General features: G+C 39.5%; 15 protein-coding genes across 21 annotated transcripts; 10 read left to right on the top strand and 5 right to left on the bottom strand.

The window, feature by feature from the left end:
- The first annotated feature begins 27,617 nt into the window (after positions 1-27,617).
- Positions 27,618-31,327, top strand: LOC141909043 (uncharacterized). 3 transcript variants are annotated; one of them, XM_074799374.1, is made up of 5 exons: positions 27,618-27,804; positions 28,654-28,975; positions 29,116-29,344; positions 29,508-29,773; positions 29,860-31,327. In XM_074799374.1, exons 1-5 carry the CDS (start codon positions 27,704-27,706, stop codon positions 30,499-30,501), a joined length of 1,560 nt encoding a protein of 519 aa, XP_074655475.1. In that variant the 5' UTR covers positions 27,618-27,703; the 3' UTR covers positions 30,502-31,327. The 3 variants fall into 3 exon arrangements, with proteins under 3 accessions (XP_074655475.1, XP_074655477.1, XP_074655476.1); XM_074799376.1 differs by lacking the exon at positions 27,618-27,804 and adding an exon at positions 27,811-28,445; XM_074799375.1 differs by lacking the exon at positions 27,618-27,804 and adding an exon at positions 28,487-28,557.
- On the bottom strand, positions 31,175-33,069 carry LOC141909046 (uncharacterized). The gene is made up of 2 exons (XM_074799377.1): positions 32,790-33,069; positions 31,175-32,457 (listed from the first exon to the last, which is right to left on the bottom strand). The coding sequence occupies exons 1-2, from the start codon at positions 32,995-32,997 to the stop codon at positions 31,295-31,297; spliced, it is 1,371 nt and encodes a 456-aa protein (XP_074655478.1). The 5' UTR covers positions 32,998-33,069; the 3' UTR covers positions 31,175-31,294.
- A 14,631-nt stretch (positions 33,070-47,700) lies between these two features.
- On the top strand, positions 47,701-48,831 carry LOC141908465 (G-protein coupled receptor dmsr-1-like). The gene has a single exon (XM_074798526.1). It carries the CDS (start codon positions 47,701-47,703, stop codon positions 48,829-48,831), a length of 1,131 nt encoding a protein of 376 aa, XP_074654627.1.
- A 5,205-nt stretch (positions 48,832-54,036) lies between these two features.
- On the bottom strand, positions 54,037-58,183 carry LOC141908896 (uncharacterized). Of its 3 annotated transcripts, none has more exons than XM_074799169.1 (2): positions 57,722-58,183; positions 54,037-55,554 (listed from the first exon to the last, which is right to left on the bottom strand). In XM_074799169.1, the coding sequence occupies exons 1-2, from the start codon at positions 57,813-57,815 to the stop codon at positions 54,722-54,724; spliced, it is 927 nt and encodes a 308-aa protein (XP_074655270.1). In that variant the 5' UTR covers positions 57,816-58,183; the 3' UTR covers positions 54,037-54,721. The 3 variants fall into 3 exon arrangements, with proteins under 3 accessions (XP_074655270.1, XP_074655271.1, XP_074655272.1); XM_074799170.1 differs by lacking the exon at positions 57,722-58,183 and adding an exon at positions 56,592-56,775; XM_074799171.1 differs by lacking the exon at positions 57,722-58,183 and adding an exon at positions 56,616-56,775.
- A 47-nt stretch (positions 58,184-58,230) lies between these two features.
- LOC141908895 (ankyrin repeat and SOCS box protein 15-like) lies at positions 58,231-60,753 on the bottom strand. Its single transcript, XM_074799168.1, has 2 exons — positions 60,689-60,753; positions 58,231-60,343 (listed from the first exon to the last, which is right to left on the bottom strand). Exon 2 carries the CDS (start codon positions 60,341-60,343, stop codon positions 58,871-58,873), a length of 1,473 nt encoding a protein of 490 aa, XP_074655269.1. The 5' UTR covers positions 60,689-60,753; the 3' UTR covers positions 58,231-58,870.
- Positions 60,754-68,662: 7,909 nt separating this feature from the next.
- LOC141908462 (zinc metalloproteinase nas-13-like) lies at positions 68,663-71,269 on the top strand. The gene is made up of 7 exons (XM_074798524.1): positions 68,663-68,738; positions 69,023-69,193; positions 69,307-69,424; positions 69,935-70,038; positions 70,655-70,726; positions 70,872-71,064; positions 71,200-71,269. Exons 1-7 carry the CDS (start codon positions 68,663-68,665, stop codon positions 71,267-71,269), a joined length of 804 nt encoding a protein of 267 aa, XP_074654625.1.
- Positions 71,270-75,737: 4,468 nt separating this feature from the next.
- LOC141908461 (nematocyst expressed protein 6-like) lies at positions 75,738-76,848 on the top strand. The gene is made up of 4 exons (XM_074798523.1): positions 75,738-75,780; positions 75,894-76,011; positions 76,354-76,457; positions 76,733-76,848. The coding sequence occupies exons 1-4, from the start codon at positions 75,738-75,740 to the stop codon at positions 76,846-76,848; spliced, it is 381 nt and encodes a 126-aa protein (XP_074654624.1).
- A 713-nt stretch (positions 76,849-77,561) lies between these two features.
- LOC141908459 (MAM domain-containing protein 2-like) lies at positions 77,562-78,884 on the top strand. The gene is made up of 3 exons (XM_074798521.1): positions 77,562-77,664; positions 78,147-78,385; positions 78,855-78,884. Exons 1-3 carry the CDS (start codon positions 77,562-77,564, stop codon positions 78,882-78,884), a joined length of 372 nt encoding a protein of 123 aa, XP_074654622.1.
- An 8,975-nt stretch (positions 78,885-87,859) lies between these two features.
- On the bottom strand, positions 87,860-89,641 carry LOC141908453 (uncharacterized). Its single transcript, XM_074798506.1, has 2 exons — positions 89,540-89,641; positions 87,860-88,974 (listed from the first exon to the last, which is right to left on the bottom strand). The coding sequence occupies exons 1-2, from the start codon at positions 89,547-89,549 to the stop codon at positions 87,860-87,862; spliced, it is 1,125 nt and encodes a 374-aa protein (XP_074654607.1). The 5' UTR covers positions 89,550-89,641.
- A 1,033-nt stretch (positions 89,642-90,674) lies between these two features.
- LOC141908452 (NPC intracellular cholesterol transporter 2-like) lies at positions 90,675-92,295 on the top strand. The gene is made up of 4 exons (XM_074798505.1): positions 90,675-90,791; positions 91,081-91,188; positions 91,443-91,615; positions 92,209-92,295. The coding sequence occupies exons 1-4, from the start codon at positions 90,722-90,724 to the stop codon at positions 92,293-92,295; spliced, it is 438 nt and encodes a 145-aa protein (XP_074654606.1). The 5' UTR covers positions 90,675-90,721.
- Positions 92,296-93,024: 729 nt separating this feature from the next.
- On the top strand, positions 93,025-95,779 carry LOC141908827 (uncharacterized). Its single transcript, XM_074799045.1, has 2 exons — positions 93,025-93,351; positions 94,329-95,779. Exons 1-2 carry the CDS (start codon positions 93,049-93,051, stop codon positions 95,664-95,666), a joined length of 1,641 nt encoding a protein of 546 aa, XP_074655146.1. The 5' UTR covers positions 93,025-93,048; the 3' UTR covers positions 95,667-95,779.
- Positions 95,780-103,181: 7,402 nt separating this feature from the next.
- Positions 103,182-110,231, bottom strand: LOC141908668 (dolichyldiphosphatase 1-like). 2 transcript variants are annotated; one of them, XM_074798799.1, is made up of 8 exons: positions 110,110-110,218; positions 109,680-109,777; positions 109,238-109,322; positions 108,390-108,486; positions 107,992-108,084; positions 107,607-107,735; positions 107,165-107,254; positions 103,182-107,077 (listed from the first exon to the last, which is right to left on the bottom strand). In XM_074798799.1, the coding sequence occupies exons 1-8, from the start codon at positions 110,180-110,182 to the stop codon at positions 107,038-107,040; spliced, it is 705 nt and encodes a 234-aa protein (XP_074654900.1). In that variant the 5' UTR covers positions 110,183-110,218; the 3' UTR covers positions 103,182-107,037. The 2 variants fall into 2 exon arrangements, with proteins under 2 accessions (XP_074654900.1, XP_074654899.1); XM_074798798.1 differs by having other exon boundaries at positions 103,183-107,077; positions 109,680-109,780; positions 110,110-110,231.
- Positions 110,232-110,376: 145 nt separating this feature from the next.
- Positions 110,377-115,279, top strand: LOC141908683 (uncharacterized). Its single transcript, XM_074798824.1, has 2 exons — positions 110,377-110,468; positions 110,855-115,279. The coding sequence occupies exon 2, from the start codon at positions 110,875-110,877 to the stop codon at positions 114,712-114,714; it is 3,840 nt and encodes a 1,279-aa protein (XP_074654925.1). The 5' UTR covers positions 110,377-110,468; positions 110,855-110,874; the 3' UTR covers positions 114,715-115,279.
- Positions 115,280-117,403: 2,124 nt separating this feature from the next.
- Positions 117,404-119,031, top strand: LOC141908684 (uncharacterized). Its single transcript, XM_074798825.1, has 3 exons — positions 117,404-117,845; positions 118,463-118,768; positions 118,898-119,031. Exons 1-3 carry the CDS (start codon positions 117,773-117,775, stop codon positions 118,993-118,995), a joined length of 477 nt encoding a protein of 158 aa, XP_074654926.1. The 5' UTR covers positions 117,404-117,772; the 3' UTR covers positions 118,996-119,031.
- Positions 119,032-124,400: 5,369 nt separating this feature from the next.
- LOC141908294 (FK506-binding protein 15-like) lies at positions 124,401-136,158 on the top strand. 2 transcript variants are annotated; one of them, XM_074798278.1, is made up of 27 exons: positions 124,401-124,540; positions 124,947-125,047; positions 125,151-125,208; positions 125,298-125,367; positions 125,597-125,671; positions 125,762-125,860; positions 126,482-126,697; positions 127,280-127,423; positions 127,492-127,638; positions 128,202-128,330; positions 128,547-128,793; positions 129,194-129,295; positions 129,438-129,586; positions 129,671-129,870; positions 129,951-130,225; positions 130,766-130,902; positions 130,989-131,072; positions 131,188-131,259; positions 131,591-131,743; positions 131,914-132,006; positions 132,468-132,665; positions 132,809-132,916; positions 132,993-133,743; positions 133,978-134,133; positions 134,457-134,673; positions 135,100-135,232; positions 135,602-136,158. In XM_074798278.1, exons 1-27 carry the CDS (start codon positions 124,494-124,496, stop codon positions 135,674-135,676), a joined length of 4,236 nt encoding a protein of 1,411 aa, XP_074654379.1. In that variant the 5' UTR covers positions 124,401-124,493; the 3' UTR covers positions 135,677-136,158. The 2 variants fall into 2 exon arrangements, with proteins under 2 accessions (XP_074654379.1, XP_074654380.1); XM_074798279.1 differs by lacking the exon at positions 131,914-132,006.
- Positions 136,159-142,588: the final 6,430 nt, after the last annotated feature.

Raw genomic sequence — 142,588 nt, 5'->3', positions numbered from 1 at the left:
AAACATCTCGTCTGTGATGAAATAAGTAACGATCGGTTGTGTAAACACGACAGGCGTGGCTAAAAGCGATGTTTTAACTCACGTGCTCGTGGCGATCATTCATCACGTGTTGTCAAACTATACCGTATTATTTTGTTTCTATATCAAAACAGTTCTATGTTATAATTCTACGTTCGGTTTTATACTTTGCCTGCGTTTGTACAGGGCTATCTTATTAACAAATTACATGCTACGTTATACGTTATGATTACGCACATTTGGCAATTTTACTTCAAGCAAAATGAAATATGAAAGTTTATCGACGCCTTGAAAAATAACACATCATTGCATAATATTGTCGACAATTAAATGATATAATATAAACTATGATATAAAGGATCGATAAAGTTATTTTGAATTTGAATATCGATTATTGGATTGAATTGACATGTCCCGATATATTCTCTCAAAACGAATGATAAGAAAATCGTCAAATATGGAATAAGAGATATCTTACGGAAGCGTCCTGGGAACATCATTTACGAAAAATCTGTTTTATGTTGAGACATATCTCAACATAAAATTGGGAAAAACCTGTTACTAATCGTTAATGAATGAATGTGGAGATGATAACTCGACATAAAATCGCATTTTAGGTATCAATGTATAGAAACATAATGTAACGGTTTTCGCGGAGTCAAAAATTATTTACTAAATGCATTTACTAAAGATTGCGACGGTTTTTCGGTAAAGCGATTCTAAACCCAGGCACTGCGTCTGAAGTCGTGTTTAATGTCATATTTAATCTTATTCCTATATTTGGATATTTTCGTGTTGTGAGAAAGGTTGCTCGAGTTAATTCCGAACCAAAGGTGTCTGAGAGGCGCCGTACTAATCCTAATCCTAAGCCATCGCTCAGAGATCTGAACGATTCAAGATTCAAGGACGATAAAAAAAATACAGGAATTTCGTGTATTCGGCATACAGAACACGTGTTATACAGGGATGTCACACGTATGGTTCACTTGGCAAACCTCGGTTATCGGAGTTAGTCGACTATTTGCGAACTTAATGAAACTCAATGTCAGTTAATCGGAACTATATTCCGGAAATAGTGAACCACAGGATTGAGCACGGTCGCTGTAGATGGGACCTGGTTCCAAAATGGCCGACACTGTAAAATGCGTTAAGACATGTGAGTGAGTTCGGTTATCAGTTGGAAATTCGCCCTTTTAGCAGCTTGAGACGGACGACGGCCAATATGACGTACGTACATAACCTATATCGACATAAAACGTTGAAAGGTATAGCCAACGTGAAAATGGCGCCAGTTGCGTGGATCCCGACTTTCTATTTCCTTCTCGGGGCGGATTCAAATGATACGCCGTCAATTCCATTCTTCCTTATTCAATTATCGCCTTATTAAATTAGTTTCCGAGCAAAGCGTTTGAAGTCGTTTCAACAGGTGCGCGTGTTTGAAGGTTAGGTGGCTTAACGACATAATTCTCCGTCGAATATGACATCGACCCGAGAAAGAATTCATTACATAACGCGGGGAAAGGGGCGTGGCTACAATCGCGATGATTTGAAATGCAACTGACAGGCAAAAACGATAACTAATATAATTTCCCAACGATAAATGTTCGCAACCGGAGCTGATCAAACGCGCGGTTACAACGGCTCTTATTTTGATTCTCGCGATCTGACAGCGCTCCGCTCCACTCTCATCTCACCCCACACACGGCGTTCTTTGCGCGCGACCTGAAAGCTTCGTCGTTTTACCCAATTTGAAACTCTCCTTAAGTGAACTAATCACCACACCGGGCTTAGAATTCTAGTATATCATACAAAAATGTCATGCGCTCATCTGACGTCCATATTTCAATTCAATACAATTCAGTTTATTTGCTTAGAAAATTCGGAATTCACAAGAAAAGATGTCGGCCTCACAAAGCCTGCTGCTGAGTTTTAGCACCCAAGAAAGAAAAAAAATAAACACATCAATAATTTACAAAGAGAGAAGTCACGAAAACGATCGGATAACAATTATTAAGATGCAAAATGCGTCAACTTTCAACTGCGCTTGTCGCAATGTTGTTTCATATACGAGTGTGATATTCGGAGATTTTCGGGTCTGTAATCCAAGATATCAATCGTATTATTCGCTCTTATTCCCAGCTTGAACCGGCCACGACAGATAACACTGAGAAATTTACCGTGATTTACATGAAATTCAAAAACATCAAAGGCCTCGTGTTTAATCGCAGGTTCGATCAGCTGATATTCGATGGACCACGTTCCACGTCATGCAATGATTGATGTAAATTGGTCGCCGTGATTTTCGGCTTTGACTTTTTTTTCAACAGACGAAGATAACGCACGCGCGCTCGCTCGTTCTAAACGAAGGAAGTCGATTCTATGCGCGGCATTCGACACAATCGTCCCCCACAGAATCCTCAACTCCGTGAGGTGAAGATTATGACTGAGTAGAATGCTCCTGACAGCGAAGAGCAGCCATAGACGAATATACACATATAACCCAATACAACCCCCCCCCCCCCTAGTCAAACACTATTCGTCATTGCGAACGAACCGCCATCGTATTTACCAAATACGACAATAGCGTGCATTAGTTCTATTGGTTCCAGTAACACAGTTGTCGGTTGGCATTGACATTTTTAACTCCAGAATAGTGTCAACTTTGGGACTGGGTCCTGATGTAAGACGCCTGGGTTCGAATCCCGATGGATGCACATAATTTCACCGTCACTTCTTAGTAGTAACGGCCAATAATGACGTGTCGCTGACGTCATTCGTGGTCTCATCATTTCTCTAAGGATTTCAATAACGTAAACCGTCAGATTTGCGGTCGTGACCTTGACGAGGCTCACTCACCTTTTTAGTCTGAGATTGTACCAACGACTTACGTTGAGGCAGGAAACATAGGCGACTCTACTCAGATAGCGATGTTTAAATCAATTTCTAAATCCATGCCGCGTAAAGCATTCGAATTCGTTTATGTATGTGTCCCCTATACCTTTTCGATAGGAGGCAGCGGAAATGGTATAAATGTTTCATTTCAATTTGAAACTCGATCGTGGTTGCTCGTAATCCCAGCTATTAAAGTGCATAAATGAATGCTGCAGTGATCTTGTTTCCGAGCCGGTATTTCATCTCCGTCTTTTGCCAGCGTCGATCGTATTAGCACTAGATCGAGGATTAAAAGAAAATTGACGCAATTGAATGAATCGATATGAATAAATGCCTTGCAATCTCTGCTCATAATTCTTAATAGATGATGTTTGCGTAAAATCGGCAATGAGAAGAATTTTGCAAGCATCTGGGTTCGTTCTGGTTGTAATTGTTACACCTTGTACCCGCCATCTCCCTCTAGCTGTTGAGAAGTGGCCTCACAGTCTTTGCACATCGTTTAGTAATATCCGTTACGATGTCAACTATAGCGTGACGCGACCTCATTGTAGAAAAAAAACAAATATTTGAATATTGATGTGATACCAAAAGTGGCGAACTTATATGAGAAATAGACGGTATAGATGTTACATTGTAGGTTTAGCAGACTCGTAAGTGGTGGCTATAACTAATATCTGCTTGATTCAATTCGCCTAGATTCGATTCAATAAAATCTTTAATGCACGGTTAAGTTCATGTTCGATATGAAATGTAAGACATTTCAATAAAGAAAATTATCACGATCTTGGAGTGAATTTCACGCTGCAGTCTGAGTTATAGTTAACTATCGCCTGATCGCGCGCGTCGTATGTACGTGATAATGATAATACACAGATTTTCGAATCTTAATAATTTTGACGTCATTGATTAAGAAAAGGAAATAATAAGTTTGCTCAGTGTTAATCCACGAGGGCTGTGTCTCATTGAAGGTGGAGTCAATTTGAAACCGACAAATTTCACCGCGATGAAAAGCGAAGCGAATATCAAATCGTTCGATGGTAAATGTTCAAAGATTTTTCTGTACACCGCTGAGCTGCATTCATCAGTTTCTACGTGTTTCGATAAATTGGTTGGTAAACTGTTGTCAATCAGTTCTTCCTAAATTCCAAACGAGACCAAAATATACATCATGTCAGTTGAAAGTATGATCCTTACTGTTCACCCCTGGTACATCCAGTTTTTCTGCCTTTATTTTCTCAATTTTCTAAATGCTGCTTTCATTTGTACGAACAAACTCTTCCTTCAAAGCACTCCTTCATCTAATATTAATATCAATCATTAGTGCGCACTCGAGTAATCTACAGCTTATTCATTTATTAATTCTATTTAAAAAAAAAGATTCGTATCATTATTATATCAAATTCGTTAAAAACACCTCGAGGGGAATGGATGATGTAACTTTACAACTGCTTGTTGACGCTTGAATCAGCGGAGTTGTGTTTCTTGTCGTTACGGACTCGATGATCTTACAGCGACGGAGACGATTGTTTCAGTGAAACGCGCGCTCGCGTCTGTCTCTGCTGTCATTGGCTGATGATGAAGCGAGCAGTTGATTCACCGCCAGGTTTGCTGCAAGTGTAGTATCCACGCACACGCGCGCTCCGAGCAGACAGCTGCTGTCTTCGTCGCCTTGGTCGAGATTCGCTTGTCCGTTTTATCTCAAACTGACGATCAACGGTTTGTTTCGTATATTCGAATTGTCTTGGATAACCTCTATAAATCACGCCAGACTTTTGCAGGATTTCAAGAAATCTGTGAGTGTTTATATGAAATTGTTTCATTTTTGTCATTGTTTCTTTAGTTTATTGCATATATTTGTGTCATTTCACGCTGAAACCCGGGTTATCAGCTTTATCAAAAGTGGTAGGGTAGCCCGTACACTCGGAATAGAAAGTATGATGTAAAATTCGTAAGATTAAAAAGGACGTTTATTCATCACACCTGACGATGTCTGACCCAAACCCTAGAGTTCGAGAGTGATTGTAATTCAAAAGATAACTTTCAATCTTTGAAATTTGTATATTCGGTTAGTTTCTCAATATTCTATCTATCCGAACTGAGTGCATAAATCGTTATAGAAATGAGTGGAAACTCTGAACAAAAAATAGAGCGGCTTTCGTGAAGTTTTAAGCTTCGGCTTTCACACTGCATCCAGAAACACGATATGTGGAAAGAAACACCGAGGTTTTTGTTCTGTCATTCGAAAGTCAGATTCGATAATGATGGAAAAATGCCAATGTAAGCGCGTTGTTCTTCGTGGCGGTCTCGATTTCCCGTTGGCCGGATTTATGGACGCGTATAACGTGTTTTTTCGAGGGCGAGTATTAGAAAGGAATAGAACTTTTGATAGCGAAATAAACCTCGGTTTTGATCGGTAGTAAGCGATAACGAGTCCGCATTATCGTTAATGTAATGTTCAAATGTTTTTTTCTAATGAATGTTGTTACAACTCGAGGAGCCGTTTCAAAGTAATGAATTCTATGATCTGTTTAGAGATTTATTTGTAGGATCAAAATCAGAATATTTTTCTTTCTTTTTTATCCAGTGCAACTAAATAGCTCCAAGGCCCTGGCAGTTGCAGATAACACCTCAAAAATAGTTTTTTAAATGACAAAAATAGCTAAGCTGTTGCCAACGTAAGAGTGCAGTAATCAGTCCCAGTAGGATTCATAGGAGTCAATTATGATATCTACCAGGGAAATTTGTGACGAAAAAAAACTTTTGAAAAACCCTTGGATATTTTCACTGTCCCGATGCATTGACGTAATAACTGAAATTCTGTTACAGGGTAACGACCACGCTCTTAGAAATCGAATTGCGAGCAATTATCTTAGCCGTATATTTCTGGAGATTAGTTTTCCATTTGTCGTAAAAGGCACAGAGGAACAATCTACTCGAAATGATGTTCATTTGTTCGGTCGTCGGTGCAGACGTATCTAAATCACTAATTAGACTCGTATATATCATCGGCAGTAGCGATGACCGCCCGTATTAGACTGCGAGGTCGTTGTACTATTATAGATAATGCCTGGAGCATTGAAATGAATTCAATAAATATCGATGGGTCTCGCAACTTCGAGGGATCTGACGCCGGCTCGATTCCCCGTGTATATGGCCCTGCCCATTGGATCCGGTCTGTCCAGGACTCCACAGGACAACCATAAGCTTTGTTATAGGCATCTCCAGGGGTTGTGTGTGTTTGAAGACCAGTCGGGGTCAATAGAAAATAGAAGGCAGGCCAAGTGCTGCGGCAAACTCGAAGGAAGAAATATTTTAGTTGATGGTTCTCGTTCTTTTTAAATCTTCAACGAAATGCGGTGGGGAAATATAAGTTTCGGTGTAAAAAACGTAATCTAGTTAGATGGTTAGTAAATGCATCGAGTTTCGCTTATTCAGCCGTTGTTTTCTGCCATTCCAATTATCAGTATAAAATGTAACATAACTCCTAAGTATACAGACATGCCTATCAAACAGCGATGAAACATCTGATTCAAATACTTCACCAAAACAATAAACGTCAAAAATGACGATTTTCCATCTGTTCAAACGAAGCTTTTTTCCATTTATGTTATGAGTACATCGTTGAACGCCTATACCGATCAATACGCGATGACTATGTAAATATAAAGTGTTTTTTTATGTAATTAAAAAGCGTCATTTGTTGAGCAGCTTTTATCGGTATATCACGAGTACCACCAGTGTGTGCTGCATGCATGATCCCCGATCTAGAATTGACGTTTTTTACTTTGAATATCTTCCTGCGTCGTCTACCCGAAAAAAAACCTCATTTCAACTCCGGATTTGGTGTTGAGACAACTTATTTTCTCGGGATATGTGGATATTGACTATTTTATTTGGTGTTCTTTCACCTTTGGACTTGACGTGCGTTAAGTACCGACGTCAAAATGATACACTGCTCGCCATCACCCGAAAGGTCATCACGCAGTCTTAAATCGGATAGCCAGTCTTAAATCGTCGGATTTTACGTGCGCTTAGTACTGACGTCAAAAATGATAAACTGCCAGCCACCCCCAATAGGTCAGACATGCGGTGTTAAATCGGTGGATCTAACTCGCACCGACGTCAAAATTATATACTGCTGGCCATGAAGCGTGGGTTGAGATATAATGTGTCCCTCCATAGCTTTCTCGCGAGGAATTGCCATTATATTGTCTTATCCCCATTTCTTTGTTTGCCTTGTTTATCTTACAATGAGGGCTTTTGTGTAGACAAGTATAATGCACTTTCGCGTGGTAAGGAAGACGGTGGACTATCGGTCAACGTCAGAAGTGTCGTTTCGCTAAATATCATATCTTGAATTTCCCGGATCCAGTCCCCCGCATAGTCAGGCAAATTTATGATGATAGTTAATTAGTTCAGGGTCAAACTCGCAACTGTTGAACTTGTCCCGGACCGCACAGCAATTCAATTCAATCATCTTTATTGCACCGTAACATATAAATGGTTAACATTATAATAATAATAATAATGATATTTTATTTCCACAAGAAATTGTAACAAATTTTATATTTATAAAGGATGTTCCAATATCAGTGGTAGGTGCTCATTAAAAGCAAGGTTGCTTGTCGAGTATGAGACACCTATCCCTCACACGCATTCAAAACACATATACTCATCAAGCATGCACACGTTCACACATTCAAATTTACAAAATTGCAAATGGCGGGAAGGGGTAAAAATAATCCCCTAATATATGATTTAAATAAACAGAATACATCAAATAGCATTATTGGCATTTTGTAATAAGGAGGATCGGAAAAGAAAACGACAACATGGCAACACGAAAGGCAATAATTTGACTAAAGAAACTCGAGAAAACCTAACCAACAATTACGTCACGGAATTTGAACGGCGACATGAAAAATCAGCGGGGCATCGCGTTTACACCGAAACAGCTGAAAATCAACATTCCACGTGCGTGGCTGAGCAAAAAAACTTCACCTCATTCATTCATGGACTTAAAACCGGTTTTCTACGGAAGATGCGCGTTAAGTTAACGACCACTTTCTCGTGTTATTACGGCGGCAATAAATTCACTGACGATTCCAGATGAGACAGTTAACTGCGACAGAAGATATCGGTTTTACGACGTTCATCAACCGTATTATAGAAGTTCGGTGTGCGCCCGTAAAGACTAAATAAGCCGCCGTTCTTAGCTCGACTTCTATCAGCAACATTTAAGATTGTCGTTCCGGCAAAAAAAAGAGGAGATGTCGAAAAAAGATTGCGAGGATAGCATTTGCTTCGTTAATGGCAACCATTTCTTCCGCGGAATTTCATTAGCGAGTTAGTGGTTGACGTCTATCCGACTTGGCGCTAATTGGTACTAACTATATTTTATGTTAGGTATAAGCCCTTATATGTAAATTTAGAGATAATCGTTTAATCATCGGACTTAAGGTACGACTATGGTATTTTCAATCATACGTCGTTTGCTTTTTGTAATATCGAAAGCGGGAAACAAGCGGTCATCAACGTGATTATTGCACGTTAAAGGCCGACCTCCAGTATAAAAGGGTCGTCAAAGTCGATGGAACTTTTTGCAATCTTGAAACCAGATTTCCGAAACCTGTGAGGCATTTATTGTTTAGTTAAAACACAGATTTAAAATTGCAAAATTCAAGTCTCTTTAGGCTTAACTTTTTTGGATTAATGGTTGGGAGCTACATCCAACGGTGTTGATTCAAAGTTACAGTTCCCTGGCACAAGGTGGGTGAAATAAACCCATTGCTGCGGGCATATTTTCCGTTGAGACAAATTCTACCTTTTGACGATATTTGAAACGTCGTTAGTTATGATGATAAAAAACCATCTCCGTATTACGCGTATTAACTTTACCGGAGGGAAATTTGCGTTACTTCGAAAACCGCAATAAACCAAACTTGAAACTTACTACACCGGTGTAAAAAACCACGAGAGCCAGTCGTAAATTTGCCGTAAAATGTCGTTCCATTCTAGCGATATTAATCAAAACAGCGACCGATACTATGTTATCACCCGCAATTACTGTTATCAAACCACAATGGGACATAGTGGTATTAGTTGTATAAAAAATTACATATTGTCTGCATAATCTTTCAAACAAGGAGTCGTGATTTTTATCGAGACAAAACATCTTCTCACCGCATGCACTGTTTCTCAGTCCAGGTTACACCGAAAGAATGGTCGCTGTGAGAATAGGAAAAAATTATTCTTTCGTTTTAAATCTGTTTCTAATCCTTAATTCCAATGGAATCGGCACGAAGAGCTCTCTGCCTTATTTTGTCGGAATTAGCTCATTTTCAATAATTTTTTGAACTGGATTTTTAGCCTTCCGAATTCATTCTATATCACAGGACCCACCATATACGTCGAATTCAAACTTTATCCGATTTCAACTGTATGTATAGAAGAAATCGAACGTTGAAGATCGAGTAACTACTAGCGAACCTGGTGGATCCTTGCTTGCCATAAGTGGAATCCTGCAGTATTTTCAAAGGTATACGAGCGGATTTGTGGAATATAATTCATTCTGTTAATGGTCCTCGTGAGGTTAACCAGGATGTCGATTATGTCGAAACCTATCTACACACGCATTAGCGCTAATGATTCTAATTTGAATTATTAATTAATCATCGGATGATTTCTGTTTTGAAAAAGCACGCAATCGACCGGACTGGGTTTTCTATTTTCCCTGGTTACGAAGTGTGTCTTACTAAAACATTGTTTCTGGTATTAATTCGCTTTTAGGGATCAGAAAGGATCGAAGGGAATATAGACACACCAGAATGTCTCGAACATTACGGGGGAGGAAGAGATAAAAAAGAAACAACATCGAAAGGGTGGACATGGGTGACTTGTGAGGCGGTTAGGTTTCGATCGTACATTACGGTTTCAGAATACATTTGAATCTCGGCCGCGTCTATCAGATTATGCTATTTCCGAAATAGATACAGCCGTATTCTGGTCAAAAAGAACTTGCCAGAAAAGTATTCCGGAGACGGTATAGAGACAAATCGAACCCCGCTGTAGACGAACGACGCTGGTAGTGACGATCTGCGTGTGATTTACGAGTAATCAAGAGTGAAGATAATAGCTCGTAGGTGATATAATACAATCCGACTTTATCTCTTATTTCTACATCCATGCATATTGATATAGATATGATTGTAAGACAACGGCGTCTTCCAGTTACAAACGCACATATTACAATAGCATGCATACAAACCTTTCAAGACTGCGCCAACTTCAAAGCAGGGACGTGGTTCACAGATGAATAGATATTTTGTGCGTGAGAAGATAAACGAGGGATAAGGATAAGGATAAGGATAATGCGCATCGCGTTCATAGTCGCGGTCATCAAGTAAACATACGTTAATCAACCTCAGTTCGCGACGTTGTTTACATTATCCGATATACGCAAACATCGACGATGCGTCGGAAGAATCGAATTATTGAAGCGGATCCAATTATCCGACGATTGTTCCTTCGAGTGAAGGTAAGCAGGAATCGTTGCGGCATCGCAGTGCTTACTGCTCGTCACACGTGGCTGGCTTTAAGTCGATTTGGCGTCGTTTACATCCATCGACAACCAACAACCAGTACATAAACAGACTACACCCCTTGAGCATATCATATCATATCATATCATATCATATCATATCATATCATATCATATCATATCATATCATATCATATCATATCATATCATATCATATCATATCATATCATATATTTATTTTCTGAATAATAGCAGTTATTGTAACAAAGTTGGAATGAGTTTATTTTCAGGAACGGTTAGTTCCGCATTGTTCTCGGTAAATTTTGCAACGTCGGAAATGAATAGAGTCAACCGTAACGAGTTAGGATTTGACCGCAAGTTGTTTCAGCAGAAAATGAACTAATTCTAACTCAACATCTAACGGTTAACTCTTACTGACAACTGTGGAACTAGATCCAGAGATATTCGACTCACTCTTAACTCATAACTGTGATGCAACGGGGATGAGAAAAAACTGTTCGTTGCATCGAGCATTTATAAAATGATGAGATCTTTTGAAGTATCGCGACAGAAAAAAGTTCGCCGCTTACAATGGATGCAATATCAGTCAATGCCCTCCGCTATCGGAGGAAAAAATGACTTCAACTAGTTCGATTTAACCACCGTTTAACCATCGCGCGCGTGATCGAATCGATTCTAACTGAAGCGAATCATCAAACACAGATTTAAAACTCCCATCCGGCAATTCATAGAATAAAGCTAGAAATAGGCTAGTATAGACATCTAGTGCCTCCTTAAACCCTGGGAATACGAGAGACGATTCTGCTATTCAATTTTGACTCATTCGATATTCACTTTCATCCATCTTCCGTTTTTTTTTCATATCTTACAGGCTTTATCGATCGGCGCGTCTCCGTGGGAACTGACGATATTGTCGGCGCCGTTTGGTGAATTGTCGTCTGCGAATTACCCTACACCGATGACGTCATCATAAATAGCGAATTCGTTCCATAATTCAAACATAAGGAGGTAGGTCGAAAAAGTCGAACTGAACGAGCATTGTATCTCTTATTTCTCAGGTTACCGTAGTTGTCGCAGGAAAATAGAAGTAACGTGTTGAAAATGGAAAAAAAAGTCGAATGTCCGGTATACCGGGTACTGTTATTATTGATTGGTTCACGTCACTGCGCAATCAAGTGATTTCAGATAAACGCTCTCACAGTCTTTGATGGGTCTCGTTGATAAAAAATTCATATGTAAGTGACAATGAAAACAGTCCATCCGTTCGCACCGCCCGAGCAAAGCGAATGTATATACGACATTAAGAACGGGGTCGTTGCCTATGATAGCTCTACAGGTGAATCTGCGACCCAGAACCTTGAGACACAAAAGTTATCTTATTTTGAAATTATCGAGTCAATCTAAACTAAATATACAACTGTTTTGCTTTATGGTGTTAGGTCGATGTTAGAAAAAAACAACTAAAGCTAGAGATATGGTTTAAAATGATAGCATGTTAAGGTCTATTCGACCCGCTCATAACCTAGCACAGACGGGTAAAGTTCAATATGCCCACGATGCTTAAGCCAAAAACGGGTTATATCGCTGTTCCGTGGTTAAGGCTGGTTTTCCGGAAAAAGTTAGCTAGAAACCACTCGTGAAAACCGGAGCTTGAGACCGACGCAACGAACTGACGCGACGTCACTTCTTTGGCATAACAAGACGATAAGTTTTAACCGGTTTTTTTAGGTATGATATATTCGCTCATTAGTCGTGATATTGTGTTCGCGTGAAATACGAAACTCTGGTTACGCATCAATTAGACGACGGGGAAGGTGTACGACAACATTCCGGCAGTTATCGCTCCTATATCGGGGGTAAGCTTCATCGGTGGCTGGAAGGCAGCGCACGCCGCGGTAAGAGATTGATCAGATGACTATTCGATCTGATTCGACTCGTGTGTCACAATTTGCGATGCAAATACGATCATGTTTACGTAAACTCAGCGCAATCAGATTAACCACGGCTTGTACAAGCTGACTACCTTGATTTGTTGGATCCGATGATGAAACACGGGCTATATACATATATATTACAGATATACTTCAACGTGATATGAAATACCCGAACGAACTCGTCATTGCGAATACCAGCACTCCGTTTCCTAGTCCTGTAACTATGATAAAAGATGATGCATAACCTTTCAATATTACGTGCCCTACAAAAATCTTATCGGGCAATGCTCTGCATGCGGGTATCAACCATCTGCCTGGGCCCATTGACCCCAGATATTCTTCGAATTATTTGATCGTGCTGGACTTCACGCGTATTCAAGACTTCACCTTGGATATTTGTGATTGAAAAATGAACTAAAAAACACCAAACCTTTGACATTTTATCGGCACACGCTTTCAAAAACTGATCAAAACTTTACTTTTCATTTTCAATTGAAAATAAACTAAAGCACCAGACATTAAAAACTTTATCAGCACACTTTCAAAATGTGATCGCTAGGTTATAGATTGATACGCGATATGAAATTAACTTCTAACACAATTCATTTATCATTAGCTAAGATTTGTGGAAACTCGTCAAGCAATGTGTCTATAACGACGTTTTTATTTGATTTCCATGTTCAACCGCTGTAGTCTGAGCGGAGCGGTAAACATTTATAGCAATTCCTCTTGACAAGGGTAAGAGCTCGCTCGACGCTCGGGATCGGAAAAGCCTCGGCAATGGACAAACAACACGCAAACAGCGAATGTGTCATTCATCGAACTGTCTCGAGAGGAGAGTACACACAAATCGATGTATTCAAACATGTTACTGTGACGAGGTGAAAACGCATTGTTTTAATGACCGCAAATATTAGCCGTACTATGACTAATACAAGCGCATCTCGTTTTGTCGATTTCGATAATTCGCGTGTTTACAATGCTGTTACGGTAAGGATCGACGTGAATGCCACTTGGTCCAGAATATTGATGGATTCGCCACCGCTCGCAGCTGCAATATACGTTTGATTGCTTCCTGCCAAGGTTGGATTATTCACCATCGAGTTGTTGCTGTTTAAGACTGTATTTTCTTCACAGTCAACAAAATCCATGCAACGGAATGTGACAAAAACATCGTCGATGCGCGAGTTGAAACCCAACGCACACGGCACAGGGAAACACAGAAACACGGAATCAAACATGTTTGATCTTGGAAACAATTTCTATCAAAACCGTGTTTCTCGTTTCTCGTAACACGCACACGACACAGGGAAACGCCCGGAAACATGTTTCAATCTCATGTTTCCGTGTTTCGCTGGCTGGGCTTAACATGGGCTTGTCCAGCAAAATGCACGATGATTCGAACTTGTCTCTATTTCATCAAAGATAACACGATTAACTCTATAAATGCAGCGTTTTCTACGACGACTCTGATCTTCATGGCCTTTACTAGTAGACTCATTCTCCGGCGCAGGGATTCGAATCTGCTGACATCGGGGCCATAACAGTATAAACCCGCGTCATCTCACAAAAAAACGTGCTCGTTGCAGAACCTTATCTACAAAAAATATCGACCTAACAATTTATTGAAAGACGATTTTTGATTGGCTATTAATGATTTCATCTTCTGACGCTACCACTCCCGTTTGCGCGAGTGGAGGAAAAGCTTCAGCCCCCGAGGAAGAAGCTTCGAAGTTATTCATCTCCAGAGAATTATGAAGTGTTTGTTCATCCACTTTTCCATCCCGGAAAATCTATTGTAACTTTATACATATATGAATATTAGCGCCTCACCTAAAAATTGATTCGATCCGTAATCACGGCTTTTAATAATGATTGAATCGGTGGCGATTTAAAGGTTAAAGGTATTCGTTTAGCAAATGACACTTTTCAGATTGCAGTTCGTATCATTATACGGTTGGTGTGATTGTGTAATGACTACACACTGTCTGTCGCCGTGTTCGCGCCGCCGCAGCCAACTCGCCGCCGTCTAAACAACCTTTCTAAAATTAGACACGAATTCCGACTCGAATTCGACGTCGTGTTTAATACAAGTTTGATTTTTATGGAGACGGAAAAACAAATTCGCCTATTGATTTTCTCTTCGCGCGTCTCGAAAAACGCGAAGTTGATTGATTTCGACGAATGAATCGAACAAAGTGATCATTGACACCTCGGTGAAGTAAAGCTATTTCCACGCGTTTATTTTCGCATCGCGTTTATCGACGTTTTAGTGTCAATTTATATACATTACATCCCGCATTGTTATTGACCGCGGTCGCGTTTCGACCGTTTTCTGTAAAAAAGCTTAAAAACGACGGACAAATCAATCATAATCTTTTTCCTTCAATGCCTGTATAATTTACTGCTGTCATTGGGATAATCTCCGGGCTGTTATTCTCTGTACTGTCGGTTTCTGAATCTATTTTCTCCGTTTTGCAGAAAAAGGCCGGACGGTCGCATCAATCATCATCAGTTACTTAATAATGATGATTATTCGCTCTTTTTGACTTATCTGCTGGGTCTACTGTAATTTCATTATTACTCTATGTTGTAAAGAAATTCGTACGAAACCCGAGTTTTTCTATCATGGAAGATAATTTTGAAATGTAAAATTAATTCAATAATAAAATAATTAAGTGAACCAAGGCGCTTTAAACAAATATAAAAGCATTAAGATCGTCAAAACTTTGAGATATTAAGATAATGAATAAGGTAAGTTTTAAGAGATTACTCTTAAACCCGTCAGGTGGCGTTGTTGGTCAAGGCCAGGAGACTTCCAAATATTCTCGAGCGTGGAGGCAATGTTACAAAATGTGACGACGAAAAGTTAGGATTAGGGCCGTTAAAAGGAAGATGGATCCTCGGGGATATCTTGCCACGCTTTCATCAGCTTTATCCGTCTTCTTTTGGCACTGCCAATTAAGCGCGTTATTCATACAGCGATTATAACGATAAGTGATGCAGCAACAGCATGAAAATGCATCTTCCCGCATCTTCCCTGGACGCCGTTTCACACATGATATTCTCACTTTCGAAGCTTTTCGATGCGCGCGCTTTTCTATTTGACGATAAATCAGATAGACGGCTTAGTTCGGAGCTATTGTTAGCGCGCTATCATTAATGTAGGTACGCACATAATGGAAAAAGCGGATTACCGAAATGAGATTCCCACTACAATATATGAATATTTTGATACGCGCCTCGTATCATCGAGAAATTCGCTTGCACGTAACTGCCATAAGCGGCTTCTTTGTCCAAAGATAAATGATGATAACACTGTATGATCTAAAAGCGCGGGTATCTATTAACTACAAACCGTTATGAGACAGCGCCACGGCGCTCGGGCATATCGTGATGTGATAGACAAACACTTTTGACCGAAAGAATCGCTTGAAAATTCCACGTATGCGCGTTAGTGTTAGTTTTGATTAAGTTAAGGGAGAACGGTGATATACGATGCTTGATTCAGTATGATAAACGTGTTTGAAGGTCTATTACTTTGTTATATGCGGGATTACGAGATATGTTTGTTTTATATCAGATCTACGTGTATTTCATATTTCATAATAATACCAGTGTAAGATTAACGAGAGACACACACGCCCTGGGCACGCCCTTTCATAATATACATATTACAGGAAATGTATAATATAGAATATGCGTCATACGCCCTAAGATGACGGTCTATATACCGAATCTAAAAGCTCTTTAAAGGCAAGAATCTTAATCAAACAGGAGTATTCCTTTATGTCAATAAACTTCCAGTTTTTCGATGTGCGTGTGACTTATTTGAGTAGCTATTGCAGCTCGAGTGTTCTTAAGAGTGTTTACACATTCTCATTTTCGAATATCAAATTATTCAATTTTCAATGATATACCGAATCATTCATTCGTTGATACGGTCTAGTACCAATTCGCGCAGACTTCAATGTCGTGTGTTTCAATGTCTCGCGTGTCGATAGATATTTTTTTCATATTCCTCTTACCCCGTGTGTCGTCGCTTTTTATTCACCAGAGTAAATTTCACGTCGGGTAGAATCAACAACTTGAAGCCGGCTTCTAGACGCATCGGCGTCGCGTGGCCGCAGAGCGCTCTATGAAATACTGTTCATTTCTAATACAAACAACGGCTTCTGTTTGACGACAATTACACAATATCTGTGTTCCGTCTGGCATGGGTACTGCATAGAACGATGGAGCCATTACTCGCCCTTGTTTAATGCCAACCGACGTAAATGTCACGGTATTCAAACACGCTAACACGCACAATATTCAAAAGCACAAACCATCATCAAACACATCTCGATAAACCTTTGGGGCCAGGTTGTCCAAAGGATGTTTATACGAATGTTTAAATACCCAATGGTAAATTGTAATTCCCAATGTTGCGACTTTTTTCATTCGAATAACATTAATGACAATTAACTAGTCGGAACATTTTGCACGATCACAAAGCCGACACAAATATTTTTAATTTCGTAGATTAAAATGATAAACAACCTTTTTATTTTTCTTTAGGGACTAATTCCATACGTTCCGCATCGATGGCGTTGAAATTGTTGGTTTTTATCATTTTCGACACATTTCGTTATGTATCGGGATTGTTCCAAATCGATTAGTCTCGGTAGAATGCTGGTAACATTTTAGAGGCTTTTCCTTTTAATTAAAACGTTTAGCCGCTTAATATATATATATATATATATATATATATATATATATATATATATATATATATATATATATATATATATATATATATATATATATATATATATATATATGTATATATTCGCAGTTATATTTCAAATGAATTTTATTGCATTTTGAGATTAAACTTGAATGAAACGAGCTATAATGGTCATAATAGATTTCATTTAATGCGTCGAGTTGGCTTTGGTGTTGGTATTCCCTGGCAAGCGAGGATGTGCATCCGATGGTAAAGGTATGGAGTCTTTTGATACCATCGGGTTCGAATAAGGGATTGTTTGGGATTTCTTGAGTGGTTCTTAGTCTTTACACTATCGAGCGAATATGAACGGGGTACGGGCAGATGTGCAATCCCGCCATGGTACGGTGCCACTCGAGATCAAATATATTTCGTTTTCTATGAACTTCGATCTAATGGATTCTAGTGTAATTTCGCTTGCTACAGTAATATTGCCGGTACCCCTTCTATTTAGTGACCAATATCAACTCAAACAGCTGTAATCGTTGTTTTTGTTTACGTTTCTCTTAATGATATTCATCAAGCCTGCGAATACTAGTCTCAACTTAATTTACAACTATTGACTCGTGTCTGAGATGACGGATAAAATCCGAGTCCTGATCCGATCGAAGATTAGTTTTAAGTAGTGTTTGGACTTTTGATTGAACCCGTCTGGCGGCATCTCTCCCTCTCTCTCTCGATCACCGCGTATCCAACTCCGCGTTTACTAAACCGGCGACGACGTTTCATATTCGGAAGTGAAATCAACGGTTAAGACGCAATGCATTTCAAATATTGGCGACGTCAATAAACATTGAGTCGAGCGCGCGTTTAGCGAGCCCTTATTGTAAAAAGGGTTAAGACCAAGATTTCAGCGATGAAGCCATTTCGATACCGACGTAATTACTGAATACGCGGATAGAACTAACGTGAAGTTAGATTTTAAATGCAATTTTTGCCTCGAGCCAAGTAAAAGGAATAAATAATGAAACTACGATTTCCACGTTGGCGATGCACTAACGACCATAAATAGATACGTATTTCATATGGTTGAATTAAGTTTTTTTTTACGTTGCCCTCGAGGGATTTTAAAAACCGAAATCCATAATTTGTAATATAAACCTTAATAGTATACAACTACATAAAAGAGCAGTCATTTATAGCGCGCATGCTTTACAAACAGATAACAGATCTGATTACGAGAAGGTTTCAAATTCATGAATTTCGCGTTTTGATTGCATTATCTTCGTTCCTTTATTCAAAGATTCTAATTTGAATTTCAAACGTGGGTTCCTAACGCAACGTTATCGTAAGTTACAAATTGGAGGTTGCAGTGGCTTGATGACGAAAGCGTGACAAAATTGCGTGGGTTTGATTGCCGGTGCATGCTGGCAGAGTAAGAGAGGAAGTACATTGGGTGTGTCCCAGAAGCTTTCGAAAATGATATGGCAGTCTGAAAGTCTAGTGTTATATTATACCTTGTCCACCAGATCGGATACAGCATTACTCAACAATTTACTTCCTAAACAGTTTCACGTACGGAAATTGTATAATAAAGTATAATATTCGCCACTGGCAGTTGGTGGTTTTTGACTTCATTTACGCCACGAGCCGAACAACGGAATCGATGGATTTAGGCCGGACGCCCATGACTCGAAGCTAACCTAGAAAATATGTAACGAAAAGAATAAACCGGATGCTGTCATTGATTGGTAGAGCAGTTACACCAATCACAGACGTGGTTACCCGCAGCAGCGCCCACTGGGAAGCAGGTCGCTAGCTGGCGGCCCGGTTGTCGTGGCCTAAATACTGTTATACCTATATAAAGGACGGTAAGGTTGTTGACTATTTATAGAGGAATTATTAGTGACAATCTGTTGCAGTGTATTGTAAGGAATATATTTTCCGATGTTGTCATTCCTCACAGCTTGATTTCGATTACCGCTGTTTTCGAACTATAGCTCGAGTAACATCTGAACTTCATTATACTTTGTAAAGCGTATTATATATATCATCGATATCTATAGAATCACGTCGTGGTCTGTGGCGACATATGTCTTACTGATCGTATACCCCTACGAAGACAACGAGGTTCGTGTGCAGATAGATGAATTCATCATCCGATATCTTCAAGTGCATTGCTCCTCAATTCGAGTGTGACTTGGCCGAGTGTCAATCTGATGTATATATATATATAATTACAGCGAATATAATATGGTACGTAAATATCCAATTGCTTTGTATGATATTCGCACTGGGAAAATGTGTTCTTAACAACAACGAGAAAGTGATCTATCTCTCTCTCTGTCTCTCTCTGCAGCCTTCAAACGCTTCCTCTTTTTGCACTGTACCGTTCGCTGTCTAATTACTTTGCTGTCTAATCGGTGCGTTAATGTAGATTGAAAGTCCCCCGCTTCCCGTTGTCTGTCACGCCGTTGTTTTATGCTAATGACCTTTCGTATGGACGGAAGTCGGCAATTGGTGACCTTGGTTGAGTCGGTCCGAGTTAGGAATTGAAAAGATAAGATAGGCAATCAAAGAATGAGTTCGTTTTTATCCAAGTTATAGTCAAAAGCCCGGATTTGGGTATTTCCAAGTAAGGCGAGGTGCTGTATCGATTTACCAATATGCAGATTGGCCGACAATAAAACTAGATACAGACCAAATTAACCGTAACATTTTTTCGAATATAGCGAATTTCAGGCTGTGGCCATTCGATATCGGTTTTCACGCTTTGACATCTATACTTGTTTCTCTATCAGTGTATATACTGCAGACCCCTATTAATCTTTCATTACGTTTATGCTACAATATATCGGCGAAATTACCGTACTTCACATCTATACAAAATACTCAACGCGTCGAGAGGTGCAGTTTCAAGCTTTGCTCATTAGATGAACTGAAGTTTACAGAAAGGTTTTTTTTTCATTTTGATACTACGGAGGAGCTGGCTGTGGCAAGCGAGAATTCGCCAGGTTCGCTAGTAGTATAGTCGGTCTTGCCGCTACTCCTTCACACGGAAAAATCTTCGATATCTGCAGGAAATTTGATTGATAATCTTATCCGTTTACGGCACCTCAATCTTGTTTACATAACGCTTTATTTGAACAAACTCACGTCTTTGTTTTTGATGATGAGTCCGGTAAGTGGGCGGTTTCTGCCGCAGCAGTCTCGGTTAACACTGGCAGCTGGGACTCATTAGACATGAACGGTTTCAAATCCGCATCGTATGAGTTAACAATGAGAAACCATAGAATTAAGGCTAAACAAAAATGATACCTTGTTTCTCCGCAGCGGCCGGGTCATTTTTGTAAAATATGATAAAATTTATAAACAGTTCATTTCTATAGCGGCCGGGTCTGTTATGGTGAAATTGATCACGATTTTTGAAAAAAAGTAATGTATAGGGTAGATAGGCGGTCGGCCGGGTCAACATTTAAGCTCAGCAGAGCGGAGAAACAAGGTATCGATTTTTTTTGGGCTAAATGGTAGATTTCAAACGATCTCCGGGGTTTATATACGTCTACCTGTCTATACACTTTACCCACGGGATTGTGATAGCCGAACAAATAAACAAAAGTTCAGACTCAGTTTGTGGTGTACTGTAAGAATATGCAGTGTCACAGGGTTTGGTTGTGCTCACCCGAGTTCACAAGACAGATAACGAGAGAAATCCCACAATAGATTCAGCCAAAAGTACGCCTGATGATGGCTAATAGTCTTTAGCCGAAACGTTGCGCAAATATATAATACTCTTCTATTCAAGTGTTTTTGCTTCATTTTTTTGGGATTTCTCTCGTTATCATGTTACACGGATATTGTGTATCTTCTCGTCTCATCAAGACGGATGTGTACTAGCGTGCACTTTGCTGGAGGCGAACAAACCCTGGTAAGCGAGGATGACAAAAACGAAAGTTTCCTTCATAAAACCTAAATTATTATCGTAACGACGTGGAAACCAGTTCCGTTTTTTATTGAAATTACAGGGTTTATTCATTCATCACCGCTGAGCGAGCGAGCGACTGGGTGACTGGGTGACAAAGACTCGTTCGGAGCCAGCCTCGTGAGAGCGACCCGCTAATTATAGGCACTCGAACGATCAGACAGTTCGCTCACTTAGCGAGCTGTCGCCCCGAAACTATTCATTACAGTACGTCGCAGTTACAAGCAAAATACCCTTTGCGACCACCATTATCGTGCCGTGCAAATAAATCAAATGTTGGCCGCACTGCTGTGATTTGTTGAAGTTTTATTCTCGTTCACTGTAATCTTCTCGCGGCGTCTATTATGGTTAAGACGCACCTCTTCAACTAAGCCCCGACGGCACTAACGCCATTTCCTCTCCAGTCGCCGAGGTAATAAATCAAATGCTCTTTCGCAGGTGACGCTGTATACGTCATTGAGGTGATTTGTCTCCGGCGTTCAAAACACGGACACAACCTCGCGCGCGGTCGTCAATCGAACCCGTGTATCGGGCCTTGATAGTAGTTTGGGAAAAACATCACGTAATCATGCGTTATATGTATGAACGCACATCCATATATGTATACAGTCATCATCAAAGTGGGTTCATTTCGTTCTGGTCGAGATGAATATTTACTAACCACGAATCGTTACTTTTGGTGGGTTGAACAAAATAAGCATAGCTTCTACTGGCAGACACCAGGGCCTTGTTTATCTAGTCTCCGGCATAAGAAGAAGCAAGTCCACAAGAACTCAAACAAGTTTCGTTAATTTTTGGCCACAAATCTTTCCAACCCTACTTAAACTAATAACATACATGTTGACACATCTTTAAAGATGGAAGCAACATTTTGCAGTCAAAACAATCAGGAACTGTGTGCACAACATTAGTAATCATCGTTTTTCCATAACTTATACAAATCTAGAAATGTTTCGAACGTAATTTGTTTTGCCCATTAAATTTATTAATTTATCGGTGGTCGGTGTACTAAATACTTTCCGGGGATGTTTTTATGATTTTTTGACTTAAAAAGGATCGGAGTTTGTTCTCATATTTGACATCACTTAGAAATTCGCCTCTCCTCTTAAACATCGTATATAGTAACGAGGCTTTAACATCAATTTGTCGTTCCCTTTTCGTTCACGTCTTGTCGCCGCTATCCTCCTCACTAAAACGCTCTTTCATGTTGATATCGGATCGGTATTTTTTTCTCGTTTTACTCGGCGACGACGACGGGGAGCGAATCCTATATCAATCCGTCGAAAATCCGTTCGTTTGATCTGTTGCGCGCGGGATCTTATACCGTTCGAGAACGAAAGGAGTCAAAGTTTCCGAAAAAAGACGCTCGCATGCGTCACAACACGGCAACGAATTGTGTATATAACTTTCTTTTATGTATTTTTCTACGTCGTTGTAAATACGTATAGAATCTGCGTATAGTTAAATCCCTTTGATCGTGAGTCCTAAGGATTTCTACAAGAAAAAAACCACTTATCTCTCATATTTACTTTCTTTTGAAATAGATCGAAATTCATTTTCTTATAACGTCATTTCGCGTTTCGAGTTCTCGTTGAAAACGCCAAAATAGGTCACCTCCGGTAGACCCTCGCTTGCCACATATCTATAAAGTTGACGTTACGCCCGATGGTTTTGATGCGAATCCCCGAACGTTCCGTTCGATCAGACTTGATTAGACAAACTGCAATTAAAATATCCAGGAAATTACGTACGGCCGAACGCGCAATTTTAATTAACGTTCAAAACGCCGACGCCTAGCAGATTGTTTGAACCCCGAGATAAATTCCTCTTTGACCGGGATCGCATTAAAAACAAATTGAAAACGTCTCGAAAGCGTGAAGCAAATTGGAAAAGATTGGAGAGCGCTTCGCATGCGTTCGCGCAATACCGATTTTTCCTCGAAATAAAAGATCATCTTAATCAGATACTGAAGTATGGGTAGCCCAGGAGGCATTAACGCGTTCAACAGTCTGGAAAAAATACGAATTCTACTTAAAGCGTCCAATTTCGATGTCGTTCCAAACTCCTGAAAACTCGTACACACTACAAGTAGCGTTTAGTGTTACTACGTGTTAATTTACTATCAAAACGAAAGAGGCATCCACCACGGGGCGATAATCTTTGAAGAGCGTTTCAAATCAAAACGCTCGCGCCTCTGGCTAGAACTGGAACGATGGATATTTCATGCATGCTCGTGTCGAACTATCTAATAACCCGGTCTCAGCGATTGAAATCAAAGTTGTTCGCCTAGCGTGAAAGATAAGTACGCGATACGATGATATCTGAAGCGTAGATAACTGCTTATGATTCCATTGAGGTTTAATTATTTCCAATTTCAGTTTCGGGAGTCGAATCAAAATTCCACGCGGTTCGAGTCCCGATATTGAAAACTTTACACGCGAGCTAGTCATCTTATTTTCGGTTTCAGTCGTTTTTATTATCTGCGTGTCGCGCGATTTAGAGTTGACGTGGAGCGCATCGCTTTAATGCTTTCATTCCTGGATAATATCATCGCGTTTTTATGAGTATCGAAATACTCGTAAACGTTGTTTTCTCGAATTGAGCGAATAATGGTTTCGGTCGTAAAAAGATGCAATAAATTTCGCGGTGAATTGCTGTCAGTGAATATTATATACATAACGACCGAACTCGGCATTACGAAATGATATATACATCTATTATACATAAAAGAAACATTTTGAAATGAAATTGGAAACCGAATCCATTTATTTCTCTATCATATTCAAAAATGACATGAACCCGGTTCCACTGTTATGAGTTATAGAGTTAACTTATATAAACTTAAATAACGAGACGAGTACTATAAAGGTTAACTATTTATTTGACGCTGAGATAAAATTACTTCATTTTCAAATAGTTAACGAATCAAATCTAAACTCAGGATTGTGTAACTGGATCATGGCATTTTTTCACCCAGTCCTGGGAATGGTTGTATCCACAGCGACCTCCATCGCTCAACGATCCCAGTACCTTGTGGTAACATCAGGCACTAAGATTCTTGGTGAATGCATTTCTACAAGTTTTTACGCCGAGACTACCAACAATGACCCGGAAGTTATCTGTGATTGGCAGAAAAGTGTAGCCAATGATAGACGCGGTTACAAACAGCAGCGCCCGCTGGCTAAGAGGGCGCTAGCTGACGGCCCTGTTGTCGCGGCGTAAATATTGTTATGCCCCGCTCCGATGCAAAACCCTCTTTAAAGGCCGCTGCAGGTCCATACAACAACGCATGAGGTCTATTTTAAAAAGCAGAAGCCTTTCCCTGTACAGAAGATGCCACGATCGTTTGCGAAGACAAAGTATGTAATCAGTGTTAGCAAATTATCCACTCTGTTTCGTACATGTTTGTGGCGTTATCTGATAAAACATCCATATTCATCAACTTAAATAGGTTCGTCGGGTCGAATTTTCGTTTCGCGATTTAATGGTCTTTGTTTGACACGCTCGCGTACATTACCCGTCGTTTTATATTCTAATTAGCTGATGCAGTAAAATGTCATCGGTATATACAATATCTATATATGTATAATGCATCGTTGTTCCAATTTGCGCCGATGATGAGTAAAGTGAAAAAAATACATTCATATGATACAAAATTCGGATGACCACTTAACCGTTATATTTTGAAATGCGTCATCGATTTTATCGATAAATCGCTCACTCGCTGTAATGTCTAAAAAGTATGCCGTTGATCATCATCTAGACCTATCCCTTTTAATTTTTCTTGATTTAAACCTTTGATACGGAAACATTTTAAAAAGGCGGACACAGGCAGTAAGAGGTTGTTTAAGAGCGATTAAGCCGAACCCACGTCCTCTTATCATATTCCGGCTTATAGGCAGAAGCCCGATGTTGACTTAAACCGCCGCTCGTAGGCGAGGATCTTGGGACTGGAATCGAAGTGGAAACGACCTTCTTATCCTCCATCCTCCCGAAGTGGAAATTATTATAAACTGGAAAATATTTTTGCAAACCCCAAATTTGAATAAATATCTACGATGATAGGCCTAACCATCTAGTATAATCGAGGGAAGCCTGTCCAGCTGTCCTATCTTCTTGACAAATTCAATTCTATTTTTGCACTCAAAATGAATCGAGTTTTACTGGAATTGAAGAAACCTTTTCAAAACTCCCTCATCCTGAAAGTTACGACGAAAGTTACGACTGTATTTTGCAAATCTTTTCACAAACCCCCTATAAACTCTACGACGATAGGCCGAGCCATAGACGCCTGTCCAGCTATTCAATTTCTCGGACGAATTCAATTCTTCATTTTACACTTCAATAAACATGTAGCGATAACGATTTAGCTCGTGGCATTTTCGTATCGATAGACATCGCGTTACGCCATCGGTTTTTGTTGGTATATCGAGCAGTTATTAGGCGGCTACGCTTTCATACTCTCGATACGGAGAGAGCCTTCCGAAAAACCGCCGCATCAAAATAACGAGCAAACAAAAACCGTGAATATCAATCATTTATCTCCATAAGCAAAACGCTTTTTTATATCCGTTATCGTAGGATTTTACGGTAAATGATGCTCTTTGATCGCTTTGATCGGGCTTCAAATGCACCACTGTTTGCTACGGGGCGGTGTATTTATTCCTCGTCGGTTTAGAGCCGGTCGGGTCATGCGCCAACGGCAAACTGAACACCTGACAAAATTCCCAGTCCGTCATTTGGCAATATTCTATCGATTCATTAACAGATATGTTCACTAAATATCGAAGGTTCCGCTCTCTGGATTGTATAGGGCACAAGACGCTCGATAATCGGCGGGTAGAAAACGGCGTCCCGCGTTATAGAAATCTCCGGGTCTCGTTTGATTGCGTTATCGATGCTCGAGGTCAATGCCTGAGATCCGAAATAACGACTGCTCCCTCCCCAGCACCCATGATTTGGGTGTGCCACTTTCTGTATTGACCTTTTTGACGACATGCAAAGCTACGAGCTTTTGGACCTAGATATAATTTGGTTCGTGCCATGATCGGGTCACTGGTCCCGAATGGGTTCATTCACCCCGGGCCAAATGGGACCGTGCCTGCTTGGTGTGGGCCAAATATAGCTCGACCAAAAAATGGCGGATCAGGCCCATACCACATTCTAGCACCGGGAAAATCATTGAGTATAAATTTTTACTGGTTCTGGAGTTAGTGCACCTCACTTGCCACAGTATCGTCTTTATAGCATTTTAGTAACGAGTGAGTGATTTACGTATGAACGCGCTCTCCTTATTAAGCATGCGAGCCAAATCTGACACGGGTCTAGTTCGGGCCCGTTTGACCCTGGCTTAATCGTTTCGCAACTCAAGACGCCGTTTAATTCGATGTTAGTGGGTGCCACAGCGATGACGTGGAATCTGTTCGATATGCGAGACATCAAAAACATTCCACTCGATTATTGCTTGACCTCAGGCGATAACTGTCTTGAATGTCAAACAAATCGAAATGACGCGAATAAAGTAAATATCACCTTTGCTACACCGTCTTCTGCAGGAGGTGCAAAAAATTTCGTTTTTTGCTTCGTAATTCTTTTATCGTATATCGTGTAGATTTACTAGTCCGAGCTTCGGGGGAAGATAGACCCAAACGATGACAATCGTCGACGGTCCTTTCCTCCGGGGTATATTTCGAGAATTGCGACGGCTGTAGTTTTTCTTCGCCCTCGCGGGGACGACGCCAGATTCATTGTGCTTTTCTCGGTATTGTCCGCAAGGTTAACCGATTTCCCGGTACGACGTTTTTTTCCCCGGTGCTGCAGATAAATAAGTTTTGTTACAGCGTCAAGCGAGACTTTGTCGTCGACGTGAAAAATGAGTGTTGCTCCTTTGTTAGTATTAGTGGATATATCTACTTCAGTTAATTCCGTCGTATTGTCCACTGTATATATTGGTTACTGTTATATATTGACAAGAACGTGCGCATCTTTCTTGCCGAATTACCAAACGTGACGAGATGAAAATTAAATTGTGTTTGCTCGGGCTTAGATCTTCATTGGCCCGTGTTAGCTTTTTGTCCGTAAAACAACATTACCACCATCGGAAGCCCCGGCCACAGCTGTTTGCTCATTTGCGTAACTAGATTGTTTTCTTTCTCCCAGAAGTTCGAGTCGAAGGAATATGTTTGTAAATGGGTAATTTACTGTTGGTAATTGCGTCGAGACACGTCCGTCCCTGGCGTCAGGCTACTGGCAAACTCGACGCGGATTATCACGTCAAAAGACCACTCCATCTCGAAGTGTGATACGCACTTTGGCCTTGTTTGGCTCATCAGTACGATCTACTACCAACGAATTCCGTGAAATACCGAATGGTTTGCACGTATGAATGCAATCATTGTTTTTTTGTCCACCTGGGCCTTATATGTTTTATACACACACACAAAGCGGGAGTGGCGGCATTGTCTCTGACGTGCAACTGTCCTCATGTGATACTGCGAAATGGGGCTCGCCGTCGCTATGGACACCAGGTGGCGTGTGTGCGTTAGTAGCCATCGCGTATCGACTTCCGCTCACTTCCGCGCTCGATTTCCTACTTTTAAATTGTAATAATGTCAGAGAATTACGGGTCATGGACTGTACCGAAGCTGAAACAAGAGTTAAGCCGACGAGGTGCGGTAACCTATGGGAGGAAAATCAACCTAATTGAAAGGTAATTTAAATGTCGATCATATTTCCATGCGGTTGATGGTGTTCAGTCGTTTAGTCTGCGCAAAAATGTTGCAATGATCATGGAATCAACAGTGATTTTTTGCCAAAATCATCGATGATTCTAGACCTATGCTCAAGTGAAATGAACGTGTTTTAATAGATCCAGAGATGAAAGCTAAACCTCAGTGGGTTGTGGGTCAGGGTATAGTACAAGTTTACCGTCACCAGCCCGGGCTGCGAGGATGGCTATGGCCGGTCCCACGCGTCCCGTCCCGCGATATCTTTCATTATTTTTCGGTTTTCATGTCCGGAAAATAAACATAATGCACATAAAAGTCATCGATAAAACGTTTTTTAAATCACTATTTGATATTATGATTGCCTTGAGAAGTTTAGATGGCAATGTTTATATCTTGAAATGTAGGGATTATTATCGGGATGTAGGACGCCTTGTCAGCTAACCATCGCAACAGCTGAGTTACCACTGGCGCCATCTATCGAACATGAATTGAAGCTGATGCCAAATTTTACTGCCAATGTATCCATAAATCATTGGACATGTCTGCTGCTGTGTCTAGTCTCTATTGAATTTTTATATGTTATTGGAATTATAGTCAGAACCCTGATCAACTTGAGGTGACGGTAAACTGAATACCTTACTTATATACCTTCTTACCACAACACAGTTGAGTTAAATACAAATCTGTATGACCATGGACGTATAGACGTCCATGCTTGGAGTAATCATTTCGATGTAACATTTCAACTCTGGGTCAACTTTCTGTTAGTTGATTGAATGATTTTTGACATTAGATGTTTATATTTCATGATTATTTCGTGTTCATTGCAGATTAGAAGCATACGGCCGTAACAACGATTTTAGGGGACCGGCCATAACATTACCACAAGAAACAGTTCCGGAATGGCCCACATGCGGTTTCAAACAGCTTACAAATGATCATAAGATTGTATTGCCAAAATTCAATATTGACACAGTAACTGCATATTTCACGTATAGAATGGCAATGGACAACCACTGTACCAAAGACATTAAAGCTATTGAGAAGGGTCAGCAGCTCATAGAATCGCAACGTGTTCAAGCCTGCAGTATTCTCATCAAAAGCGGAATTGTTTATCTGACTGGATTAGTTGGTGCTGCTATGAAAAAAAAGGTAGGCCAGTTTTATATTTCATCAAAATAACACAATATTCCCTCCTTTAAATCCACATAAATCTGCAATACAACTGTATTCTTAAAAGGTTGTAATGTAGCAAACATTGTTGATTAGTTTATTTTTATATTTCATTGCAGATCTCATACTCGTACCAGATATCATTGTCTCAAACAACTGGTGAATTCAGAAACAGCCATTGTGAGTGCCCTGCCGGTAAGGGTCCTAATGGGACCTGTAAGCATGTCGCGGCTGTACTTTTGATGTTTGCTAATTTTGTGTCATCAGATGGGCCTAACGCTCCCGAAATACTTAAATCGTGTACGGAAAATCTACAAACATTCCATAAGCCCAAGTCTGTTTATACTGGTAAGTTGTTTGGTTACATCGCCACCATTCAGCAAATTCGTACCCTATATATCTTATTTTTTATAAATTCTGATGTAATGGCAATGTTTTACATAATGTACTTGGTTTTCAATTTTTAGCTCGGCTGTGACCTTGTTTAAATTTACCCGTCACTTCTTAACAGGTTCCCCTGTCAAGGCTGGTGACTTACCTCTATCAAAATCAAAGAAACGCGAGGTATCAATGGAGGATCCAAGGCCTGTGAAATACCGGAAATCAGCTGGATACGAGGATTATGTCCGGGGAATTGTCCTTAATTACTGCTCTGTATCGTCTTTAGACCTACCCATCAAGTATAAGTACAAGAAAGCCGATATCAAAACAGCAGCAATTGACCATGATTATCTGAAAAAAACTTTGCTTGAATATTGGGTGGAAAACTCTATTAAGGTAAGTTTTTAATCAACGTGTCTGAGAGTGACCTATGTTATCCTTCCCTCTGTGCTTATAATTAATATTCCATTTTGCCTTTTCAGTTAAATGAAACACAGGCAATATTACTAGAAAGGAGTACTAGGAAGCAGGCAGAATCTAGTCAATGGTTTCAGGAAAGGCAGCTACGATTAACTGCATCTCGTTTCGGTGAAATTGTTTCGCTCACGAAAAGGCGCAATATCGACAAATTGTGTAAATCTCTTCACGATAATATTCCGTTGAGAAATGCTGCTGTTTGCCATGGAAAGACATTCGAAAGTAAGGCGATAGCGGCTTTTGAAGGTAAATTCTCCGTTAAAGTACAGCCTTGCGGACTTCATGTGAGGCCAGATATAGATTATCTAGGCGCGAGCCCAGATGGCCTTGTGTCTGAGGATGCCATTGTTGAAGTGAAATGTCCGTATCGCGGTAGAAATGAACTTATTGCTCCGGGGCCATACTTCAAGTTTCTTAGTGCAAAAGATAAGAAGCTGAAACGTTCGCATAATTACTATGATCAGATTCAAGGACAGTTGCATATTTGCAAACGGAAAATGTGCTATTTCGTTGTTTATACTCATAAGGACCTTTATGTAGAGAGGGTTTATCATGATCAAAAACACTGTGAACTATCTCTGCTTCCAAAATTAGAAATCTTTTATAGGAAGTACTATTCAAAGTATTTAACAATGCATGCGTTCTAAAACATCTAGATTATTCCTGGAGATATAGATCGGATATTTTCCGAAGATTCCATAGTTTTTGGCATTAATATCTTCATACAACTAAATTTGTAAATACATGTACATCCCAATTGTATGATATAGATTTCATGTCAATATCGGCTTACTATTTGTTGATACTTTTAAGTTTTAATATTTTTTATCATCTATTATCAATATTTTTTATCATATATAGTTATTTCAAACAGATATACTTGTCAGGTTGTGTAGTTATATGCATAATTACTGACGATGGTGGGTCAAAAGTTTGAAAATTAATGATTTACTCCTTTTCTGACCATATTTCATTACCATGATTATTTATTATTTCATTATGTGCTGCGCCTGACTATGGCATGAATGCTTTAGTCCCAAAACTCAAACTCTTCCATTTTACATAAAATATCTGTGTTATCATGCATTTTAAAAAGATTTTATGTAGCGTTGTTGTATTTTTGGTTTTTACCAGTTTTAAATCAATAAAAGGGTTTGTTACTGGAATGAAAATTAGTTTGTCCTTTGAATTGAAAACACTGCAAAAGAGTGGATTAAGTCAAAGTGAAATAGGTTATATTGCGCACAGATTTTGAATATCAACGACAGACAATTAATTACAGTCCAGGCCCATAATTGATATCTAAGAATTTGGGATTTACCTAAATAATCTATTAAGAGAAACAATGATGTTTCTTTAAAGCAGGGGTTTCGATGAATCTCAAAACAAAACTCAAAAATATATACTTTAGATATCAATTAACAGACATTAACAATAAGGTTAAGCAAATTCGTTCACAATAGCTGGTCTGAAATTGCTTATACTGAAACAAACATAAACTATCCTAGAACCCATATTGACTTTACTAAGCGGCAGGTCTTTTTTCAAAATAAGAAAAGTTTTTGACAATCCGATTACTCTTTCTACTTGGATGCGTTTACTGGCTACTCTACGATCATGAACTACTTGTTCAGGTTCAAGTTGACTCTTGCCCTTCAATAAAGTTGGGGTGTTCACCTTAATGTTCTTGGTAGCAAAAAGATCTTGTACCATTATACCTCTATCGGCCATGATGCTGTCATTCGAGCTGAAGTATTTTGAGGTGTTTGAACACAGCTGGGATCGTTCAATGATTTGTCGGTCACTTGTTGAACCCGCATAACTTTCACTTACATAACTAACGACCCCTCTCGGTGATATTCCAACCATAGTTTTAAGCGTGTTCTTATGTTTGTATGTGCTGAAAGTTGCAGTTTGAGATTTTACATTCGACGGCTTTTCAATTGGAATCTCTGTAGCATCTAAAATAACTCTGGTTGACGGAAAATGATGCTTAAAGCCACTGGGCATGAAACAGTCTATCTCTTCTCTCTCTGGCCATGTATTGATTTCACTTAATTGGAAATACATGAAGTTTACCCAGGTTAACACAATCCTAGAAACTACACTCTCTGATATGCCGAACAGAATACTCAGTTCTATATCTTCCTTGGCACGCCTTAATTTGATTAATGTCAAGAAAAATTGATTGACCGGTGTTAGTTTCTGACATTTGTAATTCAAATCGTACGCAGCAGGTCCTAGTACACTGAAAAACATCATCAAATGTTCATAGTCTTTAAAACTGGTGTAATATTTGATCGACCTAGGATCCACCATAAATCTCTCGATACAGAAAAATTGATCTGAAAGGAGGGAACACTGAATATTCTTATCCAAGTTAGTGTTTTTATTGGTTGGTTCCTCTATTATGTCCATTCTGTAATTGCTGGTATGTTGTAGGCCTATTTCAACTTCAGTGGCTATGTCATGGTGTACAGGTTCTTCCTCCAGTTTTAATCTTCGCCGACTGGCTCTACTTTCTCTCTCTGAATCTGAGGAAACTGGTGGTGTGAAGGCAAATATACGCGGAATGGCATTCTCTTTTAATTTTCTTCTAGAACCTGAAACACATAAAGAAAAAAACATATTTCTACTCAAAGATCAACAGCTGCCAGTCAAGTCAACAACCTTTAAATTAAAAAGATAAATCTACCACATAAATTATTAGGCCTATTGTTGTTATTATCATAATTGAGTTATATCATTATCCTGTTATCAACAAACTACTATGATGATATGAAAATAAGCGCCTGGCTTTTTAAAAAAAGTTCAAAACATCGACATTGCATAATATCGATAGGCCCAAGCTGAGGCCTAAACGAATCAGCCTGCCTTGGATCTTGACCGCTTATTTCACCTTAGTTGGAAAACTCAATAGGAAAGCCATATTTACCGGTAAGTGTCTGTTTATAGTCCGTTGGTAAAAAATGTCGATGGCATACGATAGCTGTATCCGATGGCTGCCATAATTTTGCAGATTTCTCGCTACTCTGTAGTCGTTTTATCGCAACAAGCCATTTCATTTTCAAATCTGTGTTCGTAGGGAACTTAAATCCGCCTACTCTTGACTTACAAAGGGGTACACAACAATAGCGAGGCATTATAATAGATTCAAGCGCTTTTCAAATCGTCAATTCGCTCGAACGCGGAGATGAATAAAATGTTGTTTACAATTCAAATTCAAATCACTAGGGCCACTAACACGCGCGCGCCATCTCGCGGCAGCGCTCAGCGCGGCGAGCCCCAATTTGGAATGACCGCGATGGAGAGACCGATCCTACGTTCTCGGTGCCTAATGGAGCGTCGTGCAATTTCGAGCACGGGCTCGTTCCCCCTCTCTCTCTGCTCGTATAGGATCGAGTAAGATGCGCTGCAGCCTGTAATCAAGATAACGGCCACGGAAATCGAATTCATTCCCGACGATCAAAAGTCCTGATTGGTGATAGCTGTCGATTCGTCGGGACACGGAATATAGACGACGACGGATGTTAGCACGACACGCGATGAGTTGCGTTGTTTACACGGCTACCGATCTCTTCTAGATCTCAAAAACCAACCAATCGTTACTAATTATACATACAACTTATATCGCTGCCAGACAACTTCAGCCGTAAAAGCCCTCGATCACTGGCACCGATGACGATCGATTGTGGGACAAATTACTTCGGGGACAAATTTTTCCATTTCATTGGTTCTATTTTCTATTTTTGTAACGATGAACCTTCTGACCTTGTTTCACTAGTTAAGAGTTTATTTTCTGACCCTTCAGTCAAATTTTGACTCAGAACTGTGCATTTTGTTTTCAATTTCTTCGTAAAACTTTCTTGTTAAAACTTAAACTGAAATTTGGACATCGATTTTGGTAAAATGATTCTCAAACTGTTGACACGCTCTAGCATATCAGTGACTCAACCCCTTTCGTCGATTTCTTTGATTTATTTACCTCTGACATTCGCGATAATCTATATCCTTTTTCTGTACCCTTATTATCTTTCCCGAGGCGTTGTTCATTATGGTACTGGTTTGAAGATAAGTTTTGAAAATGTCACATAGCGCGAAACAATGAATGGCTTGTTAAAAGTCGGCGCCTACAGTGTATCTAGTTTCAAATGATGTCTGTTTGAAAAGGTCGATACTTCTTCAAGATGCTTTGAATATTTCGACGATTGATACACAGCTCACTTTGAGCAATTTGATACCGGCGAAGACGCTCGTAGTTTATCAATGGGCGATGTTTTGGCAACCAGGCAATTTTCGTTTTTATAACTCTCGAAGTTCTTTCAACTATCAACCCACGCTTGCGATCGCTTCTTTCAACAACATCGTCCTTTCAAGAATCTCGCGTCTCGTTACTTTATTTGATTCGAATAAACTATGGATTTCAAATCTGAACTTTAATTCAACTATGATGTTTCGTTGAAATTGGCCTCCTCAATGCGAATGCCAGACACTTCTGTTCTCGCCGGCGGGTACTCGTATTAGACGCTCTATTTTAATCGTGAATTTTACTGATCGTCGATGAAAGATCGTTTGATCCCGTTCGGGAATTGCCGTCGGTCATGAGCACAATTTCCCAATTTTGAGAACAAAACATGAACACCTGACTATATTCTTTTTGAAGATCGTTGATTGGAGTCTAAGGTTTCGAGGGATTCGTTTGAGTTATAAATAGTTCCTCGTTTCAATCAAAACTCGAGACTTTCATTTCTTAAATCGGATTCCGCTCGAAAACGTATTCTCGTTCCATCCGTTGATAAAATCTTCGATGAAAAAGACGAAGATAATCCTGAACTTTTTCAGTCCAAAAAGCGAACAACAATTTTCTACCAGTACCATGTGAGTATACGCACGGTAGATGTTTTTGCACAAAGTTCCTCGAGCGCAGGGTAAGTAAAAAGTCATAGACGACAGGCACTCTGATTTTCTTTTCATAAAATAAAAAAATTAATTTTCGGAGATAATAAATGATTGAAGGAAGCGGATGACTGAATGAAATCAAACCACGCGAAAAAAATAAAAATTAAAAAAAAAATTTAAAACATTTATAATGAAGATATATATACTATCAAATCAACGAATTTTAATCCCAACCAAACTATAGCTTTTATAACCATAGAAATATCATGGATATGTACTGAAAAATCCGTCGTTGTTTAGATAGAAAAATCCAGAATTTTGCTGTATCGAATTATGTACAATTTGGCAAATAATCGAACACGAATAACGTGCAGGGGAATCCTTACAGTGTGATTTTTCGGGTGGATGGCGAGAGTAGCAGATAAATGGAGGGCAGGTAATCGAGGGTAGACTGTAGGAAAGTGATACTCGAAGTAAACATAAGAATATAATAATACAAGATGAAAGACCGCTCGAAGCAATTAAGTTAGCTCGCATGAAAGCAGCCGATGATGGAGAGTTAAAAAAGCAAGAAATATAAAGAAAAACTTAATAGGAAAGGGAAAACAGACATGATAAGGATAAAACCTTTAACTAACATCACATACAAACAGGAATACTGATTTACTAGAAGATTATTTTGCCTTTTTTGGAAAACGAATACATTTTTTTGAATTTTTTTACATCTTTATCCTGAATCAAACATTTTTATCCGTCCTTAAAAATAGGGAATATTCAAGTCAAAAACGTGGATTTCGGATTAAACGGTCGTTGGACGGATTTCTCAAGAGAAAATTAATTTCTAAGACTCCGGGGATTGTTAAATGACTATCTAATCTCATTTCGTCAAAATGTCGCACTCGTGTATATATACCAGTCGCGTTCTGATTAGCCTGACGACTTTTTAACCGTTATGGTTATGTCAGTTGTAGTTTGAGCTAATGAAAACACAGCTAACAATAATTCCCTGTTCGGTCGTTATCGCGTTTATTAGATTAAGAAAAAATCAGTTAATTTCAATACGAATATAATAGGGTTGTTGACGACCTTGCTCGAGCATCCGGCTATGGCTTTTAAGTCGTGGTTTCGTAATTGTGTCGTTATCTATTACTGATAATCTGTCAGCCGGAATCGCGTGACGGTTTGAATATTGAAGATGGCATAATACAGAAGCTCGACGAAATCGTTTGAAGAGAACATTTACGATATCTCGCCGGTTGTGCATATTCTCTAGTTCGGTGGTTTCTACAAGCTATAGTCCTTATGAATGTACGTATGAATGCCTAAGTGCCATCGGAGAAAAATTCATGAGTTGATGGCCATTTTGACGGCCATGTGTGAACGAACAAGCACAAACCAAGCCGCACAAAGTATATTGCAGTATTTTGATGGATGTCGTCTTTAGGCAATGCCATTTTGACTTTCTAATACATTTTCGGTTTTTAATCGCTTTGATCGAGATGAAATAAATTTGTCCCCCTGCTAAATTGGCCCAGATCAGTCAAATTTGGCCCGTGCCTAATCGTGGAGATGTTCACACGTAAAGCACTCGCTCGATGCTAAACAATGCTTAAACATAGACTGACGTTTTTGGTCGGGCAAAAAAACTATGCTCGGTGATCGCGGCTTATGTTCAGACAGGATCAAGACCGATTTTGCTCCTATGAATCATCATATCGAAATCATTGGGATCCATGTTATACGGTGCCATTTGAGAGTTGTTGAAGTAATTATGCGTCGGTCGTTTCGTAACATGATAATGAACCCCGGGGTCCGTGTTGTGTCCATTTGCGACGAGGTCGAAAAGTTAGCAGACGCTACCAGTGAATTATTCAAACAACACTTTCCAGGTGATTATGCCGTGTTTTATGGATGAAATAACGCCAAGCGACCGTCCGTATGATACGGCTTTATCGCCTGGGCATAAAAAAAGAAAACCGTGTTATTACAATACGGACACGACAATGGCTTTACGAGTTGCCGAGGTTGCCGTTTATCACTAAGGTATATTAAGTAAAACTCGCTAATACGGACACTGTCTACCGAATTAAATACGCATCAATATCGATATGGTTTTATTACTGGGAATAAATGAATAAAAAAGTCATTTCGGAGAATATCGTCTCCTAATAATGAAATCCTCGACTTCGCGCTGTTTTATTATCTTCACAGGTTGTAGAGGCTTCTTGAGTTGCAGTGGTGTTTGGCTAACTGCGGCTTGAAACTTAATTACTATTGTCTTATCGTGCATCCGAAAGAACCTTTTGTAGTCGAAGTTCGAAACTACCCGCGCCTCATCCATGATTTGTGCGTTTGAATCTCCATGGGCCTTTTTGGAAGATTTGTCTTGCATCAGCGAATGCCATCCACTTTCGTTCGAATGTGATTTTCAGCATTGTTTGTTTGTTTGTCTTGCCTTACGTCGTTCGAATCTCGGTTTCCGGAGACTAGCTTTGTATTCATAAACACATAGACCGCGACCCTCGCGTTACCCTGACCACTACCCAGTTAGTCGATTCTCACATACGCGTCAAAAGTAATCATCGGGCAAAATGAGAGAGGCGCAAGGTGCGAATTAGAACTAATAATGAAAGTGGGAAGTGGGAAGTGCGATTTTCGATTTTCAGTTCGTCAAATGGAACCTGACGGCGATGTAGTGCTTTACTAAAATACGTATACAGAAGTCCGGTCTGATCACAAACATCAATTTCAAAATCCCTAGGCTCGAATCAGCCAGTAAACAAATACAGGTCGCGACATAACCACACGGCCTTTCGCTAAACGATCATAATTCGTAGCGAGTCAACATCGCCCGTATAGTAAACGCGAAGAATACACGAATAGGGAAATATAGAAAGTATTTGTTAAATATATAGAAATGTATCCATAATTTTGTGTACATACGAACTATGCTTATACTCAAAACTCCAGTGGAATACATTTGTATACATATGTACATAAAATACGTTTGGAATCATAATGGATCAACACACCTGCGAGGTCTAGTTCGATTTCTCGATAAAGTGTGCTTGTCTCCCACGTCCATATATTTGATAAGCCACTTCTTGTCTCTTTGTTGCGGTTTAATTAAAATCTATCGATCGGGACACATGTTCGCAAACGGTTCAGTTAACTCCGGACATCGACGAATAGGCTAATATTAATGAGTTGTATAAGAGGTGCTTAATCGACTTTCTGGCCGAATGACACGCGCGCGCGGCCACCGCGGCCGAGTCGTCGTGACACTGATTTATTGATGCGAAGACTTGTCGGAATCAAAAGTAGCAGCTTTTGTCGCCAACTCTATTTGTGATATACCAGCGGAAATATTTTTTCTCAAGGTATGATCTAATGTGTTTAAATTCGTTAGCCTTAGACAGAAAGCAATACTATTTGTGGGATTTTTTCTAAGATTATCGGCAATTTAGGCCGGTTTTCTAAGCAGTACCGATTGGGTTTAACGGTCTTGTAAGGTTTAGAGCCAGTGGAAAAATATTCAAGGTATAACTAAAACTTGAAAGCTCAACTACTTGGAGATCTTGCTTAGGTAATGGCTGGTTTTAGTCTCATGTCAATTGTTAATGGACTAATGATCTTATAAGGTCAAAAAGTTAATTAGACTCTTGTGTCAATTTTAGATGTAAATTTCAATTAATAGTTTAACCCAGGGAACATTTCAAAACTATTCCGTTATTCCTATTATTGAGTTTTTTTTTTATTCGTAACGTCGGGTTGAATTGGATTACTGCGAACCGGCCCCAGGAGCCGCATCCCCGACGTTACAAGCTCTCATGAAAAATGATTAGAAATGATTTTGTCTTATTCCCGAATGGACCAGTGATTTGAAAAGTGGAGGTATAGATCCATGGCATAATATTCTGCAATAATGAACGGACAAGTAATAAGCGTACGACTCGTTCATATTTCCGGTCCTATCAAACCCATCTGGGATTGAATCCCGTGTGTCTAGGACCAAGATAACTACGTATCTTCCGTATGATGAACCGTACTCCGGGGATTTGGCGTTCGTATTGTTTCTATTGCGTCTTGTTGGTTCTTTCTTACCTACGCGTAACATGATTGCTAATAATTTGCGACAGTGTATGTCACGACGTTTCCCCGAAGGGTTGATTTCAATATCTCGACTCGACCGTAATCCATCAATCATTTCGTCATTTGGCGAGCGGTCTCTTCACGCGACTGCCGCATCGCCGACTCGGCGCTGTCAGAAATTAGTTTCCGCAAATCGAATTATATCTAGAAAAAGCTTTCAAGAAATCAACATGTGGCTGATATGAGACGTTGGCTCTCGTTGGTGATGGTGTTGGGTATAGTATTTCGCGCTGTACTCTTAAGGAAACGCCACTACATTGATTAAAAATGTCGATACCACTTAAATCAAACTCCGTGCTTCCAGCTACCCCACCAGATGGCGTGCCTGGTAATCGGACATACATAATCAAAATGAGATAATTTTTCGAATAATTGTTATTTAGATTGATAGGCCGATGACCAAAAGTTAGGCGCCTAGATAAACTTACGTAGATTGATATTTTTGGTTCAATGGCAATTTGAGAACTAGTTTTAGTTCAGAAGAAATCCAATGTCCTAATCCCACTACACCATATCGAAACAAATAGAAACCTCGATTGCCACAGTCGACCACTTTAGTTCTGTTCCTGATGGTTCAAACGAAACGCGAAACGCGTTCCTTTGCCTTATGCGATACTCTGAGAGGACTTCAATTCCTAAAAAAACATTCCACTCACAGGATCTCGTATAACTGAACAAAAACTGAATCTATTTTCGTCATCTACTCAGACGCGGGTCCTTGCAAATCGGAGAACTGAAACAGATGTCGTCGTCTGGGCTAAAAAAATCAATATCAGTTTTAGACATTCCGTTTCATGTTACGCGTGTTTTTCGTTTTTTTGTTGTTGTTATGAAAGTGAATCGTTTCGACATTTTTCATCGATGATATTTTCATTAGGAAGTTCAGCTTTTCTATTCTCGGGCCATACACGTCAATTATGAACACGAACTGTTCAAATAGCAGGACGTAGAAATGCCACTCAAGTTGTTGCATGTGCGCGTGTGTATGGTTTGTTCAGATTGCCGTCTATAATATATGACACGTCGGATGTAACAGGCTTGGAAATAACGATCTCTGATTACCGTCCTCTGAGCCGGTGTAAGTGCCTCATAATTGGAAGCTTATAGTAGCAGGAAGCCCTGTTTCACCGGGCCCAACTCGTCCATACGGGTGGTAATTCACTTAATAAACCGGTGAGTTTTTGACGGCTGAATTATTAACAACATCTTCACGGTTCGGTCTGATCGGGAATTAGGACGGGGATCCATTAGGAAATCATCAGCCTGTTTGTTGATTATCACGCGTCGAAACTTCACTTGGCTACAGTTGGCTTTTAAGTTGTGCATCAGCTGCGATGTGTCTGAGAAGCCTACACTCGACTTAAGGCTATTTCATTCAATCTGCTTTTTGCCTAATGACGTTCGGAAATTCATACATGGAAGTCGCGGCAAAGAAACTATTTAACGTCTAATCCGATTTTGTATACGTGTGTCTGTGTGTTGATGCGAGAGGCGCGTGCACGCCCGCAGAAATCTGCGAATCCATTTTCTATCAAGTTATTTTTCCTCAAACGAAAAGCTGTTTTTTTCCAGGACCCCGGATTGACACACACTTTAAGAATCGACGGATGTTCCAAAATGTTAGCCGCTTTTTGACATGAAGTTTCTCAGCGAAAAATAAACCGAATTCATCGGTTGATTTTGCAGAAATGATCCTAAGGGTACAACGTCAACAATACCGCAAACTAGCTAGGAGATTGATGGTAAACTCTGCTAGTATTCTCAGTTTCAAAACAGCATGTTAAAACTGGATATCACAGCTACGCGATGTGACTTCCACGATGAATGATATTACATTTCGACATATTGTTTGAAATTTTAAAATGTTTAAGTTAATTTCGGAAAATACCCGTCAAAATGTGGTAGACCCGATAATAGTATCGAGTACTATCCCAGCGGCAGACGTATACCGGCACCGCTACTGCGGCAATCCAGGATTTTACGTATGGCAGGCGAGGATCCGCCAGGTTCGCTAGTGGTTATTCGGTTACCTTTCTTCAATTTCTTCTTCATTTAAAAAAAAATTCGAATAAATTTTTCTCATTATTAAATCAATTTACAGTAAAACTGTACCATACACTCATTGGGCACCTCAATCTTATATCTATTTGGTGACTTGTTTGACAACATTTCCATTTGGAAGCCATTTTACCATTTGTCAAATGATTATATACCCCAAGGTCCGATTTGTAGCTCAAAATCGTGAACCACAAGATAACTAGTCGCCCTAGTGGTCGGGGTTGATAACCGAACGCGCTTCCAGCTAATGCATTTCACTTGAATCCGCCATCTTGGAACTAGATCTGAACCACAACGACCGCGATCAATCCTATAACATAGCTCGAACTAACTGACATTCAGTTTCACTTAGTTCGTAAGTAGTCGATGAATATGCATTCACCTAGTAAGTCCTGAAAGAAAACCATTAGCGAGCGCAAAGTAAAACTCGATCCATTTCCAAGCTTTTATCGCGTATATCACAAGATGTAATATATATTCTCTTCGAGCTCCACACGTGATAGCGATGACTTGAAAGACATTCTGTTGTTACTTTATATCGTTCCATCTTTGAAACAGTGTCAAGAGCATATCACAACGAGTAATGAGGTCGACTGTAGTAACTGTTAGACTATTTTCCCTAAAACGTTTGACTGCGGCAATCGAGGATTCCGCCTGTGGCAAGCGAGGATTCACCAGGTGTCACCAGTGTGAATGTAGGGATAATGACGTCCGGATTTGTTGGTTATCCATGAATGATGATTAAGTCACCCTATACACGATTTCTAAACATCAATCTTTATCAAGTGACAAAATTTGCCTTATAATGTTTTACGAGGGATGCTATATCAACATCTAGATGTAAATTAATTGGAAAATCGCGTTGTCCTATGGAAACGTACGCTATCTAGCGGGACTAGGCGATGGCACGTGTCCTCATTTGGGTTTCGCAGGTTTATTGATCGGGGTTGATATTCTGGTAAAATTTTTGCGCTTAAGCGAATTATCAGCAACCGTATAAGTTGCAGGTACACATAAGAACACGTTCAAGGAAAATAGCTTCTTATTTCTCTAGGTTGAGGCGTAACGCAATCACACGGACTCAGAACCGTTGATTAGGTTAATACACTTTGCTTTTACATTTCGCTTAGCGCACACCCGGATTTCTGTGGTAAAAAAAAAAACAACATCAGCACAACCCATAGTGAGATAGAATAATGCGCATTATCGTGATAGCCGGTAAAACGTAATGTTTTGAAAGCCTTCGACTACCGGTGCGGCTGCACTACAGGATGTATAGTGGCGCGGACCAATCTGTCGGGAATCCCACCGTGTTGCCGGGGCAATGTTATGCCAGTTGCGGCGTATTAGTTTGTTCAACTGCTCGTCGGAATTGAGGCTGCCAATATCCATTTGAAGACTGTTAAAACAGGTACTGTTGAAGCTACTCTAGGGAACGATGGGTGGCCTTATACACATCACGGGGCATCGCATATTGGACTGCTGATGACAATGATGAGGCTTACATAGCGCTAAATGCAACATGACTGACTGCTCAGAGCGCTTTTCAGATATGCTTGGTATTATTAGCACCAGCGTGTATCTCCAACTCCAGCCATGTATCACGATGTTGACGGATTATACCGCGAATATCACCAAAAAAAGAAAAATGAGAATATCCTTAAATCATTGATTACCTGACTATGTTCGCTTAGAACACGAAAGCCTCAGATGTAGAATCATTACGACACCATACAATCGAAAACAAAACGTCACAAATCATGAATAATTCCACTCTCTCGATCGTGTATGTAAAACAGTAGCGGAAAAAATAGAAAACTACTTCCGCTTCGTAGTTCTGCAGTTTGGTGATTGATTGCGTGCTCGCGACTTCCGGTTGAATGGAAGCCAATAACAGCAATTGAAAAGATCCGGAAAAATACGAGCATCACTTTTTGCAAATGGAAGTATCGGCGTATTATCTCACAAACTGCAATCAATTCGTTTAAAAGGTTAGCTATAGCTCTGTATTATCTAACATCACTGTGTCAGCTTATCGCTAGCATCTTGTAACGTCATTTAGAGCGCTCAGACAAAATGTAGGTTCATTTTGATGTTCGAGTTAAAATGCCAGAAAAGAACTATCTTTGAGACAAATCAAACTATCACAAAACTTTCGGAACTAATTTTGAAACTGGGTATGGATGAAAACTCGGATGTTATAATTAAAGTTAGCGCTCGAGAACATCCTGTCCTTATTTTCTCACGCTACTTCAGTGAATTAGCGAGTGCTTTGTTAGTTTCCTGTCACGAAATTATGAATTTCGGGGTATGTGTTTAACTTCCATCTGTCGTGCAGTATATACGTCACAATATGCCGTAACGCAAAACGCGAATTCGCAAACTTTCAATCGATTGATTTCGAAACTTCTCGTCTGCGAGTCTATGCTTTATCGATATACGATAATTATTCAGACATACCTTCTCTTCTCTCCGAACAAGCGCAAACTCATTCGACTAAAAACAAATCGACAAGGCTCTGTTCCGCGACCTTCATTATCCATTCAAGAAACGGTGGCGAAAACTTCTGCAGAGAAGTCCATAACACTGAAAAAGGACTCGGCTAATGTCAGAGGCCACTGGACGGCGTCGTCTTCAATCCAATATTCCAGGAATATCTCAAGGCTCATACGAGTTTATAACGCACATTTCAGCGGAATAGATATCCATTGTCAAATGGTCAATGATTATACTGTGGGTCTAAAACTGCAACTAATCTTAATTCATTTCGCCCTTTAGAGTCTAAACAATTTCCTGTGCACGTCCCAATGTCATCACTTTTTTTAAAAAGCCTATAAATAAAGTTTCTGTCCGAACGAAATAAGATAAAATAAGTTCCATCAGTGCATGTTGTTTTAAGATGGAATTTTGCCAATGGAAAACATCAAAAACTCCATTTGGGGACCCGACATTCTCTGAAGTGCTCGTTCTCACAAAACCACCGGTGTTGCGCTAGGTTTATTGGCTCAGTCGATCATGGATAATCCGGCTCATGAGTTTGATAATCCGGCTCATGAGTTCGAATTTCCATTGAAGCTTATTTCGGATTAAATGCGCATTTGATTCCAGATGATTTATTCATGAGTTTTCTACTAAATCTCTTCGTTTAGAATCCGTTTTATCGAGACAAAAGCAGAGCTCTTCAACTCGTCGGGGGCTTCGTAAGGTATAATTATGATGAGTTCATAAATGTCTTATTCTCAATAAGTTCCACAAACCGATGTCTATATAAATCTGACATTTTCAGGGAGTGAATCGCATCAATCTGTGGATTTTGGCGTTTTACCGATTCGGCCACATAATACGCCACCTTAATCAATCATCGTATTTAGACACGCTTACCGGCAGATTCATCATCATTACTTCGCTGTAAAAATCTCAACGTCGCTCATTGCGTGAGTGTAAACAAGATCAAAACGTCTAAGCAAATTCCCCGAGAGCCGCAGAAGTTTGCGATGAGCGAAAGCGTCGTCACATCATCGGGCTTTCTACGAAACTGCTTTAAAACCCGTGGATAAAGTTTCAACTATAATAAATCCCGGGGCCAATTACAATAGACTCCGCCTGGGTCGTTTGACTAGGATGTTTTTTGAAATATATTTTGTGACATGAAATACATAACATCCAACTCGGATATCGCTCAAGTCGGACATATTCTTACAGTCCCGAAAGATCCGACTTCAGCGAATTCTACTGTCGATTTAAAGTTAATTTATCGTATAGAAAACCTACTTGAAATATGGGGCTGACGCAGAAAAGGTAGTGAGTAGAAACAGCCATAGGTTGGATCCCCGTATGCGTGTGTGCGTGTGTGCGTGAAGGGTAACGACAAGAACAGCCACTTAGCGTAATAGCCAAACTCGCCGCGGAGAAGATGTTAAGATTAAAACCCCATTTAAAAGATTAAAAATGAAATTCGTTCATCAAGAATTATTAAGGTCGAAAGTTACGCGACGTTTTGGATTTCTCGAGAGAGAGACCATCGATTTCATTTCTTGATAGATACATTTTCCTTTTCAATCTTTTTCAATAATGCCTACTCTTCCTATAATACCGTTTCATTTGGTGTCCCACAGGGATCGGTCCTTGGGCCCTTACTTTTTCTTATTTATGTCAATGATCTTAATCACAACCTCTGCTACACTAAAGCTGTTTCCTTTGCAGATGATACTAACTTACTTATTTCCAACAAACATATGAATTTACTATTGCATAATGCTAAAATTGATCTCAATATTATCATTGACTGGTTTAACTCAAATAAACTCACTCTTAACATAGATAAGACTAAGTGCTTACTTTTTTCAAAAGATAAAACCATTGACAAATCATTATACAAAATAGTATTTGGAAAACACTCTCTTGAAATAGTAAACTCTACTAAATTTCTTGGTTTGCTAATTGATGATCGTCTAAATTGGGAACCTCATGTAAAACAATTAATTAACAAATTAAACAAAAATTTATATCTTTTAAGAAGCTTAAAAAATCTCATTCCCTGCTGGACTAAAAAACTGTTATATATAAGCTATATCCAAAGTCACCTAACGTATGCACTTATTGCGTGGGGGCCAATGTTATCATCTAGTCAATCCAAAAGTCTCTTTACTATTCAGAAAAAAGCACTAAGACTCATCGAAAACTCAGCTTATAACGCCCCAACAGGTCCTATTTTCAAAAAATATAAAATACTTAAATTCCATGATCTGATTCAACTGGAAATTATCAAATTAGGATTTCAATACACTCATAACTCCCTCCCAACTCCACTGCTAAATTTATTTCATCATAATTTTAACTTCCACTCCCACAATACCAGACAGTTTAACTATGCGAGAGCTGCTTTCCATAAATCCAAATTATACAGTAAATCCTTCTTAGCTCAGATGCCTAGTATTTGGCGAAATACTCCGAATGTTATCCGTTCATCCACCAGCATTAATTCACTATCATTCCAATTTAAAAAACAAATATTACTGAAATACGCGTAATTATTCATCTCCCGTTGAGGAAAAACTTGGTATGTGTTTAGTCTTAACTAAACTTGACTAGACTGCTATACTAGACTATCTATCTTTGTAATCATTATTATCTGTGGCATTTGCTTCCTCCATATTTGTAATCAATCATTATTATTATTATTATTATTACTATTATTATTATTATTATTATCATTATTATTATTATTATCACTTTTATTATTATCATTATGAGTATCTTTACCTAAATTACTGAAATATTAATGGTTATGGTATATTGCCGTAATTATGATTATCATTGTATTTGTATTTGTATAAGTTATTGTTGTCATCATTATTAGAATTGTTATTATTATTATTAGAATTTGTATTATTATTATTAGTATTATTATTATTATTATTATTATTATTATTATTGATTAGCATTACATGTATTATTATTGTTAGCATTATTATTATTATTATTATCATTATTATTATTATTATTATTATTATTGATTAGCATAATTATTATTGTTAGCATTAAGATTATTAATAGCATTATTTATAAGTATCACTGCACATTCCCCTGCACTCTGCACAAGGTTCCAGCGCCTTAATTTTATGTACAGCCTGTTGGCTTGCACTGGATACCTCGTAACTGGTTTACGAAAATAAATTATTATTAATTATTATTATTTCGCGGTATCTTCCCGAGGTGATGGACTGGAACCGCCATATCAATGGTTTAGGATATGTTGTTGGCATATTGGCGAATAGTGCGCTTTTTCAATACATGGCTTAACAGTGCAAAATTAACTCGTCATGATATATAGCCGATAACAAAATCTGATAAATTTTTCATCAGCACAATTCCATAGATTGATATAGAATTACATTTGAGAAAACATGTAAAATGGTAACCGATGCCACAGACTAACAATATCCCATATTTAGGATGTATTTATGAAAAATAAACCGCTCGGGCGAAGAAAAATTCATCACTTGAAAAGATTTGCCTAAGCCACTTAATTTTTGTCGTTCGTTGCAAATCTTCTTAGACGAATGTTCTGATTATAACCGACGTGACTGGAATTAGAAAAAGATGATTTCTAAGCAATACCGACTCGGCTTAAAACAAACACGAATATATATTCGAACGCGAAGTTTCGTCATATCGTGTGGACGCGCTTTGTCCGCGATTTCGGCGGCATATTGAATGTTTTTCATGCATTATGGGTTGGTTATTCATCTCAATTCATTGACGATTCAAGCAATGAAATCGGATCAAATGGACGCAGAAAAAGTTTATCCAATTTGCAAGCGGCTCTGTTTTTCATTGCTTTGTATCGCTGTGTGCGTTGTTTCATGGTGGTTTTATACGTGATTCCGCGAAACAAGATCAAAAAATCGTTTGGTCCTTAATGCGAAGAAAGCATACATGTCTCATTTGCAATCAAAGGCTTTCCAGCTGCAGCGCGCTGATCATATCCAACGTGAGCTGAAACGACGATATAATGCCACGACGACGACCGCGACTTCGTGCTAAGTCAAACGTAAAGATGAATATTTATACGTATATAAATACATATGTTATGTTCGTGTACTTTCAGGTAGAAAGAGAGGAGTTTGTGGTGGTGATTAGCGACGAGTCACGAACTGGCCGAAATATGTATTCGTTAGCGGAATTTCGCCGTCTGTTCTTCGTCCTAATAACGCGGTAATGGGGCAGAAGAAAACATGTCTACAACGCAGCTTATACCATCAACGGAAGAACCGATTCCCGAACCTTCTTCGTCTGATGTTTGCCAGACGGTATTCAGACCTCGCGACCTGTCCGGCTTGGAGGAGTTCCACTGTTGGTACGCCGGCGTGCACGGCTACGCCAGTCTTATCGTCTGCACGTTCGGCGTATTGACAAACATTCTCAATATCGTCATTCTAACTCGCAAGAACATGCAAACGTCGACGAACTGCATACTGACCGGACTGGCGATATCGGATCTTTTGACCATGTCCAGTTATTGGATGTTCGCGTATCATTTCTACGTGGCTTACGGTATACAGCCGAGCCCGATACGCAATACACGTGGTTGGGTATCGTTCATGATGTTCAACGCTCTGTTCACAGCTACCACCCACACCATATCGATATGGTTAGGAGTTCTACTGGCCATATTCCGCTATATATATATACGTTTATCGATGGAAGGGACTATCATGTGTAGCATCCCTCGGGCGAAAGTGGCCGTCATAATCGTCTACGTGTGTTCGGTTTTAGTTCAAATTCCTAATTATTGCTCACTGACCGTGAAAGAGTTGCCCGATTCGAACTCGAACGGCTCGATTTTCAAACTGAAATCTGTGAACAGCACCGGCGCGCCGTTCAACCTGATGTCGATGAACTTGTGGACCTATGCAATACTAGCGAAGATGATTCCGTGCGTTTTGATGACGATTTTCGGGGGTATTCTCGTCTACACGTTGCACATCGCCAAACGAAAAAGCAGTCTACTCCACAAATCTAACCGAGCCAGCGACTCCTTCCGGAACCGGATGCGCGAACACGCCCGCACGACGCGCATGCTCGTAGCCGTCATCATTCTGTTCCTCGTAACAGAATTACCGCAGGGAATTCTGTTGCTACTCAGCATGACTTTGGACATCCGATTTTTCCGAAGGGTCTACTCGCCGCTGGGCGATTTCATGGACATCATCGCCTTGATAAATAACAGTATTAATTTTCTATTATACTGTACAATGAGTAAAACATTTCGCGAGAATATCATCGACGTGTTCAGTTGTTTTTTTAAGAAACACAGGAAGCACTTTTTCCTGTTTAAGCGAGCGAGCGGAGAGTCGATACTTTGATCTGCGGCGTTCGTTCAATTCGCGTTTTAAATAGAGTGTAAAAAAGATCCCATACAAGCCTTAATCGTACAAATCATTAAAGTCACGAGCGTTCTATGTAAGCACGGGCCAGTCTGACCAGGTTCGAATCCCTGCCGGGGGAGGATGTAGTTCTTGGGCAGCATCGCCTCAATGACATCATATTTCTTGTATATTGGATCTTTCCCAGAAAATAGAATACATCGAGACGAATAGTACTTTATAGATTAAATAGTTTATTTGACGCACGGGTTTTCGCTACTCTAGTATCTAGTAGCTACATCATGAGTCACTCATTCACTTGATGCAGCTACTATACCATCCTCCCCCCGCAGGGATTCGAACCTGATGGCATCGAGATTGCCACGGCACAAACCCTGCCATAATCGACCGTGTGCGCAGATACATGCGCAGTTCAGATGATGTGATTTTTAGCCAATCAGAAATCCCGTTTTATTTTAGCCCGGGTTTTCCCATTTATAGATCTTCCTTGAAATTTGCCTCAACGATTATACAACGAGCAATCTGATTGGTGCCGCCAGTTTTCGTTCGGAAAGCTGCGCATGTACCTGCGCACCCGGTCTACTGATGCAGGGGTTCGTGCCGTGGCTGAGTGTAGCGATGCCATCAGGTTCGAGTCCCTGCAGAGGGAGGATGCTACTATACATTAGTAGCGAAAGCTCGTGCATCAAATATAGTTAACCTATAAAGGACTATTCGTCTCGTAATATTAATTCTACATCAGGCTCCTCCACGAATCTCGAAATCGTAAGAACATAATCATTGAAAATAACGGAGCTGGGTCCACAGTTTCATGAAAATGTTTAAGCTTATATTTGGTTTAGTTTGAATTGTTGTCCTCATCGACGATGTAAAGAAAACCAATCGCGATCCAAACCAAAAACGTTAGATTTTTTGTGAAATTGGGCACTGGTATAGTTTGCACTAAAGATGACCATCACCATCTTTGATAGATCTGTATAGTGCGTCATTATCAGCAGGTGCGGAACTCGTGTTTCCTTGTGACGTGTGAGTGCAGCTTTAATACTCGCTGCGAGTAGCGAGATGTTGGGTCGCGTGCCAGAAGTTACTACTATTTCACAAGCAGATGTTTCAGCTTGTCGCTTGTTCGCGCGCTCGCGTGATAAAGTCTCATTTGAGCGGCGAAAATCAAATTAGTTCAATTCGAATTCGATATTGAAAAAGAAAATCGTTTGAACGCGAAACACGAACAACAACTGCGCGCGAATACAACGCGGTTTTTGTATAAAAACAGGACGATTCGAATATACTGTGATCATATACTTTATAAACGGTGGCTGAGAATACCATACGGAATTGTTCATCCAGAATCGAAATCCACATGTTTCCGAATATCGTGAAGAAATGTTTTCATGAATCGAGATGCAGTTAATCTCGGTGAAGTCGTCTGCGGATAAGCATCAGATAACTTAATAAGACGTCTTTATTTCTGAGTCTAATTTATATTTGCAATTAAAAAAAAGCGTAAGTTGTGATTTGGATCAATTGTCAACGTCATGATAGTCTCTGCTTAGCGGCCTTATAGCTATTCTAACTGCATCGTTCTTTTGAAGCTATGAACACATTTTGAAATGCATTTTTCAGCTGCCATACTTTATATTCTATATACATATAAAATATATTCAATATTGGTTATGTTATTGTAGTTGTATATATTATGTTGTAAAAGAAGACATTCTCTCTTTTCTTATGTGATCCCAGAAAACGGCTGGAGAACTACGACCCCCCGTGGCAGTCGAGGATTCCACTTATGGCAGGTGAGGATCCACCAGGTTCGCTAGTAGCTACTCGGTCTTACGCGTCCAATCAAAACTGAATGGATACCAATATCTGAGTAGAAAAATGAATATTTTGTATACATTTGGTAGGTCCTGTGTCGGGAGCCTAAAAATTCAGTTCAAAGTTAATTGAAAATGAACTGATTTTGAAAACGTAAAACTGAGTGCTCGACACGCCATCTGGTGGGATACGGTTCCTCATTACGAAGGGTTAAAGATCGACAAGAGATGATACCATGTGAATTTTATTTAAAGTGTTTATTGTGATGGTAGTAATTAAAAATCACGTACAGTTTTTTTGTTAAGTATCTAAACACGACTTAATCATTCTTTAAATTATTGATGATGAATCGATTTTCAAGTTGTTTTCGTGTCTCTCGAAATGATGAACAATTAAGTTTTCGTTATTCTTAATAAATAATTGTACATAGAACTGATTGTTAGTGTACTGATATTATCCGTATGGATCTCGCGATGCGGGGAATCGAACGACTTTATCACGCACGAATTCCTACCACAGTAATACTTATCCTCACTAACAAGGATTCGTGCGCCATCATTAGACTGTGTCACAGTACAAACCCCCGGCCTATCTACCCTCACAGGTATTCATACACGATATAGCACCATGAGATTGCTGGTACAAACCCTGCTTTCTGCCTCACCGGGATTCAAACCTGAAGTAACCATGAGGCAACCACGGTGTCTTGCCCTTCCCTCACACAGAGCATCACGAGACTGTCTCGGTACGAACACCTGTCCTATCGAGGCCATGCACGTGACGTCATAGTTTGTACGACCTCCATTGGTCGTGCCGTACGCAACAACAACAGACGATAATATATTCATCCACAAATTCCGGTGATCTGTCATGTAAATCTCGCACCACGGTTTAAACTCGGGAACCCGATTGAACCGCTCGCCTTGCGTCTAAACGTGATTGAATCCTTTCCCTGTAACAACACGCTGTGACTGGTCTCGCGATGTCATCGGGTTCGAATCCCAGCGAAGAAGGAGACGAGCCGCGTGCATTCAATTCAGCTAAATTAATGATTATCCATGCTCATTAGAGATATATATCGCTGTCGTAGAGTATAATCGATAGAAACTGGCAAGTATCTGTATCTATCTGATTAGATCCTCCTCAGTCGCGTTTAAATCATCGAGCAGCCGCGGATTCTTCGTGTCAGTCTAATTACACCGATCGTTATCAGCGCCGCGCGAGAACCGGCCGATGACATCTCCAGATTCCAGACGTCAAATGAAATTTGCCGGCGACCGACGGTGGATAAGGGGTCATTGTTAATCATGTTGATCAGCGTCGATCGAAACGCCAGCATCTCAACCTACTAATCCAATGATGAAATATTGCATTACATTGTATCTCTGTGTCTACAATTAATTCAATAATAATATCAACATCGCCGCGATTACTGGAAGAATTAATTACTTATATAAGATAAAGACGGGGGAGAGAGGAGAGAGGAGAGAGGAGAGAGGGGAGAGGGGAGAGGGGAGAGGGGAGAGGGGAGAGGGGAGAGGGGAGAGGGGAGAGGGGAGAGGGGAGAGGGGAGAGGGGAGAGGGGAGAGGGGAGAGGGGAGAGGGGAGAGGGGAGAGGGGAGAGGGGAGAGGGGAGAGGGGAGAGGGGAGAGGGGAGAGGGGAGAGGGGAGAGGGGAGAGGGGAGAGGGGAGAGGGGAGAGGGGAGAGGGGAGAGGGGAGAGGGGAGAGGAGAGAGGAGAGAGGAGAGAGGAGAGAGGAGAGAGGAGAGAGGAGAGAGGAGAGGACGTGCAAATTACAAATGGCGTTCTACAGGAACAGCAGAATAAAGAGTCCTATGTACTCGTAGAAATTGTGATATAATTTAAGGATTCTAAGGCAGTTGGCGATACACAATTCCGGATTACAAACTCTCTACCGGTCGCTTCTAACAGGTTAACAGATGATTAACGGAATAGCTAGAGCTTATTCTGTTCGAAACGACCGCGCCAGAAGAGTATTCCAGAACCAGTAGTGACCAATCAAAACCTACCGAAAATTCCGCACCAGGTTTTCGGGGAAAAATAAGTCGAGAAGAGGAAATTGGTAGTGACGGTTGATGAGACGAAACAAGGCGTCATTATTTTTACACCTCATTTGACATTCACCGCTCCTGTTCGTGCGATAGAAATAACATCGCGCCAAGACATTCGCGAAGTCTTTTAGTTGACTCGGTGCAAGTTTCGATAAATACGCCATAAATTGATGAATCATTTCTCGTTGTAAGTACGTTATTTATGGACGAAAAATTGCGGATTATTAAAGACGGCGGTGGCGTGTGTACAGGGGGGAAAGACGATGATTTATCGTATGGCATCTCCAAACGGTTATAAACTTCCGAACATTCACCGACCAGGCAAAAAAACAACCGTTTAAGTCGTTATATTGGAATAAGAAATAACTGAGAATATAACTGTCCAATGCCGATCACCTTCTTCTGATATTCTCTATACAATGTATTACAATAAAACTGTGGTGGCATCATCACATATCATAATCAGGATGGTGACTGCCAATTAATATATACACTGGTCAAAGATAGGGGTGACCATGAACTCAAAATCGACGTTTTGGAGCCGTCCATGGCGTGACCAAGAGCAATTGGCTACGAGCGCATTAGATATCGTATTAGTGACTTCACACAAGGCGATCTTATAAAAACGTCAATACATGTAGAAACGACTGTCAAACAATTCAACGAACGCGAATCCATTTTATTTAGAGCTCCTATTTAGAACAGTTCCTAAAAAGAAGTGTTGTCGAAATATCCGCATATCTCCTGTAAATGGAATCTTTCCATGCTTGATTACGAAAATGTTTGAAACCCGGAAGAGTTTAAGTGCTTAAACGTGGAATAAATGATGAACTAATTTCGAACATACAACTCTCCAAGGTTTCAATAAAATCTATAGGCATCCATATATTCCATCACCACAAAAGTGTATAGATCTACTGGAAATGCAAATATTATCTTTTCGCTATGGAACACATGTCGTTATATGCAATCCAGTATTTGAAAAAAATCGACCATATGATACGTCTCTTGAAAGCGTTCTGTTCCGGTGTGGTTGCAGTCTTTGCTATTATTGCTCTTGAGAGTAAAAAGGCCCCCTATGGTAATACAGTCGACTATATACGTATGCTGTTGAATTACGGGGTCCAGATGACACTTTTAGCGCCGGTGCTGTCGAATATACATTAGATACACAAGAACTGCTCTGGACTGTTATAAAGGGATATGTTGTCATGTTCTTTAGCTGAAACGTTGAAAATATTTATATTTCAAATGAGTAATCAGAAAGCATATGATAAATGCATTGATTCTTTCTGTTTTATTCAATTACATTGGAAGAAATCACGTCATGTTAAACGTTTTGAAAAGGTTTTACATATCATTGTGATTATTCTAAATTGAACGGATTATAAGTTGTAGTATCCATAATGCAACGCCATGTAGAATACCGTATCAAACAAAATGGCTGAGTCTCGCTAGAGGCGGATCCTATAGGGGAGGGTGCAGGGGGTGGGCACCAACCTAAAAATAGCAAGTTGCCCCGAAATTTCACGGGAAAATGAAAGATGATACTTTAGAAGTTTAAATTCATAAGCTTGTTCTCTGTTTTTCCAAAAACGAGTTCATTTTTTCCGAAAGTTTTGTTTAGGGTGCCCTTTTAATTGTATGATACGCGCTATTTTGGGGTGAACTCGTCTCTGAACCAGATGCTAGATCCGCCCCTGTTCGCGATGTCAACGAGTTCATATCCCCGCCGATAGATGGGGTGTAATCCTCAACAAGGGTTAACGATCAACATACAACATATGAGGTATAAACCTTATTTAGGTGACGTCACTGACACTGCATATCATGTGGTCTGTCAGCTGCAAGCGGCTATAACTGAAATAATAAGTCACAGTTTAATATGTCACAATGCGCACGTGTGACGTCTTGAATGTGATCTATATTCAACTTTAATCGTCAAAAATATGAAAATATCTGTATTCGTATTCAAATGGTTACATGTATAAAATGGTTTCCGGTGTGACAACTATATTTTGATCCTGTCGCGGTGCTGTATTAATGATTATTTCAATATTATCGGACGGCTTATCAACATCGTCTCTGTCGATATCGGTTGGACGTGAATCGTCATTTAGCGCGACAGACGTTCCTGCGCTAATCTGTCGAATATTATTATTATCATTCGGCGGTATCGGGTCCTCGTTCAAAGGTTGTGTCCGTCTCCCGCTAGGTGATACACTGGCCCTGGTGAGAGCGGTGTTCCGTCCACTGCTGCCCCGTGATGACGATCCACGCACGCTAATATTCGGCGTTGTGTTCGGAGTCAGCTGCTGCTGCTGCTGCCGCTGTCGCTGTCGCTGCAAAGACGATACACTTCGCAAACTTCTGCGGATTTGTCTAATGAATATGCCCGAATAATCGCCTGAAACGTCACTTTCGCGATGTCGACTAGCGTTGAAGGCGATACCGGTCGCTTCGTCCTGGTCGAATGCCAGGTTTGTATATGACGGAGGGGGTGTTCGCGGAGGGGGTGGCGGTGTTCCGGGAGGCTGCATAAAACTCAAATCGCTATAATTCGGAGGTAGCGTTCCCGGATCCGACACCGTTTCGCTATAAGGCGGCGGGGAAGTGACGATCACAGTATTCTGCGTGTTGTTATTTGTTATATTGATGTTTACTTGCGATTCGTCTTGCGGTTTGCAGCACGGACAATGTTTGTAGATACAACAGCACCAGATCACACTGGCGATCACTAGAATCAAAACACCGGACAAACCGAATATCACGTTCAAATCATCGGCGCTAAAACCTGAGGTTTCTTTATTACCTGAAAGATAGATTTGACCCCGTAAATGTATATAGAGACATTGTTTGTTAGAATTTATGGGAATTTATGGGACTCCTCTGTCATTATTCCTGCAGAATAAATCTGCAGGAATAATGAATCTGCAGGAAAAATGACAGAGGAGTCCAATTATGATAAATCATTTATCACAATTCTAGAATAATTGTAAATACGTATCAACGATAGCAATTGGCTTTGTTTGTCTTCAAGGAAACGTAAACCTATTTGGGTAGTTACTAGGATTTGATACCGCAATAGAATTAGATAGTTCGTCGTTTCCAGTATGAAATCAGTAAAATTGTCCTATTTTGGACGAAATTCTAGGTTTATATTGAACGATAACTCGCGCCGTTATAACGAGGTCGAACCGTATTTCGAAATCTATATTTTCAATCGCATCGCTCTGTATAATGAAATAGAAAAGGCTTCATCTCCGACCACAAAGAAACCTGCGGTCTTACCTTTAAGAAGAGAATGTTGTGAACGACACAAAGCATTACGATCATTGTGTGCACAACCTACATCATCCATGATGTCAACTCGACCTATTTGCCTCATAACCTATACTATATACATTATAGGACATACGACATGAGACATACGACACGCCTCGCGTGTTATTATCTATCGGTGTTTTACAGTTTATCAGATGCATTTCGGTATGTTTACACACAGTCTAATGCTAATAGAACTTGTTGAATTTTGCGCGATACGGATTTCTCCATACTCCCACTGTAAACACCACGTACGCCACAGGTTTGTTTCATCGAGGAAAAAAATCGCATGGAAATAATAACCACGAAAGCTTCGATATTTTAATCTACCGTGGCATATTATGTACATAGAACTAATGAAGAATACCGATAAAAGGAGTACCCACATACCCTTTTATATATATACCTGATATATCCGGAACTTAGATCCTATCATCTGTGCTAGTCTATCGTAACCTAACCCTACACATATCCTATGAATACTCAAACTCTATTTCCCATCTGAACTACGCTAAAAGAACTTACCAGTCAGTATCATTAAACGCTTACCGTCATTTTCCATTTTCACGATGTATTATTCACTTCTATAACGACGTCAAGTTTGTAATCTGAACATATTTCGCAACAAGTTAAAATGACTTATGGTATTTTGACCGGGAGAATATCTTATATAACGTACAGCAGCGCGCAGTCATTGCACAGTTCCAAAAAAATTAATGTTCAAAGTTTATGGAACGAAAATCAACATTATCTAGAAAACATTGGACTGTTTGTTCGACTTATCAAATAAGTCGGGTTGGCACAAAATTATTTATGTAGTAGATAAGATCCTAGAAACGTGCTATAATCGGAGGTAAAAATGTACCAAAATCTGCACCTTTCGTTACACTAACCTAGATACAATATCTTAGTAAACGTTCTCGGTCGTGTCGTCTTTTGTTCTTCTAACTTAGAAATTAATCTATCGAAATTAAACATTCAGAAGAAGTTGAGTACATCAGTAGACTCTGTCTGCTTTACTGGGTATCGTACAAAGCCGAGTAGAAATAATGGATTTTTCATAAGGCGAAAACCTTAAATAATACCAATTCAAGAAGTTACAAGGACACTATAAACCTATAGCATTCTGGATTCAGTACCTGTCAGACATCCATCATTATATGAAATGGAATTTCAAGTTGATGACGGATAAATTCGAAATAAAACGTGAATATTTTGAAAATCAATTTTAGAAGCGTCTAATGTGGAACATACTATAATTTGCTAATAGATAATGTACCGGTTTTATAGACTGTGGTATTAACTTTAACCAGGGGGTTAACTAAATTAAAAATGAATTGAGTTAGCCCCTTCACTCGTTAAGGTTAGCACCTGTTCACAAAACAAGCTCAGTATTCTTTTCGTATTTCTTTAAATCACCCAGGAGAACAAGATATCTATACGTGCCCAGGACGCGTGCCTATATTTTATCATGTAGAGTTAAGTGGTTTCTTTGCAAAAGCCTCGAAGTTTCTATCATGTTATCGAAAAAGTTGTCTAATCGAAAAACCACGATAAATGATTAATATACGTCCCCGATATTTTGCGTAGTTTAATTTTTATGCTAATGATTTGATCGAGGTTTTTCAAAAATGACCCTTTCTGATAATTCGTACCTTGTGGCGGAATGACTTTGCCGCCGCCGATGATATTAACCGGCAAAAACAATACAGACAATACCGTCCAAATCATGTTCACTGATAACACCATAATCGAGTGTATCCACAGTCTGTCAACGGTACTTTTTGTACCGTCGTTAAATCAACCGAATTCGAGCCGAAGAAAATCCCTTAAAAATGTTCCACTTTATCATATACAGCTCGCTTTCTTCACCATCAGTATGCTGTATACAACAGCAGCAGCAGGAGAGTTTGGTCTGTTATATGCGCTTCATTCTTCTCAATAACTTAAGGCTAAGAAATGCTACTGGTAAAACTCGCCGAAATAAACAATCCCGAAGCTGCGGATACAGGTATTATTTAGCATACCATCGCCTTAACCGACACTGCCGGAGTATGTGCTTCCAAACCAAAATCCACATTTACACTCTAGTCAGCATGTATACGCTGTCGTCAGAAGCAAAGATAACGTTGCAAACGATCGTATGTTATTTTATATCAACTGGTTGATTTTTTTATTGTATGATTGGCATGTTCTATACCCGGTATATGTTAGCGCATTAAATGTACATAACCAGATAAACGACCAGAGATAAGACTAAATAGAACTAGAGCTAAGCGGTTGTCTATTCAAAAGGTTTATCGCTCATTTGGACGGGGGGGCAATGCTTGTACAGTATAGTAACAGAATATGCCAAAAATATAAGATGCTGATAAATTGATAAATATCCCAGCTCGGAAGACACGAAAAGGTCATGCATAGAACAATAATCTATCTCATCATAAAACTTTTGATTTTCTTATGCAACAATTACACTAATTTTATATTGCGCTTTGAATTCGAGTGGTTGACATCCCAGTAGAGAAAACTTCACCAAAATGTATTCCTTGTCGTCTAGAGAAAGAATGGAACCTCTTAGTCTGGCTAAGTGAATTTCATAAAATTGTCCATAAAAGTCGTTATGAAAAAACTCGTAAGCGCAGGTACAGTTACGCTGAAAAGTTTCTCTCAAATTTGTGGTTTCGTTGCTTATTGGTTGCATCATGTTTTTCAATGAAAACAACAATTTAAACTTAATCGCTTTAAGCTAAAACTTGTTCATCGAATTGGACATTGGATACGTCGTAGTTGACAAGTAAACCGATTCAGGCACCATCTTCCTCGTCGCTATCACTAAATTTCGACTCGATTTTCGCTTCGTAGAGGATGTACGACTTCAAAAGTTCGGGTAGGGGTAGACAGGCCACTCGTCTGGGTAGAACCGGCTTCAACAGGCGTCTCAATCTAAATCGAGCTAAACGCCGTAAACTCATCGGATTCGTCGCCATTACGATCATTTGCTGTTGTTTATCCAGTGTCAGATTGCTCAGTTTTATGGCCAGAATTTCGAACTCGTCGACGGCATCGAGAACCAGATTGAAAACGTCGGGATATCGCGCGAATTTGTGCATCTGTCTGATTATTCCGAACGCGTTTTGTATTTTGAACATGCGAGTTGTTGACTCGCACAGAGTAACCCGCGCGCCGTATTTGATCAAAGCGTGCACCAGATCCGGGTTGATTTCGTCGTTGTAAACGAAATATTCGACGATTGGAGCCAAACTCGGGCACGAGTGAGACACGTAGGCGAAATGAACGTTCGGATCGGCTCCGTTATCTAAAATCAGTTCCAACAATTCGTACTGATGTTTCAGATACGACGACGTGCAGATACTGATTAACGGGTTCATTCCGTCGAAGTTCTTTTCGTCGACACTCGCTCCGTAATCCAGTAAGAGCCGACTCACTGCTAACTTATCGCGAGATACGGCGAGAGTTAACGGGAACATATTGTGACAGACGGGCTTCGTTAAATCGACGTTCGCGTCGAGCAAAATCTGAATGACGTCAGGATTACCGCCCATTATCGCGTAGTAAAGAGGGGTCTTTTCGTCGAAACGTGGGTTATTACTGATGTTTACGTCGGCGCCGTGTTTAATCAGTAATTTCATGGCGTCGAGGTTTTGTTCTTTGCACGCTTTCATCAACGCGTTCAAACCCGACCGCGAAAATACGTCGGGATCGGCCCCGTAGTTCAGCAACAATTCTAAACACTTCAAATTCTCCAAAGGCACCAGATTTATTTCGTAACCGAGAAAGTATCTGTTATCGGGTTTGGCGCCGCGATCGAGCAGCATTCGAACGCAGGAAACGTTGTTATTTTCGATGGCTAAATTCAACGGCTCGATGGTCAGGTAACCGAAGATCTGCGACGCTTCGGGTATCGAGCTACCGCCGCCGCAGAAGTTCACGAACGCGCCGTTATCGATTAGAATCTGCATACACTCGCAGTGACCGTGCTTAGCGCATATGTGCAGCGGAGTATAACCTACGTCATCTGTAACGTGCACCGAAGCTCCCATACGGATCAGTTCGGTCGTGTAATCCGTATCGTTATCGTATACCGCGTAGTGTAAGGCGCAAAGACCTTTCACGACCGGTTTGTTCAAATCTCCGCCGCCGTTGATCACCCGCGCTATATCGCTAAACGGCGACTTGTAGATGACGGTATCCGCCAGGAGGCGCTGGATGTGCGGTGCTGATTTGTCTTGTTCGCTATCGGACGAACCCGAATCCATCTAAATAGAGATAAGAATTGATTAGACCAAACAATCCCTTTAATGGGGAACCCTCAATCAACGGTACTGGGGAAATCCAAGATTCCACCTGAGGCTACTTAAAGTCCCTCGGTTTTCTAGACTAAACCTGAACTGAACCCTGCAAATTTGTGCATAACAATATACCTTTAGAATAATTAGATACGATGTCTACGAACTGTGCAGTTAAATGAACTTGTGCAAGAACAAACGTTAAAGATGATTGCAAAAGGTCTTATCTTGTATTTTGAAGTATACGTCCATCTAATATTGATGACTTTATACACAGTACATATCGAACAGCTTTGATTTTCAGCAGATTATTACCTTTTCAATAAATACGCCCTGTATCCCTGTTGATATTCTCTCCCGGTTATCCTGGTATTAAGATGGTAGAAGTAAAAGTGTATACGTATACACCACCGATAGAATATGCTGGTAAACATATGCACCAGTGCTATTCCAAGAGGAATGGAAGTAAACCAATGACGTACTTGCCGAGATAGTTGCTGCTATGATAAATGCTAGAAAATTTTTCGCGTAATTTTATGCGCCGGTTTTTTTCGCAGAGAATTTTTCTAATATTTGTACTTTTGTAATTCTAGCAAAGATTTGGTATTTCTTATTGTATATTGGTGACTTGAAATGAACTCAAAACGGGACATGGCTTTTTGAAAGCGATAGCTGAAATATCGGATTCCCAACTAAGAAGAATGAAAATTCTCCTTTTTTGAATTATAGATTGGATTTCCTTCCCTTTAGAATTGAAATTTAAGGAAAAGAGTACTTAAAATGATATCGCGTTGCACCTATTGCCCGGTAGAGAACAAAGGATATATTATTGTCATACAAACTAAATGCTAAAATACTAAACGAAACACATGTTTTTCACCAGCGCGTTCATATTATCATTTTGCAAAGGCAAATTGAATATTTCTAAGCTAGTATTTCGGAACCACCTGTTAGTTTAAAGGCGTTGTCGCTGGCGAACAAAATCAATTCCTATCCGAACTGCAGAGTAAAAGGTAGGTGCAGAGAAAAATTCAGTTTTTAAAACGCATTTTCAGTCAAAATAATAATGCCAAAAAAACTTTTTAATCGTCGATGTAAATAAAAATATCATCGCGTGACATCAGCTGGAAGATTATCCCTCAAATTCGAATTATTCTAATTCTTCCATCATTACACGTTGGTCGGGGTGGGCTAAAACGAGGTAGACTTCTAGAAACATTTTTTATTGAAATCTAAGAAAAAAGAATCAAAACACGGAGTGAAATCAAACGCACTTATTTTCTTCGCTTGCTTCGGATATTCTGGCGATTGTTACAACATAAAGCGTAAAACGACATCTAATTGTAACATACGCGTGGCGTACAATGGCCTATTAGTGCAACAACTTTTACACCGTGGACCTCTTTGCATGAAGATTCTCAACAAAGATAAGTTAATTGTCAGTGTAATAATTATAATATTCTACATAAACTATATAATCTTTACGTTTGACGTTCGAACACAAACACAGAACACAAACACAGAACAGGTTCCATGATGATAAGGATAACTGTTTTGCCGATATGCATCATACTGATCGCGATGATTTCACCGGGTTTATCTGCCCCTAAAGATCCTCCTATTCTGATGCCCCCTTACAAAGATAATACGAAAATTGGCAAGTATATTTTACTTTCTTAATTAATGTATACGCGAAAATAATATATATACTTATACAGAACCCAGTACTACAGCTGTGTGTTGAATCGGATTCTGAAGTCTACAATCAATTTCCTTTGGTTTTAAAGCCCTGAAATTCGTAAACACATCTGGCTACATTTTCAGTTATTTTTCAAATCTACAATCTCTTCAGTGAGAAGCGGCCATTCGCATTTCCTGGAAAATATTGGAATATTATGAATGTACATTTGGGATTTTAGATAGCGGCACCAATATCATCGCCGGAGACATTATTGACAACCCAAACAACCCAAACAATCCAAACAATAAGAACAATCCGAGCAGTCGTAAAAAACGATCTTCCCTATCCTTCAGGGAAGATCTTTGGATGGATCGTGTCATTCCGTACACGTTTGCCAGTCACGTCAATGGTAAGCCCTTTATCTACTACTGCGAAGGCATTATCGTATGTTAGAAGTAGTCAGAAAGAGGAGAGAAAGAGAGCGGCCTCTTTTATATTTGCATATTTCCTTTTTTTGCTACAGAAACTATGAAATCGAGAATTAATGAAGCTATGACGTATATTCAAACAAACACGTGTATCACATTTGTACCAAAGAACGCCGGCCATGTAGATTACATTGAGTTTTGGACTAATGAACGGTAAATAAACAAAAATAAATCAAAATGTCTGCTTGAAAATTCTCCTGAGGCATAGAAATATAAGCGATCGGGATCCCGTAAAAATCCGCTAGGTGCCGCTAGTAATCTTGTGTTTTGATCAGCGGCCTCATCGTTAGCGGTAAACAATTGATTTGCTAAACTGGTCGCCGGTTTATATTCTTAGCGTTTTCCATAATCTTTTAAAGCTTTCTTCACTTGACCAAATCATATGACACGCAATCTCGAATGGTCGCAGAAGAAATATAACAGAGACTCAATTGTTTATCACTAGCGGTAAGGGCGCTGAACAATTCCGAAGATCGCAAATACAAATTTATAGTGACGTCATGATACTACTCGACAATCGGCAAAATGTTGAGATATGACTAAACATAGAATAAACCTATTTTCTCCCTCAAATGATGTCCTCGGGATACTTCCGTAGTCGAGTATAAAGCTGTATATTCATGATGTCAGATGCATCCAATCTAATACCGAAATAAAATGATCTTTGTTCCTTTTTACAGCGTATGCGCTAGTGAACTCGGCAGAGCGGGGGGAAAACAGCAAGTGATGGTTGGTGGATATTGTCAAGTGGGTAACGTAATGCACGAGCTAATGCACGTATTGGGTACGTATTCAAAGGGACTTCAATCGAGAAATCAATATCAAATCAAAAACAAATTTCACTTTCCTAGTCGCTGTTTGTAGATCTTATATCTGACGCAGAGATATTTTTCTGAGGGAGGGGAGCTGTTCTGGGTCAATCAATTGCTTTAAATAGTACACTACTAAACGGATAGCTAGTTTCGTCATTTTCAATATTAACCTTTCGAACTACACAAATTTAGCAAAAATGATATACATGTAGACTTTTAATCGCACTATTTGTAAATTCGCAATTAATTACTTATTACTCGTGATGACAACAGGCATCAGTGATAGCAGTTTGTTTTTTAATTAGTTGTGTGCTATGTCGACTTATTGTATAAATATAATGTAAATCTATGAACAATCCTGATGCATCTTGCAGGCAAATTCCCAAGCTGATCTGAATAATAAATTCGTCTACGTTTATTGTTGAAAACTACTAGCTTTACTCGTCTTTGCATAACTCAGGATTGTCGTAGCTGAAGCTTCCCCGATAGATGAGTTAGGACATTAAGTGTTGTAAAACAATCTCAAATATGCTTTGTTTTCTATAGTCATTTTCACTTGTAGGATTCTTTCATGAACACGTCAGACCCGACCGTGACGATTATGTCAACGTTTTTATGAATCGCGTAGCCACAAGTAAGTATGTTATCTGGAGTGAGTATAATGAAGCTAGTTTAAGTATGAAGCTTATCAAAAGTGATTACCTTGAGAATGTATTTCTAAAAAACGCTACACACGGTCCTCAGAAATGAAAGGATTTTGTTTCTAATTTTCGTTTCGAGAATTTAAGTCCCAATACAAGAAAAAAATTTATTCGGATACGTACGAACTAAACTACGACTACGACAGCATCATGCACTACCCTAATATAAGGGAAAATGGTCAATCAATTTTGGAAGTGAAAGGAGACCCGAACACAGTAATTGGGCAGCGAGAACGACTGAGCGAGTTAGACATTATAGGAATCAATATGCTGTACTCCTGTGAAACTGGTATGAAACGCTTTTTTCAATACAATTAATTTCTTTCAAGTTTGAATTATTGAATTGGTAAATTCCTTACTGGTTCCGATTTCAATCTCGATGCCTTTCTTGAATATTCTGTATACAGATGTGTCAAAAGGTGTGACCCCGTGGTCGCCTTGGACTGCGATCAACTGCGCTATCAAATGCAGTTATAAGACGAGACAACGATTTTGTTTCAAGAACACAAATTGTAATATCAAAACTGGATACGGCGTCGAAGAAGAATATAAGAAATGTAGCGCGTCAGAATGTGCTGGTAATGATGAATGATTTCAATATTTCAAAAAAGACTCTGCTTTTTATGGTGGCTGTTTCAGGCCATGTAAAAAAAGAATCACAGACTTTGCAAATTTTTTCAACATGCGCTTGAAAGTCGTTTTATCTTAACATAAAAACGAAGAAAAAACGAAAAATTACCGCGATAAAACAGGATTCTACTTTCGTTTTATCGAGCGATAAAACGAACTTTGTCGTTTTATTGCGTCGTTGAAACGAAAAATAGCGCGATAAAATGAAAAAAGGATTTTATTGCGCAATAAAACGGAAAGTTCGCGACGAAACGAATTTTTCTCGTTTTATGATGGTAATTTTCTTTTTTTACGAGTTAAAACGAATCTAAGGCACCCGGTTAAAAAATTGCATTGGCGTGATTTTTTTCTACATGGCCCGAATTAGCCACCATACGTAGCTTTTATATCAAGTTCTTCCGATTATATTCAAGGCAATGTTGGATTTCCGAGTACCGCTTTTGAAAATGGGCTGGGTTCGTGGAAAAGTTTAAATTTCCAATTGAAAAATGGCGAAACTGGAACCTTTGATACGGGACCCAAACCTGGAGACCATACTATCGGCGATTGGCGAGGTGCGTATATGAATACTGACTATCAATACGTATAGTATCGCAGGGGTGGATACAGTTGCTGACTAAAAGGAGCGCATAGAATTGAAATAGGCACTCCAATCTGGATCCGCTCCTGCTCGACCTATATTAAGTAAAGTCGTTTGGGTTTCAGATTGTGCGTAATCAATGTCTATTTGTTATTCGTTCAAATTGTGAAAAATATTTGTAAGACTTTTTTTATCGAATTTAAGAAAACCCCATTTGGGGATTGTGTGTCTTAATGCATGCCCACTAGCACTAGCTGGCTGATCGTCAGTTGCTTCTAGGGGAATCCTCGATTGCCACAGTATCGTTACTGCGTTCTGAATCGCTTGCATAAGTGTTTCTAAAGTAACACTTTGGGCAGTTAGAGGTCAGTCGGACCGTGTTCATCTCAAACGTGTACGGTACCTATTTGTCTTTTACAGGTCATTACGTCTACATGGAAGCTTCTAACGTGCCAGAAGGCAGCATTGCCACGTTTGAAAACAGCCTTACGATCCTGGACGGGTGGAGTTGTAATATGAACTTTTGGTACCATATGCACGGTATAAACATGGGTTTGCTAGAGGTATTTTTCAATGGTAACAAGGTATTTGAAGAATCTGGTGATAAGGGGGATTATTGGCACTCTCGAAATATCCTGCTACCGGCCGGAGTAATCAATGTAAGTATATGGTTTACTTGTCACGAAGAACCCGCTGTGGCTGTATATAATCAAATACCCGTTTATCTTATAGGTGAAATTTGTGGCCACAAGAGGATCTGGAACATTAAGCGATATCGCTCTCGATGATATCATTTTCCGTTGCCAATAAAATTGTAACAACGGTGAAAATAAAGTTGGTATATAAATATATATGGTAAATCGTGAGATATGTTACTTAAGTTCGAAAATACGGCAATTTTTCCCAAAGCTGACTGCAAGAACGTACGAATAAGGTTGCCATTGGCAAATCCTATACGGCTTAGCGTTGAAGATTCTGTGTCCAAATCATTAACTTGGTTATTATTAACTGTTGAGGCAAAGACACGAATATGCGCTGACTACAGTAAGTAGAACGGGACAACGAAATCCAGGAAAATCCTACGAAAATGCCCGGATAAAAAGATTGGTTTTGAAAAAACTTCTTGAAACAATTAAAACTATCAATAGATCTAGGATCGGGTGGTAGGGCGTTCCAGATAAAAGGTCCTGAGAATTTAAAACAGCGTTCACCATATTGTGTTTTTGCCCGGGGCAATTTTAAAAGATTATGACTAGATGAGCGTAATTGTCTAGTTGGCACATAACTTTCAATCATGTCCTTTGGGTACTGTGGCGCTTGATCGTGAGTACAGCGAAAGACCAACAGGGCAATTTCGTAATGATATATGACATTTTACGTAAATCCCGGCGAACACTTTTACTATCAACGAATGATTGCGGTTTTACGATTTCGTAAGCGGGCCTCGAGTTGGACTTGACAGAAAAAAATAGAAAAAACAGACAAAACCAAAAAAATGGATACGATCATGGATCCAAAAGCGAGAGCTCGGGGCAGTTTGAAATTCGCACCAGAAACTGCAGCCAAAATAAGGATGGTATCCGATAATGTTGTAGAGTTTCTTAGATACGTATACCCAGCTACTGGATGATAACATTACAATTCAAATCGCAGGACAGGAATCATTCATGGGGCCCCTCTTTGAGCCCAAATGACTGCTTCATCCTGCATTCTGATTGGCTATGTCGCTAAACGGCGACTTGTAGATGACGGTGTCCGCCAGGAGGCGCTGGATGTCCGGTGCTGATTTGTCTTGTTCGCTATCGGACGAACCCGAATCCATCTAAATAGAAATAAGAATTGATTAGACCAAACAATCCCGTTAATGAGGAACCTTTAATCAAATCAACGGTACTGAGAAAATCCAAGATTCCACCTGAGGCTACTTAAAGTCCCTCGGTTTTCTAGACTAAACCTGAACTGAACCCTGCAAATTTGTGCATAACAATATACCTTTAGAACAAATAGATACGATGTCTACGAACTGTGCAGTTAAATGAACTTGTGCAAGAACAAACGTTAAAGATGATTGCAAAAGGGGTAATATCGTATTTTGAAGTATACGTCCATCTAATATTGATGACTTTATACACAGTACATATCGAACAGCTATGATTTTCAGCAGATTATTACCTTTTCAATAAATACGCCCTGTATCCCTGTTGATATTCTCTCCCGGTAATCCTGGTATTAAGATGGTAGAAGTAAAAGTGTATACGTATACACCACCGATAGAATATACTGGTAAACATATGCACCAGCGCTATTCCAAGAGGAATGGAAGTAAACCAATGACGTACTTGCTGAGAGTCGCTGCTATGATAAATGTTAGATTATTTTTTCACGTAATTTTATACGCCGGTTTTTTCTAATATTGTACTTTCATAATTCTAGCAAAGATTTAGTATTTTTTATTGCATATTGGTGACTTGAAATGAACTCAAAACGGGACTTCGTTTTTTGAAAGCGATAGCTGAAATATCCGATTCCCAACTAAGAGGAATGGAAATTCTCCTTTTTCGAATTATAGATTGGATTTCCTTCCCTTTAGAATTGAAATTAAATTAAAAGAGTATTTAAAATAATATCGCGTTGCACCTATTGCCCGGCAGAGAACAAAGGATATATTATTTACATACAAACTAAATGCTAAAGTACTAAACGAAACACATGTTTTTCACCAGCGCGTTCGAAGGCAAATTGAATATTTCTAAGCTAGTATTTCTGAACCACCTGTTAGTTTTAAGGCGTTGTCGCTGGCGAACAAAATCAATTCCTATCCGAACTGCAGGGTAAAAGGTAGGTGCAGAAAAAAATTCAGTTTTTAAAACGCATTTTCAGTCAAAATAATAATGCCAAAAAATCTTTTTAATCGTCGATGTAAATAAAAATATTATCGCGTGACATCAGCTGGAAGATTATTCCTCAAATTCGAAATATTCTAATTCTTCCATCATTACACGTTGGTCGGGGTGGGCTAAAACGAGGTAGACTTCTAGAAACATTTTTTATTGAAATCTAAGAAAAAAGAATTAAAACACGAAGTAAAATCAAACGCACTTATTTTCTTCGCTTGCTTCGGATATTCTGACGATGGTTATAACAAAGCTCACTCAGAAATGGGCAATTCACGATGTAAAACGACATCTTATTAATTGCAACATACGTATGGCGTACAAAGGCCTATTAGTACAACAACTTCTTATACCGTGGACCTCTTTCCATAAAGATTCACAATGAAGATAAGTGAATTTTTATTGTAATAACTATAATATATTTGACGTTCGAACACAAACACAGGACAGGTTCCATGATGATAAGGATAACTTTTCTGCTGACATGCATCATACTGATCGCGATGATTTCACCGGGTTTATCTGCTCCTACAAATCCTCCTATTCTGATGCCCCCTTACAAAGATAATACGAAAATGGGCAAGTATATTTTACTTTTTTAATTAATGTATACGCGAAAATAATATATATACTTATACAGAACCCAGTACTACGGCTGTGTGTTGAATCGGATTCTGAAGTCTACAATCAATTTCCTTTGGTTTTAAATCCCTGAAATTCGTAAACACATCCTGTCTACATTTTCAGTTATTTTTCAAATCTACAATCTCTTCATTGAGAAGCGGCCATTCGCAGATGACCAAATGTCATTTGTATTTCCTGGAAAATATTGGAATATTATGAATGCACATTTGGGATTTTAGATAGCGGCACCAATATCATCGATGGAGACATTATTGACAACCCAAACAACCCAAACAATCCAAACAATAAGAACAATCCGAGCAGTCGTAAAAAACGATCTTCCACATCCTTCAGGGAAGATCTTTGGATGGATCGTGTCATTCCGTACACGTTTGCCAGTCACGTCAATCGTAAGTCTTTCATCTACTACTGCGCAGGCGTTACCTTATATTAGAGTAGTCAGAAAGAGGAGAGAAAGAGAGTGGCCTCTTTTATATTTGTATATTTACTTTTTTTGCTACAGAAACTATGAAATCACGAATTAATGAAGCTATGACGTATATTCAAACGAACACGTGTATCACATTTGTACCAAAGAACGCCGGCCATGTAGATTACATTGAGTTTTGGACTAATGACTGGTAAATAAACAAAATAATCAAAATGTCTGCTTGAAAAATTTTCCCGAGGCATAGAAATAAGCGATCGGGATCCCGTAAAAATCCGCTAGGTGCCGCTAGTAATCTTGTGTTTGATCAGCGCCCTCATCGTTAGCGGTAAACAATGGATTTGTTAAACTGGTCGCCGGTTTATATTCTTAGCGTTTTCCATAATTTTTCAAAGCTTTCTTTACTCGACCAAGTCATACGACACGCAATCCCGAATGCTCGCAGAAAAATATAACAGAGACTCAATTGTTTATCACTAGCGGAAAGGGCGCTGAACAATTCCGAAAATTTATAGTGACGTCATGATACTACTCGACAGTCGGCAAAATGTTGAGATATGACTAGACATAGAATAAAACTTTTTTCTCACTCAAATGATGTCCTCAGGACACTTCCGTAGTCGAGAAAAAAAGCTGTATATTCATGATGTCAGATGCATCCAATCTAATACCGAAATAAAATGATCTTGGTTCCTTTTTACAGCGTATGCGCTAGTGAACTCGGCAGAGCGGGGGGAAAACAACAAGTGCAGGTTGGTGGATATTGTCAAGTGGGTAACGTAATGCACGAGCTAATGCACGTATTGGGTACGTATTCAAAGGGACTTCAATCGGGAAATCAATGTCAAATCAAAAACAAATTTCACTTTCCTAGTCGCTGTTTGTAGATCTTATATCTGACGCTGGGATATTTTTCTGAGGGAGGGGAGCTGTTCTGGGTCAATTGATTGCTTTGAATAGTACACTACTAAACGGATAGCTAGTTTCGTCATTTTCAATATTAACCTTTCGAACTACGCAAATTTAGCAAAAATGATATACATGTAGACTTTTAATCGCACTATTGTTAAATTCGCAATTAATTACTTATTACTCGTGATGACAACAGGCATCAGTGATAGCAGTTCGTTTTTTAATTAGTCGTGTGCTATGTCGACTTATTGTATAAATATAATGTGAATCTATGAACAATCAGTTGAGTTGGAGACTAGTCTTGGAGCCTGATGCATCTTGCAGGCAAATTCCCAAGCTAATCTGAAGAATAAAATCGTCTAGGTTTATTGTTGAAAACTACTAGCTTTACCCGTCGTTGCATAACTCAGGATTGTCGTAGCTGAAGCTTCCCCGATAGATGAGTTAGGACATAAGTGTTGTAAAACAATCTCAAATATGCTTTGTTTTCTATAGTCATTTGCACTTGTAGGATTCTTTCATGAACACGTCAGACCCGACCGTGACGATTATGTCAACGTTTTTATCAATAACGTAGCCACAAGTAAGTATGTTATCTGGAGTGAGTATAATGAAGCTAGTTTAAGAATGAAGCTTATCAAAAGTGATTACCTTGAGAATGTAATTCTAAAAACGCTACACACGGTCCTCAGAAATGAAAGGATTTTGTTTCTATTTTACGTTTCGAGAGTTAAAGAGCCAATACTGGATAAAAGAATCATCGGATACGTACGAACTAAACTACGACTACGATAGCATCATGCACTACCCTAATATATGGTACGATGATAAATCAACTTTAGAAGTGAAAGGAGACCCGAACACAGTAATTGGGCAGCGAGAACGACTGAGCGAGTTAGATATTATAGGAATCAATATGCTGTACTCCTGTGAAACTGGTATGAAACGCTTTTATCAATACAATTAATTTCTTTCAAGTTTGAATTATTGAATTGGTAAATTCCTTACTGGTTCCGATTTCAATCTCGATGTTTTTCTTGAATATTCTGTATACAGATGTGTCAAAAGGTGTGACCCCGTGGTCGCCTTGGACTGCGATCAACTGCGCTATCAAATGCAGTTATAAGACGAGACAGCGATTTTGTTTTAAGAATACAAATTGTAATATCAATACTGGATACGGCGTCGAAAAAGAATATAAAAAATGTAGCGCGTCAGAATGTGCTGGTAATGATTTCAATATTTCAAAAAATACTCTGCTTTTTATGGTGGCTGTTTCAGGCCATGTAAAAAAAGAATCACAGACTTTACAAATTTTTTCAACATGCGCTTGAAAGTCGTTTTATCTCAACATAAAAACGAAAAAAAACACGTTAAAACGAGAAATAACCGCGATAAAACAGGATTCTACTTTCGTTTTATCAAGCGATAAAACGAACTTTTCGTTTTTTGCGTCGTTGAAACGAAAAATAGCGCGATAAAATGAAAAAAGGATTTTATTGCGCAATAAAACGGAAAGTTCGCGACGAAACGAATTTTTCTCGTTTTATGATGGTAATTTTCTTTTTTTACGAGTTAAAACGAATCTAAGGCACCCGGTTAAAAAATTGCATTGGCGTGATTTTTTTCTACATGGCCCGAATTAGCCACCATACGTAGCTTTTATATCAAGTTCTTCCGATTATATTCAAGGCAATGTTGGATTTCCGAGTACCGCTTTTGAAAATGGGCTGGGTTCGTGGAAAAGTTTAAATTTCCAATTGAAAAATGGCGAAACTGGAACCTTTGATACGGGACCCAAACCTGGAGACCATACTATCGGCGATTGGCGAGGTGCGTATATGAATACTGACTATCAATACGTATGGTATCGCAGGGGTGGATACAGTTGCTGACTAAAAGGAGCGCATAGAATTGAAATAGGCACTCCAATCTGGATCCGCTCCTGCTCGACCTATATTAAGTAAAGTCGTTTGGGTTTCAGATTGTGCGTATTCAATGTCTATTTGTTATTTGTTTAAATTGTGAAAAATATTTGTAAGACTTTTTTTATCGAATTTAAGAAAACCCCATTTGGGGATTGTGTGTCTTAATGCATGCCCGCTAGCACTAGCTGGCTGATCGTCAGTTGCTTCTAGGGGAATCCTCGATTGCCACAGTATCGTTACTGCGTTCTGAATCGCTTGCATAAGTGTTTCTAAAGTAATACATTGGGCAGTTAGAGGTCAGTCGGACCGTGTTCATCTCCATATAACGTGTACGGTACCTATTTGTCTTTTACAGGTCATTACGTCTACATGGAAGCTTCTAACGTGCCAGAAGGCAGCATTGCCACGTTTGAAAACAGCCTTACGATCCTGGACGGGTGGAGTTGTAATATGAACTTTTGGTACCATATGCACGGTATAAACATGGGTTCGCTAGAGGTATTTTTCAATGGTAACAAGGTATTTGAAGAATCTGGTGATAAGGGGGATTATTGGCACGCTCGAAATATCCTGCTACCGGCCGGAGTAATCAATGTAAGTATATGGTTTACCTGTCACGAAGAACCCGCTGTGGCTGTATATAATCAAATACCCGTTTATCTTATAGGTGAAATTTGTGGCCACAAGAGGATCTGGAACATTAAGCGATATCGCTCTCGATGATATCATTTTCCGTTGCAAATAAAATTGTAACAACGGTGAAAATAAAATTGGTATATAAATATATATGGTAAATCGTGAGATATGTTACTTAAGTTCGTAAATACGGCAATTTTTCCCAAAGCTGACTGCAAGAACGTACGAATAAGGTTGCCATTGGCAAATCCTATACGGCTTAGCGTTGAAGATTCTGTGTCCAAATCATTAACTTGGTTATTATTAACTGGTGAGGCTAAGACACGAATATGTGCTGATATGGCCAGGTGCATGAGACATTATTATTATTATTATTATTGTTTTTGTTGTTGTTGTTGTTGTTGTTGTTGTTGTTGTTGTTGTTATCGTTGTTGTTGTTGTTGAAACCCAGGAGAGAACCACCGCGTCCGAAATCACCACACTGAAACCAGGAGAGAACCACCGCGTCCGAAATCACCACACTGAAACCAGGAGAGAACCACCGCGTCCGAAATCACCACACTGAAACCCAGGAGAGAACCACCGCGTCCGAAATCACCACACTGAAACCCAGGAGAGAACCATCGCGTTCGAAATCACCACACTGAAACCAGGAGAGAACCACCGCGTCCGAAATCACCACACTGAAACCAGGAGAGAACCACCGCGTCCGAAATCACCACACTGAAACCCAGGAGAGAACCACCGCGTCCGAAATCACCACACTGAAACCAGGAGAGAACCACCGCGTCCGAAATCACCACACTGAAACCAGGAGAGAACCACCGCGTCCGAAATCACCACACTGAAACCAGGAGAGAACCACCGCGTCCGAAATCACCACACTGAAACCAGGAGAGAACCACCGCGTCCGAAATCAGGTTTGAATTATGTATTGTATATAATGAAAAAAATCTTGAATTCGAACAAAGTTCTAAATTGATTTCAAATATTGCCAATTTCATTCGGAAAAATTCGAATATATGTAATTTACCCTCTCCATTTAAACATGAGCACAGAAAACAACCACAATAACCTAACACAACTAACACTTTGTTGTATTTCTTTCTATATTTCAAAATATCGCGCCATATCATGTAAAAGTATTTACATTCAACACATCATAGAACGTCAGATTGACGCTTTGCTAGTGTATATACTGTACTCCTGAAAATAAAACTTAATATGGCAAAAAAGGAATGGGAATTCTCTTTTTTTGAATAATAGATTGGATTTCCTTTCCTTCAGAATTGAAATCTATCGACAAAAGTACATAAAATAGTATCACGTTTCACCGATTGCTCGGCGGATAAAAAAATGGTATATTATTTTCATACAAACTTTAAGCTAGAATATTTTTTCATCAGCGTGTTCATATTTTGATTTCTCGACTACAAGTGGCCTTGAAATTTTCTAAGCTAGTATTTCGTGACCACCTGTTTCAGGCGTTGCTGTTTGTGGCAAACAAAGGCAATTCATTCCCGACCAGCGGAGAAAAAGGTAGGTGCAGCAGAACATTCAGTTTTTAGCAGTCAAAATAATGCCAACAACTATTTTGTTGTCGTTCGTTTTCGTTGTCACTAAAAGATATTATTGGATAATTAAAAAAAGGATTATCGCATAACATCAGCTGGGAGATTAAATCCCCTCGAATTTGAAATATTCTAATTTTTCAATCATTTCATAAATGTAGGTCGCAAAATCAAAAGAATCTTACCATCTTTAAAAACGTAGAGAACTTAAGATTAGTCAGAAACGTTGTTTATCGAAATTAGAAAAGAGAATTTAAACACGAATTTTTAAGTATCTATTTTCACGATGAAAGTTACATCAAAATAACACAACGTTTTGTACAGCATAAGATTTTATCTAGTGATTTCTGATCGTCGAAAGGTACAGTAAATCATCCAATACTGTTCCATTATAAACAGCATCGCAATTTTACTTCTGTTTTCTATCTTAGTTTCGTCTTTATTTCTGAAAATTGCTTTGTCGATCATTAATACGTCCTCTTCCAAAACCCTTGTGTCTTTATTGCTAACATCGCTTTCTTTATAAATGTATAAATAAGATTTATATTATTATCATTCTCGATATTACAACTATGTATATAGTATCTTAAAGAAATAGAAGAGCACGGAAGTCAAAGTTTTACAACAGACCGAACAAGTTTCACGATGATAAAGATAACCGTGTTGTTGATATTCATCATGCGTCTAATGATGATGATCTCATCGAGTTTATCTGCCCCTATTCTGGTGCCCCCTTACCCAGAAAACACTACCATGGGCAAGTATATTTTACTGTTGTTAACATGTACGCGAATATGATAATCATAATATCATTAATGAGTTAATGAAATATAGCAAGAATAGATCGAGAAGTTACCCGATTTTAAACTAAAAAAGAACTCCGTACTAAAAAAATCATTCAATGAATTACTTATTTCAAGTGGTTCATTGATAGATAGCTTTACTATTTACAATAGACTAATTTACCAATGATTTTTGTAGGAAGCTCAAAAGTTGTTCAGAATTATTTTGGCGTAATGTTATTTCACCAAGTCCTGAGAGTGGCCGGTTCACGGCGCTCCGTATACTGCGTGTTCTAAGAGCTCGCGTGAACCACAGGAGTCGCGATAGCGATACACCACTGAAACTAAGGTTCCATGTGAAAATATTAACCAATAGCGAATTGTAGTCATCAGTTTAGACCTCTGAAATCCGTATCCACACAAGCCTGGCTACATTTCTAGTAATTTTGCCAATTCCAGTCTGTTCAGTGAGGCGCAGATGACTGAACATAATTTGTATCTGGAAAATAGTGGACGTTTAAACTATATATAGTTTTGTATGTGTGTTTGGGGTTTTAGATGACGGCAGGAAGATCATCGAGGGAGACATAATTGACAATCCAAACAATCCAAACAATCCAACCAATCCAAACAATCGTAAAAAACGGTCTGCCCTATCCTTCAGAGAAGATCTTTGGATGGATCGTGTCATTCCGTACAGGTTTCACGATCACGTCAATGGTAAGCCCTTTATCTACTAATGCGAAGGCATTATCTTATGTTAGAGTAGTCAGAAAGAGGAGAGAAAGAGAGTGGCCTCTTTTATATTTGTATATTTACTTTTTTTGCTACAGAAACTATGAAATCGCGAATTAATGAAGCTATGACGTATATTCAAACGAACACGTGTATCACATTTGTACCAAAGAACGCCGACCATGTAGATTACATTGAGTTTTGGACTAATGAAAGGTAAATTATTATCGAATACACCCGCTCAAAAATTCACCGTTGGCATAGTAGGAAACGGGAATGCGGGAATTCGTAGATCGCAAAGGTAAATGTATAGTGACGTCATAGTAATAACTCATCAACATCAAATCGTCAAAGTTTAACAAACCTTAGATGATTTGATGTTGATATATAACTAAGACATAAAATCTATTTTTCATATCTTCTTAAATGATGTCCTCAGGACACTTCCGTAGTCGGGAACTCTAGAACAAAGTTTTATATTTGTATCAAGTGCATTCATTCGTGTGATACATTCTAATGATGACGCGAAATGAAAATGATCTTGGTTCCTTTTTACAGCATATGCGCTAGTGAACTCGGCAGAGCGGGAGGGGAACAACAAGTGCAGATTGGTGAATTTTGTCAAGTGGGTAACGTAATGCACGAGCTAATGCACGTATTGGGTACGTATTCAAAAGGAATTCAATCGAGGAATAAATAAATGAATATCAAATCAAAAACAATACCCACTTTCCAAGTCATTTTTTTGTAGGTCTTATATTTGACGCTGAGATATTTTTCTGAGGGAGGGGGAGCTGTTCTGGGTCAATTGATTGTTTTGAATAGTCTCTAAAGTACACTACTAAATGGAAAGCTAGTTTCGTCATTTTCAATGTCACCCTTTCGAACTATACAATTTCCAATACGCTTTGTTTTCTATAATCATTGACACTTGTAGGATTCTTCCATGAACACGTCAGACCCGACCGCGATGATTATGTCAATGTTCTCATGAAAAACATAAAAGATGGTAAGTATTACATGATAAGAAGGGATTTCTGTAAGATCCAATGAAGCTTTTAAAATTTATCATATTATACCTTGAGTAAAGTATTTCTCAAAATCTCAATACTTGGTCATCGGGAATCAACCTACTTTTTCTATTTTTCGTTTCGAGAGTTGAAGAGCCAATACTTGATAAAAAAATATTCGGATACGTAAGAACTAAACTACGACTACGACAGCATCATGCACTACCCTAATATAAGGTTCGATGGTAATTCAAGTATAGAAGTGAAAGGAGACCCGAACACAGTAATTGGGCAGCGAGAACGACTGAGCGAGTTAGATATTATAGGAATCAATATGCTGTACTCCTGTGAAACTGGTATGAAACGCTTTTTTTCAATACAATTAATTTCTTTCAAGTTTGAATTATTGAATTGATAAATTCATTACTGATTCACTTTTCATCTTGATGATTTTGCATTTTGTATACAGATGTGTCAAAAGGTGTGACCCCGTGGTCGCCTTGGACTGCGATCAACTGCGTTATCAGATGCGATATTAAGACGAGACAACGATTTTGTTTTAAGAACTCAAATTGTCCTATCAGCAATGGATACGGTATCCAAGAAGAATACGAGATTTGTAGCCCGGACGAATGTGCTGGTAATGATGGATGACTTCAATTTTTCATAAAATACTCCAAATCTACTTTTATATCAATTTCTTCCGATTATATTCAAGGCAATGTTGGATTTCCGAGTACCGCTTTTGAAAATGGGATGGGCTCGTGGAAAAGTTTAAATTTCGAATTGAAATTTGGTACTACCCGAACCTGGTTTTCAGGACCCGATCCTGGAGACCATACTATCGGCGATTGGCGAGGTACGTATATATTATCCATAAATACTGAATATGACTGGTACGGCCTAAGATCAATTGTCGTTTGTGCAACTTCGATGGTCTATTATTCAATTTTTCATTCGTTCAATTTCAATTCGAAAATTATTACAAAGTGACAGACCAATCCCGGCGCAGATCTAGATGGGCGTTGGGTGCTAGAAAAATTACCTTCCCCAGGATCTTACTAAAGCATCATTTACTATAAATTTTGAAACGTTGATCTTTTAAACAATCAATGTATACGATTTTAGTTCGAGAGTAATGAATGAAGTAATTAGAGTTTGTTTCTAAATTAAGTCTGGGAGTAAGATTTGGCTAAAATCAAGGTTCCAGTGATGCGACAGGAGGAGGATAAATTTTAATATATGCAATGACCAAAAGAAAATGACAAAAAACGCTCAGAATGTATCGAAATTATTCCAAATCACTTTTACAATATCTATTTGTGTTTGTGTTTTCTACAGGTCATTACGTCTATATGGAAGCTTCTTACATGCCAGAAGGCTGCATTGGCACATTGGAAAATAGTCTAACGATCAAGGACGGGTGGAGTTGTAGTATGAACTTTTGGTACCATATGTACGGGTCGACTATGGGTTCACTAGAAGTATTCCTAAATGATAACAAGGTATTTGAGGAATCTGGTGATAAGGGAAATTATTGGAACGTACGAAACATTCCGCTGCCGGCCGGATTAATCAAAGTAAGTAAACATGTTAATGCCTTCATAAATTCAAAACTGATTAAAACAATAATAAAATTTACACATCACACGAGGTTATTGTGTTACGAGGACTTAATGGTTTATGTGTCATAAAGATTACAGCCGTCTCCTCTGTGGCCCCCTCCAAGATTCTGTAACAACTTTTCGTAATGAGAATCATTTTTGTATCATATCGAATATGTCATATCATTGTTTACGTGTCACGGAGAAACCATGGGCTTAGCAAATACCCGTTTATCTTATAGGTGAAATTTTTGGCCACAAGAGGACCTGGAAAATTAAGCGATATCGCACTCGATGATATCATTTTCCGTTGCCAATAGAATTGTAACAACGGTGAAAATAAAGTTGGTTTACGGTAAATGATGAAATATGTTGAATAATTGAATAATGGTAATGTTTCTTAAACTTGACTGCGAATACGTACGAATAAGGTTGCCGTTTACAGATCCTGTACGGCTCAGAGTTCACGAAATGAAAATATCAATCAAACTGGCTGATCATTTCGTTGTTCTTGATATCACTCGTTTACAAATATATCCACTGGTCGCTGGTGAGGTAAGAGCATTAGTTCCCGATGATTCAACTTAAATCATTTCTCGTCTCATTCAAAGGCTCATAATTCTAACAAATTTTTCAATTGCCAATGTTTGTGTAATAGTGAATCAAACTTCCACGAAATGTTTTCTCCAATTCTTGCGAGCATCTATATTGGATACATCTTTATTGTATAAATATCTGGAAATTCCGGTACGGCCTTGTTGCGAACATTTCAAATCAAGCAACAAGTCACATGACCAACGGTTTCATAGTCGAGCAATTTATTCCATAGTACTGGGCTGGTCGAAATTCTCGACCTGCCAGCGTGTTCCACATATCCGGTCATTTATTCGGGGACCCTGACTATGAGTTCAAGTTATACGAATGATAAAGCAGAAATACAACTTTACAAGACACGATGAGCTTAATATGAAGTTATTTCGTAAAGTCGATATTACCGATTTATGGCTGTAAGCCTCGGAGGACACCACGCCATCAAATGATATGTAAATAGTCATTTCGTGATATGGACAGATGAAACGCATTTCCAATTAGTAGAATATACACTTGTAATCTGCATATAGGACGTGAAACGTTGTTGATGTAGATCATTCTCTTAAATAAATATTTATTCAAATACAGATTCAATTTTTCGTTCCAACTGTTTCATTTGCACGGAGGTATTTTAGCTAACACGACGTGTACATCACTGCATTCCGCATATTGAATATATTCTTCGAACATTTTTGTGCTTTCGTCGTGATAAGGTTGGACGATAAGGCCTGGCTGAATCGAGGGTTGGTCGTTGCTGTTTTCTAAAATGATTTTATCCTAATTGTCGGATTAGACGAGCCTTCGAAGAGGATACGAGCGACGAGTAATTAAATCGAAGAAAGCCATTTTGAATTAACCTTATTTTTTCGGATAAAATTTCGATATGTATTTGTTGTCATTCGTGTACATTTTGACGATGTTGCAAACATCGAGTGTGGATTCGGCGTCGATGAACTTCGTGCGCGTCGAACCGAATGAGCACGGAATTCTTCGCTTGGATCGACTGCAATCCACGAATCGACCGAGCGCCGAAGTCGTTCATATAATCAGCTACACAAATGCGAATATGGAACTGACTTACCTGGCCAGTGCCGGGAATGCCGGCCATAAACATACGCTTGAAATTGTGGAAATAACTACGAATGAAGAAGGGCGGGCTGGACTTACGCGAGCCAATGATATTTCTGTCGAATTAGACGGGAAGAAAAAACGATTTTGCTTAGAAAAAGGTGACAAAGAAAGTGAATTCGGTTTGCGTTTACCAACAGGCAGCGGGTCGCCTGAAACAGTTGTTCTATTCGTTAACCGTTACAACTGTTCGTTTTCGCTGTCCGACTACAAATTATCTGAATCCGTCATCGATGAAACTCTCCTTTTCGTAAATACGCCGTTTTACGGTTATCACACCTATCCGACGTTATTAAGCACGCAACATTCAATCGTCAGTCAACTTACAACTTTCGATATCGTTCTTTACTGTCATGACTTCGATCTGGAACAGTCGGAAGGCTGTTTCGCCGATTCGCTGACCGTGTACACTGGCGGAAAAGAACTTGGCAGATTCTGTGGTCAATTGAGCGGGTATTTAAAGCAATCAGTTCGAGATGCGAATATGACTTTGCAATTCGTGACGGATGAGAGCTTTTCCCGACCGGGTTTTAACTGTAGCTTCGAAATAAGGCCGCGAAACAGCTCTGAAACGATGTACTACAATTTCACGATTTTGACCGGATCCACGAACTCGTACACGTATTCACCGGTAAATGATCGAATTTCGTTTAGTTACGTAACTTACGCATTTTTTATCGTATGTCCGATCGGGCGAGTTGTTTCTGTATCGAACAGTAAAGATGTATCCGATCGATTTTACGAATTAGTACGGCTAACAGTGACGCCTGAAAACTCAACGAAGCTCGAAAAATTCTCTCTGACATATCTTTGTTTAGAAATCGGCGGTGATGCGCACCACGACTATAACGAACCCTATACTTATTCCTGGGTGATAAAATATACACCATTTTATACGGCTATCAAATTCCAACCCCGATATTTATCGGGAAATCTTATCAAAATTTCGTACGGGCATTCGGATATAGATTTTCAAAACGGCGGGTTCGTTTTGGAGCCGTGCTATTTCCCGGCTGATCATCGATATCAGTTTATCGGGCAAATCGGGGTTAGGAAGTCTCCGAATGTCTCCGTAACGTCGAATTGTTTGAACATGATCTGGTTCTCGTACGACAGAAACAACAAACCGAATGCAAGCGAAATACTCGCGCGCCTAAATGTATCGGTTTTCAGAGGCTGGTTTATAAGACCTACTTTCAGTTCGAATCGAGCGACGATCGCGCTACCATTTTCTAACAAATCCCTGCTTGTCCTCGATCCAGGAATAACTACCGTAAAAAATAGCATAATACAGATGAATTATTCAAAAATAGAAAATATAGATCCCCGTTGTGCGTATAATCTCATGATGAATAACGATAAGCACTCCATAAACAAGGTTAGATTTAGTTTAAGCCATGTTTACAGTATCACCCGTATCTATTGTAAGGAATCCCGAAATCGTGTAGCTTTGTTAGTCAACCTTCAAAAGTGCGACGAGCTGGTCCCGGTTAATTATAGGATAGATTTGCAATCATCTGAATGCGGGACATTGAATCGAGGATCTCCGGAGAATGTTTGGAAATCTGCGAGGATCAACACGGGACTGTTCACGTCGCCAGACTTGAGTTCACGTTCGGCTATCTGGTATAGAGTTGAATACAGGTCGTTATCGCTGTGTTCAGAGATTCCCAAAACGATGGAGTTTTACGAAATAACGATCTCATCGAATTTCGATTTGATTCAAACGACAATTACCGACAACCTGTGTTTGATTCGTGAATCGCTGCCGCTAACCAAAGTCATAAACGGCGCTTTCCCGCGACTGTACTACAAACAACAGCAAAGCCTCGTCGTTCGAACGACTCGAGTCGCATTTCAAATCGAATCTAATTATAGCTGGCTGCAATTGGGATATAAACTAATAAAAAACGAAGCAAAACCATTGAAGCTGCGAACTGATTCGACGGTGTGTCCACCGAGGTTTTTCTACTGGAGAAGTTCGTGCTATCTTTACGCGGTAAGTTAGATTCGAGTTCCTCTGTTGATCAATAAATCGGCTAGAGATCAGTTTTATAGGGGTTGACTCAATAGACAGTTTAGTATCAAGTAAGCTAACCCAAGTTTACCAAACCCAAAGCGGTTTAGTTTTGATAGCATTAAATATCAACTCAATGTAGCCGTAACTACCTTTAATGAAAATCTATCGGATTCGTGCAATTTCGTTTTAGACGGCCATTGACGTTTATAATCAGTCACTGAGCTGGGAAGCGGCAGCGCAGAAATGCAAGGACGCAGAAGCGACATTAGTCAGCATTACGGATGGTGATGAAATGCACTATTTGATGAAAATGTGGCGTTCGTTTTGGTGGCCAGAAATGTGGAAAACTTTTCGTCGTCCTAACGATTCGGGCATCACTAAACACAGTCCTATTGTTTTTATTGGTCTACACGATAAAGATCAGGTAATAAGAATTTAATTTTTTTTGCAGAGCACCAAGCCAGCATCAATCTTCATCGAAAACATACGAAAGCTTTCTAGTTCTAGGGACGTATTCTGTATTCCTAACCATTAATCTTCAAAATAAACAAGCACATTTTCATTTCCATCTTAGATCAACGATTTCCAGTGGTTGGACGGGCGTCCTTACGTATTCGGTGAATGGTACGAAGCCAAACCTTCGGAGAACCATGTCAGTTTCGGTGAAAGTAAGCCAGACTTTATCAACTCGACCGTCGACCAGCCCGATGGTTCCTACAGCGCTCGATGCGTCGCAATGGCCGTTTCGAGACTGTATTCGAGGACGAACTGGTTCAAAGTACCGTGTACTCGCCGGATGAAAAATGTCAGCTACGTTTGTAAAACTAGCGCTTACAATAATACAAAACAGCATCAACTCATCCGTCTAGACGGAAGCTTCACCGGCTGTAAACCAGGCTGGACATTCGTTCGTTCGGATACTTGTGCACAGTCACTTCTTAACGGCACATGTACGCGCCTCATTACGAGTCGATCTGGTTACAATTACGATGAAGCTTTACCAAAATGCGAAGCAGTCGGCGGCGAAATATCGTCATCGAGAAAGTTATTGCTTGATAGGTTAACCTCGCTGATGAATCTATGGCTCTATCGTCCTAGCAGCAACGCGATATGGATACGCGATGTTAGCTCGGTAACGTATCTCGCGTTTCAAAGCGTAACTTTACCCACGCATCGACGCCAATATGGTGACAAACTGGTGCCGCGTGTCGAAATGTCTATTACAATCATTCGCCCTGGCAATTTGAAGCTTAACGTCTTGTGTTTCAGTAAAGCGACTAAGAAAAATTCAGAATGCGGGATGAATCAGTTTAAATGCGCGGATCGCACGTGCATTCCCGATTTTTACGTGTGCGAAGGAGACCGCAATTGCCCGGACGGATCGGACGAGATCGACTGCGAAAAATGGCAAAACTATTCATTCATTAACGAAAGCCAGGTTCGCGTCGCCTCGTTGAATAGATATTGCGATGACGGTGACTCGAGTTGTGCCTCTCGAGAATGTGACCCGAATACCGAATGGAAATGCGCAAACGGTGATTGTATAGGTTTAGATAGAATCTGCGATTCCGTTATCGATTGTATCGATCGCAGCGACGAAAGCGTTAACGCCTGCGCGCAGAAGTGTAACGGATTCCGTTGTCAATCGGGCCGCTGCGTCGCCTCAGAAAAGGTCAACGACGGACTGATCGATTGTCCGGATTATAGAGACGACGAACGATGGGACAACGATACTTTCTGCCCGAATGAAAACGAAATCAGGTGCCAGCCGCACCGGCCGAATTGCATAGCACGGGATCGAATCTGTGTATATGATAAAAGAGACCTCGGCTGTCCGAGGTTGTCTCATTTGATAAACTGTAAAGGATTCACTTGTCCGGGTTTGTTCAAATGTCCGAACTCGTATTGTATTCCTTACGTCGCCGTCTGCGATGGTAAGTGGGACTGTGTGGACGGGCACGAAGAGCTCGATTGTAAAGCGCTGCCGCTCTGTCCCGGGCTGTTAATGTGTCCTCGTGAGGGGCTGTGTATCACTCAGGAGCGTGTTTGTGACGGTGTACGCGACTGTAGTCAATCGGGTGATGACGAGCGGTTCTGCGATCGCTGTCCGCACCGATGTTTTTGCCGAGGACACATCGTCGACTGCACCGGAGCCGGTCTCATCAACTTAACCGGCTTAATCAAACGCGTGCGAGGTCTCTTTCTTAAAAAGAACAATATCACCACCGTGGTAAACAGGACTTTTAGTAAAATGGATAAATTAGGCAGACTCGATCTCAGTTTTAACCGTATTGGTGATATACCCGAGGGTTCATTTGTGGATCTGTTAAACTTATTCGACTTAGATTTGCGTGGAAATAAGTTAACATACGTCCGCGATCATTTCTTTTCAGGACTGCGGCGATTACGATACCTTCATATTGCAGATAATCATCTTTCTGAAATTCAGAATAGGGCGTTCTACGACCTGACTAGTCTGGTATACCTCAATATGAGTAACAACAAACGACTCCGGCAAATTCAACCAAAGCGTCCGTTCGAAAGGTTGTCGAAATTGAAAATCTTCGACATGCGACTGAAATCAGGTCCCGGGTTCTTAATGAGTAAAACGGCGTTTAAGGACGTTTCTCTGAATAAGCTTTACGCTGATTATTTCAATATCTGCTGCTTGGCGCTTGGTAATTCGGATTGGTGTACTCCACGCGGCGACGGATTTTCGTCCTGTAAACATCTTCTCGATTCGAGATTTTTACAGATCGCCGTTTGGTTTCTAGGTATCAGCGCTCTAGTCGGAAACGCCCTCGTAATCGTCTGCAGGTGCAGAGACAATAACAAAAGTAGGAATACTAGTATCACCAATTTTCTAGTTTTAATACTGGCCATTTCCGACATTTTGATGGGCGTTTATCTGATAGTGATCGCCGTCAAAGACACCCTAACACGTGACGACTACATAAACGAGTCGGTGGGATGGAGATTGGGTTTGGGTTGTAAACTAACAGGGGCGGTGTCCGTTCTGTCCAGTCAGATGTCTGTATACACCATGGTGCTGTTGACCGTGGATCGAGTTCTGTGCATAGTTTTTCCATTTCACAAACAACTTCACATGTCTTACAAAGGCTCTGTACTTGCGGTCACTTTCGGTTGGATATTCTGGTTTTTTCTAGCGGTTCTGCCTATTTTCGATATCGGCTATTTCCGCAATTACTACGGTCGCAACAGCGTTTGCCTGCCGTTCACGATCACTCACGGTTTAGAGGTCGCTTTGGAATTTTCGCTGTGCTTGTTGATTTTCAATCTGCTTTCGTTTCTGTTCATAGGAACGTCGTACGTCATCATTTACTGCATATACAGAAAATCGTCGTCATCGGTCGGAAAATCGTGCGCGGCGTCGAAATCGAAGGAAATGACTCTCGTTAAGAAACTCGTGCTGATTTTAGGCACCGATTTCATGTGTTGGATTCCGATCATTTTGACGAAGTTCGTATCGATGAGCGGCGTTTCTATAATTCCCGATGTAGCGGTTTTTATGGCTATAATCGTGTTGCCGATAAACTCCGCCCTCAATCCGATTTTGTTCACATTTTCGGCGCTGATAGTCAGTCGTAAACGGAAGAAAAAAGCCGCCGCAGTCGAAAATCCCGAGAAAACAAACGAACATAGATTTTGACGATGCGATATGAAAGCAAACTGTGCCATCATCTAAAATGAATGAAATAAATCACGTAGGTAATAGATTGTATATGTTGTTACTATGAATGAAAATGTCAAATGCAAAAATACAAAATGAGTTTATATTCGTTGGTAAAGTGGGCAAGTACGAATGTACTTATTCGTCCTATTAAAGCGTTACAAATAAGAATCGATTTGAATATCTGATACTGTTTGTGGTCCATTTGTTTGTTAATTTTAAAAAATATGTAAGAGGTGAAAGATCACCAAGTATAATGGATGGACGAGTAATGAATGATAAGATGTCGAATGTCTGATGAGGTGGGTCAAGCCTGCAGCATACCCTGCGTTGAGGGCAGTAGGGTATCTCAGAGGCCCAACGTGCGCAACGTCCATCTTTGAACTCAGAATGAACTTTCAAAATATGATTCCATTTCCACTCGTTCACATAAATCTGAGTAAAACATATTCGTAACAAAACGCAATTTATTTTGTCTTTATATTACAATTTAATAAAAGAAGCTTGAATAAAACGAATTTACATTTTCACCGTAGATCATTAAGTTACGTTAAAACCATTTGAAACAATTCAATCTGATATTGTTAACTAGCTGTTGTCCATTGCTGTTGCTTTATACATGAACAGTTTCACGACGAGTAAATGCTTTCGAAACAGACATGACTATAGCGCGTTGTCTTGTCCGAAACAGCAGGAACTCAGGTCAATGAACTCGCCATAAAACGTGAACATTGACGTGAAATACAAAATGAATACATCGAAATATGGAATATAGTTTAAAAAGTTACTATTCATACCTTCAAATTATTATCTATCATTTTTGTGTTAGAAATGCATGACATCCTCTTATAATCATCACAATAATGAGATCTTTCGACTCCGCCTTAGAAACCGAATAGTTGTTCTTATTAGTTACATGCGCCGTCATCAATTACATTTACAATTACCGACAGCAATTACAAATAATCATCGGCAACCTGACGTGACATTTGATCTATTTGCATAAGCTTGATTGAATGAAAAAGATTTTGTTTACTAAGGATTTTGACCTTCTCGTTGTCACAACAAGTTCCTACGGTCAAGGTGCGGTATGAAGCGTTGATCCATATTGTTCATAGTCGATACAATGAAAACATTTATATATTCAGTTTAAGGATATTCATTGAATACAACGCCAAATGAATAGACCTTTTATTGATACATGGTTAAATATAGAACAATCAAATTCGCTGAAAACCGTGCAGAGCGTAACCGAACTTTCGTGATATCAAGCGCTGGAATTTAGAACTTTCCAAATACCTTCTTTTATGATTTTGAGCGGCGATTTAAGGATTGCATTCGATAGAAAAAGATTAACACGGTCAACGCATTCTTATACATTTCTTATTTACGGCCCTTCGTGTTACCAGAAAGAGATATATAATATATATATATATATATATATATATATATATATATATATATATATATATATATATATATATATATATATATATATATATATATATATATATATATATATATATATATATATATATATATATATATATATATATATATATATATTTACTGAAGCCAACATTACATATGATTAATTCATTGAAATTTCAAATTAAAAAAAAAACTCAATTTATGAAAAATCCAAGTAGATGAATAAACATTTATACATAATTTTTCGTACTCATTTTTCACTCGAATTGTTTCCAAGATAAAACAAATCAAATATCTGTGATAAAAGATTTTGAACCCTGTTTTTTTTGGTCGTAACGAAGATATTCGACCAAAAGTTTGTTTACAACTTTGGCTGCACATACTGCGCCTGGTGCAGTAAGGCAATTATTATCTTGTGGCGTCACTTCTTTCGGCGGTATCGCATAAATCGTCCCGTCCAAGAGGCTGCTACCACGGTCGAGACTAAATGACTATAATATGTGCGTATAGGCTGAACTAATATTGCTCCTATAATCTAGACAGATATAAGACATTTCGTTCTCAACGCTTTGCACCTTTTGGATTCAGTCTATATGTTCTCTAACAGTTGAGAGACATTTCTCAACGATTCACCGGCCACGTCCGCTATATGAAACATCAGTTTTCGCGTCTTCGCCTCATGGACGTGCGAGAACTTGTGTCTAGTGTAAGCCGTATCGGGTAGAGTGAGCTGCGTGAAATTTCTCGCGCGTAGAAAGTCGCAGTCTTTCAACTTTCGCGGATTGCCGTCTTTTCGGCCGCATTTGTGTTTTAACGCCGCGATCGTGACGGCGTTGTCTAAAAACAGCGGTATGAAATTCTGCCACTTGCCCATATACACGGCGTCGCAAAGTGAATTGTCTTTCCTATCGCCCAATACATCTTCATATCTACTCAATTCTAAGTCGAGCATCATTGGCCCGGCTGTGTAGAGAATATTCTTCCTTTTGGAATATTCGGCTAAGTGAGTTATAACCGCTTTCATAAACGGGTGTTTAGGAATAGACATCATGAAAGCGTTCAACGGAATACGATTTAAACCGAATATGATGTGAGTATGGAATGGATGGTCCTCGGGTATGAGGAACGTATGAGTGCCCAACAGATCGTTTAAAGAACGTAACGATACGATATCCAAATCGGCGTAAACTCCTCCATACTCGTAAAGGACAAAATATCGAATCGCGTCGGCGCGGTTGATCGCTTTCGGGTAGCTTTTATAAACCGGTAGAAAACTCGGGAACTTTTTACTGATGAATTCCTCGGCGAGGGCATCAGTCCACATCCAGTATTCGAAATCAGGGTGATTGGCGATGATCGATTCGACCGACGATTTGAATTTAATCGGAATCATCTCATCCTTCCACGTCTGGTGGATTATTTTCGGTATAGTGGCCGAACAGTTGCGGGGCGTGACGTAGTCGCGACGGTGCAGGTATTCGATGGCGGTCGCGTAATCGCCGTAGTAAACTGCGGGAATCGGTAAACCTTCGAGGACGGTGGAGACCCTGCTCGGTGGAGGCGGTGGCGGGAACAGCGCGCCTATAGACACGCGGTGATGATAAACCGTTTTGACGCCTTTTCGTCTCAGCAGGGACAGATATATTACCAACCCAAATATCAACGCCAATATAGTGACCTTGTACTGTTTAAGTACCTTCGCAACTGAAAATAAAAAAAGGTTTTACCCGATCAGTGTAAATGCAAGGTGAAATCAAGACGAATTACGATATGACTATTTTGGGGAGTATTCATATCTGCGTTGACGTTGTAAGTCTGAAGCGTGAAGTGTGTGTCCTTCATATTTACCTTGACATATAATAGATATATGGCTGTAAGATACTATCATGCAATATGTTCCAAAATTGAAATAAAAATTAAAGTTGACTTTGATAATAAGGTATACATCTTACCTATCTCCGTCAGGAGACACTTACATGACACACGTGAATGGAAAATGGAATTTCTCAAAAAGGTTTTTTTTCAGTTCTTAGATCGATTAATTTCTTTATCGATCTAGCTAAATCAACTTAGGAATTGATCATTTTCGTGAAACTGGACACAGGGTTTCGGTGACGAAGCGTAAAAATCAGATTTGTATCGGACTTCAGCCTTCTTGAAAAATGCTTTAGGTCAAGGTTTCAGCAAGCGACGAGGTCACTATTAAAGGCCAACCTTGGTAGATATTTCAAACAGTAACATTTAAGTGAAAATACGAGTAAAAACCTACCATAATTCATTTCGTGTTGATTTACGTGAATCGAAGTGAATACAGCGAGACTGCGTATACTTTGCGCGGTCACAACGTCGTTACTGTAACTTTGTTGTGATATCCTTTCACAAATCAAATCAAATCGTGTCGTTCGCGCAAATGCGTGTATATATTTGTACTGACCACTCGTTCTAGCTTGTCACAGATCTGCTCGTAGCCGCCCGGCGTGTGAGTTCATTGAGTTACGTGTGCAATGTGGAATTAACACGATTAGCGAGCACGTTTCACTTCACCGACCAGAGAGCACTGGTTTTAGAGCACAAACAGTTCTCGACACACCTTTGAGTAGTTATAGGTCACTGTGGACAAGCACCGACCTACGTTTCAGAGCAATAACCCCAGTCTGATAAACTCCGTATTATTTATTTAATTAATATGCACTTTCTCGCATTTTAAGTTTATTCGTGTCACATGCTGTTAACTGTTAGCTGTTAGCTGTTAGATGCTATTTCAATTAAACGTTAAGTATTTGAAATATGACTCTCTAAATTTCGTCTAAGTGTGTATTTCACTAATTATTATCTCACCTTCGCACGAAATGATCGGTTTCAAGCAGTCGCCTTTGAATTTCATCTTGAATTAAGTGATTATATTTGATATGATATGATTTTATTTTCATTGTAAAATTTTTACAGAATTAATGAATAAACAAATACATTAAAATTGTAATAATATTAGATGAGGGACTGCTTTGAAGCAACAGTTTTACTCTCAAGAACTCAAGAACCTGCATTGTATTTTTGCTCATCACAAAACGTACTTTTTGGTGAGCATTGAAAAGTTTTTTTTAGAAAAGAACATTCAAATGTTGAGTAGTCGAAACCAAACTCGTTATTTTCACTTTGGAGCCTATGGTTTCTTGTACCCCGTTGCGACATCCAAATTGAAAGTGCATGTTTATTCGGCTGCTGCATGTTCTTAGATTTTCCTACATGATTACGTACGGAATTCAAAATTTCAAATAAACGGTCAATTAACGGATGTTTTAATGGGTTGCTTTTAGTCTCGGTTGTAGATAAGATTCCCCAGCGATGTGAACGAGCGCGTGGTTTTCGAGATCATTTCGATCACGCCACGTTCGACTAGAATAAAAACTGAGATTTCTCAGCGCGTCAATTCATCTAAACTTTCACCGTCACCATGTTGATATCAGTAACAGTGTTCGCTGCCATTTTGGCTCTCAGTTCCGCCACTAGATTCAAAGAATGCGGTAAGTATCGGTTATTCCGTGGACTAAAACGAGTGGAGTCAATGGTTATATCGATGAGTTGAAAAAGATTTCTGAAAATTCATCTCCGAAAATCTGGAGCATCCACGTTATGATAAAGCTTCACGAAAGAACATCTATAGCAGTTAAAAACATGTTACATTTCCTTGATATTTGAGATAAAGGGTTCACTTTGATTCTTCTGGTCCATGGTTCATCAAGTTGAGGGTTAAATCTTAGTAAAAGTTCTCCTGAAATGCAGATTTATTTATAATTCGAATATATTTCTCAGGATCTGCTAATGGAAAAGTGAAGTCAGTAACAGTGACTCCCTGTTCCGAATTCCCATGTATTTTACATCGTGGTACTACAGCCAGTGTCGCCATTGAATTCGTCTCAAGTAAGTGGTTATTTAACTCTCTTTATTCTAACATTTTCATTCCTGTAGATCGTCTATTGTTTCTATGAACTTTACAATAACTTTTGTTTACTTATTCATTACTATAGGCCCTAATTTTGTACAAATTCCTAAGTTCATTTACTGATCATTAGTCATGAATGTTAATTGGTTATTGTCATCTTTTGATACATTATATAATCACTTCTTGCAGGAAGTAGATACACGTTTTTTTCTGAACATATATTTTCTTGCAGATGTTAACAGTAAAACGTTGACTGGTTCGGTGCATGGTATTCTGGGAGGATTTCCGATTCCGTTTCCGATCCCTCAAACAGACGGCTGTCAATCGGGGGTCGCCTGTCCGATAACTGCCGGTTCAAGCCACATCTACAAAGCTTCGATACCGGTTCATAAATTGTACCCATCGGTAATTATTGAAACAATATAGTCTTCATAAGTTCCTAATTTACACAAGATATATATCATTATCTGTCATACAAGACAGTGTAGTACATACACACTTTGATAAAGAATAAACTACTATATTAAATTCTTACACAACAAAATCATTCCGACAAAATATGCATCATCGAAATTAATATGCCATTTCATATAAACATAAACATTTCCAGAGTTCTCGGCTCAGTTGCACAGTCGTGATTTAAGTAAAAAGGAGTTTTTAAATCTTGTTAGATTGTTAAGCTCACCGCACACGGCAAGACATATGTTTTGTACTTAAACAGAAAACACGTTTAACTCAATACGTTTTGTGGAAAATGTGTTTTCTGTTTTGATGAAACAAACGTTTTGTCGTGTCTGTTGAGCTTCAGTTGTTAGATTCTATAGAACTAAGATTGTCCTGGACATAGTCATGAATCTAAGCCACGAATTGGCAACTGGCCCCAGAGCCAGAATTTGCACTAGCATTTGCCTTGGAACTTATTTCAACTGTCAACCATCACGTCATTTTATGCCCTGCTCAAGATAAGAATCATCTTAAGACATTTTCTTATTTTCTAGGTGAAAGTTATTGTTAAGTGGGAACTTCAGGGTGATAATGGAGAAAATATCGCTTGTATCAACCTTCCAGTTGAAATTATGGATTGATCAATTCTTCGTTTGTTTTAAATTTTCAAATAAAAGCATCCATCTGAAAATCTCTGTCTTTTAAATCCTCGAAAGTCTTAGACATCCGTTAGTATGGCTGTAAAGATTCAACAATCACGAACTTGTGGCGATAATCGCTGAAATGAATTCAGTTTTTTGTTTAGGTCAATCTAAAATCTCTTGCGACACTCAATATTCTGGTCAAGTAAAGAGACTGCTCTACGCATGCAGAGATTTTACTCTTATCGGTAAAAAATAAACGCAAATAGTACATCATTATATTCTTAGAATTCTATTGAGGAGATTATCTGCAACGGAGACAATAAGGCCTACAGACTTAGAGGCAGCTACAAACGGTCCACTACTAAGTTAAACAATAGACAAGATCACCGATACAACCAAGCGCACGCACGACGCGTCCCCCTAAACCACACTAATTTAACAATTCGAAATTGTGTTCTGTTGGATCAATAATTTGTTACTTTGTACCTGAAACTATAGAACTAAAATCAAACTTAATTAGTAGTGGACCGTTTGTAGCTGCCTCTAAGTCTGTAGGCCTGAAACCATTGACTGTATTAGAGTTAGGACCATGTAATAATATCTATGCACTCAGTCAGAAATGGGGCAACGGTCAGCGACGTTTTGCGTTGCATTGTATAAATAGTTTCCTCGTAGCTCGTGGTTCATCAGTTTTGCATTGACCGGCTTGCGTACAACATGGCTATGTCTGCTAGAACCAGCGTTGGAACGATGTCGTCTTCGAAAAAAATCTGTAGCAGCGACAAAGAAGAACTAATACACGAGCTGGCTATTACGTTCGGGGAACGGAAAATCAACGTGTGGTCCGACTCGCAAAATAAAAAGCGCACGGTTCAGAAGTTTTTCTATCAGCCGTTGGTAGATCTCGACTGCGGTTCGACACAAGTTCGCGGTAATTTGTTACACCTAGTTGTAACGATGTGGACGACCGCGTTGGAGTCGGCGGTGGAGGAGAAATTGAGAGCAATTTTCACCGGGCAGATGTTGACGATTCAAGCAAAGCCAATCAACGAGGTGAGTTGAAAGTTGAGATATATTCTTTGGTGAACGAAAATCACGTATTGTCGTATTTAAGATAGTCAGGCAGGTCCAAGGTCGTTTTGTTAGTCCTGGTCATGATGCTTTTCCCACAAATTCAAAGTAGTACATGTAAGCTTAAAGTATATGTTTTGATATCTTTCTTCGGTATGAAATATAGGATAGAATTCTATATGAAATAAACTTAACCTTAGAATTATGTTATTAGATCATCGGTAAAGAGCTCAAATAATTGAAAATCCACAGAACAGGGTTCATTAGCGGTCCTCAAAATTCCTTACATAGGGCACTGGTCAATTCAAGGCCTTGAATATTATGGAATGGGACATAAAATCGTTAAATCATTGTCATGGTCCTTGATCGCCTCACCACGCGAATACAATTTGAAGCTTCTGGTAACCTATCAGGACGTACAGAATGTATACAATCATATTGCATAAGGTATAGTGTACACTCTGAAGGACAGACTTCATCGCGTGCAGTCTCTTTGTGTCCCGATGTGAATCTGGAATAAAAATTTAAAAAAAAAAAACGTTTAACACGATCAAACAATATGGGAATCGCTTATCTCTGAGACAATATTTTCTATCAATTTTTTGAAACCTGCCAACAAAATCGAAATGCGCCAAGTTGATCAAACCACTTTTCCACTATTTAGACACATGCATTGAAGTCAAATAGAAGACCAGTAAGAACATTTTCTTTAGACACTTGATATAAGGTGCGATCACACTACATTATTTAGACTGCTAAAAGTTTGGCCCGCTTTAAGTTTGGACCGGACCAAATGTTCACGAACTGCAAAAAGTTCGTTCCAAATTGGTCCTTTCCAATTTGGGCTGACCGATTGATATTTGATATCTAGGTCAAAATTTTTTTGTTATATTTTCATTACAAATGGTAATATTCTTAATTGTAAATTTAATATGTCTTTTGTAATTGATTCTTTTTAGGTGATGCTAGAATGGAGAGAAGCGCCGCCTGGTGTCGAAGTACCCGAACTCGCAATATCATTCAGTCATAGCCCGATGAAGCAAGCGTTTGTTGTCAGGTGTGACAATGAGAATATCGCCAAGAAATATGGAGAATTGATTCAGCGCAGTCCACAATCAATAGCGTTAGGTCTTCATTTAGCCGTCATTACACAAGGAAATCAACATTCGTGGAAGGTGAATTTTCCGACGGTTTCGGCTCCGATTCGCTGCCCCGAATTCAACGAAAATCTCGAAAACCGATTCAAACAATTCGAAAAAGATGTCGCCGAAGTTCGCCGCAAACACGTCGAAATATCGAAACACGTCAGAACCGTAAACGAATCTCTGTGCGCGCGAATCACCGAGTTAGAGGAACGCGATAAAAATGACGAATCACGAATGAGTACCAGTACAACCGAATCGGTTTGCAATATCGGAACATTTCTGCTTAAAACGCAGACGAATTCAGCTCTGAAACTGACTCTGATGACCGCGATACCAAACCACGACTCCGTTAATGCCATACCGAACATCATATGCACCGAATGGCGATCTAATGCTTTATATCGTATGGATGAAGATGCTTTGTACAGTTACTTACATTTTGACTCGAAACGTTACGGTCCTATATACGGCCTAGGAACGGACAGCTCCGGTTTTCTATACGTACTGAACAAGGACAGTAGATCCGGGTTCGTTTTGAGAAAGTTTAGTTCCCGTAAAGAGGAGATAAATAGCGAATGTATGGAGAAGATAATACCGCTCGATATACAGAATTTCGTTATTCGTAACGATACGATCTACGCGCAAACAGCTCAAAATGTGCACATCACTCCGTTAGATCTCTCACCGAAGGTTACCAGTCTCGTCAAAAGCGGACAAATGAAAGTAGTAAGGCTGCCGCGCGGCACGTTCACCAGCGGTGTTTTCGACGTAAACGCGCGCGGCGAAATGTTCCTTTTCTGCGAGCGTTCTTGCGATCTGTTGCATTTATCGCACGACGGCCATTTCATCCAGGATTTTAACGTGATCGACGTTACCGGGCTGGATTTCCGCCCGCAGGTCGGTTACGTGTGCGCCTACGACGAAGGCAACGTCCTGCTATCCGTGCATCCACATTACCAAAATTCAGGAGCGGTTATATGCTTTAACTTCGATGCTGCTAACGACCGCTTCAAGAATCCTAGAATTGTTTATTCGACGATTTATAGTCAAACTTCTCAAATTATCCGGGTCGGCGATTGTGTCGCCGTGTGCCAAGTGAATCTGAAAAACGGCAACCCGTCCTTGAAACTGTATGAAGTCAGTGATCAGTGAATTAATATGTTTCAAAACGTTTGACACTAAAATGAATGTTTGTGGGTCTGAGGTTTCATATAGTTTTATTTCATCTTCTACAAGAGTAGATTTCATGATTTTTGTTTCTATTTTCATCAATAAAAGTTCAGTATATGATATAAAAAAGGAAAAAGTTTTTGTCGCATTTATTTTCAATAGTCGGCATAAGTATAAGAGGACTTCTCGGTTTGTTTTTTCCAGACGGTGGTTTTTGATAAACTCTCGCATTCTTTCTAGAGAGCATATTACGTAGATTGATACACTGATTTCATTACAGTAAAACAATAAAGGCTTTGAGCGAGAAATATGATCGAGAAAAAATATTTTTAAAAATAGCAGAAAAATCGTCATTCAATATTCAAAAGGATATTTCACGGCAGATCAACTATTCCATTTGTACATGATATAATTATTCCATTAATGAAACCGATGAATTGACGAAAGAAAGTTTATGAAATTTCCAAATGAATGCTATCAATTTTGCGTTAACACCGATCAATTCGATGTACATTGCTATACGTAGATATACATCGCAACAAGCAGATGGCTTCTCAAATCGATTGGTGCGATGATCTGCAAAGTTGGAAGTCTGATCTCTAACTAACGAAATGAAGGCGAGTTTATGAACCGAAAAAAAACTCACCGAATACGAATTCATTTCCTGCTTATTGCGCTGATATAAAACCACCTGCCTTTCCCGATCCAATCAATACATTCGTTTATTCTGTCAACGCACATTAGCACGAGAAGAATAGATTTCGTTGTGATATTTCAATCTGTGCATAAATTATTCGAATGAGCAAGAATTGGGCTTCCGTGAATTAAAATTTTTTATGAATTCATGTATCAACAAGCACGACTTGGTCCGTTCTGAAATAAATGCGTACAATAATTTCATGATATTCAAAACTGAAAAAGTTTTGAATTTGAATTTTGCTACTGAGGCTTTTGAATACTATATAGAGCAAAGGGAAGATTTGACAAAATTAGTCGTATCTTCTTACTTGCGGTAAGAATAATTTTCCTTCAGATTTCCACTATTCGCCCACATGCAGCCCACTGTGGTCGTTCATCACTAGACCACAAACCTAACGCACACGAAACGCGGAAACAGAGCAACAGAGAAGCGCAGAAACACGTAATCTCGGAAACATTGTCTCCATGTCTCTCGTATCTCGTAAACGCACGCGACACAGGGAAACGCTTGGAAACATGTTTCTGTTTCCTGTATTCGTGTTTCATACGTCGCGTGCGTTGGGCTTAAGAAGGCTCTATGGATAGCTATCCGAGCTCTCAAATCTATTAAGATAATTATTCATTTTGCAAGAACGTGTATTATCTATGATACTCATGACGCAAGGATACTTTTCTATTATGTATATCATTCGCTGGTGTCATAAGATTATCGACAATGTGTCATGTGGAAAATATCCACCTGTTTCACAATGTGGGCACGATTTTCTATTTTAAACGACCCAACGATGACTTCACTATTCAGTTTGCTGCACGTTTCGCAAAACTACACCTTCACGAGCGGCGAGGTTGCGAGTGGACCATCTCCCAGTCAGCTTCACTGCTAGAAGTGAGGACACAGGCAATCACGGATCACAACCGGCTTGACTGTTATCAGAGTTATAGCACTAATGGAGGGTAAGCCAGCTTCACCATTATCAGAGGAGGGGCACTGGGAATGGAGGGTCAAAGCCGGCTTCCATGTTATCAGAGCAGGGAGCACTGGTAATCGGGAGTCAAGGCTTGCTTCACTGGATAGATAATCTAGTCAGATCTCGTTATCAAATGACCGATGAATTCTCCCTGGAAGCAGCAAAATTAGATTTCGGGGCAACATAGAACGAACGGCAAATCATCATTTATAGATACGATATACTAATGAAAGACGGCCACCTGTCCTTGAAACTGTATGACGTCATCGTTCAGTGGCTTAAGAATGAATGTTTCAAACGTTGATGCAATCTATCGAAGAGAGAACGCAGGAGACAGAGAAGAGGTCCAATACGGGGATATCACTCTTCACTGTCGTTGTCACATGGGTCGTGACGACGCGTGATCCGATACGTCCGGGCGTCGTCACCTGCCAGGTGACATGAATGAACTACTAACCTACTTTCCACAGTGGCTATGTCAACACTCGTGATGTCTTACAGGCGTTTGAATATACTAACTTTTCATAGGAAGTGCTAGATATTTCTTGTTTGTGGTACTGGTACCGGCTACAATCAAATTGGTTTGAAAAAGTCAATGCAGCATCCTCGCTGGCCAGGGTTTGATTGCCTCCCGCCGAAGCTCATGCCAACACAAACGCTGGCCGCAAACCCTACGTTGGTCTATAAAGCCTGGCGCACACGGGCGACAGTTTCGAGCAATTCTCGAGCAACCGCCCGAATTGCTCGGCGTCGAACGAAAAAATTCGCTCGTCTGCGGCAAGGGGCGACAGCGATTGCTCGTTGTCGAAAGGAATTGCTCCGTGTCGCCCAATATCAAACATGTTTGAAAATTGCTTGTCGCCGAGAAATTGCTCGGCGATCGCTCGGGAATTGCCCGTGTGCGGTAGCTGGAGACGCCAAGCAACGAGCACCTCATCAACCTAGCCAATGACTAAACGAATAATTATCATGTGATACTTCCAAATACGGCATCACCCGGGTTAGTAGCGTGGCCATCTTGTAAAGTCACGTGATAAAAATGTTTGGCGCGAAAGATAATCGCCTCTCCGTCGCCAGTGGTCGCATACGGGCGACACCTAGCGATCGATTGCCCAACGGTTGCTCAAAAATCGGTCGCAGCAACCGGCGACTGAAAATTGCCTCGTGTGCGCCAGGCTTTACATTACCCAAGATTTCTTGAATGGACAGGTTTCCGCTACACGGCCACCAGTCTATGGATAAAGCCTATGAGATGCGTTGGTTTTCGTCGGTAGATTCGCTACGCATCTGATTGGCTAGATGTGTAGACTGGTGTCCGGTTAGCGCGATGAAGGATAAGGGGCCCAGGGTTTGTTGGCGTGAGTTTCGGCGGGGGCAATCAAACCCTGATAAGCGAGGATGCCAATGCAGTAACCGAAGTGATTAGTATGTGCTTGTCGTAAAAATATTTTGAACCGGGAATAAAAGGGAACGTCATTATCAGTTAAACGGATTACTACCCATTGTATAGTGGATAGATAGATAAATACACGTGTATCGATCCATTCGTCAGTTGGAAGAGCGATTTACGACTTGACAGTTCCCAGGTTTCCACAATTGATTTCCTAAACCATCTGTCATAACGAGTGACTCTCTTGTCATCTCTGGATCACCTGTTTCATCTAATCAACGTATCCTCGATATCACTTTCAGCGCCAGAATTTGCAAAACTGGCCATTTCGCCGGGTAATTTACCTCCGAAATGACTTCAATTTTAAATTTTTGTTCCTTCGTGGCGTTCATAGGGCAGGGTAGGGGCAGGCGTGACTAAACACGAATCTTATGGGCTTTCCTCGGGAGTAGATCTGAGGTATTTTGGAGATTGGATTATGCTATGAGAGTAGGGGGCGCTGCTGCCTACGTTACACTTAATTTCGATAACAGAAAAAACCGTTGTAACTCAAAGAAAGATCGAGTTTCTAGTGTTTCATTCCGATCTGTGAACTGTGTCGCAGAACTAAAATGAATTTGCTGATGACCGGTAGGTAGGTCTATATGTGAAGCACTGATTATGACTTACACTAAGCAAATTGAACACGGACCAAGAGTTCAAACCCGAGAGTTCTTCTGAAATGTTTTTTCATTGTTTGTTTCTATTGTGACCTTACAGCCAAAATCTTCGGCGCCATTTTCTTGTTCAAGACGATATCTATAGCAATGGCGGAACAGTCCGATCCGGGCGTGAAAACGATGTATTCATTCAAGCAGAAATACTGCCGACATTTATTTTGTTCTGGAATAATGAAACGATATCTGGAGGAAAATTCTCTTCCTAAACAGATGCTCGAAACCGATGCGTGTAACGGTCGCTGCGTTGATTGGCTGATCTGCGTCGAAGAATGCGAAGACGATAACTTCTTGAAGGTCATTCGCGATTTGAATTCGTTTAAAACGTCGTTCAACAGTTCTTGTTTATATGGCGAATGTTTTAATACGCGGTGGATCAACTGAATTGACCGAATTGATTCAAGCGAAATCGGTCCAATGCACAGGCCGACTGAGGAGCTCGATTAACTCATGAACGTTTCAGTAAAATAGGCTCGGAACCGGATAATATATTTGATTATACATTACAGTAAAACTATAAGACTCAATGACATAAATGATTAAGAAAAGAAATATGAAAATAATTGTTGAAAAGTATCAATCAGCAGATCAAATCCATTTTTACCATAATTATAAACCAGGGCCCAGTTCCACAGTTCTGAGTTAAGATTTGACTCTGGGTTAAAACATTGAAAATGAACTAACTTTAACTCAGAGTTAACTCTAACTCACGACTGTGGAACTGGGTCCTGGTGAATTTGTGAAATAAATCTTTATGAAATTTACAAATGAATTCTGTTTGCTTGTACTAACACCGATCGATTTCATGTATACACGTTGTATATCGCATGCAAAAAGCAGATGGCTTCACATCGATTAGTGCGGTGTGATCTGCCAATTTTGAAGATTCCAACGAACGAATGAAAGGCAGATACAAGGGAAGAGATCTTGCTACTTATTGATACAATTTAGAGAGGCGTGGGGTTGAATTGGGTTTTTGGGAATTAGGATTTTTCATGAATTTATCAAGTATTGTTTATATCACTAAAAACGTCTTGCCTCTGTTCTAAACTTAGTATAATAATTTTGAAGTTCAAAACTCAAAAGGTGTGAATTTGAATTTTACCATTGAGTGTAAAATTACTGGAGTATCGATTCGACGGAAATATTTGAAAAATGCGTCTGTTTTTCATTCATTCTTAGCGTTTTAGGCAAAGCGTCATCGTGTCAAAATGTGCCTCGTACTTCGAAATGTAGCATTGAAAAACTGAGAATTGATAATAATAAGGAAGGAACCAGGAAGCTCAGGTGTCAATGCGGGCACACGCTATCTTTACGAGCAGCCCGTCGTTTATCACGGAGCTATAAGCCCAACGCACACGAAACACAGAAACACGGAAACATGTTTGATCTCGGAAACATTGTTTTCCCGAAACCATGTTTCTCGTATCTCGTAGTATTTTCCTGTGTTATTTCCAAGTATTTTTCATTTTCTACATTTTCTATAAAATGTGAAATGCAAATCATTTGCTGATGACACGAAATTATTGACAATATGTCATGTTGAAAATATCCACCTGTTTCACAACGTGGGCACGATTTTCTATTTTAAACGACCCAACGTTGGCTTCATTATTCAGTTTGCTGCACGTTCCGGAAAAACTACACCTTCACGAGCTCCGAAATGAAGACATCGTACGCCGTTGTTGTTTGTCTGTTTCTGGTATTTCTGTATGAAATGCGAGGTTAGTAACAAAAAAAGATTCGCTTTTGTATAATACTTAAATCGCGGCTATGCAACGAGCCATATAGAGATTTGATCATTTAAGAGTTATACATATTTCCCGAAAATCTTGCTCGGGAAAATTCAAACAATATTCTCACCGTTGCTTTTTTAATCTCGAGCCTCCGATACAAAAAGAAGTCAACCATTTAAAACCTCGGTAGACTACGATCTCATCTAAATCTAACAACCTCAATTAAATTGCTCATCACAGGCTCAGAGTTTACATTGTAAATGGTTGACTGAATATATCTTTGCGTGTAGTTTCAGAAAGTTGTAAGAGCGAGGATTTTAAATTCCGCAATGAAACCGCGTTTGAGGATCTCTTCAACCAGGAATATGCAGCGTGCCAAAATTCGGACTGTGCCGATGACGTCGATTGTAGTCGCTGCGCTGGTGCGGCATTAATGTGCTCTTCTGGTCGAAAATCTCCATTGACAGACGAGGCGTTATTGAAGACCTGCAAAGAGGCAGCCGGCAAGTACATCGACGAGACACTGGAAAAATGTACTGGCATAATTGGATGTGAACAGGCTGAATGCGACCGCGGTAAAATGATGAAATACGCAAACGAATTGGGTAAGCATAACAGGACTATCTGTGAAGTTGGTCCCAATTTATCCGTTTCCCCAGTGACATCAACTCCCCCTATATATACTCGTCCACTATAGAGTATTGGGAGGGAATGACTTTTCGCGGACGAATGTACATGGAGGCAAGAAAGATAGAGATGGGGAGGGTGGGAGGGAAAAAAACGGATCGCAAGTCAACACCAGAGGGGAAACGTGAGGGTCCATCCAGCCACAATACGGACTCATCGTCCACCGAGTCTTCAGGCAAACTGTGTAGTGTCAGATTATTACACTGGTGTCGCTGATGTCACTGAGAAACTATACTATAGCTATTCGAGCTAGCGTCAACTACTGCTTCAATCACGTCTGCTGGCTACTTCACCACCTGTAATTACAATTTACAATTGGTTCTTCGTTTTCGACCTACAATTGATTTTTTTTAAAGAAAAAGTGAGATATTTGCCTCGTTCTATGCAATTTCCTAAAATGAGTGATTGGAATAATCGGTTGTTATCATTACATGTAATAAAGCTCGTGACTTTGAACTGGGGGGGGGGGGGGGGGGGTATTAAGTAGTATGCCTATCATTATTTTGAGCCACCCAAACCAATTTCGTAGAATTTATATCATCTGTGATAACACCTGTGATACTTGTTTGATCTTAAAATGGGGATTGACCCTGTTATTTATTTGATTGGTAGATTTGATTTGGTCTCCCCTTAACCCAACACACCCTGCCGGGTGCGAGACAGGGGGTTTTGATTTTGAAATTGGAAATCAGAGTAGAGATATCAAGAGTTTTTAGCCTGTCAACTGAAACGACATTTTTGGCCGAGCCATTGTAAGTAATCGTTTTTTTCGCAAATATTCTGCATTTCTCTTTTATCTGTGATAGGAATCGAGGCGTCTGAAACCGTTGATCAGTTTTCTTGTAAATGGTTGGCTGCGCTTTTAGATGAGTATTCTGATAATCCCTGTGGAAAATTTTCGCTGAATTAGTCAATTATTAAACAGTATATCGCGTAATTCAACAGTTATTTCAGTGACTTTTATGATGTTTCTTTGCTCACTGAAAATTGTTGTCTTTGTTCCCAAATAAACTATAACTTTCGCTGCAATCTAACAAACAATAATCGTCCGATTGTTATTATATTGGTTGAAACCTACTACAGTACAATAGTCAGGGGAGTGGGCAATCCAGTCAGCTTTACTGCTATCAGAGGAGGGAGCACTGGTAATGGAGGATCAAAGCCGTTTTCACTGAAGAGGTCATCAAGGAATCCCAAGCTATTTTCATACAAAATGAGCTCACAAAAACAGAAAAAATTGCGACTATTTATAATCAAAGATGAGTTTATTACAAAACATTTTGCCAACATTATTTCCATGCATACATTGTTTATTATTAAACAATGATTAATAGATATATGTGTGTGTGTGTGTGTGTATGTATGTGTGCGTATGTATGTATGTATGTATGTGTGCGTATGTATGTGTGTATGTGTGTGTGTGTGTATGTGTGTGTATGTATGTATGTATGTGTGTGTGTGTATGTATGCGTGTGTGTATGTGTGTGTATGTATGTGTGTGTGTATGTGTGTGTATGTATGTGTGTATGTATGCGTGTGTGTATGTGTGTGTATGTATGTGTGTGTGTGTATGTGTGTGTATGTATGTGTGTGTATGTATGTGTGTATGTATGTGTGTGTGTATGTATGTGTATGTGTGCGTATTGTGCCGCTTTTTGTTCTTACATTAAAATGTGTTAAACGAAAAAATCATAACACAGCTGAACCACACACATCTAAAGATACGAAAAAAGAATTCTCGCGAATAACATTGAGGAAAAAACTTACATGTATAATTCTGTTAATCTTTCGAACAAAATGACAGCACACTAACTGCGTAAATTTTAGATGGAGAAACGAATTTTGACATTTTCTTTCATAATCAAGTCGGCGCCAGCCCATCATCCCTGATGGCATCGATTGCCACGGTTTATGCTGTGGCTGAGAGCAGCGATGCCATCAGGTTCGAATCCCTGCCTAGGGAGGATGCTCCAGCCTGATGCGATCAACTCCCAGAAAGCCGTTTAAATATTCAAATAGCTTTCTGCCTCTACGTATGAATTCAATATATAGCGTGCATCACGGACATAGCTCTCAAATTCGACAAATCTATTCAAGGTTCAAAAAGATCGGACTCGAGCGGAGCGTGTATGATACAAAACACGATTCAGCAGACTGCCTTCGCCTCATCGGATCTCACGACCAATACGACCAATGATTGGAGGCGGCAAAAGTCGATAACAGGGCAGTTGAGGCGACCATGGGCAGGGTCCGATCTAAGCACTTGTCCGATTTCCCGGGACGAGTATATTATCATAAGTGCAAGTAGGTTATCATTATCACTTGTCCACCGGGCTAGAGCAATTTTATAGCTCAAAGCCATTTCCCAATCGATACAACAGTTGGACTGCTTGTGTAGGTAGGGCAAGCAGATATTTGAAGGGGCAAATAGAATTTTAGATATACTTGCCCCCGGGCAAGTGGCTTTTATTCCTTAGATCGGACTCTGATGGGCAATGAACATTTGTGACAAAGCTCATGCCATCGCAGACCACGCGACGTGTGATTATCCAATGTCTACTGTAGCCTTATCATCGAACACGTATCCACGATGTTCAACCTTTTATCTAAGAATAAAGGGTAAACATTCGTTAAAACTAGACACTAAAAGTTGAGAACAGTTCTCAGGTTGAATATTGAACGCGTATGATTATTCGTAAAATGAACGATAATTACAGGTGAAGCGGAGAGGATAAAAAACGGACGGCAAATCATCATCAGTATCATCATCATCATCATCATCATCATCATCATCATCATCATCATTGACAATGAGATAAAAATAGTAGAAAAGTTTCGTTTTTTCGATATAAAATCGTAAAATATTCGTGTCAAATACGACAAGAAGAGACCAGAATAGACCGCAGTCAAAAACAATCATAAATAAGTCAACTACAGTAAACGCAAAACCAAAGGTGAATCTAGACATGATGCAAAAACTATATGTCCCGAGAACCCCATTCCCATATATATACAGCCTAATCGTTTTTTTTAGCCTTTTATTCCGTGGTTGAGTAAAGCGCAGAAGTACCCTACTTTGACATGGTTGAGAGTATGATTTATTTGTACCATTGATCTACCCCTGGGTACAGGCAAAACAACTACGGGCATTTGGAATTTCGCAACACAGTGCTTGCACGTATTGTATGTACATAAATGCAGGTATCAATCTGCGTCTGGGATCGCCTGTTATGAGACGAGAAGATACCGATACACAATATCCGTGTATGATGATAACGAGAGAAATCCGACGATAAATTCAGCCTGATAAATTCACGCCTGATGATGGCTTATAGTCTTTAGCCGAAACGTTGCGCAAATATATTTACTCTTCTATTCGAGTTTCTCAATCTGGCTGAATTTATTGCGGGATTTCTCTTGATACGCCTGTTATCTTTAACCAGCTTTCGAACTACTGGCCCCCGGCGTTTAGTCCATTCCCGAATAAAAGATTTCTGTGAGGAATTCCCGAACACGTAAAGTGTGGACGATCACTCTTTGAAAGTATGGGACAACTTAGATATTCAACAATGGCTGCTCAAAAATCTTTCAATCATCACGTATTAAAAGAGTGTTGATAAAATGTCTGATGTCTGGTACATTCATTACCGAATAAAGATAACTTAGTTGGAAGTTCTAAATACAAGTGAAGTTAGTTAGTGTGGGCGACCAAAATTGGGAGAAACGTGTAGGACTTGAACATCCGAGGTCATGGAGGGTATAGGCTACAAATTGGTACCTGCTTTTATATCAGTTAAATATATCGGTCATCTACAGGGTACATCAAACACCTATCATCGAAATCAACACATGATCAACTGCTTCTACCACAGAATCATTCACCTTCATATAAAAAATTGATTATTTGTGCAATGGCAGATAAAATGCTCTGCGTTCACTCTCATTTCGATAGTTTAGAAAACAGTTCAAGAAACTAAAAACGATCAAGAAACTAAAACAATACTCTTAAAACGCGTGATACACTACACTACTTCTAGAGATGGGTTAGTTATCATATATCAAACAATGTTTGTCATGCATTTCTTTACATTTCACTAGTGCATCGCTTTAACCCTTTCAGTGCTGACTAATCAATACCCGATAGTGCTGGAGATAATTTGAAAATTTTCAAAAATTCCGCCCTAGTATGTTGAATAACGGGAATACCACTATAGTGCATCTGCACCGCGGTGCGGTGTATCGTTTGTAACTAATATTTCACTATGTCTGACAGGTGCTGCCATCTTTCAATATAGATAAATACTAATAACTAATCACACCAGTGTACTTGCAAAATCCATCACCGATTCATACATCGCACTGCGGTGTAGATGCACTGAAAGGGTTAAACAATGGAGAACCACCACACCAGATGGCGCGACGAGCCTCAGTCTTACGTTTTCAAAATTCGTTCGTTATCGATCAATTTTGAAGTTGGTAATGCACTCGTATCCGTATATAATCACAGGAATATACATCAAATTCATGATTGATATAGTTTTCATCAATAGTTAGTTTGTTCAAGCAAAAAGTTCATTCAATTTTAACTGAAATTTAAAAGAATTCGAAAGCCGAAGACCGAGTAACTACTAGCGACACCTGGCGAATCCTAGATTGCCACAGTAGCGCTGGAGGTTCCCTATGATAGCCAATTAAAAACCGATATACATAGAGCTAATAAGTCCAAACGTGGAGACAATGTACATAGTCACAGACAAACCCAAATCCTCTTCGAATCGAGGCTATCGATATCAAATATTTCAACATTGCATATTAACATTTTTTTTGGCTAATTTCATAATAACACAACGAGACATTCATTCGCCGTGTTTGACATTTCATTTGCATATAAATTAAAATCCTTTAACAATTTACATAAATACTAGTGAGTTCCAGCGCACAAATCTGCTGAAATGTTCTTCCGTAAAGTATCCTTAACAGCGCCGCGTCTTTGCCAGCAGCGCCTCCACCGAAGAAAGAAGTTTGTCCGCGTAATGAATTACCCTGCTGAATATTAGTTTGATTATGGAGAAGAGTAACGCAGCTGCAGCTGTTGAGAGGCAGTTACTGGCCGCGATGATTTCGTTGGCGATGGTTCTTCCCCGCCGACATATATAGTCATTGCGACTTGCGAGACGTTATCTTGCGTTGTCGACTCCTGAAAATAATATGAAAACTCAAAAAGATGATAAATTTACGAGTTTCGGTTGGTGTAATCTTAAACTGCATGTAGTGATTATTTTACCTGGATTCCGAGCGTGAACACGTGTATTCGAACCACATCACATTCGGGATCAACGTCGAATCGCGTAACATTAAAAATTCACCTAACGAACTGCGGATAAAAATAAAATCAAAACGTGTTGTATCTTTTCAGCTTAAACAACAAAATTGCATGAGGCTTTTCCTTTAAAAAAATCTCCTCGACCTGGCCTCAATGATCAATGATGCAGATTGACTTTTGGAGATTGCCATCTTTAAAAAATAGCATACATTTGGCTACCATCATTTTTTTATCAAAGGATAGTACAGTTTTTATTTCATTACATTCAAGACCAATTGAAATATACAATATGTTTCTATGATATATGCAAAGATGATATGAGCGTAGTCAAGAGCTGTATTACTGAAATTGTTGAGCACACAATTTAAAAATTTATTAGCATCACTATCAGTCCGACACTTACCAAGATGCTAAAACAGGGAAAAACGGCGTTAAAACTAAATGTACAGTCGAAAACCATATAGTTCCTAATGTGAGTCCGATAAGAGCTCCAACCGCCACCTGGCTGAACGAATGATAACCGAGGTATATTCTGAAAAATAAATTATCTCACATTAAATTCCAGTTATTCACCGACATAGAAAAACATGAAGAAATTGGCTTCCATATACAAGAGACTGTCCATCCACATTTTAAAGTGATGAAAATGCACAATTTAAAAGAAAAACTATGACTCAATTCTTTGAGCTATTTTCAACTGTCTTAATATGCAAGAGCATCTTTGTAGGTGTGGGATTTATATAAATTTCAAACTTGAAAAAAGCCCGAATATTTGGTTTTTCACATACCTGCTATATCCTACAGTACAAGCTAAACCATAGACTACTAATCCGATGGCATACTTCCATAATTCATCAACAAAATGATAATTTCTATGCATTCTGAAAAAACAGCCTCCAGTCCAAATAAAGTTTATCTAAATCCAACCCAACCCATAATTGTGTTGGAATATAGTTATAGAACCCACAGATCTGCATCGATTAGACTTTCACAGTAAACCCAAGAGAAGATGAGTCCAGGGGTTTTACAAGACCCCCACAAATTCCGAGTGCCCATTTATTATAAGGAGCCTTTTCGTCAAAAAGGGGGGCACGCTTCATCAGAAAAAAATTCAATTTCAAAATTCAAAGAGGCAATTTCAGCATCAAGTTTCGGATATTCAAAAGGGCAATATGCCAGGACTCACCTAATGATAAGGAAGAAAGACAAGTAGACTGCATAAAACCACATAAACTGTGCATGACTCGAAGGCATACCGTATTCAGAAAATACAGTCTCACGTTCTATAGAAAATAATAATCAATATATCATCAAGCAAACACAGCTATATTTATCATCCTCAAATAGCAAAACATAGTCTCAAATTCATACGACATACAGCTCTTCATGGATATTGATTTTTATCCAGTCGTGAAAGGAAGGGAATAAAGGGTCTTTCATTTGTCGAAGTATTCAATTTTCGTTCGATATTTATTCAAAACACACATAAACAAATCAGTTCTTGCGGATACAGATATTGTGAATCATTTTCAAACTGAATTTCCAGTTTAATAATAATAACTGTACAGTCAAACTTGGTAAACTGGATAAATCACTTGAACAGGATACACGTATAAAGAGTTTTTAAAGGAGAACATTTCACAGTTCAAGGAAGCGCCTGCATCGCTTTCATAACCCAATTACTGTAGACACCTAAATCAGTACTGTGTATCTCAGTAAACCATGAACCCTTTCAGTGCATCTACACCGCAGCGCGGTGTATAAATCAGTTATAGATTTTGCTAGTACACTGCAATGTGGTGTACAGATGTAATTGGTAATTATCTCTCTTGAATAAGTGCATCACCTGTCAAACATAGTGAAATACTAATCACTAACGATACATCGCACCGCGGTGCAGACGCACTATAGTGGTATTCCCGTTATTCAACATACTAGGGTGGAATTTTTGAAAATTTTCAAATTATCTCCAGCACTACACGGTATCAATTAGTCAGCACTGAAAGGGTTAATTCAGTGGTTTTTTCAACTTACGTCTAAGTGGACGATATTCTTGAATTAGATGTTTCAGGATCCAATTGACGACTTCATTCAGCAGTAAACCAATTAAATACGAGATCTACCGAAAAAAAAATGAAAAAATTCATCAGTAGAAATTATGATTAATACACAACGTGTTCTACAATACACTGTGAAAATTGTTCATAACAAAAGCTGAGGATGATGTTCCATGAAAAAGTTTATGCTTACTGTTAAGTTTGAATTATAATTGTTTTGAAAACATTAGATTAAGTGTCCAATTATTAAACCATTTTCCGTGAATCTGGGCCTAGGTTATTATAAGGGTGAAGAGGAAAATACATTAAACTGAAAAGTGGTACAAGTTCGGCCACTGTCAAAACTAAATGTTCAATCGAACCTAAAGAACTGTTTCTGTCAGAAAAAGATTGGGTCAGGGATGATAAGTAGTACATACTGTGTGTAAGTCCCTCCTGAATAGAATCAACGTTCCAAAACCGACTAGAATACAGATTGGCGTCAGACTGATAATTGCCAACACGAAACCGATAAAATCTCCTGAAATAAAAAAATTAATCAAAACATCTACATCATCTATATGGGATACTGCATCTGAACCGCGATGGTGCGATTAGGTGGTGCGTACTGAAACAGCAGAACATATCCTTCTCCTGACTGCTGTTGTTCCAGTCCTCAACTGTTCTTGGGAGGAAGGAGTTTCGGAAACCAAAAACTTTGGCTTTCGGAAAACAGATTAATATTTCAATCAAAACATGATGGCCGTACGGTGTTGCCCTCTTCTGGCATAGAAGTGGAAAACCTCGATTTAATTACGAAATAAAAGCTTTTTAATATACGAATATGAATTAAAACTGTTCAGAAAATACCTTTAGGATATTCTACGTGTGTTAATGATATTGCTGCCCATTGTATTTGATTAGTTTGCTCGGCCGCGCCCATTTTATCGTGTAAATTCCTCGAGTACGTGGACTCAGCCGCCATGTTTGAACTACTGGCAATGACAGCTGCGGCAGCGGAGGAGGAAACACGGAAATAGCCGGTGTTCGTGACGTCAAGAAATCCTCGGAAAACCTCTTGATGGTGACGTCATTGCAGTTGATGACGCAAACATGTGTTATACTAGTTTAGGTTCGAATCCCGCTATTTTCGCACCCGTACTTGGCATCCTTTCGGTTTCATTTCGTCATAAAGCTTCGGTTGACGACTAAATTACGCACAAATTCAGGTATTTAACTTTCCAAAATGATTGTATTGATTACCCACTGATTAGAGGGAACTTTTTTGAAAGTGATCAGAACTAAAATTTAAGCCAAAAACGGACAGATTTCCGAAAAAACGTACCAATTCAAAAACAACTAATATTTATTCATTTTCCCCCACATGCTTTCCTTTTTATTATGAAATAGTGTGGTCCTAATCTTAAATCGTGTCAATTTGTCCCTTAATCTATTCAAAAAATTTTTCAGGTTTTACGTATTAATCCAATGATCAAAATGTCATTGTCTAAAATCAAAAAGTCACCACCGCCTGGTTTCGTTTAATTTTGAAACGGTGAAGTTCTCAACTTTTATCGACAAATATCTCATGTTAATTTAAAAATATTTATTTAAGGTTATACATAAGGAAATAAAATGTCATCATCTAAAGCCTCGAATATCCCTGAAGCAGCGAACAGAAAATTCTACGACTACCCGAACCGAGAAGCGTTTTCCGCCGACGCCGAGCCAGACCGCCATAAAAACACCAACGAAGAATTATTGTCGTATATAAACCGGAACGTGATCGGTCGCGAGAAAGTATTCAGCGGACCGTACGGACTACGCTCGACCGTCTACTGCGATTACATTGCGTCGGGAAAATCGTTGAATTTCATCGAGGATTACGTCCGCGATGAGGTCCTGCCCGATTACGGGAATACCCACACGACGACGACGGTCACCGCGCTTCAAACGACGCTGTATCGACACGAGGCGCGCGATTTAATCCGTAACGCGACCAACGCCGGCGAACACGACGCCGTTCTGTTCGTCGGTAGCGGCTCGACAGCGGCCGTTCATAAATTAATCCACGCGCTCGATTTCAAACGGCGACCGGTCGTTTTCGTCGGACCATACGAGCACCATTCGAATCTTCTACCGTGGCGCGAAGTGGCGTACGCCGTCGTCGAGATCGGTTTGACCGACGACGGCGCAGTGGATTACGACGATTTAGAACGGCGACTGGATGAGTGGTCGGATTGCAGTCGCGAGTTGATCGGTTGTTTCAGCGCCGCGTCGAATATAACGGGTACGCTGGTCGACGTGGATCGCGTGACCGTCTTGTTACACCGTCGCCGAGCTCTCGCGTTCTGGGATTACGCGACCGCGGCTCCGTACGTAACAATCGATATGAATCCGGTGGTCGCCACCGACGATCAGCCGTACGTTTATAAAGACGCAGTCTTTCTATCGCCGCATAAATTCGTCGGCGGCGTCGCGACCCCCGGCGTGCTCGTCGCTAAGAAACGTCTGTTTCGACATGCGGTTCCGTCGTGCGCCGGTGGCGGGTCGGTGTTCTATGTGCGCGCCGACGCGCACCGCTATCTACAGGAAGTTGAGATGCGCGAGGAAGGTGGGACGCCGGCGATCGTTGAATCTATCCGAGCCGGGTTAGTTTTCCAGTTGAAAGATGCGGTAACCGTGGACCTGATCGCGTCGCGAGATCAAAAACTTTGCACGAAGGCTTTCGATTATTGGAAGGACGTCGATAATTTGGTGCTGCTCGGAAGTCGGACGTTGCGTCGTTTGCCGATTTTCTCGTTCGTCGTCCGTCACCCGGAGACCGGTCTGTTTCTGCATCATAACTTCGTAGCCGCTGTTCTAAACGATCTGTTCGGGATCCAGTCGCGCGGAGGTTGCGCGTGCGCCGGTCCGTACGCGCAGTATCTACTCGGTATCGACGAGGATCTAGCCGAACGCATCGAGGATCTATTGGTGGAGGACAGTCGTCTCGATCGGACTCATCTACGGCGTAAACGGGAATACAACCACCGCGAGATCCTGCGTCCCGGTTTCACGCGTTTGAATTTGCCGTATTTCGCGAACGACGACGAAGTCGATTTCATTCTCGAAGCCGTGAAACTCGTCGCCGAAAACGCCTGGCGGATTCTACCGCGGTATATTTTCAATCCAGAAACGGGAGAGTGGCGCCATCGCGATCATCAAGTGTTCAAAGATCGTAAGTGGTTGGGGTATATATCGTACGGCGCCGCGGAAATGCGGTTCCGCGACCCGCCGACGAACGAGAAAGGCCCGCTTCCCGAGTCGCTCGGAGAGTGCCTCGAATTCGCACATGACGTGTTTCGAAACGCCGCGAAGCAACGAGTGAAAATCGCCGATCAAAAACCGTTCTTCGACGAGCGCGGCCGGTGTATACGCTGGTTCCTGCTGCCCAGCGAGGCAGCGTTGTGGCTGTACGATCGCAAAACAGCCTCGCAGTACCCGCCTGTGCTGACCACGTTCTATCCGGGGAAACGTATTAAAATGAAACGCAAGCACTACCCGATCTTAGAAACTGATAAGATGGCCGGTGATGTTGAAAAAGCGAGTGACCGTGATCAGTTCGTTGATAAAACTGATAAGATGGCCGATGATGTTGAAAAAGCGAGTGACCGTGATCAGTTCGTTGATAAAACTGATAAGATGGCCGGTGATGTTGAAAAAGCGAGTGACCGCGATCAGTTCGTTGATAAAACTGATAAGATGGCCGGTGATGTTGAAAAAGCTAGTGACCGTGATCAGTTCGTTGATAAATCTAATGAAAGCGCGAATATGATTAGTATTCAGGATAACGGTAAAAGCTTTTCAGAGGGAATGACTGAAATGTTAACGTCAGGATTTCTACCTGATTCTGCTGTCGATCATCCTGATATGATGAATGAGGAAGCTCGTAAAGACAGTTCTTCAATCGCTGATCCAGCCCAGAAAATTGAAGTTAATACTGATTTGACAAGCGAGAAAGCTCGAAAAAGCGATTTTGAAACTAAATCTTCAAGCGCTGATTTGACCAATCAGAAAGTCAATTCTAAAAGCAATTCTTCAAGTACTGATTCGACTGTAAAAGTTGAAGCAACTCAAAATCCTCGAAAAAATGCTCGAAAAGCTAGAAAAAGTGAATCTAAAACTAAATCTTCAAGCACTGATTTGACGAATCAGAAAGTCAATTCTAAAAGCAATTCTTCAAGTACTGATTTGACCGAGAAAGTAGAAGCAACTCAAAATCCTCGGAAAAATGCTCGAAAAGCTAGAAAAGGCAAATCTAAAACTAAATCCTCAAGCACTGATTTGACGAATCAGATAACTCAGAAAGTAAAATCTAGAAGCAATTCTTCAAGCACTGATTTTACCGAGAAAGTAGAAGCGACTCCGATTCCTGATTCGACTGTTCAGAAAAGTCGAGAAGACGGTTTTAAATCTACCGGTAAATCTTCAAGTGCTGATTTGACGGAGAAAGAAGCAAAAACTCCAGATTCGGTTACAGTCAATGGCTCGGAATCCAGTCAAAAGTCTAAACTCGATCATAAGACGAACAGCGGATTCGTTTGTAAAGATGGCGATGCTTGCTTCAGACCGAGAGAAGAAAACATTTCGGACAGTGCTCCGGCGGCGAGTACGGTCAGCGGAATAAAATGGCACCCTCCTCCGAAAAAGATCTTCAAACCGACTTTACGAGCTTTAGAAGAGTATAAAATGATCGCGGACGGCGACCGCGTTCTCGTTTGTTTATCGGGCGGTAAAGACTCGCTGTCGTTGCTGCACACGATACGTCAGTATCAGTTCTACGCGAGGTCGCGCGGCGTCCGTTTCGAATTCGGCGCCGTGACGGTCGACCCGCGCACCGCCTCGTACGACCCGAGTCCGTTGAAGCGTTACCTCTCCGCGCTCGGCGTGCCGTATTTCTACGAGGAGCAAAACATCCTCGAACAGGCGGCGAACCTCGCGTACGAGTGCGCGTCGATTTGTAGTTTTTGCAGTCGCATGAAGCGCGGTCGCATTTACGCGACCGCTCGCCGCGAGGGTTATAACGTTCTCGCGATGGGGCAACACCTCGACGATCTCGCCGAGAGTTTCCTGATGAACGCGTTCCACGCAGGAAGTTTACAAACGATGAAAGCGAACTACACCGTACGAGAAGGCGATTTACGCGTCGTGCGACCGTTCGTATACGTGCGCGAAACCGAACTGCGCGACTTCGCCGAGGGTCGTAAATTGCCGATAATCGCCGAGAATTGTCCGGCGTGTTTCGAAGCGCCGAAAGAACGACATCGCACGAAGCAGATCCTCGCGTCGCAGGAGGTGTTGTTTCCCGAATTGTTCAATAGTTTGATGACTGCGTTGAAACCGTTGATAAGACTGGACCGCGGGATGACCGTCGCGTCAGCTGTCGCCGATAAATTTGAATTAAACGGTTCTTGTGAGGATGACGATGTGTGATAGGTAATGTATACTCTCTACTCGAGTTTAGGGGTGGATGTAGGGGTTGGTTTGGAATCTGTCTTGCCACCACTGGGGCTCGTATTTGAAGTGAAGTAGCTTAGATCATCCAATATCCCAGTGTACTAATCGCAGAGTAGCCGTGTTAACCGGGTTCAGAATAAATAACAAGATGAGTTGTACTATGTTAACAATTTTATAACTAAGGCTAAACAAAAATCAAATGATACCTTGTTTCTCCGCAGCGGCCGGGGGTCATTTTTGTAAAATATGATAACATTTCTAAACAGTTCATTTCTATAGCGGCCGGGGCTGTTATGGTAAAATTGATCACGATTTTAAAAAAAGTAATGTACAGTGTAGATAGGCGGCCGGCCGGGTCAACTTATAAGCTCAGCAGAGCGGAGAAACAAGGTAACAATGGTTCTATGTTGTTTCTGAACTGGTCTTTGAAGGTGGAATTATGTGCTGTAGAATTCGTTCTTGCTGAGAAGTTATTGTCAAGTTTACAGTGATGTTGATATCTACTTTATATTATTGTATGCATGTTACTCGTCAACTTATGAAAGAGAAATAAAAACATCGAATTTGTTGATTTGAAGGTTTCGATTTTGGTTTAGTTTGATATCTAGAGTAGATCTTTCTCGATTGATTCTCTGTGCGAATACCATCCTCCCCTGGAAGGGATTCGAACCTGATGCGAAATTGGTCCTAGGTAAATGTTGTCGGCATTATGGATACATAAGTCCCGCGTAAGCCATGTGCGAATAAGGCGAGATTTACTCAGGTCCCAGGTTCACAAAAAAAGGATTAAGACCTAAATCGATTTGAAATAAACTGAATTAATGAAGAAATTAAATCGATTTAAGAGATAAACCTTTTTGTGAAACTGGGCCCTGTGCAGTAGATCTCGACTCGCCTAATTCAGATTTTTCAATCCGGATTTTCATTTAATTCGGATGAAATAGTCGGTCCATTTAACCTGGAACGTATAAACTATTATTCATAATTGGGTATTTACTTAATTCGTAGAAATCGGACTCGGAGCAGTCCCTATCATCGGAAGCTCGAGTCATGTGAGTTCTACTGTAGTTTCGAGTTTCGTGCTGTAGAATCAAAAGGAACATTCCTATGGACGAGAAATACCAGTTTTATGAGTTGATGAATGACGAAATCCCGCAGAGAGTTGAAAAGATTAATTGCACAGAGACCAGAGATGTACACGCTAAACCCGCTTTTTGTCTACGAATCTCTGAATGATCTAATCATGTGTATGATCGCGAGTGTGTATAATACTGTGATTCAAGAGTTCGTAGCGCGAATAATGAAATGAGCTAAAAATTTCAACGCAGTTTGGCGGATTGTATATTGCAGACTTATATACAGAAAGGTTTCTATACACTTAACTAATAGCAGAGCTATTTGACGACTGCAGAATTTCATGTAGAAAGTTAGCTGTCATCATCCCAGAGGCAGGTACTTTTTAATGGAATCGCAGCTGCCTTTACCCGTAGAAGCAGATCGATGATACTGAAAATGTTGCTTCGAGAAAAAAAAATATTTTTCTATATGCCGGTATATCGAATACCAATGTACGTTTTCATACGTGAGCTCAACACCTGATCACTGATCGATTGATGTTTCTCTATCAATATAAAGATTTCATCAACCAAAGATAGCAACGGTATTGCTAGCAGTTGAGGCTAAAAATTGAGGAATGAATAATGCCTTACGTTTTCTACGAATCTCGGTATGTTACATACACGCGCTCGTAGGTTCTAATCATGTGCAGACAGAGCAGCTTGACGACTGCAGACTGCAGAAAGTATCCTGCATCCATATGGATGCTGGATAGGCCAAAGTCGTTTTATCACAATTATCTTTTTGATTTCTGCTTAAATTGCAATTTCTTGTTCATCCTTCTATGCCTTCTATGCACTGCTGCATCTACGCCCAGCTGGAGTTGTGTGTGTGAACACACATTTTGACACAACTTTGTTTATTTATCTAACCGGGTCAGAAGTTGAGAAATCGAGAAGTTGAGACAACTTCTCAATTTTCTCTTCAAAAAGTTGTGTGTGTGAACCCAGCATTAGATGTCATGTTTTTTTTGAATGGAATAGCAGCTGCCTTTACCAGTCTGGGGATCGATACTGAAAGTTATGTTTTGAAAAAAATCTTTTCTATTCCAGTATATCCAATACTAATGTACATTTTCATACGTGAGCTCAACACCTGATCACTGATCGATTGATGTTTCTCTATTAATATTGAGATTTCAACACCCAGAGATAGAAATTGATACTTGTTTCTCATTTCTATCTGCTGGGCTTGAAAGTCGACGCGACCAGACGCCTATCTACTCAAGCTAACCATGCACTACAGACCCCAGATAGAAATGAACTGATTACAAATTCTATTGCATTTTGACCCGGCCGATTTGTTTTTAGATGAGTAACATTTTAGTGATTTGAAAAATTGCTAGAAACATTAAATTTTAACAATCATAAAAGATTTAGAATTCATGAGAGCAAGAATTATTCGTGTTTAGCCCACTTTTGACTTTAGTCCGAGTGGGCTATAGTTCACTTTTCCTCCATGTTCGTTTGTCTCAGAATCCACTTATTTTGGGAAGTTCTGAAGACGCTTCCAGGGAAAGTCTTGATATATTTGGTTTACCCCCAGCCCAAAAACTGGCCCTGTCACATTCAGAACTTCAATGTGCAAAAATTCGTTTGAAATCGTTCTTAGGGAACGTATGCGACTTTAAGAAAAAAAGATCTTTTATCGATCTATTGCCGACGCTTTTCAGCATATTCAGCATATTTTTAAAGTGCCGGTACGCGTCGTTTGGTTCAATTTCATTCGTTGATTATCACCTGTCACTTCTCGTGTTGCCCCGCCCATCTGTGCTGCACCAACTTCTATATAAACCTTCCGAAAATCATTCTCCCGCCATACCAGAGTATCCTGTCATACCAGAGTCTCCCGTCATACCAGAGTATCCTGCCATACCAGAGTCTCCTGCAATACCTGAGTCTCTCATCTCTTCTTCGTGATGTTATCGTCAACGAAAATAATGTCTGCTGTTTTTCAGTCGCTCGTGGTTTTAATGGTGTTCGGAATACAAGGTAAGCAACGGTTAATTCGCATTGGTTTCTTGTATATCTGGCATAAAATGTGAAAATGAAACATCGAATTTTGGTTTTTGGTATTATGATCAAATCGGATACTGCGGTTTTCAGTTTGTATTTAGAACCTATAGCTGGAAACCGCTAGTTGACGAGCTTGTCTTTTCTTGATGCTTTTGCTACACGAAAACACCTTCAGTGACATCAAACATAAGTAGATGATCACCGGGACAACTGAATTTCGATACTTGCAGTGGCGGCCCGCGTTTTTCCGCCGTGGAGACGGCCAAAGCTATCGCTTGCATGCAACTCGAACTTGGTGACGGGCAGCTGGAAAATTTTAAGGGCAAGAGCAGGAAACCGCTAAACCACGGCAAGCATTTTCCAGCCAACAATTTCTGCTGAGAAATTTTGCAATAGCTTATTCTCAGCTGCCGCATTTTCCAGCTCGGTGTCAGTTCTCTTGCGTTTCTTGCAGGAAACTACTCTTAGATTCTGTGGAATAAAAAATCTGTCCATATTTCAACTGTCTAACTGTAATCGTGGAACTGGTGTTTATAACGATGTCCTAAAGTTCCCGGGTGCGACTTTTCTCAATTGTGTCTTTTATTCTTTAGTTTCCAATGGTTGCGACAGTCAGGCCGAAATAAGCGTGAATGCGACCATTATGTTTGATGCTGGTGTAAAGGCAATGGGATTGTGCGGTGTATCAGTAGGTGGTAATGTTACCGATGAATGTCTCTCATCTAACATAATGTGTGTAACTTCACGGAAAGTAGGCCTCACCGGCGACAGTTGTAACACGTGTAATAAAACCGTGAAAGAAACAAGATCACAGATGCGTGAATGCGATTCGAAACCGACCAACTGCGAGAAATGGAATTGCATGAACCTACTTTACTACGATCACAAAAATGGTTTCGGTGAGTTTGCTTTCAGAAAAGAATGTTGAGAGGTGAAAGACAAAATCCAAGAAATACGTACATTATATATTCGTTTTGTATATAAAAAGTTGATTAACAATTCTTAGAGTTGTTAATTTTCTATTCTAGGGTACACGGGGGATACCGTTGATGCTGTCTCGTGTAGCGTTCTATCGATCCACAAAACAGGAATTGTTGCGAATTATCATAATTGTGAGATATTGTAAACCAAAGAGGAAAAATAAAACATATATATCTGACATCAAAAATACATAAAGGGGTCCTCTTTATATATTTTGGCTGATATTCACAGATTCAAAATTATTTCAAGCGATCTTTATTCGATAGTGTTTCTCGCACTGGTCGGTGCAGATGGTTCTTACGAAACGAATTTTAGAATACCGTCATAAGTTCAACAGGGATTCGCTGAACGATCGAACATAGAATTATATTATCGACGGGAAGTGCTGCGATTCATTTGCATGTTTCAAGCTGGGATAGCGGACGATCGAATCTGGAGACGCGTCGTATATTTCGTGAGAGAAAGCCGGAATCGAACGATTGTAACATGCAATCCAACGTAAATTTCCGGCCAATAGTTGCCTATCGATTCCTAGCACGCCCACGTGTTCTCTGCCTGACGTATAGGTCTATATGTACACGATTCTGAATGATGGAAAAGAAGAGATAAAACGAAAAACGAAATAAAACTTTTTTCAAAATACATTTGTTGGCCGATTGAAACCTCCGACATTATGTAAAATGTTATTGCTACACATGTATCAATCAACAAAAGGAAATGAGACATAAAACTGTTCATCGTTTAGGCAAATTTTTCGTATCATCGTGTTCGTATCAGACTGATTATTTACTATTGTAGAAGTTCTACTAAATTTGGCTGGGAAATACGAAAGAACCGCAAGTTTCTAGACCCGCCTCGTATAAACGAGGGTTCCACTGTAGAACTCCAGAAATTATGTAGTCAAATTTCACAATCAATTTCTTATTTACCACGTATATTGTCTGTATGTTACACGTCGACTTTAAAAGAGAAATTCAAAAAAAGAAATCTACAAGAAAGATCAAAAGATCCAAGGTTGGATCCAAAAATTACATAAAAAGTGCGAAAAATTATTTTTTTTCTATATCTTATGTACATGTATGTATCTATAACTTTTTTATACCTCAAACAACTAAGAAAATAAGGACAGTGCTTAAAGCAAATGTTGTACGGGAAAATTAAAAGCGGAGCTTTGAAGATTTCTATATCATGTTTATCCTGTAATTTCAAGTATTCTATTTTGTAAACTGATCAGTCCCCCGCCTGATTCCAGTGAGTGTGATTTAGTTTGTTATGGAGCTTTCTACAACCGGCCGCTCAGCTTTTACGGCAAATAAACTTAAGATATAAAAAAAGAGAAATAAATACATTCAATGTATCAATTCGAAGATTATGATTTTTATTAATTTGACGATGATTTCTAGGGTGAGATCGAAACGTCGTGTCTTTTATATATATTTTTGATTGAATAAATGAATTCTGGTTTTAAAATTCTTTTAATCTGTAAATAGTGGGATTTTATCTTATTAATTTGATCTTGGTTACCGGGTTTACCCTCTCTGAAGCCCAACGCACACGACGCAGAGGGAAACACAAAAAAAGAGACGCAGAAACATAAGTAGTCATGCTTGAGCGAAGGATGAATTTATGAAGGTTTTTGTTTGGTGCTGTAGAATAAGCTAGGACCATATACGGAGGGCGTTGAAAGGAAACGTCCAGCTTATAAATCAACGAATGACGAATCCCACAAATAATAGTTTAAAAGAACAAAGTTTGAATGGAAACGTGAAAAAAAGGTTGAAACCGCATTTCATGCGAAAACCCACTTTTCTAGACAAGAACTGATTTCTCTCAGTCACTTTTTAACCTGGAAATCATATGCCCTATTAGCAACCACCATACTCACAATGTTCCCTGACGCTCTTTTCTTACTTCAAGAATTAAGGTAGTTTTAATATTTTCTACTGCTAATGCAGGAGGCCCTACATTTTATTCGCATACAGAAAAGGTTCTCTTCCAACACTAAACATGTGTCAGATGAAGCTAAATTCAGCTTGCGCGATCTATCATTGCGCGGTCCTGTATTTCTAACATAGCTGTCATTTAACATTCAGGGAGAATCGATACTGAAAGCATGTTTTTCTATGTATCGGATACCAAATGTTGTTTCATAAGCCCAACTTGATGAGTCTTTCTTCAATCTCAGCCTCTATCTGGCCCGATTCCACCGTTGTAAAACTGAATTCGCTAGAATCATTTTTGAATGATCGTTTAAAGAAATACGGTTCACATAATTCATCACAAAGATAGCGAATTGGATTATTCGTTGCTTGCTTATGAACGATATTTTCTTCCAATAAGAAATATAAAGATGTTTTCCCCATTCGAACAAAATCACTATAAAACGAGGAATTTCGAGGAATTTTCGATCGAACGTCAGATGTTCTCCAATTTCAAAAATTGGTCTCCATAGTCTCCGCGGAAAGAACCACGCGTAGCCTCTAGAATTTCCATTACATACGTTTTTTTTCAGGAACAGTGGCCACTCTCCGTGAAGCTGCGTTCAAAATGAAAATCTTAGTCTTAATGCGAGACAATCAGAAAAATAATTCCTATGAAATATCAAGTCACTTTTGATGTACGATTTTTATATTTTATCGATCTAATTGCCGTATGGTTTTTCAGCATATTCAGCATATTTTCAAAATATCGTTTGATTCAATTTCATTCGTTGATTACTACTTGTCACTTCTCATGTTGCCCCGCCCATCTGTGCTGCACCAAATCCTATATAAACCTTCCGAAAATCATTCCCCCGCCATACCAGAGTCTCCTGTCATACCAGAGTATCCTGTCATACCAGAGTCTCTCATCTCTTCTTCGTGATGTTATCGTCAACGAAAATAATGTTTGCTGTTTTTCAGTCGCTCGTGGTTTTAATGGTGTTCAAAATACAAGGTAAGCAAGGGTTATTTGGCATTGGTATCTTGCATTGCACAGATGTCAAAACTTTAACAACAATTTGAGCCATCAAAACTTAGAAATATATGTGATTTTTTGACGAGCACATCATGTCAATTCGACGGGTAGATTTGATGTCTCAGTTTTCACGGAAATGAATATGAAAGTCTGACGGTATCGATGATTGGTTTTGACAATATGTCTATCTATGCCATATCTTCAAAGAGTGGTACGTGGGTATTGAATTTTCAACGACACTCAATAAAAAGTCTAAAACCTTTAAACTCCAACAAATATCTGGATTTCCGATTTCAAAACCAAACCCCCTGTTTCGCTCCCGGCAGGTGTGGTGGGTCTGTAAGGGACACTCAATCGAAAAATCAAACAAAATTTACCAGCCAAATAAATAAATAATGGGGACAATCCCTATTTTAAGATAAAAAATATCTGGAATTAATTAATTGTACACGGAACAAAATAATATGTTGATGCGGTATTATGATGCGACTCCACCGTTCTCAATTTCAATTTAATCAATTCAGTCGAATGAAAATGAATTAGCCAATTTTCTGTTTGAATCGTGGTTTGTAACGAAGTCATGATTGCGTAAAGCGCCCGCGACGTGTCATTCTCAATTTTGTTTCTCATTTTTAGTTTCGATAGGTTGCGCAGATGAGGCTGAAAAAGCCGCGGATTTTAATGTCTTGATTGAAGTTACTGACGCGGCAGAATTATTGTGCGGTGGTGACGACCCAACATGCGTCCGACCTAAAACTTTGTGTCATACTGCACGCAATGAAGCCCTCTCCGGCGACAGTTTAGTTACATGTGAAAATACCGCAAAAAAAATAGATGCCAAAATGAGAGAATGTGAGGCCATATCAATTGAGTGCGATAAATTCAATTGCTTAAAGAAACTTTCCTTCGAGAACAAAGATGATTTCGGTGAGTTTGAATTAGAAGAATTTTGAAGGGAAAAGACAAAATCCAAGAAATATTCAATTTACCTTTAAGAGAAAATTTATTCTGCAATGATTTTATTCCGGGGTATATTATATACACGTATATACCAATCGGACAGGTGTTGATTGCTTTTGACATCTGTACAATATATCCCGATATGGTGGATAAGCGGCAATGTATATATATATATTGGGCAAAGACCCACAACAATTCAGTGTTTTGCGACTCGAACAATAGTCGGACCTCCAGAAAGAGGGTGCTGGCGTGTAAAAAACGGGCGTTAAAACGTCAAAAGTTCACCCAGACAATTCTTTGATTTGATTATTTTCTTTTCTCCTAGGGTATCCGGGAAATACCGCTGAAGAGGTTTCGTGCAGCATACTATCGATTTTTAAAAAAGGATTTTTAAGCAATCTTCCAAATTGTTAGATATCTGTAAGCCAAAGAAAGAAAATTAATATTCAAAGATATGTTACAAGATTATTTGTCGAAAATGCTAGTGTTATTTGATTGTTTCTGACACTGGTGTCGAGATATCAGTGCAGGTTGTTTTCACGAAGGACACACGCGGTCGTGGTATTCAGAACCAGCCTCAATGAACGATTTCGTTCCACTAAACATAGAATCAATATCATCGATTAGCTGCAAGTGACAAATGATTTCATTTGTAATGTCGACTGTTTTCTGGCTAGGAGCAGATGAACAACTACGATTGAATTCGTAGTCGAATGATAGTGAGAGTCCGAACTGAATGATTATTTTCTCGGAGGATTCGTCGATTTTCTTTTAACGGAAGCAGATTATTTGAATTTTGGTTTGTCTATTTTCAAATATATACGATTTACAAAACTATTCGATTGAAAACTGACGGAAAGAGGACGTAATTTTTCTATTTCTATACAATCCAATATCAGAAAATCACTAAGATAAATAAATACAAATACATTTAGCTCTCAAAAGATGAGAAATAAACAAAAGTGTAGAAAAACAAAAATGTTGTTCTATAAGTTCATTTTATCTCACACCATCCAGTACCAGTCCCGCGACGAACTCGGCGGAAAGCGAACGAACTCCTAAAATTTTCAATGTCAAAAAATTCAGGTCAAGTTTTTATTTTTCAAAATATGGAAATTTTGGGGAAAATTTTAAACATCTGTAGGCCCTATTGTTAAAAATTATGATTCCGTATTAAGTGGTTAACTTGTTGAATATTTGCAGATAAATCACACTAGGCTAGATTTAACGTAATGAAATTATAGGTGAAATGTTGTTTAAGTTTAGGTTATCGAAAAAAAAATTGAGAAAGATCTGTCCTTTTTCAATAGGAACTGGCCCTTTAGCGCCGGTGAAAATGTGCCCAAGCCCGGGCACCGCCCTTGCTGGACGGCAGTTTTGAGCCAGGTCACGATGTGTTAAGGGCCCACTTCTTAAGAACTTGATGATCGAATTAAATACAAAATGGAAAAACAATCAACAATCGCTATCAGACATTTTTCATTTGCGCAGTTTCCTTATGCACTTGTCTCCGACCCGGCCCGGTGTTACACCCGCGAGTTAGACTGTTGGACCAGATCCGCGATTTCAACTTCTCAGTTTTACTCGACGTTTTCGTTCGACAAATAGTATGACCTAAGCCGCCAGATGGAGACAGCTGACGGCAGTCTCATGACTTACTTCCGCATTCGTTTTTGGCATGTAGAAAAACACCCCCTACACATAAAAAAGCAGGGCTAAAACAACATGTTCGGAGGGGACGACGACGATCAAGACTTCCTATCACCCGGCGGGTAAGTAGCAGAATGAGGTATATCGACAAAACTAGTTGTCATACTTATTTTCATCCATAAAATTAAGGAAAATGAAGACAGACCTTCTTCTTGCTGTTCTGATGATCAGCTGATGATGTTGGCTTGTCTTTCCAGTTGTACGTTAGGAGTGAATAGGACCCGTGATACTGGGTGATCTAAGCTACACTTCAGCCCCAAACTTCATCTATGAGCCCCTGTAGTCTTTCCTCCAAAAACATGTGAAAAGTTAAAAGAAAAGTAAAAGATCCTCGATATCATCATTAGCCCTTTGTCTAAGGCCAAAATCTGTATTTTAAAACTATGTTTTTATCGTTATCTTGGGTATAAGTAATGATTTTAATTGTTGCAATGGATGAAACTCGATATCTTTGATTGATGTTTTCAGGTCTAAGCTGCACTCGTTGTTCGGGATGGACAAAGCTTCAAGCACCAGTGGCAACGCATCATTGACATATACCGCTCCAAAACAACCGAAAAAGAAACAAGGTACGGTATATGAAAACCATAATGCAGAGTGGGTCTGGCTGTAATATTAATTCCGCGATTTGGCGTGATATTAAATGCTTATTTTGATGATGGGTATTTTCAGAGCAAGCTGCCGGTGGGACAGCAATATTGAAGGCTTGCGCAGTTCATGCGTATAAACTGTAAGTAAAACTTCAATCGTCGCTACTTTATATATATATATATAGCTTTATATTTGCCAGATTTAGGAACTTATTCTACTGTATTATAGAGTGAATGGTGCCTACGTGAGTCAGGGTCAAGTTGGTTCAGCCATTCTGGCTAATCATAAAGAAAAAGATGTAAGTCAACCTTTTCATTTCATTTAAGGCCTACATGAATTTCATCAAAATCAAATTGATAAAAAGCAGGGTGGCCACTGACCTTGGATTTACTCTGGAATTTTGTGTTGTAACATGAAAAAATCGGGGAATTTGTAAATTGGCGGAAAGTGGTCGCCCTAAGGGTTCAATCTTTCGCTAGTCTCAATCCATTGCTTGTACACTGAATTTGATGAATGTTTTTTCACAGTTCAAGATTCTGTTGTACTATAGCAAACAACAGCAACTGACGCATGCCAGAGTAACCTCCAACCTTACTCTCACAGTAAGTGCTGCATTTCAAACGTGAATCGTGAGCAAGATATTATAAATATTATCATAGTCATTTTCATAATTCGTCGACTGTATTTTTCAGGTGCAACCAAATAATTATTTAAGCTTTTACGATGAGAAACAGGTCAACTGGTCGCTGATGTTCCCCTCGGAGCAGAATATCTCGGACTTTCTCAAACAGGTAACTCTTCGTGACTGATGGCTTTTTGACTGATAATCAAGGATGGTAGATATAACTGATGTCATTTGATTCATCAAAAGACCCTCAACATTGAAGATTTAATAACACATGGTGGACACTGAACTGGAAAATTTGGAAAACTCCCGAAATCAGAAAAATCTAAAACTAATCAGGGAAAAGTCGGGAAATTTTACAAATTGTACCAAAAACCTGGATAACTCAGATAACGCTATTGACGGCATGTTTCTTTATCAGGACGTGATTCAATGAAAAATGAATGAATTGTAACATTTTAGGTCTATAAATTTCTCTGATTCACTCGAAGGTTTTTGTGTAATCATATATGGAAAACTTAGGGTATTTGTAAATGGGTGGAAAGTGGCTGTGACACGCTTCTACCCAGAGATTTATAAAAAAAAAATGAAATGTATTTCACAGAGAAACAGAGCGATTCATTTCAAATAAATCTCTAAAGATCGGTAGAGATGTTTTACCCAAATATCAGTGTAAAATATTTACATTGACTGGTGTATTCTCTGTGTAGAAGATCACGAGATTTTTCGTTTTAAAATTTTCGATATCGCGAGTCCTAATTCACTTCGTTTGATCCACGCTTTTTAGGTTGCTTTATGTAAAGCGAGTTTCAGTAATAATTCATCGTTGATCGGTCAAGATTTAACGCTCGGCGAAGGAGGCGGTTTAGAGAGGGACGATTCGGTAGAAGTACGCTACACTGGCTGGCTGCTCGTTAACTTCACATTCGGCGACGTTTTCGACACGAACACAAATTCTGATAAACTTTTCCGATTCCGCGTCGGAAAAGGAAAGGTTATTCGGGTACGTACGCAAGTTCCGATCTAATAACGGTCCTAGCTCCGAAAGTGCTTCGAATATGAATAAATACCTTTTACCGGAGGAAGAAAACATGTCTTGAGACTTAAACCCTTTTTGCGCTAATCCCTATGGTTTTAGTGTGATACAAATAACGTAAATAAATCCATTAACCCTTTCAGTACTGACTTATCAATTCCCTATAGGCCTAGTGCTGGAGATAATTTAAAAATTTCGAAAAATTCCCTTCTAGTGTGTTGAATAACGGGAATACCACTATAGTGCGTCTACACCGCAGCGCAGTGTATCATTAGTTACTAATATTTCACTGTGTTTGACATGTACTGCCATCTTTCAATAGAGATAAATACTAATTACAACAATACACCGCAGTGCGGTGTACTAGCAAAATCTATCACCGATTCGTACACCGGACTGCGGTGTAGACACACTGAAAGGGTTAACAATGTGGGATTCATACGAAATATTGTGTTGGACCTATATTAATATCCACCCATGAAACTAGAAGTAATGCTAGCGCGAGACATTGAGATCTAATTGTCGAATATTTGTTATCTGTATTTTCAGGGCTGGGATGAAGGAGTTGTAGGTATGAGTAAAAACAGTAAACGTTTGTTGATCGTTCCTTCGAATTTAGCGTACGGATCTAAAGGAGCCGGTAATCGAGTACCGCCGAATGCCACGCTTATATTTGAAATAGAAGTTGTTCGGGTGAGTTGAGTTTGTCGGGTGTACGCGCGCCGGTTCGCGGGTTTGCTCATAATTCGCGTGATTTTCAGGTAAAACTGTTAAAAGAGAAAGAATCGCCGGAAAGTTCATCGCAGTCTTCCCCAGCTCCCGAAACGCCTCCGGTCGACATAGAACCGGAATCAGCCTCGGACGATGTGAAAACACGATCGCGATCACTATCCGATCATCTATCCCAGGTATGTATCGTTTTGCGATGATATTATCTGCCTTTTACACAGCTTTTGAAGCTGATGATTTTCAGCGCGTGATGAATTAACATGTCACAAAGCAGAAACCACACTGCGGTAGAGAACTCGGGGGTTCTTACAGATCAGGAAATATCAGGAATGCTTAACTTTTGAAATCTCTTAACTTGAAAACTCAGGGAATTTGAATTTTTGATGTCTCATTCTTGCCGATGACGAGTGGCACAACGAACCTCTTGAGACAAGGCAATCCCCATTGAGAATGGGAGAAGGGACAGGAGTCCCCGATCTGGGTAGAACCCTGGACCCAGTTCCACAGTTCTGAGTTAGAGTTAACTCTGAGTTAAGATTAGTTCATTTTCAATGAGTCAAATCTTAACACAGAACTGTGGAACTGTGGAACTGTGGAACTGGGTCCTGAAATTTAGTCAAATAAGAAATAGTTCAATTTTTCAGCTTATCAATTTTTAATGCTTTAAAGATGTACCGATATTTATCTATGTATGGCATAAGTTACATCTGAAGAACGCTGTTCTTCATTTTCATTCAAACAGTCACCGAAATCGGAAAAAGCTAAATTGATTACAAAAATCGCGAAGATGGGTCAAGCGATGTTACCTACTCAGAGTTTACCGTCTGGTGAAGATGAAGAGGACGTAACAACTGCTGTACACGATGAACAGGTACAGTAGTAATTTCCGTTAACTAAACTCTTTGATTTCTTAAAAACTCCTAAACAGAAAATGCTTCTAAAGGTTCGTTTTAAGTTTAAGAAAATGCCAGAAACTCCTTAAATTTTGAAAAATAAGCAATTAGATATTTTAGACTACGCGTAAATCAGTACAGATGGAACCAGGAATTTTTATTACCTTATTAGGCGTAGCTCAACCTATTTTCAGCATCACCCGACCGCGGAGGCGGTTCCTGTGGCGACCGCGCCTCCGAAACCTCACATCGCTCACAAACCGGTCCACGCGGCGCCGGTCCATCCTCATCCAGCTGTCGTCACGCAGCAGATTCCAATCATTCAACAACAACAACATCAGCTACAACAACATCAGTTACAACAACATCAATTGCAACAACATCAATTGCAACAACAACCGAACATCTTCGCACCGACTTTAATGACAAATCCTATGCAAGGTACGTTTAAACACCAAATCATCACGACCTGGTTTCATTGTTCTCTGTGAAGTTTGACTGTGTAGGGGTAGGTCGAGTCTATCACCTAGGAGAGGCGCAGTGGCCGAATGGTTTAAGCCGCCGGTCACTGGTCTCGTCAATCCAAGGTTATTGGGCTCAAACCCTGGTGGCGACAGAGTTTCTTGGTGGAAGGTTCTTCTCTGGTCTCTCCCCCATTGGGAAAAAGAAACATCGAAACCTGCTTATAATGCCCTGCATGGCGCTTAGCAGGTTGAGGGTGTTAAAAAAAAAAATTTAGAAAAAAAAAGAAGAGTCTATCACCTGTTACCACCTCAGCTACCCTGACTGGCACTCAGTGCTGTTGGTTGAGATCGACTCTAATATTTTGTTATTTCTCTAGCCATGCAGCCTCCATCAGCATCACTAGCAGTCTATCAGCCTCCTGTTCAACCATTCATTCAGAATCCACAAATTCCGCAGTATTATCAAACACAGGCCCCCGGTAAGTTCCTTTATACATGTTAATGAACTTTTACTAGATTAAGGTAGCATCTTGGTTCGATGCTGAGTTTTTTCCCGTGAAATAAATTTGTTGCGAAATGCTACTTTACTACCAGTAATCCAGCACATTTGGACTATTTCAGCTGCAGCTCCGCCCGCTACCAGTACAGTGGCGCCACCTACGACATCGACGGCGTCTGAGACACATCTACCCGTGCTATTACAACAGAATACTGAAGTTCGATTGTCGATCAGCAAAGTCACTGATAAATTAGATAGAATTATGGATAAGGTTGTATTTCAAAATGCTGTCTATAAATGTTGGAGCTTCATTTCGAATAAACAAATGACGTTACATTTATATTTTTGTCTACAGGTCGATAGCCTTCACACGCACACAATGAGCCAAGCATCCGTACACAATAATATGCCGAACATGGAGACGGCCATGTTGTTCCAGAATCTACAGCGCATCATTCAGGATAACGACCGACTAAAGAAAGACCTCTTCGAAAAAAGCCAGAAAATTGAACAACAAAACGACAAAATAACTGAATTATTATCGCGAAATCAAAGGTTAGCATTTAAAGACGGCAACCAGGCGACTACTTTGTGTGTTCGCGTGTTAAGGTTAAAAGATTATTTCTCGCTTATAGTTACGTAGAAAGGAGTAATAAAGATTTAGAGGATCGGCATCAATCGATGAATTTATCAACAACGCAGACGCACAGCCGCGTTCTACAGCTCGAGCAAGAGAAGGTGTCCCTGGCGAGTCAGCTCGCCGATATGACCGGACAGGTCAGCAATCTTCAGCTGGAAATACGCGATATGAAATTGAAAAATTCGGAAATCAAACAACAGTTGCACGATACGCTGACGAGTAAAGAAGGCAGTAATGAGGAACTAACTCGATTACGTTTACAGATAGCCGGTACGTTCAATACACCCTTATCCTAAACCTAACCCTTATCCTAACCATCCCCGGACGATTTGTGGTTGTCCATTGTATATTGTTAATGTTATGTTTATAATAAAATTTCAATGGTTAAAAATAAAAAATCCTAACCATCCTCGATCTAATCTTCCCACCTATTTTCAATGCTTACCATTATACTTCAGTTATCTTAATCCTTTCCCTTGCCCTAAACCTACTCCTTGTCCTAAAACGCACCCTTATTATAACCTACCGTTATCCTTAACTTACTGACTTATTCTAATCTTGCTACCCCCTAATCATATCCTTACCCTGTGGAACAATCCTATAAGCCTTCCCCTTATGCTTGACTTACCCCCTTTATCTTAACCATTACCTGCCCTTTCCCTAACCCGTATTCTATTTCTTAACTCAAGAACTCAGAGACGCAGTTCATGTACTTTACCGTAAAATTATATTTCCGTTATCGAAAATTGTAAGATTACGATCATATCGATTCGTTTACTTGTGAAATGTGATGATAATTGCGATTTTCAGAATCAGAATCGAAGCTGGGAGAACAGTTGAAAACGTTACGCGACGAAAAACTAACGCGTAAATCGGTCGAAGCGCAATTAACGACGCTGCAAGAGGAGATGACCGATTTGAAAACAACGAACACCACTCTCGAAAAGGTAAAGCGTTAATTTGACTCTCGACTTTTGAATTGGGGAATTTCGTCGTTCAATTTTCATTTTGTTTTGATATTTTTGTCATCCAGAATTTGGCAGAGAGAAAGAAGAAATCAGTGGAAGAAAAGAAACGTTTCGAGGAAGATCTCGAGGAGCAGAAGACGCAACACGAGGTAACATGTTCATGTCTAACTCTACATGTGCATGTTACATGTACATGTTTGATGCATGTATCTAGTTAAGTAAAACAGTTATAAGTGTTTGTATTAGATGTATGGTTTTCTTTAGGCCGAACTTCATACTTTGAGAAACAAACTGAAACATCATAAAACTCAAACCGATTCCACGGTTTCTGAACAGGTGCGTAAATAACAACTAGTTAAAGTATCACTCGAGAAAAGATATTATTTTACAGAAAATATTCAATGAAAAAAGCTGCCCTATAAATGTTTGTTTATTTTTTACGAATTTTTCATACCTCAAAGGTCACTTTGAAATTTCGATCTTTAACTTTACCTCAATACTAGAAGATATCATAAACAAAATTTGGAGTTGGAGACAGATTTGCAAATTTTCGATGGTTTAAAACTATTCAGTTTTTCATTGTGGGTTTAACATTCAACTCCAAATCGATATCATTCCGTTTTTGAGAAATGATTCGAGTTATGTTCAGATTTTTCGTTTTTCTAAGGTGTCGCAAATCGAACAGGAATTGAACGCCGAATGGCAGAGTAAATACGACCGGCTGCAGACGAGTTTAGACGATAAACACTCGCGAGCGATTAAAGAACTCATCGAAGAGAAAGAACAAATCAGTCAGAAATACAAAGATATGGAAGAGAAGGTAAAGACATAAGTTAAGATCCAGTTTACAGCTCGTATTCAGCGTTGAAAAAGAACTGGCAACAATATTCCACAAAATATTTCAATATTCTTATGGTGAAAAAACTTAGATAGATTTCTTACACATAGTGTTTCTTTCATCACTGGTTGCATGTTGCATGTTGTATATAGTTGGGTGGTATGAAAGCACATCGTTCTGAAAGTATACGCCACGTCTCCGACTTACAAGGTCAGGTCGATGAATTCAAAATGTGGAAGGATAAGGTATAAAACAAACCTCATCCCGACCCCAGATCAATAGAGGAGATGATCGATTTCTCATAGCTGATTCACGAGATAGAATCAGAGAAATTTTACCTAATGATCATGTTGAAACTGAGATTTTTCAAATAAATGGATCGTACAGATGTCATTAGCCGTAATCATAAGTTCTGGAAATTAGGAACAATGCAATGATCATTCTTAATTCTTAATCCTTAACCCTACCCCTGCTTGAACTGTCTGTATTCCATGCATCAACATGTTCATTGTGTCTGTATTCTATTCACCATTCATTGAATGTTATCAAACAATTGTAGTAATATCTCAAAGTAATGATGATTGTCTATGCTTTCAACCCTTATTGCTAAATTTCTGCTAGGGTGATGACTTGTAGGCAGTTTCCTATAAAACCGTTCAGTTGAATACACTGTTGAGTAAATACTGTAATCTGTTGTTGTTTACAGTATGATAATCTACGAGGTCAAGCAGCTACGATGAAAAAACGTTACGAAGATCGAATCAATCAGTTGATTGAGCAGAGAGATGAAGCGGTTGAACAACGCGATGACGCTATCCATAAAGCGGAGGCGGCGAGTGCAGCTCCACCTCCTGCTCCAACTCCAGTCGCTCCAGAGCTCAATAGAGATATTCTCATTGCAGAGGTAATTGTTGAATCCTTTCATGATCCACATTCTCAAGGGTCCAGGGAAATCTGGAAATACCAGGGAATGTTTGACTCCCGGATCTTTAAGAACCCTGTTTTGCCAACAAGTCTATGATATCTATGTGTTTTATGATGTTGCAGGTTAAGAAGATAATGAATACAGTATTCTATCAACTGAGAGCTCGATTCCCCGCTGATAGAAGGTATTCTGGCGCTAGAATAATACAGGTCCTTCTCAATACTATTAAGGTATGTGTCGTACTTTGGTTTCAGTCAGTCTGTCATTTACTGGTCTCTCATCAATTCAGGATCTGCTCTTTTTCAGGAGGTCACTCTAAAACTAGTGAACGGCGAAGATCCATCGACGATCGTAGTACAACCGGAAGAAGAAAGTGAGGAGGAAAGCGAGGAAGAGGAAGAAGAAGAGGAAGAAGCATCTGCCGACGAAGATGAGAGCGAGTCTGAAAGAGAGGAAGAGCGAGAACCAGAGCCGCGAATATCTAACGTTCCGCAGAACGAGACTCGAGCAGCGGTTAATGAACTTTCACTAAACGGTGCTATAGCAGACGACAATCCGTCTGCAGACATTCCTTCAAACGATTCATCCATTCCGATATCATTCACCAAGCAGCCGTCAATAGTAGAGGTCGCTCCGGATATCGTTGAAAGCGCTCCGAGAGACGCGATACCCGACGTTTTAGTGAGTCAGAATTCGACTCTGCCAGAAGTTTTGAGCGGAGTCCAACAGCAGCAGCAGAGTGATATCACAACAGTAGATTTAGTCAGTCTGCCGCAGGAAAATAACATCGAAACGCGCGAAGAGATTCCCGAATCGGATGAAAACGATGCGGTAGTCGACGATGTTCCCGATGACATTCCAGAGATAGTCGAAATTTCATCGCAGGAGATGGAAAAACCGGCGGTTCCAGTCGAAAGTCCGCCGGCGCAGGAACAAACTACTAGCGGTACGGAGGATTTTGCGGATGTAACCGAAACATCGGCAGAAAAAGATGTCGAAACTGAGACGAAAAATGAGGAACAGAAGTCAAGTCAAAATAATGAGGAAGCTATGAAAGGTAAAGTTCTTCTAGACCCAGTTCCATACTTGTAGTTGTCAATTCGGATTTGACTTAAGGGGTTAAAACATTGGAAATGGCCGAGTTTTAACTTCCAGAGGCAAAGTAAACACTTTTGAAAAGGGTCCTGACGGTTTCCAATGGTCTACTAGTTTTCTGACGCTTAACTATTGTCATTTGCGGATTCACCTAACCCTGTTCCCTGCTCCTATAGTTGCGCTGTCTCTATTTCAGCAACTGAGGCCGTTTTACGTGAAGCGTTGACCGTTCCGACCCGAACTGACCCGGCCGATTCCGATGGCGAGGAACCGTGGAGGGAGGCACCGCCTGACCTTCCCGAACTCAACGACGAAGACGTCAAATCCATCCCTGATGATATGAATCACGGAGGTAAGATGATATTGAATCGGGCTAAATTATTCTACCCGCAGTCCAGTTCGGTCCTTTATCATTTTCCTCGATAGATTTGGTCAAGAGTTAAAGGCTAAAACTACTGGGTTTTAAACTGGGTTCGATATTTGGTATGTTAATTACAAGGGTGTGAGATCAATTCAATTGATGATGAAATGAAATAGTCCCCGGGTTAAAGTTAAAAAACAACACATTTCTACAGTTCTCCGTCAAAATTTGACTAGGTGTAAAAACATTGGAAAAGTTAATTTTAACTAATTTTGGAGGTTCTTTTCTCTGAAAACATTTTTGTCTAATTTTAGAACCAGATTTAGTGAAGAGTAACCACGTAGATGAAACAGCAGCGAGGGAGGAGAAGGAGAAGGATAACGAAGTAACGTCCGCCGTTGGCGCTGATGATGATGATCTAACGTCCTCTGTGATGGGCGGCGATCCGTTATTTACCGAATTGAAATATTCGAACGATAACGACTCGAAAAAGAAGAACGAAGTTGAGAAACTGGAAACGCAAGACGACGAGTGAGTTGAAATTGCAACAGAGTTTCAAAGTTTGTGACAGTTTTGAAATTTACCTTTACTCAGTACTGAACGTGAAAAAGAAATCTGCTCAGCTTTCTTCAGCTTAACTCACTTCTGCCTGCTGAGCAATAGGTCACACTTTTTGCTCAGCTTATCTCAACTCCATATGCTGATCGATATGTTCGATTTGTTCAGCTAAACGCACTACTATTTGCTGAGCAATGTTAAGACATTTTGCGCAGCTAAACTTATACCTGAACATCATGAAAACTAGCTTAGCACGTGTATCTCAAATGCTATAGATGGAAAAGAGACGTGGGTGAAGTGTGGTACCCCATAAGTCTTCAAAATACCCTCAGTAAGAGCTAGGCCTTGAATAAATAAATTGAAATGAGAAATGACGATCAGTTTTGATGTTTGTTTCAGGCCGTTGTTTGGAGATATTGATGATGATCATGATCCGTTCGGTGTCGGGCAGGCAACAACAACAACAAAGAAAAAACCGTCTGCTATCGACGATAAAAAACTGAAAACCTCAACAAACGACGTCGATTCAGATGTAAGATTTTATTAGATCAATTAAATGCGTTCTGGCATGAGATTGAAATGAAAAATTCTAAGAATTGAAAAGTGTCCCTTTCGGCTGAATGTTCTTTCGGTTTTACGTTTAGAAGCATGTATGTCTATGTGAATATGTCTTTTGTGCTCCCCTTTATTAAAGTCTTTCATTTTGTAATTTGAGTTCATCAATTTTATAGATGCATTTGCTTCTTGTAATCATGGGCAAGTTTTGCTATTGCAGGCTGTAGTTTCCTGCTGTTGTTAACAATAGTCTGATGTTAAGATTATTCACAGTTTCGAAATTTTAATGCAAAAGATTGTAAAAAATTTGATTTTGATTTACATTATCTTTTATTTTTGATTTAAGGATGGACGTCCACAGCCGCCGCCGCCTCCACTTTTCGGTGATGATGATGATGACGACCTCGATTGGTTAAATTGAAAATTAATTCAGAATTCAATTCGATTAAATGTGGAGCGAAAAGTTTACACAACGTGGGAACAGAACAGAGTTTAAATTGATTAGAAATTTCATTCCTCTCAAATGAAGTCTATATCTAGTATGTAATTTTCATAAAAGCAATTTTCATCTAGTAAATGATAAACTTAAAAAGGAAATTGCGCTTCTGAAGTTTTAACTTTGTCAATGTAAGCCCATCAAAGAACTATTTCATATTAAAATCACTTATTTTGAAATGTTTTCAATAATGATAAAAGCAGCATGGATAGATCGTGATTTAGATGTGGCTGTTCTCTGCTATTTCAATTTGTTAATGTAATTAGAAAACAGTTTTGTTTGTCATGCATTTGACGTCACTTATATCTGTTTTTGGGAGATTGCGGTGTTGATTTTTGTAAATTCTGTACAAATAATGCTTTAGATGATATAAACATTAATATAATAAAACAGATTATTTACGGAAAGTGACTCGTATCTCGTTGTTGATTTTCGAACTCGAAGGATTTTATCAACTACATTCAATCCCGCTTAATCCGGATTTTAATCTACTCCAGACAATATTTGAAACCACACTTCCAGCAGTTTTAGGGCCTCTGCCAATTTTTTTTGGGCTCAGTGGATTTTTAAAGTTTATGTGGCTACAGGAGATAGTTAAGATATGATATATGGCACCACTGAACAGCACCAGCGGATCGGGGAACAAAAATTTTGTAATAAATAAGAAAGACATTAACAAAGCAAATTCTAATTGTGTGTGCAAAAACAACTACGTTAAAAGTCCTTTTTCTTCAAAATTCAAATTCGGTTTGAAATTCATATTCAACATGGTCCCGGTCCAGATGACACTTGTTAAATAAAGTACATTGAGTACAGTGTACGCAGTACTTGACTTCCTTACATATTTACCAGATGTCGGCAAATAAGTGTTCAATCTCGGCTGTGCATCAGTCACGAGCTGTTGTCTCCCACTCCATCGACATCTCTACGTATTGATAAACACGCAACTAAGTCATTGCCAAATCCAATTTGCTTACAGCGGGACGATCAATAATGGATTTAGAAAAACCTAACGGTTTCGATGGTCAAACGATAGCAATTACTGTCAAGAAGGGATGATCGGCGTGATTGCGTTGTTGTTGCTTGTAGTCGTTATGCTAAATCCAAGGACGACAAGAGAAACCAGATTATCGTTATTTTCCCCTACGTAGCCAGCATCGGACTGCATTCAATTTATATCCAATCTAACTTCTGGAATCCAGCAATATCACTGTAGAACACCTGTAAAAGTCTGGACCCAGGAAAAGACCGGGTTGCGTAAAGAGTGCGGGTAGAGTGCTGGCCCATTTCTGACATAAGGGTGTATGTTCATCGTGTACTGATTTGGGAAATTTAGCGATAAAGATATATCGCTAAAAGCAAAGCCATTTCCTTTGACAAAAGGAAGTAAATGGAGATATTCGATTCTGAAAGTCTGAAAAGGCGAACATCCTTGGAGAAAATAGATCGAATACTAAACCAGTCGTTTATACATATACATGAGTTTTTATTTCTGATGCCAGATTTTTTTGAACAGCAGACAAAAACTGAATACAATATCATCATTTCTATTCTCGGACACGTGTTTCATTTTCTTTTATCAATACACGATAATTATCAGTGAAATGGCGAATATTCATTGTCTGACGTTCGCAAAAGAAAGAGAGAAAGTGGCGGAGACCGAGACAGAGATTCTATTCGATCTCCGCGCGTCCAGTGAACAACAGTTTCATTAAAATCATAAACAAGAAATGATCCGGTTTCTTTCCACACAGATCTGTACGGGTGTAGTATAGATATAGTAAATGATGTTATCACTGAAATTACCCACTCTGAGAATGAATTATTATTGAATTAATTGTTAAAACTCTACTCATATTTCGATATACGATACAACGGACACGACACTACACAACTCTGATGTGACCTTGTGCAACTACTTCCCAAAAACGATTCACCACAAATTTCATCATCTACATTTCTTAATATATCGTAATGAACGAATTTACAACCGTCCGTCCACGCGCACCAAAGCCGCGACCGATAAACGATTCAGTCGGTATTTTGTATTCACCAAAGAATTTTTGACCGTTGAAAAACGTCACCGCTGGCCGAGAATTGAAAATGTTGGAGCCACGGAAGATTGGCAGCAGTCCTGAAAGCTTCAACACAAATAGTTGTGGAGGGACAAATCAGTTAAGAATAACTACACGTTTTTCATACTTCGGGAAATCATTTAGATGTCAAAACAAAACGTTGGGAACATAACAGTGGAGGTGACCATAGTAATCGCCACTGTTCATGGGTCAGAAGCTTTTGACTGGTGCGCATGGATGCGAATAACGGTCACTGCCGGGGCAATCTTTCAAGCATACTACAAGTACATTGACAAAGTTAAAACTTCTGCGTGAACTTTTAAAACCTAAGCAAAATCATCGAAAGAATAATCAAAGAGTTGAAAAGAGTTCATAAGATCTTTAAGATATAACAGTAAGAGTTGAACTATTGTTTCTTTCCTTTTTCTCATTCAGAGATCGGTATATTGTCTCGTAAAGGAGCGTAGCCACCGATATTACTGAGATTTTCTTAAAGTCACCTCGATTTACGAAATGAAATTCCTGACTTCGTTTTGCATACCGGTTCAGAGGTTAAACCAAACCGAGAGAACAGTATAGGACCAAATCGACAAGCTACACCCCTGCTCAATAGCCCATATAACGCATAGTTGAAATAAATGCAAATAAGTTTCCATAATGAAATAATGATAATTAAGCTAATTATTAGTACTGTGTATATACAACATACGAAGTGACGATGATAGCAAGTGTGAACGAATTGGTGGAACGATTGTGGATCGAGTTTGTGGAATGTCTTTCTATTCAAATAAGGTTTATTTTCGCGTCAAGGAGGCGACAGCGTTGAGACGTAGTTTTGGTAAAATAAATAGGTCCCTCGTTCTTTTTTCCCTTAAGTACGGAACTACAACGAAACTTGACTCGAAATTTCGACAGGTTGAAAACGCGATTAGGGAAAACGTAGCCATTGATTCTTCATTTTTCGTCCGCGAATACATTTTCGGATTTTTTTCTTTTAAATCGTTTTTTTTTTCTCTCATCACCCGCGGAAATACGAAGAAGAAAATAATGGATTCGTACAAAAAAAAAAAATATCACAGGAACGTTTTGTAAAAATAACGGAGAGGTATCCAACCTCATTATTCATAGAGAGAATTTCAATAAATAAATGGAGATTAATTGACTTTCGTCCGATTAATTAATTTGATTAATTATCGATCAATTAATTATCAATCAGCTTAATTAAGCAATTGACTATTTAATTGATCATTAATTGATAATCTGACTGAAGAATCATGATAGAAATTTTCGGTAAATCAAAAGACATCGATTTTGCCAACGATTTTGAAATTAAACTATATTACGCCGAAGCGAAATGTCAATCATCTTAATTGATTACTAATTGACTTAATTGGTTAATTAATTCGAAAACTACGACGAAGAACGAATGATCGGGTAAAATTAGGCTTAGATCGGGCCATAAACCGATTTGAACACGATTAAATCAAAGGGCGAAAAAAACCAAAACCGGCTCGAACTGACGCCGACCTCTACTCCAAAAAACCCCCCTCCAAAAATATAATCACAGAATCATTATTATGTACCACATGACGCGATGAAACTAATATAATATATTGGTAATATTGATAATTATCATATTAATAATATTAATGATAATAATAATAATATTAATGATAACAATGACAACAACAAGAGCGGGCCATAAAGAATATTGGCAGTTTTCTGTGAGATGAAGTGCATCTGACCACACTTCGACACAGAAACTCGAGAAGAGCTACTTAGTTAGTTTGAACCTGTGGACTTATTGCCTTACTCTTACTGCACGTTCAAACTACCAATACCGTTATTGTAGAACATTTTTAATTTGGTCTGTTCGAATTTAAAATGGACCAATTTAGACCCACCAAAGATTACTACTATATACAGATGAACAAAAAAGATCTTAAGACACGGCAGTGCAGATGAACGGTTTCTAACTATCCCGATTCGAAATGAATGGATCAGCTTAATCCACACGATTAAAACCCGCTTAATCTCATGGCTTAACTTAAATCCGTTAACCATCCGTGACCATCGAGGTGGGGCGGCCTAGCTAAAACTAATACATCGAAATAAACTGAAAACTCGACCGTCCGATTTCAATGAAAGCTAAGCAATACTTACTGCAGGTTCTTTACACCAATTTCTGACTAGCCTCGAACTGAGTATATATGAATTCGTACACGTGAGTCGTATACAAGTCGTTCTTGAAAACCGAACACAGAAAATGACCGTTCACTTCGTGGCCCGCTCCAAAATATCATAATATATAGATATATTCTTATATGTATGTATGCATGTATTTATATATCACTGGTGTTTTTCGCGCGTTTGGGCAAAGATTTCGAAACCATTTTTTCGCAAGATAATTATCGCGCAAATTCTCGTCCGACAACCGACAAAACTGAATGAATTCCACGCATTGCATACCTCTATTGCATGAAACAGGGGATATGAACGCAACTTAGTGCGTTTTCGCAAATGTCTATTTTTTGGTGTCTGGAGAACACGATGAACTGAAAACGAATTTCGAACGAAAAACTTGCGCGACGAATATTTCGAAAGCTTCACCCGAGAGTAGCCGACGCGTCGAAAACAACATCTACTCATCCCCGCATACCAGTGCCTGCAACTACCGCACAGGACATCTCCGGCCCACCCCCCTAACAACCCCGGTCTACGCGAGAATGGCATGAGTATATTATCATCAACTCTCGTCCGCCAAAAAAATTTTCAGATCCAAACTTCATCGAGACTCTCGATTTCATTTCAAAAGCTCGATCGAAACTTCGACAGATTTTCGACTTCACCACTCAAACGCTTCTATATATATATATTTTCAGATAAAATTTTCGAGGCTGCGAATTTACAAACAAGCGAGAATAAGGCGTGACTTCGAGATCGCGGACCAGATTTTACAAGTACAATAAATCAAGATTTTTTAAAGCCTTTTATATATCATAACGACACGAGTATTTACAGCGCGTATGTATTCAGACTAACGCTGGTCAGAAACATGTGTTTCACAATAACACGCTGTTGTTGTTGTCGATAATAAATTTCTCACACATTTTCTCTATATTATAATAATAGCACACGTACGTACGAACGAACGAACGGACGCGGCCGCAAAAAAATTCATTCCCGACGACGACGACGACGCAGCTGGCAAAGACAACTACGATGATTATAATAATAATTTCATACGTTGTTGGCAATGATTTTTTTCTCACTGAATTTCGTAAACAGTCGAACGCGACTAAGTCATCATCGGATAAGTCATCACATCGCTGATAGTCTAAAATTTGCATATAAGTCAAATTTGCGGTAAAGAGTAAGTTGTCGTTTGGACGAGTAGTCAACTATGACGACTACTACTGTAGTTTCTCACTCTTTTCAAGAGCTCTGAAATTATCGAAATACTCTCAAAATCGGAATAATTTCTAGTTCATTTTCTATCGAACAACTGTTTTCGATATCGAATTACTCTCATTTTTAGTCATAACTATCACACAATTAGAGATATAAGTTAGCCTGGCCTGCAACATAATGATTCAACCAGCTATGACGACTTAGACGAGTTTGACTGTTTTAATATTCCAAATTCTGATAAAAATAACCATTTTTCGTGTACGAATGTGCTGTATACAGTAGACTCCTCTTAACTCTGATATATGGCTCTAGATTTAGCTCTAATTTGACTAAAATTTATTTCATAGAAAACTTCTGATTCTCATTTCAGTGAAATATTCACGATCTGAACTGAACCGAGTAAAGCCGAGTCTACTGTAGGATAATTTCAACTGGCGCGTTGTCACATTTGAAATAGGGAAACTCCGCAACCGAACGGCGGCAAGTTCTGAGCCCGGATCACCCCGGCCTTAACGACGCCAATTTTATAGAGTTTTGCTATTTAACGTAAGTCTAGGAATTACAATCGAATAGAATCGAATACCCGCCAACCCACACATGTTCAGTTTCATGAGAAAGTCAATGGAAAAAGTATAGTAGTTTAAGTTGAAACACTCTCGCGAGGGATCTTACTAATCAGGAAATCCAAATATTTGCCTGACCCTTGACCGGAAGTTCTCAGATTGAATTATGATATCTTTAGTAAGGGCTGTGTCTTCTGAAGAGGTTGTTCGTGCCACTTGTCATCACCAAGAACAAGGCACCAAAAATTCAAATTCTCAGACTTTTCAAGAAATGAGTCAGAATTTCCATTTTGAATGTTTATCCCCCAATTAGAAATCCTATGAAGGAAAATTAAATCCAGAATTCACAGATTTTCCCTGATCTGTAAGAACCCTTGAAACTGAGGCTTCCGATGGAGTTGATGCGAAATAATAAGTGTTTGCCTATATCTGCAAGAACGGGGAAATCATACTATCATCGCTCAGAGCGCCACCTAGCTTAACGTATAGAGAACTAAAACAATTCGTTGTATGGAGAAGAAACTGTTCGACCCTCGGGATCCGGCCCGGTCAGAAATTGCCGCCCACCGGGAGGAGAATCCGATAGATTCCTGATTCTTCGAGGCTTACCCTCGAGTCTATTTACAACAGAAAAAAAGAAGTTTCTTTCTCGTTAAACGTATTTACAAAAAAATCAATTCATACATCATTGATTTAATAGGCAGTATCGAAGCATTGACAAATATTGTGATGACTTCAAATGACTTCTTCTCAAACCTCACCAAGAATTTTCGACTTTTAGTTTTACC

The sequence above is a fragment of the Tubulanus polymorphus genome, chromosome 7 (assembly GCF_964204645.1).
Source record: "Tubulanus polymorphus chromosome 7, tnTubPoly1.2, whole genome shotgun sequence".
In the NCBI taxonomy this organism is placed as follows: Eukaryota; Metazoa; Nemertea; class Palaeonemertea; order Tubulaniformes; family Tubulanidae; genus Tubulanus; species Tubulanus polymorphus.
The sequence above is the reverse complement of the archived record's forward strand: the minus strand, read 5'-3'. Positions and strand labels throughout refer to the sequence as shown.

Excerpts from the sequence above, each read along its gene's own strand:
- LOC141908461 (XM_074798523.1), top strand. The coding sequence starts at position 75,738 with ATGGATCGTGTCATTCCGTACAGGTTTCACGATCACGTCAATG. Across the intron at positions 75,781-75,893 it reads GTTTCACGATCACGTCAATG|AAACTATGAAATCGCGAATT; the intron begins GTAAGCCCTTTA and ends TTTTTGCTACAG. Across the intron at positions 76,458-76,732 it reads CGAGCTAATGCACGTATTGG|GATTCTTCCATGAACACGTC; the intron begins GTACGTATTCAA and ends TGACACTTGTAG.
- LOC141909043 (XM_074799374.1), top strand. The coding sequence starts at position 27,704 with ATGTCAGAGAATTACGGGTCATGGACTGTACCGAAGCTGAAACAAGAG. Across the intron at positions 27,805-28,653 it reads AAAATCAACCTAATTGAAAG|ATTAGAAGCATACGGCCGTA; the intron begins GTAATTTAAATG and ends TGTTCATTGCAG. Across the intron at positions 28,976-29,115 it reads GTGCTGCTATGAAAAAAAAG|ATCTCATACTCGTACCAGAT; the intron begins GTAGGCCAGTTT and ends ATTTCATTGCAG.
- LOC141908668 (XM_074798798.1), bottom strand. The coding sequence starts at position 110,224 with ATGGCGGCTGAGTCCACGTACTCGAGGAATTTACACGATAAAATGGGC. Across the intron at positions 109,781-110,109 it reads ACACGTAGAATATCCTAAAG|GAGATTTTATCGGTTTCGTG; the intron begins GTATTTTCTGAA and ends TTTTTATTTCAG. Across the intron at positions 108,487-109,237 it reads AGAATATCGTCCACTTAGAC|AACGTGAGACTGTATTTTCT; the intron begins GTAAGTTGAAAA and ends TATTTTCTATAG.
- LOC141908684 (XM_074798825.1), top strand. The coding sequence starts at position 117,773 with ATGTTATCGTCAACGAAAATAATGTCTGCTGTTTTTCAGTCGCTCGTG. Across the intron at positions 117,846-118,462 it reads AATGGTGTTCGGAATACAAG|TTTCCAATGGTTGCGACAGT; the intron begins GTAAGCAACGGT and ends TTTATTCTTTAG. Across the intron at positions 118,769-118,897 it reads CGATCACAAAAATGGTTTCG|GGTACACGGGGGATACCGTT; the intron begins GTGAGTTTGCTT and ends TTTCTATTCTAG.
- LOC141908896 (XM_074799169.1), bottom strand. The coding sequence starts at position 57,815 with ATGGTGTTATCAGTGAACATGATTTGGACGGTATTGTCTGTATTGTTT. Across the intron at positions 55,555-57,721 it reads CAAAGTCATTCCGCCACAAG|GTAATAAAGAAACCTCAGGT; the intron begins GTACGAATTATC and ends TCTATCTTTCAG.
- LOC141908462 (XM_074798524.1), top strand. The coding sequence starts at position 68,663 with ATGATTTCACCGGGTTTATCTGCTCCTACAAATCCTCCTATTCTGATG. Across the intron at positions 69,425-69,934 it reads GAGTTTTGGACTAATGACTG|CGTATGCGCTAGTGAACTCG; the intron begins GTAAATAAACAA and ends TCCTTTTTACAG. Across the intron at positions 71,065-71,199 it reads ATTATAGGAATCAATATGCT|ATGTGTCAAAAGGTGTGACC; the intron begins GTACTCCTGTGA and ends TTCTGTATACAG.
- LOC141909046 (XM_074799377.1), bottom strand. The coding sequence starts at position 32,997 with ATGCCTCGCTATTGTTGTGTACCCCTTTGTAAGTCAAGAGTAGGCGGA. Across the intron at positions 32,458-32,789 it reads CTATAAACAGACACTTACCG|GTTCTAGAAGAAAATTAAAA; the intron begins GTAAATATGGCT and ends TATGTGTTTCAG.
- LOC141908465 (XM_074798526.1), top strand. The coding sequence starts at position 47,701 with ATGTCTACAACGCAGCTTATACCATCAACGGAAGAACCGATTCCCGAA.
- LOC141908895 (XM_074799168.1), bottom strand. The coding sequence starts at position 60,343 with ATGGATTCGGGTTCGTCCGATAGCGAACAAGACAAATCAGCACCGCAC.
- LOC141908459 (XM_074798521.1), top strand. The coding sequence starts at position 77,562 with ATGGGCTCGTGGAAAAGTTTAAATTTCGAATTGAAATTTGGTACTACC. Across the intron at positions 77,665-78,146 it reads TACTATCGGCGATTGGCGAG|GTCATTACGTCTATATGGAA; the intron begins GTACGTATATAT and ends TGTTTTCTACAG. Across the intron at positions 78,386-78,854 it reads TGCCGGCCGGATTAATCAAA|ATCCTGTACGGCTCAGAGTT; the intron begins GTAAGTAAACAT and ends TGCCGTTTACAG.
- LOC141908294 (XM_074798278.1), top strand. The coding sequence starts at position 124,494 with ATGTTCGGAGGGGACGACGACGATCAAGACTTCCTATCACCCGGCGG. Across the intron at positions 131,260-131,590 it reads ATTCCACGGTTTCTGAACAG|GTGTCGCAAATCGAACAGGA; the intron begins GTGCGTAAATAA and ends CGTTTTTCTAAG. Across the intron at positions 132,666-132,808 it reads GAGATATTCTCATTGCAGAG|GTTAAGAAGATAATGAATAC; the intron begins GTAATTGTTGAA and ends ATGATGTTGCAG.
- LOC141908683 (XM_074798824.1), top strand. The coding sequence starts at position 110,875 with ATGTCATCATCTAAAGCCTCGAATATCCCTGAAGCAGCGAACAGAAAA.
- LOC141908827 (XM_074799045.1), top strand. The coding sequence starts at position 93,049 with ATGTCGTCTTCGAAAAAAATCTGTAGCAGCGACAAAGAAGAACTAATA. Across the intron at positions 93,352-94,328 it reads AAGCAAAGCCAATCAACGAG|GTGATGCTAGAATGGAGAGA; the intron begins GTGAGTTGAAAG and ends GATTCTTTTTAG.
- LOC141908452 (XM_074798505.1), top strand. The coding sequence starts at position 90,722 with ATGTTGATATCAGTAACAGTGTTCGCTGCCATTTTGGCTCTCAGTTCC. Across the intron at positions 90,792-91,080 it reads CACTAGATTCAAAGAATGCG|GATCTGCTAATGGAAAAGTG; the intron begins GTAAGTATCGGT and ends TATATTTCTCAG. Across the intron at positions 91,189-91,442 it reads CGCCATTGAATTCGTCTCAA|ATGTTAACAGTAAAACGTTG; the intron begins GTAAGTGGTTAT and ends ATTTTCTTGCAG.